Source organism: Pocillopora verrucosa, chromosome 7 (assembly GCF_036669915.1).
Source record: "Pocillopora verrucosa isolate sample1 chromosome 7, ASM3666991v2, whole genome shotgun sequence".
Lineage (NCBI taxonomy): Eukaryota > Metazoa > Cnidaria > Anthozoa > Scleractinia > Pocilloporidae > Pocillopora > Pocillopora verrucosa.
The window spans coordinates 16,634,512-16,757,011 of NC_089318.1; the positions used below are offsets into that span (position 1 = coordinate 16,634,512).

Consider the following 122,500-nt stretch of genomic DNA (forward strand, 5'->3'; position numbering starts at 1 on the left):
TAAAAAGAATCTAGAAAGGATCTATTTAGCTTTCCTTTACTTAAATAGCAACTTCCCTTTTTTTTTTGTTTGAAAATAAGTACCTTCTTGATCTGCTATAGGTCATAGACAATTATCCATGGCCACTGCAAGGACACCCTGCATTCGAATAATTTGTCCCTGAGTAGGTGTCATCGAACATCTATTCCTAAATAGGAGTATTTTTTCAAGAAAACTATTTAGAAACAAAGAAACAAAGCAGAAACAAAAAAAAAGATAAAAGGTGCGTGTACTTTCAATCGACAGGAACAGCCAGTTTAGACCCCGACGACATACAAGTTACTTCGTCACAGATATCCAGGCAAAGTCTGCCCTCGCTCGACAAGTTTCGTTGTCTCGATGTACCTAGGCTTGACGAAATCATGATATACGACGAATTTGAATGCACATTTAGATGCCTTCACCATCCTCTGTGTGTTTCCGTGAACCTGGCTGCTGAAGGAGATTTGTGGTGTGAGTTACCGTTGTCTGATAAGTACAGTAACCCCAATGAATACAAAGAAAAAAAGAGTTCATATCACTATTTCTTTTAGATAAGGACTAATTAATCCTTGATTGCATCACTTAAGTTTTACTGTTTCAGGAATGCTCTTGAGAAACAGCAGGAAAATGCAATTGCCAAAAGAGCAATGTTACCTAGGGCACGAAGCGGACTATATGATATGAGGAAGGAATAAAAACCTATTTTTTATCATTCTAGTATCATTATTGGGGCCTTCATTGTGTACGTTATTATTTTGACATAAGAGCCTCATAGATGGTCGACGTCAGGTAGACTCCTGCGCAGCTATGATAAGTCAATACTGAGTGCAGCATGGGTTTCTTTGTCTATAGCTGAGATAAAAGCACAATATCTAACTCCAAATGTCCAGGCTTTCAAATATAGACATGTTTGCTGCTTTGCCAAAAGATACTTAGTTTATTTGCAGAAAACGAAACAGTTTTAATTGTATATCATATTGAAATGATTCTTGTTTCCTTTTAAGCTTTAATTTTGAATAAGAGTCTAGGTATTCTGGATGAGAGGCGTTTCACAAGTCTTATTACAACGTTGCATATCCAGAAGGAGCGAGACTTATAAGACTGGGGGTATGGGTCTTACTAAAACGTTTAAGGAACTTTTATTTTTGCATCAGAGTGCTTGTACAAAAAAACCCTGCAAGAACAACTCCAACTCGGTTTTACCGACAAAGTTATCAGTGTTCGTGTTCCGCTGGATTCAAGGGTCGGACAAGCGATGAACGTAAAATATGTTTGCATATTCTAGGTGTTACGTATGGATGTCAGTATTTCCGTCGGTGAATTAGAAATCCTTGTATGCACTCCACTGATGGAGCTTAGAAGTTAAACAAAGAAATAACTAATAAACTGGCTCGATTGGTTAATTGATTATCACATTCTTTTGTCATAAAGGAGAGACGCACCTCAATGGTATTAAGAGACTGTAACATCTCGGTTTGTGACCTGATACCAGAAACTCTTTGGCAGAAGCCAAAGGTTTACATTTTCTCTTAAAAAAAAAGAACCAAAAAAATAGTTTTGGGTGGTCTTGTATATCCGGAGAATAGAAAAAGCTAATGGGAATGAGCCGAAGGAAGACAAACCAGCAGTGCTGATGCGCCCGCAAGAATGCTATGCATTATTTCAGTCAAATTGAAACCAAGTACTTAACTTTGATATACTCTACATCAATGAGGTTGAATCTTGCAAATATAAACGAGTGTATCGAGGGAACATCCAGTTGTGGTGTTGATGCTGTGTGCAACAATATCAAGGGTTCCTGAAACTGTACCTGCATATATAAACCCCGATATTCTGGAGATGGACAGACTTGCGAAAGGAAACGTGACCAAAGCCCCAACACTAATTGACAAAAAAAGTGAATGGAAACTAAAGAAATAAATTTCAACCCTAAAAATAATAAAATTAGTCACGCGCTCAGGAGTTTTCCCTATTAAATTGGTTGCCTCGAATTTTACAGATGTAAACGAGTGTACTAACAAACTGTAGTGCTAATGCTGTGTGCAATATTGGTATCATCCAGCGAAGCCGCGGAAAACTCTGTATTTTTGAAAGTAATGTACTTTTTAACAAATAGAGAAGCCTTGAATGTGCTCTGTTCTGTTATAAAGTAAGCAGGAAGTGGCTAGAGCACGAAAGAAGTGTAGGGAGACACACGAGACGTAGTCGAGTGTTTCTTACTTTTTTTCCCTACTTTTTGAGTGCTCTAGCCGCTTTCTTAAGTGCTTTATAACAGAACAGAGCACAGTCAAGGCTTCTCTATTTGTTTTATAATAAGGAATCCGTTAAATTACCCAAGCATTACTTTCAATTTTCAAAACAAACTTTATTTCCAAAGCGAACAACAGTGTCGTCAGCATGCTCTATACTCTCATAAAGCACGCTACAATAAGCCAATCAGAATCCCTGTTAGAATGGTTCAAATAATCTGATTGGCTGTACAAGACTAAAGCTGTCAAAAGTGTCAAACCATCAAAGTTCACATTCTACGATAGTTTACAAACTAAAATAGTTCGGCAAGTCGACAAGGTAGAAAACAAACTGTTCAAGGCGAGTGTTTGTTGAATGAAAGACAGCTGAATTCACCGGAACATGAAGATCGCTCGGGATGACAGCGCCGCAAAACTCGGCTGCAGTGACTGATGTGACTTTCCACTCAACGTATTGGAAAGGATATCAGAGCAAGCTCTTATTTTTTCACTCGAAGGGCGGCCGATGTATTTTCTGAGGCTTGCTTTACTGTGATGACCGGAGATCGCCATGATGAACGAGCCGCGATGAACTTCAGCATGATCATATTCGCTCAGACACCGTCATGATTAGTATGAATTTTAACAATTATGCCAGTTTGGTTATATTTTTCATCATTTCTGTTTTTTTCTGTTTTGTTTTTGAACACTGAACTTTATATATTATACGAGTGTTAGCTGTGTTTGATTTTTATTACCGTACGTAAGCTTGCAATCTAATTGAGCGTGAAAATCTTTAAAACTCGGAATGTTTATTTTGTTTTTCCTTTGAGGATTTTCGTATCTGCTCACGTTTTAATAACGTAAATTACGGCGCCTGGTATGTTTACAAACCTTTGTTTGGTTCTTCTGTTGCTACTTGCCGGCTCGCTTCAGTTCCGAAATTTCACTTTCGATTATCGGAAAAAAGCTAAAAAGAAGTCCTGGAAAAGCGTGACAGCTTTAGCTCAGCTCTATGCTTTATACTCTCATAGAGCACGCTCTTTCAACCAATGATGGCGCTCGTTATATCCGAAATTTATTATAAATAAAAATAGTGAATACAGAACTGTAGTGCTAATGCTGTGTGTAACAATACTAAGAGATCGTACAACTGTACAACTGCACATGTAAACCAGGATACTATGGAGATGGAAATGTTTGCCATTTGGGTAACATTTTTCCTGCTGTATTTCTCCCGGCAGTTTTTTTTCTTAATGTTTCTATCTGTTTAGACAACAGTAATGGGACATTCGTCTACAATAATTATGTATATCGAGACATTGATGTAAAGTAAATTGATAAATACTTCGATAAATGCCTTGCTAGAAACTACTGAGAACTCCAATTAAAAACAAGCTAACTTCTTGAAGGACGTGAAAACGCTTGCCTGCGTAGATAGCAGTCTTATGATGCTCATTTGAAGTGTCAAGCGGCTTGAGTACAAACGGCCAAGATGCGAGGGGTTTGAGATGCTGCTTAAAAAAGCAGCTTCGCTGCTTTTATTTTCATTTAGCGCATTAAAAAAAACTGGGCCGGAGCGGGATTTAATGAGAGAATATGAAAATAACAGTACTCACGCGTATTTAACGACACTGAGCCTTAAACAGGCCATAATAGATATCATATTTGAATTTTAAAAAGAATATCCTTTTTTAATCAATTTCAGAGTACTTTTCGTTATCATTCCCATTTCCATGACAGGACGGAAAAACGCGTGGACTGTAAGTACCTCCCGTTGTCCCATACAAAGCCTTAGAAAACTTTTCTAAGGCTTTGTATGGAACAACGGGAGGTACTTACAGTGCATGCATTATCCGTCCTGTCATGATAGGCACGGAAAGACCTATCAAGATGTTGCTGGCAAGAATGGCTTCGACTTACAAGAAAAAAAGTTACCAATGTACTGGAAAACACCCTTCACGGATCTGCCTCGATATGATTATTGGACCATAAGTCAGAAGGAAGGAAGGGTCCGATATTGTGGGTGACAGGCGGGTTATTTTAAGTTCAAGAATTGGCATCATCGTTAACCAGCAGAATGACTGCTTCACTCACAATTCCATCATCGGTTTTGGTACAGGAGGATATAATTCTTGCGGAAATGAAGCAACACTCGAGCCTGATAATGGAGACAAGCACACTAGAGCCACGGGGTACATCAATTCAAATTTAAGCCATGAAGCCGAAATTAGAAAAAAAAAGTGGTATACGAACTAAAACAAAGTAATGAAACAATGGGATCAAACGTGTCGTCTTGTTTAATCAGATCTGCTTCAAACAACTTTTTAACTCCAGTCTTTGACGTCTTATTTGTATGAATGTAATTTAGGTTGGGAAGCCATATTCAATGTTCGTGATATCCTTCGAATTCCACGGTGTGAAAGTTCGTAAGCTCCTGGTTAGCCTGAAGAACAAACGTAATTTTACGCGCTGTTCAGTCGAGCGGAAACAAGTGCGAGGCGCCCGAGAAAAGCAGTTTTTTTTTATGGTAAAGTGTCTAAACCCTTTCACAGTAATTAATTGAATTAAGAGGTAGTGGCGCCCAATGAATTCAGTACATTCTGACAAACTATGTCCTAATTTGAAGAAATCAACCTGTTGACATCCAAGCTCCATGGGTTAAAAGGAAGTCAGGCAGCTTAATAAATCCGAAACCTTTTAATACAGCGCGATATCTTGGGAATTCAGACTCAGTAAGCGATCTTCGCCTTGAAACATTCGATGTGTATCTCTTTTCTGTTACTTTTGCGCCATGTGATGTCTGCTCCGGTCGCATGGCAAGGTTGGTTTTACCGTTATTAATTTCTAAGAAGAGAATATTTGTTTTAGGGGGTATCTCTGATCTTCATCTTCATTATCAGGAGAGCTTCTCTCGCTACTTTGCATGTAAACTATTATCATAAAATGCCAGTTCTTTAAAAGAAACAAATTAGCTAAAACAGATCTGTCGCAAAACAACAAGGAAGAATGCAAAGAAGTACCGAGACCAGGATCCGAACATGGGTTACTGTGATGACAACGCAATGTCTGTGAAATCTTTCCGTTCGGGTTTTTCTAATACCCAATGCCACGCGATTTGTACATGAAGTTGAGGTTTTGTTGGCAGATTAAAAACCGCCATCTTGATCTTTAACTTGTTTTCTGGACGTTGGGTCAATACACAACAATTGGCGACGAGGTCGGGGTCTTTTTTCGGCCAAGCACAGACGGTAAACACGAATCACGTTTGAAGTCAACTAAGGCAAGGTTGAAAATGCCGGACGAAGCACCGAACGTCAACACGGATCAAACCATCGGAAAAGTGACAAAGTAAGTTGCGGGGACGGAGTGGAATTATTACACCAAACAGTCTGATTTTTATTTTCTCGCAAATGGAGTCACGAAGGCTAAAACAAAGAAGCCGTACTTTAAACAAATCTCCCAGTGGAAACTTACCAGGTCGCGAAGGATTCAGTGGCCTCAGCGCAGCTTAAGGATGACGCCATTACGCATGCTGTCATCGTGGAGCAAATGCAGAAGCAACTCAAACCTGAAAGGTCAGCGTCGGTTGCTAGATAATCGAGCTGGGAATTCCGGTAATTCAGTCATCCACTGTTGCCATCTTGAAGCACTTGGCCACGGAATGCAAGTTTGTTGAAGCTATGAGAGCCAAGCGACTTTGTGACTGATTACTTTCTTGCATTCGCGACTCAAAGATGATTACTGAAATATTGAAAGTGAAACCAGCGGACTTTTCTTTTGATATTGCGGTCCAAAAGTATTTGGCAATGGAACAAGCTAGTAAAGACGTTCAAGTGCTACAAGGAGAACAAGGGCCAGGCATATCAGTAAATAAACTCGAATCTGTCAAGTTTGGGACCAAGGCTCCCTCAAGTCATCACAAAAGGCTCAAGGTTCCCGAGGTAAGGGCACTAGATAGCCCAAGCCTTGTTACCGATGTACAGGATCACATAACTCTCAAAAGTGCCTGTTTATCAAAGAGCGCTGTTACCACTGTGGCATAATTGGACACACTCAGCGAGCATGTTGGGAGAAGCCTACTCTCCAACAAGTGACTGATACTAGGGTAAATGTCATGGACGACGTTGACTTCGAAGAAAGTGATGGAGAATATGAGGACCTTTCTCATGTCTCTGACAGTAAAAATAGGAATCCCATTTCTCTGAAGATCCACCTTGAAGGTCGACTTGTGATTATGGAGCTGGACGCAGGTCCTCCTGTGTCAGTTATGAGCGAAGGAGTGTATCAGAAGTACTTGCGTCATGTTCCCTTGAAGGACACCCCATGAAGTTGCGTACCTACACAGGTGATTTTGTGAAACCTACGGGGTTTTGCAGTGTAACTGTTCAAACAGAGGACAGTCTGAAGAACCTCCAATTTATGTAATGAAGAATGAGGGACCCACTCTCTTTGGCCGAGAATGGTTAGATTCTATTCAGCTGGACTGGCCCCTTACTTCAGTTAGAAACATCAGACACCATTGCTACCCTGGAAGATGTGTTGAAGAATATTCAAGCACTGATACAGCTACAAAAAAAGATACTTAGCCTTGATACTGGAAAGCTTTAAACCAGCAGTGAATGACGCTTTGAGTGGCTGAAGGAGTCATTGAGAAGGTAGCAACCAGTGAGTGGGCAGCCCCAATCGTGACTCCTATGAGGAAGGATGGTATTGTAAAGGTATGTGGTGATTTCATGGTGACGATTAAGCCTCAGTTGGAAATCGATGAATTCCCTCTTCCCCGCGTTGATGATACTTATGCAAGCCTAGGTAGGGATAAATTATTCAGTGCCCTTGACCTGCGTCACGCTTACCAACAATTGGAGGTTGAGGAACAATCTAGGCCTTCCCTTACCATCAACAGGACCCATGGTTTGTACCAGTACCAACGTTTACCGTATGCTGTGGCTTCAGCACCAACCATCTGGCTAAGGGCCATGAACCAGGTCCTGGACGACATTATTGTAGTAGGCAAAAGCATGGAAGAATACCTTGAGCGGCTTGCCGCAGTGTTGAAGAGGCCTGAAGAGTATAATTTGAGGGCCAACCGGGAGATCTGTAACTTTCTTAGAGGCGCTGTTGAGTATTTGGGACATGTCATCTCTACATATCTAGAAGGACTACACTAATCTCCAAAGAAATTAAAAGCCCCCACCGAAATGCCAAGACCTCAGGATGTCATATAGCTGCCCGCCATCTTTGGCATGGTCCAGTATTATGCAAAATTCCAACCTAATTTGGCTACCCATCTGGCGCCGCTCCATCGGTTATAACAGAACAACGTGAGGTGGTCATGCGGAACCAAGTAAGACACCTGTTTCTGGGTGGTGGAAGAAATGTTGTTACAAGACAAGGTTCTGATACTTTATCACCCCGAACTGCCTTTAGTTCTAGCCACAGGCAGCCCCTCATATAATCTCGGAGCTGTCTTATCACATCGCACATTACGGGGAGAAGAACGCACCATTGCTTATGCAACCCGATCTCTGTCTGGAATAGAGGAAAAACACTCACAAATCGAAAAGGAATCCCTATCCCTAGTCTGAGGGGTGAAGAAGTTCCAAACCTACCTGGAAGGGCGTAATTTTACCTTGGTAACTCACCAACAGCCCTTGAAGTATATAATGGATCCAGGGAGGGCGGTGTCAGTTACGGCAGCTGCAAGAATACAACGTTGGTGCCTTTTTGTAGTTGCCTTTTCATACCGCACTGAGTTCTGAGGCACAACACGGCAGGCCAATTGTGACGGTCTCTCTCGTCTTTCCCAAGCACGGGACCGGTTGACAGGCCAGATGAAGTGGAAATGATTCATATATCTGTGGTCGAGAACCCCAATACTTTCTCGTGTTCTAAAGGTTGTACAGTCGGGATAGCGGGAAGCAGAAGCTCACTCCGAGCTCATCCCCACCGCAAAAGTGAACTCATGACTCATCAGGGAGCTCTAATGTGGGTTAGTAGAGAAGCTTCTTCAACCAAACTGAAGGAGAGAGTTTTGGAAACACTTCAGGAGGGTCTCATCGGTATGGTCCGGATGAAAGGCATATTCCGAGGATACATTTGGTGGCCAAACCTTGATAAGGACATAGAGGGGTCAGTCCGAAACTGTGGAGGATGTCAGGAGACAGCAAATAATCCAACCCACTCACCCCTACAGCATTGGGGGTACCCTGCAATACCCCGGTAGAGACTTCTCACATATTTTGCTGAAGCCATTCAAGGAAAGATGGTTATGGTGGTGACTGATGCACTCAGCAAGTGGCCCGAGATCTTTGTGACGGAGAACACTTCGGCTGAGGACACCGTTAGCACACTACGCTCTCTGTTTGCACGCATGGAACTTCCTGATCAGATTGTGTCCGACAATGGGCCTCAGTTTACTTCGAAAACTCTTAGGCAGTTCTCGTTTGCAAATGGGATTAAGCATGTCACCGGCGCTCCCCATCACTCCTCAACCAATGATCAGGCGGAAAAACTAGTACAGAGTTTCAAGAAAGGAATAACGGCTGAAAAGTCATGGAGAGCTTTTCAACAGAAGTTCGATAGGTTCCTGCTAACATATCGATCAGTTCCACACGCAACAACTGCTCTCAACAACTGCCAAACTGGGTACGTGGCACAGTCATTGAGTGAACGGGTCCAGTTCTTTACATGGTCAAAGTAAATGACCAGACCTGAAGGCGCCGTGTGGAGGAGCTGCGGGATAGCTACCTTACCCCAGCCAAAAAGGAAACAACTGGTGATTGTGTTGTTCCTGAAGGGGGGAGGGGGGGGGGAAGGGACATGCCCGCGGTATCAGAAGCTAAGCAGAAGGATACACCAACTCAGGTCATTACATCAGACGGGGAGGTCCAATCAGGACCTAAAAGTCAGCAACCGAGCCCTGAACCAGAGTTCATTACTACCCGTGTTAGGCCACCCGCCAGATTCCAGGACTTTGTTCACAACTAGCGAACTCTATTTTATTCTACGTTTTATTATTTTATGTTTGTTTTGTAAGCTCACATGTTGAAGTCTTGAGGGAAGGAAATTGTTAAATCTTTCCGTTTGGGTTTTTCTAGTACCTAATGCCAGGCGATTTGTACAGGAGGCTGAAGTTTTGTTGGCAGATTAAAAACCGCTATCTTGATCTTTGACTTGTTTTCTGAACATTTGGTCAATCCACGATAATGTCCTAAACATGAAATAGGTAAAGTAGGTCTTATGGCTACGAGGGATTCAAAATTCCACTTAAATGGTTTGTACTTTGAAAAGGACTTAATCCACTTTGAACTGTTTTCCTTTGAAATAAAAAAATGCTGCGTTTAGGTTCATAAAAACTCAGATTGATCTAGTGAAAACATTTATCATTATATCAAAATCACCCGGTAGCACTTTCATAAGAATGTGTTTATAAGTAAAATACCCAAATTCTCGACACTGTTGCCTTTCATCGTCATAGAAATTTTCCAAATTTAGAATCACGCAAAAAGGAAAAAAAAACTTTTTCATCCAGCAAGTCCACTGGTAGTTGTGTGAGGCTATAATCCTGTTATCGTTACCTTCACGTTAACGAATGTGGGCAAGACCTTATCCCAAAGTGAATCTGCACTCATGGTTAAGAATGACATTATTCCGGCTCCAAGTCTGTAAAATAAGAGGATTCTATGAGTTCACACGTTTGATTGTTTCTCTTACATATAAAGCTCTTTTTTCGTCTGGGTGTAAGTTCCTCCTTGTAAGATATCTAAAAAAAAAAAACTACTAGAATAGACATTTTTCAACAAACTCTGATACGTATTTGAACATTGGAAAAGATCAACATCTTGCCATGCCGTCTACAAATATGTTACTTTAATTTCGCACCAAATTTCTCATACCATTACTGCTCACTTAACCGTTCCGCATTTACTGAATATGAAGTGAAAATATGATTCAATGAAATGAAACAGAAAAAAAACTTGATCTGTAACTGGTGGTTATGGAACTGGTTGCAGCGTGGAGAGCGGGACATTTTAGGACAACTACAGTTTACATGGTTAGATGCGCGTAGCGCAAATGTAGTTGCCTTAAGATATAGTCATTTCATCGAGGACACAAAGTTAGTAGAAATGGGAATAAGAACCGGGAGAAATACATAGTTATCTGCTCATCGAGTTTTATCAGGTTTATGAATTGCAGAAAGGATTACGAAACCGTATTATGTTCCTGAATACCGCAAAAGGCTTTTGATCGAAAGGCGCGACTCAGGACTTGAGCAGCAAACTAAAAGCTTAATAAAGTTTGCTTTAAAAAGATGCTTCAGTAGATATTATTGACAGACCAGGACATTTAATTACTACTTCATAAGTTGTCTTTCGGTCCTTTCGTACAGCACTGAGACGGTCTCACTTCGATTTCGCACGGAATGACTTGTAACATTCCTACTTGACTAACGGCAGCCTAGTTACCTCCGAGATTCAATTTTTTTTGTTATGGAGGGCAGGAGAAATACAATAAGGAACCACGGCGCGTGACATCCTGAGAGAAGAAAAGCAGTGTGTGTTATTTCCTTAGTCTAATTGGTGACTGTCTGTACGTCTAACATGTGTAAACACCTGTGAATGTTGCGTTACATTTCAAGTGTGGGGTGTGTCACAAATACTCAACGGTAATTGGCCCACGTCGGTCAAGTGGTGCAGAATAGCTCTCTATGATTGGTTACCAGGGATAGTGACCTCCTTAACTACCAGTAATAATCAGATAGGAAGTTAAAAGAAAGTAAATAATAATAATTATAAGATCGAAATTTGCCATCAATTTATGTTTTTCCGGAGAGGGTTCAGCGCCATAAAGAATTCGATCTTTATCTGTATTCTGTTAGTCCTGTGCCTCACGACGTCTGTACGTGTGTCTTCGCAAGGTTAGTTTATCAATTACCGATCACTGAGTGGGGGTTAGTGATGGGGTAATTAGTCTCTCTCAATCGTAGTTGAGATGTAGTCTCTCGAAAAAGTGGTTCAGGCATTTCGGTTAAAATCATCGATTTCTTTCAACGAATTTTTCTTAGTCTCAAAGTAATAGAAACCATCTTGTTTTTTCGAATTACTGCAGTTTTTCTTTCTTTTCAGAGCAAAAATCGCTCCGACGCTCAAAGGCCCATTTTTAAAAGCGCCGATCATTAAAAATGGCATAAATTGTCGTGCTCACATTTTTGCAAAACTCGGGTTGAGGAGTTTGTTTGGTTCGCATATTTAGTTGGATCCTATTTGAGAGCAAGTTACATAAGTTTTCCAATTTTAACGGTTTTTTACATTGAAAATTATTTTTTTCAGTTTGACATCTATTTTATCTTTACCGCGGCCACGATCGTAAATATCTACTTTTGATCTCGGCTGAACACAAAATTCCAACCCCTTTCCCATAATATATTTATTCAGGCTAACAAAAGTAAGGTAGACGAGTATGGAAATATAAATATATGTTGTTGTTTTGACGAAGTTCTAGCACAGCCGGCCAACATATTATGCAAAATTTCGACTACACTCAGTCGAATGACAGCAACATTTCACATGACTCCGATTATGACTTTCGCTCAGGTTGTCGAAACGTCAGTCACCATTACTGACAACAGTCCTTTTAAGGTAGAAAGTGACCTGGCCTCTTTGATTTATGATACTCGGACTGATTTACATCAAAAGAAACTCAAACACAATCGCCAGACAACGGAAACGGTAGAAACTTGTTAGTTTGGCCACCTCATATCACAACGTCGAGAAAATTCATCATAGCCCACCTGATGAATGTATTATTAGCCCTTTATGTAAAATTAAAGTCAATGTGTACAAAGACAAATTGATAGTGCAGTGCATAAATTCACTTTCAGCACTTCCAATTTTAGCTTATAACTTTGATGATCTTGATCGTGACCAACCTAATATTTTGGTATCTTTTGCCATGCCAGTTTGTCATGTGATGCAGACCTATACATTGATAGTAAAGGCTTCTAAAACATTCGAAACAAACTATCGTTAAATGCGCAAGGTGGTCTGGTCTTCATTCAATTTATTGCGAGGCGGAGGATGATTTTAGTCCAATAAGGGCGGAGTAATTTCGGCATTTTTCTGCAAATTTAAGTCAAGTTTCGTATGTAAATTTTACTTTACTAAACTGGTTCATCGTTATCCAGTTTTCTTTTGTTTGGTATTGCACTCCCAGGTATGAAAATAAAATATGGCCGTGTGAATGCAGTCTTCATCCTTGAATTATGCCCTACATATTCTTTGAGTCTCCTGCAATGGTTATCGCCCACTTGTTGTGAAATTTTTCTCTAGCAAATCGTCAATGACGTCCACAGTCCACAAGAAAAACAGAATGTTTGGAAACTTAGCAATTCATTGCACTTCACTAAATTTAGAGCTCACGGCCTGGCTGGGCAAAAGCAGCACTTCTAATTTTCTTCTACTTGAATGTATACTAGCGAGTTTGAGATCGTAAATGTCCTATTTGAAGACAGTTTTGTGCGTTTATCTCTGGTAATCAACACTTGCATCACCCAAGTCTTCCACTGGTGGCAATAGATATAGTCGCCCGCAGGACAAAAAAAGAGGTTTAAGAAAAAAGGAAAAGGAAGTGTACTAGAAAATAGTTATGAAAATTAGTGTCAAAAATTATCACTTACGGTAAGTTTAAATAATGCGAAGTTTATTCATAAAAAGTTAATAAACAGATCTGTCGACAAAGACAAATGGTAAGCGTTCTCTCCACCGACAGGAGCAGCAAGTTTAGACCCCGACAACATACTACCTACATCATCACAGATATCCAGGCAAGTTCTGCTCTCGGTGGACAGGTTTCGCTATCTCGATGTACCTAAATTTGACAAAATTATGGTATACGACGACTTTGAATGCACATTTAGATGCCTTCACCATCCTCTGTGTGCTTCCGTGAACTTGGCTGCTGAAGGTGATTTGTGGTGTGAGGAAAAAACAAAGAAAAAAAGAGTTCGCATCGCTATTTCTTTGAGGTAAGGACGATTTACACCTTGGTTGCATCACTTGAGTTGTACTGTTTCAAGAAAGATCTTGAGAAACAGAAGGAAAATGCAGTTGTAAAAAGAAAAATGTTACTCAGGGCACGAAGCAGACTAAAAGATTCGAGGAAAACAAAACCTATTTTTTATAATTCAGCTGAGGAGTTAGTTCATTCAAAAATGCTATGATATCAGAGCAATTACACTCACGATCACAAGCATGAAATCATCGCTTTAATTATTATAAATACATTTGTCATTGCTATTCATCTATATGCTTATTGGTAAAAGGATCGATTGTGAAATGTTTGCCAATTTCGAAAAAAGAGAATTTGAGTCGGAGAAAATTGGTCTCCATGGTGTGTGTTCATATTTTGACGTAAGAGGCCCACATATAGTCAACGTCAGTGGACTCTTGCCCAGCTATGATAAGTTAATACTAAGTGCAGCGTAGTTTTCTTTAATTTGTTTAAGGCTGAAATAAAAGCACAATTTTTACCTATAAATGTCCAGACTTTCAAATTTAAATATTTTTGGTGTTTTGTCGCCAAAAGGTACTTAGCCTACTTGCAGAAAATAAAACAGGAGTATACTAGTTGCATATCATAACAAAATGATTCTTGTTTCCCCTTAAGTTTTGATTTTAATTAAGAACCTATGTATTTGGAATGAGATGCTTTTTACAAGTCTTATCACAATGTTGCATCTCCAGAAGGAGCAAGACTTAAAAGACAGGGGTATGGGTCTTACTAAAACGTTGAGGGAATTTTTTTTATTTTTGCATCAGAGTGCTTGTGCAAAAAAACCCTGCAAGAACAACTCCACTTGTCTAAATGGTTTTACTGACAAAAGAGATAAGTGTTTATGTTCCACTGGATTCAAGGGTCGGACTTGCGATGAAGGTAAATAAGTCTGCATGTTATAAGTTTTATGGAGAAGATGTCCGTCTGTGACTAAAAAATCATTGTATGAGCTCCATGCATGGAGCTTAGGAGGAGTGAAACAAAGAAATTCTTAATAAACTGGCATAAGTCTAAGGGTTACATTAAAAAAAAGAACCAACAAAACAATTTTGGGTGGTCTTGTATATCCGGAAAATGGGAGGGCTCATAGAGATGAACTGAAAGAAGACAAACCAGCAGTGCGGATGCCGCTCGCAAGAATTCTATGCATTATTTGAGTGAAATTGGAACCAAGAACTTAACTTTAATATACTCTACATCAATGAGGTTGAATGTTGCAGACATAGACGAGTGTATCGAGGGAACATCCGATTGCAGTGCTGATGCTGTGTGCAACAATATTAAGGGTTCCTACAACTGTACGTGTAAACCAGGATATTCTGGAGATGGACGGACTTGCGAAGGTAAAAGTGACCAAAGTTGTTATTCTAATTGACGAACAAGGGAATGAAAACTAAAGAAGAAAACTTCAACCCTAAAAACCTTCAAATTAGTCATAGGGTTTAATACAGTGGTAGACTTAGTGAAATTGTAGTGTTTTTCTGTCGGCTAGATTATACCGTAATATAAAAAAAAATATATTTGTTGGTCGCCAATTAGAGAGAAATAACAGATTAGAATCATCCTGAAGTACGAAAGTTATCAACTCCATTTCTTGGCGTTAAAAAAAGAGGGGGGGGGGGAAGGTTTTCATATTGAATCGGTTACCTTACATTTTATAGAAGTAAATTAAAAGTGTATTATAATCGTGTTCAATAATCAGTTCCTTAATGGATTGATGGTACTTTTGCATGTTCGAGAGAACTGCGACAAAATTGCAAGGCTCTCAAGACGTCGGATCAAACGTGGGTCTCCACTTGTTGTTTGCACTTTATCTTTAAATCAGCATTAGTTTAAAAAATTATGCAGTGACGACGTTCTAATTAAAGGAGAGTCTTTTCAGATGTCAACGAATGTGCTACAGGAAGACAGAACTGCAGTGCTGATGCTGTGTGTAACAATACTAAGGGATCGTACAACTGTACATGCAAACAAGGATACTATGGAGATGGAAATATCTGCCGTTCGGGTAACATTTTACCTGCTGTATTTCTTAAGCTGGGTAAATTCGCGGCTTCGCTGCTTTATTCTCATATCTAGCGCATTAGACACCGCTAACAATTCAAGTTACGAAAACACGAGTGACCAAGAACGTTGTGTATTTCCTATTCCACGCGTAAATTTTCCCTTTGAGAGCATTTCAAAACTCCATCCCATCTTTTTTTCCTAAAGGGTTTATTACTGTTGATATGCCTTTTCTTTTTTTCAGGTTCGACTTGTAAGGAAATTTTCGACCGGAATGTGTAAGTCAATTATTCACTAAGAACAAAACCGGCGCGGAATTTAATGAGAGAATATGAAAATAACAGTAGTTCTAATAATGATAATTCTGAAAATGATACTGCGCTAAGCATAGCAACCTTGATAATAAACTTGCACACTAGCCTCCATCTTGAAAACTTTCGCCCCATCGAAAAGTACTTTGTTTCATTTACTAAATATATGGAAGCCATGGCCCTCATCAAGTTTCAACTGAATCTCTCTATTTAGGAAGATTCTTTATTTAGTAGATCGAAAAATAGTGGCGAGGTTACCCTGCACTTAGACTCAAAGCCAATGTCTGTTTTCTCTCAAATGGGAGACTTTGGATGCGGAGATGAAGGATGGACGCCGATCATGAAGACTAATCGCAATAAGGTAGCAATTTATCCGCGAAGGAATTCAGTGTTGATACAGGACAGTGGGATAAACGAGAAAGGGGATTAGAAAAATCTGCGGCTGTTTCCCTGAAAAACGTCAACGGTTGTCAAGAGTCGCTGACCTTTCAGGTTTGAGTTCCTTCTGTATCCGCTCCCCTATGACAGTATACATAATGGCGTCATCCTTCAGTTACGTTGGGGCCACTAAATTCTTCGCCAGCTGGTAAGTTTCTACTGAAATATTTGCTAAAAGTATGGCCTCCTTCGTTTTAGCCTCCGTGACTCCATTTGCGAGAAAATAAAAACCCAGCTGTTCGGTGTATAACTCCCAGTCCGTTCCCACAACCTACTTTGTCACTTTTCCGATGGCTTGACTCGTGTTGACGTTCGACGCTTCGTTCGGCATTTCCTGTCGTGCCTTCGTCAACTTCAGACGTGATTCGTGTTTACCGCTTGTGCTTGGCCAAAAAAAGATCCCATCCTCGTCGCCAGCTTTGATTTATTAGTCCAAGGTCCAGAAAACAAGACAATATTAGTGAGACAAGATCTGCCAAAACCTTCAACCACATGGTCAAATCCAAATATGGAAAACTGGTCGCGTGACATTGGGTATAGGGAAAAATCCAAACGGAAGGATTTAACAGTTCTAATATCGATGGACTTTTCTAGCTTGTAAACAAATATACCTCAAGAAGAAGGAACGAACATAGTGTGTGAAGCATACGAAAGTTCCAAAACCATAAAGCGCCGATCCCAACGCACTACCTCAGGGAAATTTTTGGATTAATACTTAGAGAAAATCCGTTTTAATTCAATTAGGAGAACTTCCTCCAAACACATGGAACCGCTGTGGGTACGAAAATGGCAGTGTCATTCGCTAATATTTTCATGGCGTTAATTGAAGCGAAATTAATCCAACAAAGCGAAACTAAGCATAGAGAATGGAAATGTTGTATAGATGACGTTTTGTTTTCTCTTTCTCTCGCTGACCGAGCCTATTTTTAAATTTTCATACCTTGCCTCGTGCTATCGACCAGACGTAAAATACGGTATCAAGAAAGGCGAGGCAATAACATGGCCTGGAACTAACTCTTCGAAAGAAACATTTGAGGAGGACCTTTTGAAATTTAAACAAGGCCTCAAAGCGAGAAGGTACCCAGAAAACATCATGGAATGGTCTCTGTCAGGGGTCAGCTTTGCCTCTAGACAATCGTTTCTTGCACGTACACAAAAGCTAAAAGGTCACCAACGTTTATTGTGGAGGGGGACAGGGGGCGGGAGAGGGCAGGAGGCGGGAGAACAAGGGGCGGGAAGCAGGATCTATATGAGGGCGGGAAGCGGGAGCAGAAATAAAGAAGGCGGTAGTTTGTTGTTTATTACTGGGTATTATTTAGTCAAAAACACTCATCTATTAAAGTTTTGAAATTTCCATTTAATATCCACCAAAGGCCAGAAAACGAACAAGAATGTTAAGTTTTGGCATAGTTTGAAAATTAAACCGGGGTTTTTGATCCTCTTGATTAACCTGAAGACGGGAGCAAGACAATGAAGGGTGAGAGTCGGGAGATAAAGGGGCATAAAAGTACGGGAGGTGGGAGAACATTGTAGGGGGAAGCAGGAGACTCTGACCCCCCTGTTTCCCCACCCCCCTCCTCCACTTAATTGTCTTTTATCACAACGTACCACCAGGCAGTTAAAAACTTACAGATACTACAAATACTGATGGAGCATTGGAGTCTAATACGCAATCAGCTCTTGCTGAAAACAAGTTTTCAAAACATCCAATCATCTCGTAAAAAAAAGGGAGCATCCCTTAAGGACACGCTTGTGAAAGTAGAAACATAATTTGAAGGCGATTATGGGACGCGACTACAAAAGCCACATGGGGAGTCCGTGCCGGTCTCTCTATCCCTTATCAGATTTCAAGAAAGTAAGCAAGATTTGATTGATTCATCTATGCTTAACAAGCGGGAGACTGGTTCAAGTTAAAATCGATGACAAGTCGATTCTAGCACTAACAATTGAGTTTTATCACTAGCGATTGATGTTTTAGCACGAATAATTGAGTTTTTATCACTAGAGATTGATATTTTAGCACTAACAATTGAGTTTGTTACTAGCGATGGATATTTTGGCACAAATGGCTACCCATAAGTTGATTCAATCTTTTTTAATTCCTCTTTTTCTTTAAGGTCGCGACGAAGCCAAGTATACCCGCTGATGTTTGGTTCACAAACGATTCCTGTTTTCTGTCACATGGAAAACTTTGGATGTGGGGATGGAGGATGAACACTGACCATGAAGATTGCCGGCACGCAGGTTAACTCCCTGTCTCCTTTGCGAAACTCTTAATATTATTGAAATGAACATGGGCAAATCAAAAATGCAATTCTTGTCTTTCAGAGAACTTTCCATTACGATTCCCAATTCTGGAGCAACAGAAATGGTTATAACTTTGCTGGAGGCAAGACTGGCTTTGACTCACAAGAGACCAAGTTACCAACCTACTGGAGAACACCCTTCTCCAAGATCTGCCTCGGTATGAAGATTGGTCATCAGCTCAGGTACATTGTCATCAACAGGCATGCCAACTCACTGTTCTCACTGATCGCTGATGGGAAATACCGCGCCACCTCATTGGGTCGTAACACGTGGAAGTGGCTGATTGGTTCCCGGGCCTCCCTGCAGCGCAACTGCAATAAGGAAGGGTTCAATGCAGTGGGAAGCAAGCCTGGTTATTCCAAAGCAAGAATCGGCATCACTGCTAACCAGCAGAATCACTGTGGTTCCTGTAACTCCCAAATTGGTTTTGGCACCGGAGGTCTATTTAATGATTCGAACACGTGTGGAAATGAGGCAACGCACTCGCCAGATAATGGAGACAAGCACATCAAAGCTATGGGTTACATCCTAGTACAGTGACAGGGGACACAGTTAACTTTCCAAATTTTGAGCCGAGAAGCCACCATGAAGAAGAAAATGTCGTGTCCTAAAGCTTAAAGGCTAATAAAGCAATGGGTTTAACCTTATATTCTCCTCTGGTTAGCTTTGTCTCTAGTATAATTTTTTTCAATGAAATTCAAAGCATTCCATTTGCGCAAGGCTAATTCAGGATTTTTTTACGAAGTAAATATTGGCAAAGAAGCCATATTCGATGTTTGTAATACGTCCACGTCATTAAGTGTGAGCGAATCAAGGGAGTGTAACACAGAAAAGAAGAAGTACAGGAAATGTGACTTCCATTTTTAAATTTTTTTTTTTTTTTTTATCGCTCGTGTTGTTCTTTACGCTCACCTCGCGCATCTTTCTGCTTTAGCGAAAAACATGAAAAATGTCGCGTTTAGCTCGCGATTTTCGGATTTTATGATTCTAGAGAAACAAAAGTTACACCAACACCACTCTTAAGCCAAACTGTTCATGGGATGGTGTCAGTTGTCTCTTTTTTGCAGACGCACACGTGTGCTGAAAAAAAAGGAAACGAAAATCCAAAATTGCACTATTTCATCATATAACTAGCATGATGAAAGTTAACCATTGGTATCCTTATCCTCGGCAGGCCACCAAATTTGGCAATTTCATGACCTTGTTTCAAAAGGATGGTAATTTTATCTATCACAACCTATTAGATCCCGTACAACCATTTTTTGCCTTTTTTCAGTCTTTTGGGAACTGTAGCAATTAAATGAACAAACTTATCTTGAAATTTTTCAATTAATCAATCGATATATTATGAAAGCATGATTGAAAACTATTACTCTTTCTTTTCCTTCCTTTCTGGGGTAAACTCCAATGGCAGTTCTCAGGCCCTTCCTAACAGTCTCCCGGTTACGACTCCGACAATTCGATAGGATTTCACTGGAACCTAAGCGACGGAGTTGTGAGAGATAACGATATTTTTCTTCCGTTTCTTTGTTTTGATTTTCACCCGATCATATCGCTCTGCTCTTTTGATTACGACTGCAATCGAATGTATAGTAAAACCTCTGGAAGTGTTGGCTTGATGCAGCCTTTGGATCACAAAGGGTTCAATCTTAATAAAGCGGGGTGCTGACCACAAAATAAATTTTGTAAGTAAAATGGCTTTGAGATGATTGAACCGTTTAAGCTCTGAGTGTTCCAGTTTTCACAAAATGATTAATCAGAATTTATACTTGTACAACAACTTTATTCTTGTTGGCTGAACCGTATTTAACTGTAAAATTAACATATTTGAAATAATTTATTTACAATTGCGTAATCTCAATAAAAGTGTTGATGTGCCTACAAATTCTTAGGCGTGTTACTTAACGCACGACTACCGCATGAGTCATACTTAGCCAGTTCCAAATGGCAAACGGCGCTATAGGAGCGAGGGAAGCTTGGGTCGGGTCATTACGCACTCGACCCAAATCTCCCTCGTATTTTTTTCACTCCTCCACCACTCTAGGGTGGTTTAGTATAGCACTTCGTTTTCCTGACAGAACGCCTGAAACAGGATGGTGATGCTAGGCCGCTACATAATTTTGATCTTTGTCTGCTTTGACACTACTATAATTTATGCTGTTTCCATCAAATTCCAAGGTCTGCCTGAACTCGGAAGGTTACCGGTAGTAGTGGAGCGAAACCTCCAGATACGCGAAAAGGAGACCACTCAATTAGCAAAATCGGATGTAAACTGAATTTACTCCGAAACACCTTGAAACACTTTCAATCGGTTTCAAATAGGAAACACTTATTTGATTGACATTTCACTTAATGGATTCAGAGAAACTGTTTACGTGTTCTTTCTGTGCTCTGGCTTAATCTTGAACAGATTTAATTTTCAGGGAAGGAGAATTTGTTTCTTATGTTAGAGTAAAAAGTTAAAAAATCTTCAGAGTTTGGGGCAACCTTGTTCAAAGGTAAATTACTATCCTGTGTTAAAACTGGCATTCTTCGACAACAGAATTATTTTATTGTGCTTTGAGAGTGCACAGAGTCATGACAGACAAATGATCTCCCACAAGTTGTTTCAAACATGGAAAGCAACTGTAACGCTTATCGAGCAGCACGATCCACAAACGAGGTATTGAAGGCCATAAAGGCTGTAAATGAACAGAAGTTATAGTCATGTTAAACAGCCCCGGTCACTTTATTTAGATGCTGCCTAAGTTTGTATTATCAACATTTGTAAATTAAGTTTATAAGGACTGAGGGGGTTGAAGCTGGTCCTCAAGTTGGTCCCGGAATTAAGGTTTCAGTTTCCCGTTTTAAATCTGTATTAGCCCAACAAATGTTTTATGCTGAACCAAGGCAGAATGTCAACATAGAGTGATCTGATATCTTTTTGATTTTGTGTAGAGCTTTAATATATACGAGATAATCTGGTTTTGTTTACTGAGTTGATAATATTCGAGCGTAGCCCTTGATCAGAGCTTTCGAGCTTTCGCTCTGAACAAGGGCTAACAATCGAAATATTAACTTTAGATGATGTTTACAGTTGCCAAATTAGATTATCCTGACTTAGCTGAAAGAACCAAACTATCGTGTAATATCCCACCGACGCAAAACCCCAGTATCCCTGGAAACCCAGCCACTTTATGTCTTTATACGACTCCGTTAAATGGCAATATCTCACTTTATTCATTGACCGGGAAAATGCGAAACTAGTGAATGTAACATTCCGGTTGCCAAAAGTACAGCCCTCGATAAGCCCATCACCGTCTTTACTGTTTTACTCATTTATATCAAAATATATGGACCAAAGACAAAACAATCAGTGTCTTCGTTGAACATGTAGGCATCCATGCATGCAAAAATCATGTAGTCAATTCCTTAAGAAAATTCCTTAAACAGAAAATTAGTTTGAATTTACTAAATTGCATTATCACCGCTCACAAATCGGCCGTTCAACGATTTTTCATCAGAAAGACAGCTATATTGTTAGCAGATTTTCAAAGTCCATTTCAAAGCACAGTGAATTAAGTTAAAAATCATCTTCAACTTGGAACTTGTCTATTAGATGTCGCTGAGTGCGAGCAAGAAAATTCGAGTTGTGTTTGACGATGATAACTTACAATTACGAAGCAAAATCATCATAATCAGTTATTCACAGGTTGAGCAGCACAGAAAATATTTTCCAAAGTCGATCAATTCTCAAAATGCGCTTGCTGTTTGCAGTTCATTTCATCGCAAATGTCCTTGCGGTGTTCCCTGTTTTAAGCGACGCCAGACAACATTCATGTACCGCCATAAGACGCTTGAAACGAAAGTGGACAATCTTATCATGGCTAGAAATCGAAGACATCATGGCGGCTAAGCATGCACATAAAAGACAAATTACGGAGTTTATTTATGGCGGCTGCATAAGGCTTTCTGTGGGAAAATTTTGAAAATCACACACAGTAATTTTCTGGAAGTGTGTACTAAAAATGCCCTCGTCTGAAATGCATTAGAAGAGTGTCCAGATCACTCACCTCCGTTCTCAAACTCTTACGATTTCGCTAGGATCTGCCCCAGTTGAAGAAACTTTAAACCTTTTTGGTGCCATGAGTGTCTTAAAATGGCTTATGTTGGTCAGCTAAAGCTTCCCCTGCAGCCACAACAAGGGTTGTTTTATCAATTGCCCACGTCTGTTCAATCACTTCGAAAGCCGACCTTCTAATTGAAGGCTATTTGAAGTCATAAAATTGTGAATCCACGCTGCCAAACGACTTCCAAAAGTCTTGTTCCCAGTAGAGACGTTGACTCAAAAACTAAAATTATAAGATCTGAAAACATATCAAAGAACTCTTCGATCGCCATTTTGTAAAAACATAGTAACCTAGCCTGTTACGGACAATACCGCCACAGGGCAGCTACTGAAGGCTCAAAGATTGACATAGATTGCAGCATTGGCGCGAAAATAATTTGACTTGAAAAACAAAATAGTAAGCTTCTTACTTGGACAAGATTTTAACAGCTTCTCAAGCAATATCTCGGAAAGAAAATAATAAAGAAGTTATCAGCGCTGCAAAATGTCTCATACACCTCCATTTGATTCATTTTTAAAATGGAAGTTGAGGATTGAAAGTCCCTCTTTAGCCTATGCTGCCAAGACAGTGACAAGGAATATCATCTTAGCTGTGGACGCACCCTACCCTTTGCTGAAATTGTGGCATGATTTTATCAAGACACAGAAAAATGATAGAAATCACACCTATGGCAATAGCTTTGTAAAAGGTAATTTCCGACATCTTTTGATGTTTGATTTTAGTGGGATGCGCAGACGCAGTAAGGTGAAACGCAGCTCGTGTTGCGTCCGCGACATCAGCCGAAGCTAAGTATACCCGCTAATGTTTGGTTCCCAAAAGATCCCTGTTTTCTGTCACGTGGGAAACTTTGGATGTGGGGATGGAGGATGGACAATTATTGGAAATAGTAGTAACCCATCAAGCCCAAAACAATTGGATTTGATGTAATGTGCAGGCACCATTTTGTGCGTAACTTGAATAGCCCATTAGTGTGCACTAAAAGACACCGGCAGGTGACAATGAAGTGCGCATACTCAAGTGCTGCGCTGTAGTGCAGCGTACCGCGGGCACACGGTTAGGCATTACACGAGGGCTTCACGCGGGCTGGTAGATCGTTAGCCTCGTAAGCAAATAATTTGCAGCCTGCGTCTTGAGCGGGAAATCAAACTGGTGAGGTTGTAGTTAAACAGTAATTTTGAGTATTTTCAAATTCCTAATTAACTAGCAAAGCAACAATACCGGCAAAGCTAAGGCTTTATCAACCGGAGGAAATTGTTATAATTCAAGTTCAACAAGAGAGGGTTTTGGGTGAAAATAGGCTGGAAAGAAAGAGACGGGGCAACCAAAGAAAGCAAGAAGTAAAAAGCGTAAAGTGAGTGCAAAAAAAAAAACGCGCCAGAAAGTTAGAAAGGACGCAAAAATAGGTAGGAGGAATGCGAAACAGAAAAAGAAGAGGCATAACTAAAAAGACGAATATCTAGCGAAGAGCATTAGGAAAAAAATATCGTATTGCATGCATGTTCATCGTAAACCGAGCAGTAAGTAACCCTCGAGATGTTGAGCAAAGAGAAAGTGGCTCCATGTTTTGCGAGACAAACGATTTCCTAAAATGCGAACGAATCGAGTAGGAAGCATGAAAACTTAGCGCTGAAAAGTACCATGGCCAAACAATGAAATTCACTCCTTCTGCAGTGGAAACAAGGCCATTTTGCCCGTGAGTTTGATTACATCACACATTTACGGTCGGTAATTTAATTCTCAGATGTTTGACAGGTTCTCACACGACAATGTTGTCAAAATCGAATTACCGCGTTAGACTTAATGTAAACATGAACATCGCTGACCCAATCTCATTTTATTTCAATGTTAGGAAAGGCCATTATTTCATTCTTAGGGTAAAATAACACATCATCGACAAAGCGCGATTTTTTTAAGTGAATAAAGTAAACCCTGCGCTTAGTAACTGAAGAGAGAATGGTAGAAACTTGCTCACGCCGTTCGCTATCATTCCAAAGGATAGCACAAGAAATAACTTGAAGAGTACGAACACTTTGAAATATTATTCGAGCCATGGACCAGCGCGAGGGTTTTAAAGCGAGGTATGCCAAAGTCATTGTTTTACCGAAACATGATTTAAATTATAAACTGAAGGTAGTATCAAACGATTGATTAAAAAAAAGGTTTGAGTTTTTCCGGGCCTCAGCTTAAGAGAAAACCCAGAAAGACATGACTTACCTCCTCTTCTTTCTCAGAACCTTCATAGTTCGCTTCTCTTTGTTGATGACCTCTTTTCAGTCTGTTTTCTGGAGCTTTTTGTATTCTCTTCTCGCGTTGCTCTTCGCTAGATTTTCGCCTTTAAAGTTATGCCTCTTCTTGTTCTGTTTCGATTTCCTCTCGCCGTATTTTGCCTATTTTAGCGTCCTTTTTAACTTTCTTGCGCGTTTTTCTCGACTCACGTTACTCCTTTTATTTTTTTCTTTCTTTGGTCGCTTTCTTCATGAACTTGAATTATAACAATTTCCTCCGGTTGAGAAGGCTTAGCTTTACCGGTATTGTTCCTTTGCTAGTTGATTAGAAACTGGAAAATATTTAGAATTACTGTTCCACTACAACCTCGTCAGTTTGATTTCCCGCTCAAAACGCGGGTTGCAAATCATTTGCTTGCACGGCTTCTCATTCACTAGCCAACGTGAAGCCTTCGTGTTATGTCGAACCGTGTGCCCGCGGTACGCTGTTTCCGTGAACCTGGCTGCTGAAGGTGATTTGTGGTGTGAGTTATTGTCGTCTGATAAGTACAGCAACCCCAATGAATACAAAGAAAAAAAGAGTTCGCCTCACTATTTCTTTGAGGTAAGAATTAATTTTTTATGATCGACTCAAAATTACACCTTGAAAAGCCGAAAAAAAAATAGGGGTCACAAAGGCAGTTTACTCGCTATATCCAATTTTCTGTTTATTCTTCTATCTCAAGTTTAGTCTTATAAATGTTTTCATCAATAGGCACTAGGAAGGGCACAAATATGTTTAGCAGTCCAACAAATCCTTGGAAATTCGACTTTAGAAACGCGATGAATCTTGCTCGAAAGATCTCTATTTTCCTGTCGCAAAACATTACGTAACGAAATAGAACTTCGCCAATATCGGTATCTGAACATGCGTAGACTTAAGAATCTATCGCCTCTAAACAATCTTTCCCACGGTGTTTTCTTTTCGGTGGACCTTTTTTTTAGGCGTAGAAGGCCTATGAATATTACGGGTGCAGTTGCTGGAACCTTAGATTTCATCACATAGAACTTTGTGTTTAAAAACTCCAAAAAAAATACACTTAGGCATAAAATTGACAGTTCTTGGCCGTTAGTCCTAAAAATACCGCGTTAACCGTAAAAATATTTCTTCTAAACGTAACAGAACGAAATTAACCGTTAGCCGTAAAGGCTGTGACCCCATCGAGACCCTCTTGTCAGACGTCCTCCAATTGAATACTTTAGCAGTGCCATCGTTATACAGTTCGTTTTCGAAGAGGACACTTCAGCTTTTTTCCGACAACTGCCCAATAAGTTTAACAGAAGATTTATTTTGATATTATGAGCTGAAAATGAACAGAAATCTGAAACCTGCTACCTGACAGGCAGCTATAATAACTGGTTTTAGTGATCTGTTCTCACTATCAGTTTTAATACCTTTGTTACTCAGTTCTCTTTGCTTTTCTTAACTTTGGCTAAGTTTGAATCTGTTGTTGGTGATGAAAAAATTAAAACTAACGACTTTATCATTGTGAACTTCTAAATTATAGACATTGTAGTACGCTTTTGTTTGAAAATCAGCAAATGTATCATTCAAGTATTCACTGAAGTGTCAAACAAAAAACGAAAAAACAAGGAAAATTGTCACGACAGTGATGTATGATGCTATCTCTCTTGCAAATTCAGAATGATTGGAAATACTACATACCAGTTTAACGTCTTATGAAAGATCAGCAATCGGCACAGGTGACAGCTGCTGGTAGAAAATTATGCAGCAAATAAATAGTTTTAATAATAATAATAAAAATAGGAATAATATTTTTGACTGAGTTGAAAGGAAAAGAAAAAACCTTGTTATAAGTTTTAGTCAATGGAGAGAATACGGAAATGGAGTTTTAGACTCGAACCGTTGTTATGTCAATACAATTAATTATTACTTGACTAGTCAGGAAGCTAAGTAAAGTGAGATACATTATTTATTTTCACCCAATGAATTGAATACCTGCCGGCATAATGAAAAAAGATATCATACTAAAACAAAGAATGATAAGGTGATACCTGGAATTCATTGGTTAAGAGTAAGTCAGGAGATTTTAATTATTAAGACAAATTTCAATAACGAGTTTTTGCATCAGTTTGTATATTCTTCGGGAAGTCGGTTTCAGGAAGCGATAAGCGCCACGAGGAATTCACTTTTTATCTTTGTTTTGGTACTGTTGTGCCTTATGATGTCTGCTTCTGTCTCATCGCAACGTTAACCTCGCCAGTACTCATATATAAGCGACTATAGAGAAGGGACATTAGTCCTTCAGAATCATAGTTACCGTTTAACACCTGCATGTTTCATGTTTAAAAGAGCTTTTGCCTTTTATTTCCACGATAGGAAACTGTTTAAAGAGCAGAAAGTGAGATAAATAATTTATTTTCACTCAAGTATTTGAATACCTGCTGGTGCAATGAAAAAAAAGATCATACTAAAACAAAGAATGATAAGGTAATACCTGGATTTTATTGGTTGAAAGTAAGTCAGGAGATTTTAATCATTTAGACAAATTTTATTATCGAACTTTTGCATCAATTTTTACAGTCTTCGGGAAGTCGGTTTCAGAAAGCGATAAGCGCCATGAAGAATTCAATTTTTATCTTTGTTTTTTTACTGTTGTGCCTTATGATGTCTGCTTCTGTCTCATCGCAAGGTTAGCCTCGCCAGTATTCATATATGAGCAGGAATAGAGAAGGGACATTAGTCCTTCAGAATTATAGTTACTGTTTAACACCTGCATGTTTCATGTTTAAAAGAGCTTTTGCTATTTATCTCCGCGGTAGGAAACTGTTTAAAGATAGATTAATACTTCCTTAAACTTCTTAACCAAGTAAATTTTTAGTGACGGAAAGATACTTGGGCAGATAGTTTGTATGAGTACCTTTATGTGAATTTAATTGCGAATGGTTTTCATTTCTTCTTCGGTTTTGTTGCGTCTTTTTTTCTTCTAAATTATTTCTTTGTCATCGACCTCGTCAGTCCACTTTATTAATTTAAACCTATGGATTTCGTCTTCACTGAGAAATTGATTTCTTCAAGCTTTTGGGGAATTTTCGAATGGAAAATTTTCTTACTTAAATATTTACATTATCTGTGGAAACAAATTGCTATCTAGGAGTTTCCTGCAGATGACGGTACGGATAATTGTCTGTAACTTATTTAGAAAGGTATTAATCTAGAAATTAAAAAGGAAGACAAAAAAGGTAGCAAATGGATGGATGAATTGAAAAATTTAGGATGCCTGATTATATTCAGACACAGAAATCATCAATAAATGCTTAACCTCACTACTAAACCTAACTATCATCAGTATTAATATTACTAATGTTATTATCATCTTCACGCCTATTATGGCTGTCTCTTTTACCAGCGTTTTACTTTTCTTATATCTTTTTTTGTAATTATAGATGACTTCTTTTACGCAGACCAATGCCGACAGTTGGAGTTTACCCCTGAAAAAGCATTTGATGGAAGACGTCTTATAAACCACGTCATTCGCACCGTTGAAGTTCTGGCAATGAGTTTTTGTGACAACATGTGTTATATGGAACCTGACTGTGTCAGCATTAATCTTTATAAACGAGTGAGTGGTGACGGAGGGTACAAATGTGAATTGAATAATGTTACTCACGAAAGACACGAACACGACCTGGAGAGGAAGGACCACTATTTTTATCATGCAGCTGAGGTAGGTGTTGCATTACTAGGAAATACTCATTTCAAGTGAAAGTAAAAAGTAGTTTCCCAGTCATAAGTGTTGCAATTGTTGCTTGAATTCTTATATCACTGTCAACATTTCTGTCTCTTGCATTATCATTATTGTTGGTTTAAATGCTGCTCGTTTTCCATTTTATTGATTTTTCAGCTTATGATATTAAGATTGTTACTATTTCTTCTTTTGGCTTCAGAGTGCTTGTGTTGATAACCCTTGCGATAACAATTCTACTTGTCAAAGCGGTTTTACTGACAAAGGATATCGCTGTTTGTGTAACACTGGATTCAAAGGTCCAAGGTGTAAGAAAGGTATTCGTTGTATTATCAAACAGCCTTTTAGCTCGTGTTGACTCCAGCTTTATACACAACTTGTAAAGGTGCCCGAGAAAGGTTAGGTCAGGTTTACTATAAACTCACACATTTATCAACTCTTAACTGACTCTTGGCCGGTGAGCTGCTCCAAAATTGCGAGACTATCATGTCGGATCCCACGTAGGTCTTAAGGCTGCGCAAGACTGCAGTAGAAATGCTGTTTTCAACAATACCGAAGGTTAAGTGTTCATGTAAACCTGGAAATTCTGGAGATGGACGGACTTGCGAAGATAAACTTGACCAAAGCCCTAATTTTATTAAACGAACAAAAGAATGGCGACTAATGGCACAGATTTCAACCAATTAAATGATAAAATCGGTCATGTGTTTAGGGGTTTTCCCTGTTGAATCGGTTGCCATGAATTTTTCAGATGTAAACGAGTGCGCTGACGGAACATCAAACTGCAGTGCTGATGCTATGTGCAACAATACCGAGGGATCGTATTGTTGCAAATGCAAACCAGGATTTACTGGCGATGGACGGATTTGCAAAGGTAAAACAGAGCCTAGTTTCAGAGTCTAATATGAATTAACTAGATACTGATAAATGTAAAAATATGTGGTTTCTAATTGGTATCATCGAGCAAAGCGGCGGACAACTTTGGATTTTTAAAATTAATATACTTTTTATAAATGGTGAATTTGAAAGAGGGACAACTTCTGAAAGTACTTGTAAAAGTTTTAACCCGGTATATTATAATCGCAATAATCCATACCCAAATGGGTTGATGTTACTCTTGCATGGCCAAGGGAACTGCAGAAAAATTGCAAAACTCTCAAGACATCGGATCCAACGTCGGTCTCGATTTGTTGTTTACACTTTAGTTTTAGATCTGCATTAGTTTCAAATTTAATTGCAGTGATGACGTTCTAATTAAAGGAGAGTCTTTTCAGATATCGACGAGTGTGCCACAGGAAAAACGAACTGCAGTGCTGATGCTGTGTGCAACAATACTAAGGGATCGTTCAACTGTACATGCAAACGAGGATACTATGGAGATGGAAATATCTGCCGTTCGGGTAACATTTCTCCTGCTGTATTTTTAAAGCCAGTTTTTGTACTCTTTCTGTCTGTTAAGATTACTGTGATGAGACTTTCGTCTATAATAATTATGTATATCGAGATATAGATATATAGGAAATTGATTGAAACTCTGATAATAGCCTTGTTAGAAACTTCTGAGAATTCAAACTAAAAACAAGTTAACTTCTTGATGGACGTGAAAACGCTTACCTCTGTAGGTAACAGTCTTAAGATGTGCATTTGAAGCGTCGAGCGGCTTGGGTAAAAACGGCGAGGCCGCGAGAGGTTTGGGATGCTGCTCAAATTCGCGGCTCCGCTGCTTTTATTCTTATCTAGCGCATTAGACGCCGCTAACAATGCAAGTTACGAAAACACAAGTGACCAAGAACGTTGTGTGTTTCCTATTGCACACGTAAATTTTCCCTTTGAGAGCATTTCAAAACTCCATCCCATCTTTCTTGGCCGTTAGTCCTAAAAATACCGAGGTAACCGTAAAAAATGTTTCTTTTAAACGTAACAGAACGAAATTAACCGTGAGCCGTAAAGGCTGTGACCCCATCGAGACCCTCTTGTCAGACGTCCTGCAATTGAATACTTTAGCAGTGCCATCGTTATACAGTTCGTTTTCGAAGAGAACACTTCAGCTTTTTTCCGACAACTGATATTATGAGCTGAAAATGAATTGAAATCTGAAACCTGCAACCAAACAGGCAGCTATAATAACTTTATATTGATCTGTTCTCACTATCAGTTTTAGTACCTTTGTTACTCAGTTCTCTTTGCTTTTCTTAACTTTGGCTAAGTTTGAATCTATTGTTGGTGATGAAAAAATTAAAACTAGAGACTTTATAATTGTTAACTTCTAAATTATAGACATTGTAGTACGCTTTTGTTTGAAAATCAGCAAATGTATCATTCAAGTATTCACTGAAGTGTCAAACAAAAAACGAAAAAACAAGGAAAATTGTCACGACAGTGATGTATGATGCTATCTCTCTTGCAAATTCAGAATGATTGGAAATACTACATACCAGTTTAACGTCTTATGAAAGATCAGCAATCGGCACAGGTGACAGCTGCTGGTAGAAAATTATGCAGCAAATAAATAGTTTTAATAATAATAATAAAAATAGGAATAATATTTTTGACTGAGTTGAAAGGAAAAGAAAAAACCTTGTTATAAGTTTTAGTCAATGGAGAGAATACGGAAATGAAGTTTTAGACTAGAGCCGTTGTTATGTCAATACAATTAATTATTACTTGACTAGTCAGGAAGCTAATTAAAGTGAGATACATTTTTTATTTTCACCCAATGAATTGAATACCTGCCGGCATAATGAAAAAAGATATCATACTAAAACAAAGAATGATAAGGTAATACCTGGAATTCATTGGTTAAGAGTAAGTCAGGAGATTTTAATTATTAAGACAAATTTCAATAACGAGTTTTTGAATCAATTTGTATATTCTTCGGGAAGTCGGTTTCAGAAAGCGATAAGCGCCACGAGGAATTCACTTTTTATCTTTGTTTTGGTACTGTTGTGCCTTATGATGTCTGCTTCTGTCTCATCGCAACGTTAACCTCGCCAGTATTCATATATGAGCGACTATAGAGAAGGGACATTAGTCCTTCAGAATCATAGTTACCGTTTAACACCTGCATGTTTCATGTTTAAAAGAGCTTTTGCCATTTATTTCCACGATAGGAAACTGTTTAAAGAGCAGAAAGTGAGATAAATAATTTATTTTCACTCAAGTATTTGAATACCTGCTGGTACAATGAAAAAAGAGATCATACTAAAACAAAGAATGATAAGGTAATACCTGGATTTTATTGGTTGAAAGTAAGTCAGGAGATTTTAATCATTTAGACAAATTTTATTATCGAACTTTTGCATCAATTTTTACAGTCTTCGGGAAGTCGGTTTCAGAACGCGATAAGCGCCATGAAGAATTCAATTTTTATCTTTGTTTTTTTGCTGTTGTGCCTTATGATGTCCGCTTCTGTCTCATCGCAAGGTTAGCCTCGCCAGTATTCATATATGAGCAGGAATAGAGAAGGGACATTAGTCCTTCAGAATTATAGCTACCCTTTAACACCTGCATGTTTCATGTTTAAAAGAGCTTTTGCTATTTATCTCCGCGGTAGGAAACTGTTTAAAGATAGATTAACACTTCCTTAAACTTCTTAACCAAGTAAATTATTGGTGATGGAAAGATACTTGGGCAGATAGTTTGTATGAGTACCTTTATGTGAATTTAATTGCGAATGGTTTTCATTTCTTCTTCGGTTTTGTTGCGTCTTTTTTTCTTCTAAATTATTTCTTTGTCATCGACCTCGTCAGTCCACTTTATTAATTTAAACCTATGGATTTCGTCTTCACTGAGAAATTGATTTCTTCAAGCTTTTGGGGAATTTTCGAATGGAAAATTTTCTTACTTAAATATTTACATTATCTGTGGAAACAAATTGCTACCTGGGAGTTTCCTGCAGATGACGGTACGGATAATTGCCTGTAACTTATTTAGAAAGGTATTAATCTAGAAATTAAAAAGGAAGACAAAAAAGGTAGCAAATGGATGGGTGAATTGAAAAATTTAGGATGCCTAATTATATTCAGGCACAGAAATCATCAATAAATGCTTAACCTCCCTACTAAACCTAACCATCATCAGTATAACTATTACTAATGTTATTATCATCTTCACGCCTATTATGGCTGTCTCTTTTACCAGCGTTTTACTTTTCTTATATCTTTTTTTATAATTATAGAAGACTTCTTTGACGCAGACCAATGCCGACAGTTGGAGTTTACCCCTGAAAAAGCATTTGATGGAAGACGTCTTGTAAACCACGTCATTCGCATCGTTGAAGTTCTGGCAATGAGTTTTTGTGACAACATGTGTTATATGGAACCTGACTGTGTCAGCATTAATCTTTATAAACGAGTGAGTGGTCACGGAGGGTACAAATGTGAATTGAATAATGTTACTCACGAAAGACACGAAGACGACCTTGAGAGGAAGGACCACTATTTTTATCATGCAGCTGAGGTAGGTGTTGCATTATTAGGAAATACTAATTTCAAGCGAAAGTAAAAAGTAGTTTCCCAGTCATAAGTGTTGCAATTGTTGCTTGAATTCTAATATCACTGTCAACATTTCTGTCTCTCGCATTATCATTATTGTTGGTTTAAATGCTTCTCGTTTTCCATTTTATTGATATTTCAAGGTATGATATTAAGATTGTTACTATTTCTTCTTTTGGCTTCAGAGCGCTTGTGTTGATAACCCTTGCGATAACAATTCTACTTGTCAAAGCGGTTTTACTGACAAAGGATATCGCTGTTTGTGTACCACTGGATTCAAAGGTCCAAGGTGTAAGAAAGGTAATCGTTGTCTTATCAAACAGCCTTTTAGCTCGTGTTGACTCCAGCTTTATACACAACTTGTAAAGGTGCCCGAGAAAGGTTAGGTCAGGTTTACTATAAACTCACACATTTATCAACTCTTAACTGACTCTTGGCCGGAGAGCTGCTCCAAAATTGCGAGACTATCATGTCGAATCCCACGTAGGTCTTAAGACTGCACAAGACTGCAGTGGAAATGCTGTTTTCAACAATACCAAAGGTTAAGTGTTCATGTAAACCTGGAAATTCTGGAGATGGACGGACTTGCGAAGATAAGCGTGACCAAAGCCCTAATTTTATTGAACGAACAAAAGAATGGCGACTAATGACACAGATTTCAACTCATAAAATGATAAAATCGGTCATGTGTTTACGGGTTTTCCCTGTTGAATCGGTTACCATGAATTTTTCAGATGTAAACGAGTGCGCTGACGGAACATCAAACTGCAGTGCTGATGCTATGTGCAACAATACCGGGGGATCGTATCGTTGCAAATGCAAAGCAGGATTTACTGGAGATGGACGGATTTGCAAAGGTAAAACAGAGCCTAGTTTCAGAGTCTAATGCGAATCAACTAGATACTGATAAATGTAAAAATATGTGGTTTCTAATTGGTATCATCGAGCAAAGCGGCGGACAACTTTGGATTTTTAAAATTAATATACTTTTTTATAATTAGTGAATTTGAAAGAGGGACAAATTCTGAAAGTACTTGTAAAAGTTTTAATCCGGTATATTATAATGGCAATAATCCATACCCAAATGTTTTGATGTTACTCTTGCATGGCCAAGAGAACTGCAGAAAAATTGCGAAACTCTTAAGCCATCGGATCAAACTGGAGTTTCCAGTTGCTGTCTACACTTTATTTTTAAAACTGCATCAGTTTTAAAATAAATAGCAGTGATGATGTTCTAATTAAATGAGAGTCTTTTTAGATATCGACGAGTGTGCTACAGGAAAAACCAACTGCAGTGCTGATGCTGTGTGCAACAATGCTAAGGGATCGTTCAACTGTACATGCAAAAAAGGATACTATGGAGATGGAAATATCTGCCGTTCGGGTAACATTTCTCCTGCTGTATTTTTTAAGCCAGTTTTTGTACTCTTTCAGTCTGTTAAGATTGCTGTGATGAGACGTTCGTCTATAATAATTATGTATATCGAGATATAGATATATAGGAAATTGATAGAAACTTTGATAATAGCCTTGTTAGAAACTTCTGAGAATTCAAATTAAAAACAAGTTAACTTCTTGATGGACGTGAAAACGCTTGCCTCTGTAGATAATAGTCTTAAGATGTGCATTTGAAGCGTCGAGCGGCTTGGGTAAAAACGGCGAGGCCGCGAGAGGTTTGGGATGCTGCTTAAATTCGCGGCTCCGCTGCTTTTATTCTTATCTAGCGCATTCGACACCGCTAACAATGCAAGTTACGAAAACACGAGTGACCAAGAACGTTATGTATTTCCTATTCCACATGTAAATTTTCCCTTTGAGACCATTTTAAACCTCCATCCCATCTTTTTTTAAAGGGTTTATTGCTGTTGATATGCCTTTCCTTTTTTTCAGCTTCGACGTGTAAGGAAATTTTCGACCGGAATGTGTAAGTAAATTATTCACTAAGAACAAAGCTAGCGCGGAATTTAATGAGAGAATATGAAAATAACAGTAGTACTAATAATGATAATTCTGAAACTGATACTGCGCTAAGCATAGCAACCTTAATAATAAACTTGCACACTAGCTTCAATCTTGAAAACTTTCGCCTCATCGAAAAGTACTTTGTGTCATTTACTAAATATATGGAAGCCATGGCCCTCATCAAGTTTCAACTGAATCTCTCTATTTAGGAAGATTCTTTATTTAGTAGATCGAAAAAGAGTGGCGAGGTTACCGTGCACTTAGATTCAAAGCCAATGTCTGTTTTCTCTCACACGGGAGACTTTGGATGCGGAAATGAAGGACGGACGCCGATCATGAAGACTAATCGCAATAAGGTAGCAATTTATCTGCGAAGAAATTCACTGTTGATACAGGACAGTGGAGATAAACGACAAAGGGGATTAGCAAAATCTGCGGCTGTTTCCCTGAAAAACGTCTACGGTCGTCAAGAGTCGCTGACCTTTCAGGTTTGAGTTGCTTCTGCATCCGCTCCTCTATGACAGTATACGTAATGGCGTCATCCTTTAGCTGCATTGGGGTCACTAAATTCTTCGCAAGCTGGTAATTTTCTGCTGAAAGATTTGTTCAAAGTACAGCCTTCGTTTTAGCCTCCGCGATTCCATTTACGGGAAAATAAAAACCCAACTGTTCGGTGTATAACTCCCAGTCCGTTCCCACAACCTGCTTTGTCACTTTTCCGATGGATTGACTCGTGTTGACGTTCGACGCTTCGTTCGGCATTTCCTGTCGTGCCTTCGTCAACTTCTGACGTGATTCATGTTTACCGCTTGTGCTTGGCCAAAAAAAGATCCCATCCACGTCATCAGCTTTGATGTATTTGTCCAAGGTCCAGAAAACAAGACAATATTAGTGAGACAAGATCTACCAAAAACTTCAACCACATGGTCAAATCCAAATATGGAAAACTGGTCGCGTGACATTGGGTATAAGGAACAATCCAAACGGAAAGATTTAACAATTCTAGTATCAATGGACTTTTCTGGCTTGTAAACAAATATACCTCAAGAAGAAGGAACGGACATAGTATGTGAAGCATACGAAAAGTTCTACAACCATAATGCACCGATCCCAACGCACTACCTCAGGGAAATGTTTGGCTTAATACTTAGAGAAAATTCGGTTTAATTCAATGAGGAGAACTTCCTCGAAACACATGGCATTGCTATAGGTACGAAAATGGCAGTGTTATAGGTACGAAAATGGCAGTGTCATTTGCTAATATTTTCATGGCGCTAATTGAAACGGAATTAACACGTGGAAGTCGCTGGTAGGTCCACAGGCCTCCTTGCAGCTCAACTGCAATAAGGAAGGATTCAATGCGGTGGGAGACAGCCCTAGTCATTCCAAAGCAAGAATCGGCATCACGGCTAACGAGCAGAATGACTGTGGTTCCTGTGACTCCCGCATCGGTTTTGGCACAGGAGGTCAACAACACGTGCGGAAATGAGGCAACGTGGAGTCCAGATAATGGAATCAAGCACATCAAAGCTATGGGGTACATCCTAGTACAGTGACAGGGGACAGAGTTAACTTCCCAAATTTTAAGCCGAGAAGCCATCATGAAGTAGAAAATGTAGTATCCTAAAGCTTACCAACTAATAAAACGGGTTCAAAATTATCTTCTCCTCTGGTGTGATTTGTCTGAAATATAACTTTTTTAAGTCTAGCCTAAGACGTTTCAATTTGTACGAAGCCAATTCGAAGTAGAAATCGGCAATGAAGACATACTCGATGTTTTTAATACGTCGTTGTCGCGGACTTATAAACATAACGTAAATTGGCCACTAAATTACCCTGTTATGCTCTCCCACTGACGCAGCACCTCATTTTCTTTAAAAACTTCCCCTCTTTGTCCACCACGAAGTCTGCCGAGTTTTATCCGATATTCCTCACTCTTGGCTATTATTTGTTTCCGAACATCTTTGTCTGTTCAACTCTTAGCGACGATTTCTTCTGATCGCTTTGATTGGTGACCACACTGTTTTCCGGTGCTACTTATTGTTCGTCTCGTAGTGTACTAAAGAAGACGGTAAACATCTCACATTCATCTCAGAATGACGCGTGAAAAAAGTAACCTTCACCATGCAGAAATGTCTAAAGAGGAGTGATTTGCGCATCATGGAAATTTAGAGGAAAAAATTTTTTAGTTTAAGAGAGAGCATTTTACCGTTTGAATCAGCGAATTATTCCCAGTAGATCCGAAGATATAATTTTTCAGTTCTAGCCGCAAATTACTACAATAGATGATAAACATCTTAAAATAACTTCACAGTGGCGTCTCCGGCAAATGATTGAAAAAAAATACTTTTTCTTTGCCGAAATATCTAAATAGGTTTGACCTGCACATCGTGGAAACTTTGAAGAACAATTTTATTCATCCGAAAAGAGATCATTTTACCATTTCAATCAGTGACAAATGCTCGAAAGAGCCGCTAAATTTATGAAGCGAGCAAAGGTCCGAAATACGATACGAGGAGTTCAACAGGGCGACGCCATTCGATGGAATGATGGAATGGTGGAATATTCTGAAACGCGGAATGCCTTGTTGTATGAAACAAAAATCTCACAAAAATGGAATTGCAATGAAGTGTGACAATGATTCATAATTAATAGGCAAATCAAGTTATCATTACTATTACTTTTGTTATCGTCATTATGATCATTATTATTACTATTATTATAATTATTAATATGATTATTTGTTACAATTAAGGTAGTGATTAAGTGTAAATTATTCACTATATTCTTGAATCTTCTTTCTCTTGTGGACTTCTCATAAGTATGTGAGATGTAGCAGGTTTTCTGTTTCGCATGCTAATCAAATCTTCTGCAACGCTAACTTTTAGCATCATCATACAACCCCGGTTTTTTTTTTTCAATGCTATAAAACAATGTGAGGTATCAGTAGCCATATGCAGTCTTCACTGCCTATTTTTTTGACGTCCTCTTTCTCCTTAAGGTCGAGACGAAGCCAAGTATACCCGCTGATGTTTGGTTCACAAAAGATCCCTGTTTTCTGTCACATGAGAAACTTTGGATGTGGGGATGGACGATGGAAGCTGGCGATGAAGATTGATGGCGAGAAGGTTAACTCCCTGCTTCCTTTAAGAAACTCTCGATATCGCTGAATTTAACAAAGGCAAATCAAAGATGTAATTCTTGTCTTTCAGAGAGCCTTCCATTACGATTCCCATTTCTGGAGCAACAGAAATGCTCATAACCATATCAAACTCATGGGGTACAAATAGTCTTAACATGAATGTAGTGACCACGCCCACTTCAACACCCCACTCAAATCGACTGTATTTTTCGAATGTTTTACCATCGTGCGGATTCTCTACGGAAAAAGCACTCAATGTACCTCTGAAATATTAAACTATAATATTGTGGCTTTCTATTTCGCTAATTTTCTAACTTGAAGGTAAAGTTTTTCCCTTGTCATTTTTACCATTTCGCCGAGTGGTTGCGTGAAATTAACAAGGCGTTTTTGATCAAAACACGACCGAGCGAAAGCAATGTAAAGACGGAGACGGAGAACCAGTCCTTTCAACAATCGCAAACAAAGTTTTGGAGCAATCAGGTATACGAGGTGTAATAATCAATAGTCGCATATCAGAAGTCTTCAGAAAGAAAGTATTCTGTCTTCAGAAAGCTGTCAAGAAAGCTAGTAATCGTGGCGGAAGGCAATTAAATGCACTTCTCAGCAAGTTGGAAACGGGCCCTCGGTATCGATTTAATATCATATCGATCTCAATATCATACAGTTTTGTATCTTTCTTCCGTGGATTCGCCTTTCTAACGAGGGTGTATGTTGAAACATCAATTTGGCCCATAATCTCCTGTTAGGTAAACCTTAATGTAAAACAAAACACTGCATAGTTCATTTGCTAAATATCGATTGGTTTTCGAGGACGTCGATAATCACTAAATTTGTGAAAACGCCGCTTTTTTTAATGCGAAATTTAGGGCGATGCACGACGCCCCGCGCTACAAAATAAAACACTCAAGGGCAATAAAATCAACCACATATTGTAGAAAGATGTCAAAAAATACCGTACAACAATTTTTAGCAATTATCGACTATTTACTTTTACAATCTAATTTAATTTGGTTGACTTATTCGAGAAGAAAACTTATCTAAAATTAGCCTATTATTTAAGCTTGTGGTACTGCAATTCGTTCAAAACCTAGCGTTTAAAAGTGAAAGAGTTGTTCTTTTAATGCCCCAAAAGATTTTTTGGGGAAATGACTCAGAGAGAAAGAATCGATTTTTAAAGTTGGATAAATTGCACTGTCGTTTCAACTTGTTCCGCGCGCGACATGACACTGCAACGCACATTACACTTGACAGAAGCACCTAAAAAGTTAAGTAGAAAACATTAAATCTATACTTTAACGTATATAATCTTACCTTTTCGTCTTCAAATCAATGATGAAGGAAACTGTATTCCTGAGGGTCTCGTTTGGTTGGTGAACTAATCGTGCAAAATCATTTCTCACTACATAGCGGTGGTATTGTTTGTTTTGCATACTTCGGACGTTTATGGCTTTTGTTGTACGTATCCACTTCCTCCATTTTCCTAAAAAATGGTCTTAGAGTGCCGGTCGTTAAGTCTTCTTTGCCGAAACATTAGTTTTGAACTGAACAGCGAACCAAAGCGGAACCAAGAGACCTCAAGTCAAAAACATATGTTATCAGGTGGGTGTTGTGAAATACCGCTTCGAGTGAAATCTACCACTACAGAATTGAAACATGAAACAAATGACTGGTGGATCTTAGCGGTTTTTCATTAGGTATCAACTTAGTAAAAAGGGAAGACAAACAGAACCCTGTTTAGGAAAAAAAGAAAGCAAAAGAGTGACAAATGTGATCGCTGTAGAAAAACCATTATCTGAGGAAACAAAAAAAAGGTTTTGCGGCGTTTCCCTGGGGAAACCTTGTAAAATGATAAAAAAATCGTCCCTATCATTTTTATTCGAATGAATTTAATTAAGAATGTCAGTATTAATTTAAAAACAGGTGTCAGTTTTTGTTTGTTTTGAGCGAACTGAGACAATTTGTCAGTAGTCTAGAAGTAGAGTCGTCACTTTGTAAGAGTTTTAGATAAACGTTCGTAAACACAGCAAGTTGCGACGCGTGTTAATGAGTGAATATGGAGGTGTCCTGTTCTTTTAAGTCAATCGTAACAGGAATATGTGGATTTGACACTAGAGACAGGACAAAAGAAGCACAAATCATCCCTTAATGACCTGTTCAAAACCAATTTCCAACCATACAGCAAACCTAGGATTTTCCAGTGCAGAGGACGAAGTTGACCTTATCCTCAGCCGAGCAGCAGTATTTACACAACCTGCAAGCATAAATTTTATGACCATCCATTATATCGCGAAAGGCTTGGTTGGCTGGAGGCGGGGATCTACTGCGAGGTGTAAAGTGCCATAGGCATTATTCAATCATGACAGAGGAGGCAAAAAGTGGCCCAAATGCGACCGAGGAATCGGGAAAATTCATTCACATATAACTCTAAAGAAAATTTGACTGTTTCTTCAAATAGGCTCAGGTAAGTTTGCTCTTTGTAAACTTGGCTTCACCCCACTGACTTCTCTTCGTTTCGTTTCCTTTCTTAGGTATTTGCGCATCTTGTCGAAAAACTCTCAAGCTGCTTATAGAAAAAGACAAAGAGTCGACAGCCACAGTAAGTTCGACCCATCGTTCCATTGACACCAGTGTATTATGCAGATGAAAATATTGAATCTGGTAAGCTTTAATCCACATTAAGATATTTACATATATGGTCAGCTTGCCTTCTGTCATTCTGTTAAGTATCAGGCAACACACCATGCAGGTTCTCCCTATTCAATTTGTTTGTCTCTGTAAAGTTAGAGGATACTGGTAACTACTCATACCATAATTTTTGTCTCAAAATACTTTGAATATTTGGCTGGTTCACGCGGATTTTCGCTGGGGTTAGTTACAGGAAATTAGCACTGTTCACTGCAATAGTTCTGCTATCGGCTTCTGTAATGCAAAAGACAGTTTTATGTTTATATGGGATTTTGACATGTTTGAATCTACACTCTCACTAAAATATAACTCAAAAGGAAAGGTAACCGTGAGGAGACTGGAATGAATGATTGGTTTCTGTAGTTGACCCCTGTTCAATAGATTGTCATAGATTTAAATTTATTTGTAATCTCTTTCCCCCCTCCCCCTTTTCCCTTACTGTATTTTTCTCCTTCATTTAATTTTTCCCCCTTATTCTCTTCTCTTTCATTTGGTTTTTGTGGTTTAGAATGAGAAGGATGAAGGGGAGGGGTTGGAAGAAGAAGAGGAAGATTTTGTCCATTATGGCAGATAAAGATTTGCAGAGATGGATACCTAATTTGTCCAGGTATCGTTTTAACACACCTAGACATCATTTATTACTCCGCGGCAAAGGCGCGAACGTAAAATATGTTAAAGGCACAAGAATGTACATTGCATTAGAGAAACTTGATCATTTTCTGTCGTACATCACCAGTACTCACATAATTCATGACTTGCCTTTTGGGGAGAAAACTCTGAAACTGTCCTCAAATACGGAAATAAAGGTTCCCAATGCTGTTGGAAGTCACGTGGACCAAGGTTCAGAAAGAGAAAATTAATCTAGCGAAACCCTACCTAAAAGGTGACTATAAGGTAAGACTGTTTCTCTCTAAGATGTTTTAACTTTCTTGGTTTTGCTTCCACGTCAGTGCTCCTTAAAAGGATAATAAACTATATCGTATTTAACAAAGTTCTAGAAAGATAGACATATTCGGTATATTCGTAATGCCTTTCTCCTAAGGAACGAAAACAGAAACACTGACTTTCTTGGCACTAATTATGGTGCTTGAATTTGTAGCCGAAAAAACTGATAGGTAATGCGAAGAATGACTTTTTATATAGTGTCGTGTTATTTTAGAATCTATGAACATTTGATATCAGAACCAAAGTTACATGTGTATACGTTTTTCTTATGCCAGGTTGGTACATTATACTTTCATTTTCAATTATTGGTATATACTAAATAGTTATTTGTGTTTTAAGGTTCTCGTACATTAAATGGTCAAACTTACGAAAACAGTTAAACTGTATAAAATTCATAACTAGTTTAATCAGTTCAGCTGCAGAAACTGTTAAAGTTGCCTCAAATGATTTGACTGGTTACATAGTTAAACTAGCGAGGACATTTAACTTCAAAAATTGCACAAGCTATCTGAATTTCTTGAAGTAGTCCAAATGGTCAAACTAGCTTAAACTGTTCAACTGGACAAACTAGCTTAATTGGCTCAACTGGTTGAATAGTCAAACTAACGTAGACAGTTAAATTGCACAAATTGCACAAATTGCACAACCTATCTTTTTTGGTTGAAGTAGTCCAAATGGTCTAACTAGCTTAAGTGCTTCAACTGCACAAACTGCACAATCTAGCTTAATTGGTCCAACTGGTTAAATCTTCAACTTACAAAAACAGTTAAACTGCACAAATTGCACACTCTATCTTACTTGGTTGAAGTAGTTTAAATGGTCAAACTAGCTCAAATGGTTCAACAGGAAAAAATGCATAATACATTTGGTTCAACTTAAATTGAATGCAGACGGTTCAATTGCACAAACTCACAAGTCCCATTCTCCGAAAATAGCTCCTCTGTTGTTGGCTGACTACTGGAAAGAGATCCGTGGATGGACAGAGAAAGCGTTTTACAAACAACTGAAAGTATTCATCAAAAAGCTGGGCGAAGATCCTGAGAACTGGGTAGGATAGGCTCACCTCATGTGATTCACATCTACACATTTGCACGCATGGGACTTCCTGATCAGATTGTGTCAGACAGTAGGCCTCAGTTTACTTCGAAAACTTTTAGGAAGTTTTCGTTTGCAAATGGGATTAAGCATGTCACTGGCGCGCCCCATCACTCCTCAACCAATGATCAGACGGAAAGACTGGTACAGAGTTTCAAGAAAGGAATAAAAGCTGACAAGTCGGGGAGAACTTTTCAACACAAGCTCCATAGGTTACTGCTAACATATCGATCAGCTTCACACGCAACAACTGCTCTCAGTCCTGCGCAGCTATTGCTTGGTCGAAATGTCAGGACAAGGCTGGACCTATTTAAGCCGGATGTCACGAGGGGGGTCGACAAGAGATTGCTCCAGTCTAACAACAGTACCTTAAAGTTTTTCGTCAACGACCAGTATGTATGGGTCTGCAACTACCGCAGAGGGCCAAACTGGGTGCGTGGCACAGTCATTGAGCGAACGGGTCCAGTTCTTTTCAGGGTGAAAGTAAATGACCAGACCTGGAGGCGCCACGTGGAGCAGCTACGGAATAGCTACCTTACCCCAGCCATAGAGGAACAGCTTGTGATCGTGTTGTTCTTGGGAGGGGGGTATCAGAAGCCAAGCAGAAGGATACACCAACTCAGGTCATTACATCAGACGGGGAGGTCCACTTAGGACCAAAAAGTCAGCAACCTAGCCCTGAACCAGAGTTCATTACTACCCGTGTTAGGCCACCCGCCAGATTCCAGGACTTTGCTTGCAACTAGCGAACTCTATTTTATTCCACATTTTATTATTGTATGTTTGTGTTGTAAGTTCACATTTTGAAGTATTGAGGGAAGGAAATTGTTAAATCTTTCCGTTTGGGTTTTTCTAGTACCCAATGCCAGGCGATTTGTACATGATGTTGGCAGATTAAAAACCGCTATCTTGATCTTTGACTTGTTTTCTGAACATTTGGTCAATCCACGATAATTTCCTAAACATGAAATAAGTAAAGTAGGTCTTAAAGCTATGAGGGATTCAAAATTCCACTTAAATGGTTTGTACTTTGAAAAGGACTTAATCCACTTTGAACTGTTTTCCTTTGAAATTAAAAAAAAAAAAAAATGCCGCGTTTGAAACATTTGAAATTTAAAAATCATCCGGTAGCACTTTCATAAGAATATGTTTATAAGTAAAATACCCAAATTCTCGACACTGTTGCCTTTCATCGTCATAGAAATTTTCCAAATTTAGAATCACGCAAAAAGGGAAAAAAACTTTTTCATTCAGTAAGTTCACTGGTAGTTGTGTGAGGCTATAATCCTGTCATCGTTGCCTTCACGTTAACGAATGTGGCCAAGACCTTATCCCAAAGTGAATCTTCACTCATGGTAAAGAATGACATTATTCCGGGTCCAAGTCTGTAAAATAAGAGGATTCTATGAGTTCACACGTTTGATTGTTTCTCTTACATATAAAACTCTTTTTCCGTCTGGGTATAAGTTCCTCCTTGTAAGATATCTAAAAAAAACTACTAGAATAGACATTTTTCGACAAACTCTGTTAAGTATTTGAACATTGGAAAAGATAAACATCTCGCCATACCGTCTACAAATATGTTATTTTAATTTCGCACCAAATTTCTCATACCATCACTGCTCACTTAACTGTTCCGCCTTTACTGAATATGAAGTGAAGATTAGAGCGTCATTAGACATTATGATTCAATAAAATGAAACAGAAAAAAACTTGATCTGTAACTGGTGGTTATGGAACTGGTTCAACGTGGAGAGCGGGACATTTTAGGACAATTACAGTTTACGTGGTTAGATGCGCGTAGCGCAAATGGAGTTGCCTTAGGATATAGTCATTTCATCGAGGGCACAAAGTTAGTAGAAATGGGAATAAGAACCGGGATAAATACATGCTTATCTGGTTATCGAGTTTTATCAGGTTTAGGAATTGGAGAGAGGATTACGAAACCGTACTATGTTCTTGAATACCGCAAAAGGCTTGTTGATCGAAAGGCGCGACTCAGGACTTGAGCAAAAAACTAAAAGCTTAATAAAGTTTGCTTTAAAAAGATGCTTCAGTAGAGATTATTGACAGACCAGGACATTTAATTTCTACTTCATAAGTTGTCTTTCGGTCCTTTCGTACAGCACTGAGACGATCTCACTTTGATTTCGCACGGAATGACTTGTAACATTCCTACTTGGCTAACGGTAGCCTAGTAACCTCTGAGATTCAATTTTTTTTGTTATGGAGGGCAGGAGAAATACAATAAGGAACCACGGCGCGTGACATCCTGAGAGAAAGAAAGTAGTGTGTGTTATTTCCTTTGTCTAATTCGTGACTGTCTGTACGTCTAACATGTGTAAACACCTGTGAATGTTGCGTTACATTTCAAGTGTGGGGTGTGTCACAAATACTCAACGGTAATTGGCCCACGTCGGTTAAGTGGTGCAGAATAGCTCTCTATGATTGGTTACCAGGGATAGTGATCTCCTTAACTACCAGTGATAATCAGAAATCATCGGTTAAAAGGCAGCAAGGAAGTTAAAAAAAACTAAATAATAATAATTATAAGATCGAATTTTGCCATCAGTTTATGTTTCTCGGGAAGTCGGTCTCGAGAAGGTTCAGCGCCATGAAGAATTCGATATTTATCTGTATTCTGTTAGTCCTGTGCCTCACGATGTCTGTACTTGTGTCTTCGCAAGGTTAGTTTATCTATTATCGATAACTGAGCGGGGTTAGTGATGGGGTAATTAGTCTCTTTCAATCGTAGTTGAGGTGTAGTCTCTCGAAAAAGTGGTTCGGACATTTCGGTTAAAATCATCGATTTCTTTCAACGAATTTCTCTTAGTCTCAAAGTAATGGAAACCATCTTGTTTTTTCGATTTATTGCAGTTTTTTTCTTTCCAGAGCGAAAATCGCTCCGGCGCTCAAAGGCCCATTTCTGAAAGCGCCGATCATTAAAAATGGCATAAATTTTCGTGCTCGCATTTTTGCAAAGCTCGTGTTGAGGAATTTGTTTGTTTGGCATATTTAGTTGGATCCTATTTGAGAACAAGTTACATAAATTTTCCAGTTTTAACGGTTTTTTACATTGAAAATTATTTTTTTCAGCTTGACACTTATTTTGTCTTTACCGCGGTCATGATCGTAAATATGCAACTTTTAATCTAGGCTGAACACAAAATTCCAACTCCTTTCCCATAATATATTAATTCAGGTTAACAAAAGTAATATCTTTATTCAGGTTAACAAAAGTAATATTTTTATTCAGGCTAACAAAAGTTAGGTAGACGAGTATGGAAATATAAAGATATGTTGTTGTTTTGACGAAGTTCTAGCACAGCCGGCCAACATATTATGCAAAATTTCGAAATTCCACCCAATAATGCACAAAAAATAGACTCAATTATGTACGAAATTCACGTCTACAACCTAGGTTTGACGCCTGAATTAAATACTTTGAAGCTTTATTATGCTTGAAGATGCCATGAGAGAGAGAAAATCTCCTTTCCTATCAAGGAAAAAATACCGCCGCCGAAGGTGGTTCTTCGCTCTATAAGCGACCTCTTGTTTTGTTTATTACTCAGTTAAAGAGAAAAAAGAGGGAATTCAATAGTCTGGAGAGATTTGAAATAGCCAAGTTAATCCAAAGTATATCTTAGTGTCAATGAGTAAAATAAATAATGGTATTTAAAGTACGGTCTTTTTAAATTGGAAAAAAGCTGCAATCTTACGAGGTAGTGCGCCACAAGAATAATTTATTCAAAGGACCCCCTCAGCTGAGTTTATAACCGATGAAATCGCTAGTACATAGAATAGTTACGAAAATGCCCAAAATAAATCAAGTGGAGTGTTATTTTTGTCATGTAGGTAGAGGAGTTTGGAAATATAAAGGTATGTTGTGGTTTCGATGAACTTCTAGCATAGCCGGCCAACATATTTTGCACATTTTCGAAAATTCCAACCAATAATGCACTAAAAGCAGAACCAATTATATGCGAAGTTTACGTCTTAAAATTGTGGTTGACACTTTAATTTAGCACAATGAAGCTTTTTCTGCTTGACGATGCCATAAATAACAGAAAAATTCTCCATCCTCATCTAAAATAATAGTGCTGCCGAAAGTTGACTCTTAGCTCTGTAAGCGACCTGTTGTTTGTTTATCACTCAGTCAACGAGAACTTTTAGAATGAGGCAAAAAAAAACTTTCAAATAAATATTTTTTTTTTGGAGCCGAAATACACCAGACCGCTTCTAAAGGGACAGCGTATTAATGTTTGATGCTAGCAGATAGTTAAAGAGGTTTCTTTTGTTTTTCACAATAGTATTGGTTTGATCGTGGCTTCGTACATCCTTAGATTTACTAAACTGCGAAACCGATTAAACTTTGTAAGGTTCACTTGATAAAGATTGCAGATGGTTTTCATTGTTTTAGTCTGTTTGTCTCTGGAAATCAGCGCTTGCATCACCTAAGTCTGCCACTAGTGGCAATAGATACTATCGACTACAAGACAAACAGAGGTTTAAAGGAAGCAAAGGAAGTAAACCGGCCAAAAAATTTGTATAAAATATTATCACCTTTAAAATTTTAAAATATTCGGATCTATCGAAAGCTGTTGGTCGAAAAAATATCTTGGTAGGATCTAACTAGCTTCCTTTTACCTATTTCGGTTTTTATTTTAATAGCTCCTTTTTTTTTCTTGGCAAAATAAGTACCTATTTTGACCTATTAAATCGCAGACAATTGTCCATGGCTAGTGGAAGTACACCATGCACTATAATTATTTGTCTCTGAGTAGGTGTCATCGAATATCTATTCCTAAATGTAAGTATTTTTATTAGTAAACTATTTAGAAAAAAAACATACAAACAAACAAACAAACAAAACAAAACAAAACGAAAAGTGCGCGTTCTTCGACCCCGACTACATAACAGTTACCTCGTTGCAGACATCTAGGGAAAGTCTGCTCTCGTTCGAAAAGTTTCGTTATCTCGATGTACCTAAGCTTGACGAAATTATGGTATATGATGACTTTGAATGTAGTTTAATGGGGAGATAAAGAAGGAGAAGGAGAATGAGAAGAATTGGCATATACCAATTGTACCACTGTAAGAAGATAAGAAATTTCAAAATGAATTTAAGTCGCCTCGTAATTTTCTCATCGTGAAATTGATTTTTAAAAAGTTGTTTATTAATGTTTGATTATTTAACCGATGGAAATTTCAGGTACGTGGATAGATCTGGATGGATGGTTTGCATAATTGAAATTATTTTATACAGCAAAATTATTTTTGTCGAAGCTTGGTGTTACTTTTGAAAGGTAGAAAGTGACCTGGCCTCTTTGATTTATGATACTCGGACTGATTTACATCAAAAGAAACTCAAACACAGTCGCCAGACAACGGAAACGGTTAAAACTTGTTAGTTTGGCCACTTCATATCACAACGTCGAGATAATTTATCATAGCCCACCTGATGAATGTATTATTAGGCCTTTATGTAAAATTAAAGTCAATGTATACAAAGACAAATTGATAGTGCAGTGCATAAATTCACTTCCAGCACTTCCAATTTTAGCTTATAACTTTGATGATCTTGATCGTGACCAACCGAAACTTTTGGTAACTTTTGCCATGCCAGTTTGTCATGTGATGCAGACCTATAGATTGATTGTAAAAGCTTCTAAAATATTCGAAACAAACTATCGTAAAATGCGCTAGGTGGTCTGGTCTTCATTCAATTTATTGCGAGGCGGAGGATGATTTTAGTCCAATAAGGGCGGAGTAATTTTGGCATTTTTCTGCAAATTTAAGTCAAGTTTCGTATGTAAATTTTACTTTACTAAACTGGTTCATCGTTATCCAGTTTTCTTTTGTTTGGTATTGCACTCCCAGGTATGAAATTAAAATATGGCCGTGTGAATGCAGTCTTCATCCTTGAATTATGCCCTACATATTCTTTGAGTCTCCTGCAATGGTTATCGCCCACTTGTTGTGAAATTTTTCTCTAAAAAATCGTCAATGACGTCCACAGTCCACAAGAAAAACAGAATGTTTGGAAACTTAGCAATTCATTGCACTTCACTAAATTTAGAGCTCACGGCCTGGCTGGGCAAAAGCAGCACTTCTAATTTTCTTCTACTTGAATGTATACTAGCGAGTTTGAGATCGTAAATGTCATATTTGAAGACAGTTTTGTGCGTTTATCTTCTGGTAATCAACACTTGCATCACCCAAGTCATCCACCGGTGGCAATAGATATAGTCGCCCGCAGGACAAACAAAGAGGTTTAAGAAAAAAGAAAAAGGAAGTGTACTAGAAAATACTTATGAAAATTAGTATCAAAAATTATCACTTACGGTAAGTTTAAATAATTCGAAGTTTATTCATAAAAAGTTCATAAACAGATCTGTCGACAAAGACAAATGGTAAGCTTTCTCTCCACCGACAGGAGCAGCAAGTTTAGAACCCGACAACATACTACCTACCTCATCACAGATATCGAGGCAAAGTCTGCTCTCGGTGGACAAGTTTCATTATCTCGATGTACCTGAGCTTGACGAAATTATGGTATACGACGACTTTGAATGCACATTTAGATGCCATCACCATCCTCTATGTGTTTCCGTGAACTTGGCTGCTGAAGGTGATTTGTGGTGTGAGTTACTGTCGTCTGATAAGTACAGCAACTCCAATGAATACAAAGAAAAAAAGAGTTCGCATCACTATTTCTTTGAGGTAAGGACGATTTTCACCTTGGTTGCATCACTTGAGTTGTACTGTTTCAAGAAAGATCTTGAGAAACAGAAGGAAAATGCAGTTGTAAAAAGAAAAATGTTACTCAGGGCACGAAGCAGACTAAAAGATTCGAGGAAGGACAAAACCTATTTTTTATAATTCAGCTGAGGAGTTAGTTCATTCAAAAATGCTATGTTATCAGAGCAATTACACTCACGATCACGAGCATGAAATCATCGCTTTAATTATTATAATTATATTTGTCATTGCTTTTCATCTATATGCTTATTGGTAAAGGATCGATTGTGAAATGTTTGCCAATTTCGAAAAAAGAGAATTTGAGTCGGAGAAAATTGGTCTCCATGGTGTGTGTTCATATTTTGACGTAAGAGGCCCACATGTAATCAACGTCAGATGGACTCTTGCCCAGCTACGATAAGTTAATACTAGGTGCAGCGTAGGTTTCTTTAATTTGTTTAAGGCTGAAATAAAAGCACAATTTTTAACTATAAATGTCCAGACTTTCAAATTTAAATATTTTTGGTGCTTTGTCGCCGAAAGGTACTTAGCCTACTTGCAGAAAACAAAACAGGAGTATACTAGTTGCATATCATAACAAAATGATTCTTGTTTCCCCCTAAGTTTTGATTTTAATTAAGAGCCTATGTATTTGGAATGAGAGGCTTTTTACAAGTCTTATCACAATGTTGCATCTCCAGAAGGAGCGAGACTTATAGGACAGGGGTATGGGTTTTACTAAAACGTTAAGGGAATTTTTTTTATTTTTGCATCAGAGTGCTTGTGCAAAAAAACCCTGCAAGAACAACTCCACTTGTCTAAACGGTTTTACTGACAAAAGAGATAGGTGTTTATGTTCCGCTGGATTCAAGGGTCGGACTTGCGATGAAGGTAAATAAGTCTGCATGTTATAAGTTTTATGAAGAAGATGACAGTATTTCCGTCTGTGACTAAAAAATCATTGTATGAGCTCCATGCATGGAGCTTAGGAGGAGTGAAACAAAGAAATTATTAATAAACTGGCATAAGTCTAAGGGTTACATTATCTCCTGAAAAAAAAAAATAAAGAACCAACAAAACAATTTTGGGTGGTCTTGTAAATCCGGAAAATGGGAGCTCATAGAGATGAACTGAAAGAAGAGAAACCAGCAGTGCGGATACAGCTCGCAAGAATTCTATGCATTATTTGAGTGACATTGGAACCAAGTACTTAACTTTAATATACTCTACATCAATGAGGTTGAATGTTGCAGACATAAACGAGTGTATCGAGGGAACATCCGATTGCAGTGCTGATGCTGTGTGCAACAATATTAAGGGTTCCTACAACTGTACGTGTAAACCAGGATATTCTGGAGATGGACGGACTTGCGAAGGTAAAAGTGACCAAAGTTGTTATTCTAATTGACGAACAAGGGAATGAAAACTAAAGAAGCAAACTTCCACCCTAAAAACGTTCAAATTAGTCATAGGGTTTAATACAGTGGTAGAGTTTGTGAAATTGTAGTGTTTTTCTGTCGGCTAGATTATACCGTAATATAAAAAAAAAAGTTATTGGTCGCCAATTAGAGAGAAATAACAGATTAGAATCATCCTGAAGTACGAAAGTTGTCAACTCCATTTCTTGGTGTTAAAAAAAGATGGGGGGGGGGGGAGGTTTTCATATTGAATCGGTTACCTTACATTTTACAGAAGTAAATTAAAAGTGTATTATAATCGTGCTCAATAATCAGTTCCTTAATGGATTGATGGTACTTTTGCATGTTCGAGAGAACTGCGACAAAATTGCAAGGCTCTCAAGACATCGGATCAAACGTGGGTCTCCACTTGTTGTTTGCACTTTATCTGTAAATCAGACGACGTTCTAATTAAAGGAGAGTCTTTTCAGATATCAACGAATGTGCTACAGGAAGACAGAACTGCAGTGCTGATGCTGTGTGTAACAATACTAAGGGATCGTACAACTGTACATGCAAACAAGGATACTATGGAGATGAAAATATCTGCCGTTCGGGTAACATTTTACCTGCTGTATTTCTTAAGCTGGGTAAATTCGCGGCTTCGCTCCTTTATTTTTATCTAGCGCATTAGACACCGCTAACAATGCAAGTTACGAAAACACGAGTGACCAAGAACATTGTGTATTTCCTATTCCACGCGTAAATTTTCCCTTTGAGAGCATTTCAAAACTCCATCCCATCATTTTTTCCTAAAGGGTTTATTACTGTTGATATGCCTTTTCTTTTTTTCAGCTTCGACGTGTAAGGAAATTTTCGACCGGAATGTGTAAGTGAATTATTCACTAAGAACAAAACCGGCGCGGAATTTTATGAGAGAATATGAAATAACTGTAGTACTTATAATGATAATTCTGAAAATGATACTGCGCTAAGCATAGCAACTTTGATAATAAACTTGCACACTAGCTTCCATCTTGAAAACTTTCGCCCCATCGAAAAGTACTTTGTGTCATTTACTAAATATATGGAAGCCATGGCCCTCATCAAGTTTCAACTAAATCTCTTTATTTAGGAAGATTCTTTATTTAGTAGATCGAAAAAATAGTGGCGAGGTTACCCTGCACTTAGACTCAAAGCCAATGTCTGTTTTCTCTCAAATGAGAGAATTTGGATGCAGGCCACCAAATTTGGCCATTTCGTGATCTTGTTTCAGAAGGATGGAAAGGTGATTTATTATGAAAGTATAATCAGCTATTACATTAGTCTTTCTTTTCCTTTTTTCAGGGGGAACTTCAGTTTATACGCTGATATTTTGTATAATGTTTTTTAATAATATCAATTTTTTTGCAATAGTGAGTGTGCATAGTTGAAGATCTAAATCAAGTCGATTCTAGCACTAACGATTGAGTTTTATCACTAGCGATTGATATTTTAGCACGAACAATTGAGTTTATCACTTGAGATTGATATTTTAGCACTAAAAATTGGGTTTGTTACTAGTGATGGATATTTTGGCACAAATGGCTACCCATAGGTTGATTCAATTGTTTTTAATTCCTCTTTTTTTTAAGATCGCAACGAAGCCAAGTATACCCGCTGATGTTTGGTTCACAAACGATTCCTTTTTTCTGTCACATGGGAATTGTTGGATGTGGGGATGGAGGATGGACGCTGGCCATGAAGATTGCCGGCACGCAGGTTAACTCCCTGTCTCCTTTGCGAAACTCTTGATATTATTGAAATGAACATAGGCAAATCAAAAATGCAATTCTTGTCTTTCAGAGAACTTTCCATTACGATTCCCAATTTTGGAGCAACAGAGATGCCTATAACATTTCTGGAGGCAAGACTGGCTTTGATTCCCAAGAGACTAAGTTACCAACCTACTGGAATACATCCTTCTCCAAGATCTGCCTTGGTATGAAGATTAATCATCAGCTCAGGTTCATTGTCATCAACAGGCACGCCAACTCACTGTTCTCACTGATCGCTGATGGGAAATACCGTGCCACCTTACTGGGTCGTAACACGTGGAAGTCGCTGGTTGGTCAACAGGCCTCCCTGCAGTTCAACTGCAATAAGGAAGGATTCAATGCAATGGGAAGCAGCCTTCATTCCAAAGCAAGAATCGGCATCATGGCTAACGACCAGAATGACTGTGGTTCCTGTAACTCCCGAATTGGTTTTGGCACAGGAGGTCTAACTGATGATTCCAACACGTGCGGAAATCAGGCAATGCACTTGCCAGATAATGGAAACAAGCACATCAAAGCCATGGGGTACATCCTGGTACAGTGACAGGGGACACAGTTAACTTCCCAAATTTTAAGCCGAGAAGCCATCATGAAGTAGAAAATGTAGTATCCTAAAGCTTACCAGCTAATAAAACGGGTTCAAAATTATCTTCTCCTCTGGTGCGATTTGTCTAAAATATAACTTTTTGAAATCTAGCCTTAGACGTTTCAATTATGCGAAGCCAATTTGAAGAAGAAATTGGCAATGAAGACATACTCAATGTTTATAATACGTCGTTGTCGCGGACTGTACGTGAAAGGAGGTCATGATCTGATCACGCACTGAAGGACGTACACGAAAATAGTGACTCTTTAAAATTTGATTTTTTATTTATTTATTCAGTTATTTTCTGTGCAAAGGATTCGCCGTTTGCACACGCCTCATGCATTTGTCTGCTCGAGTGAAATGCGCGAGAAATTACGCCTGTTATGCAGGGTAACCCGGAGCTCAAGAGCATGAAAGACTTATATGGAAAACAATTGGCTCAGAGACGAAAACTAACAGAGCGCAAAAAGTAGTTTCTCTCCAAGTAAAGCCTACTTTTTTGGTTATCACCAGAAGGCCGGCCAAATTTTTCTGTACCATTTGTTCGAGACGTCTTTCTCCACGCGAAATGCGAATGTACATATTGACAAGATGATCATTAGCTCTTCATTCCAACGGATTTCTTTCCAAAATATTTTCCTTAGCCAAAACCTCTCTCACCACAATTTCAGATGTCCCCCTTTCAATTCGAAAACTCGCCTAAATGGATCAGAGCGATTTCCTAAGATAATCTTAGAGAGACGAATTCTATCGCTATTTCTTGTAGAACAAAGGATAGTTTTGGAACCAGTCATTTATGTGGGGAATCGTACATTTCGGAGAGGAAATCAGTCGTTACTTGCAGACCATGTAGTTGGGACTATAGAAAAAAACTGACTGCCAAGTAACTGCCAATAAAGAGGGGAGTGAGGAAGTCAATAAGAATATTACAAGCAATACGCGTGCGTTTACTACTGATGAGAAAGAAACGGAAATAGAAAATTGCAAATTTCAACGTGAAACCAGATTGATAAGAGTTCTCCATCGGTGTGCGCATGCTCCACAGGCCACCAAATTTGGCCATTTCGTGATCTTATTTCAGAAGGATGGAAAGGTGATTTATTATGAAAGTATAATCAGCTATTACATTAGTCTTTCTTTTCCTTTTTTCAGGGGGAACTTCAGTTTATACGCTGATATTTTGTATAATGTTTTTTAATAATGTCAATTTTTTTGCAATAGTGAGTGTGCATAGTTGAAGATCTAAATCAGTCTTTACCATTTCCATTACTGCCTCAACTAGAATGCGTCACCAACATATGATCATCGCCTTTCAGCTTTAGGCTGAAAATGTAGCCCCTCCAGGACAAGAAACCGCTTCATCACCAGGCAAGTGGCTTCCTCACGGGATGATTAAAGTATGATTACAACACGTTTGACAACGAATAAAGCATGAAAAAGCTCGCAAATGATGGAAGCAACAATTTTTTTGACGTCATAGAATATATATTGGTGCAGTGACAAGGGAGACAATGAAATGTCCAAGATAAGGCCCTGAAGCCGAGTGAAATTGGGATTATATAAATGTAAACTTAGGGACATACATAAATTACACTCTGAGGCTACTCTGACATACATTTAGTCTTGCTTTCTTGGGACTATCTCCAGGCACTTTTTTTTTAAAAATACGGTTTCGGAACTCTTTCTTTCTTTATTTTACTCAAATAAAGAGACGGTATTTGCAATTACCGTGGCTATCCATATAACGAATTATTTTTTACTGACATAGAGACTCGGCATGTGTAATCGGTAAAAAGTAATAAGGTGGGCCACCTGATATCACTTCCTCGAGATCATTCATCACATCCTACCGGATAATGCTATTGTTAAGCCTTTATTATAAGTTATAGTAAGGCGATAAAAAAAAAACAACAACAACAACAACAACAAAACAAAACAAATTGATGGTTTAAAGCATAAATTTTACTGCAGCAATTCCAGTTTTAGGTTACTAGTTGAATGCTCTCAATCGTGATAAACTTAAGATCACCGTAATATTCGCCATGCTAATAATACCTGAAAAATAGAAGTTTCTAAAGAACATTCTCAAAGAGCTCCCGTAAAAAGTGCCAGTTGGTCTGGTTTTCAGCAAGTTTATTTCATAGATTGCTGCATATTTCTACAAACTCAAGCCAAGAACATCAGCAGTAGCATTCATATTTTCCATTTGATTTGTTGCCAAGAAAATGGAAATCGATTTTCAAACATTAACCGCTGTAACGTCAGAACGATTTCAGTCTCAGAAAGGGATTTGCGACATGAAGATACCTTTTTCTGTCTCATCGCACGGTGAGCTTAAGCATTATTCATCTCTGATGGGGTGTGGTCCTTCTCAATTATAGTTACCTTTATCTGTTATTCGGTTAAAAGAGGTTTTGTAGTTTATCGCCACAATAACAATTCGCTTAACGATAGCTTACCACTTTTTTCAACGTTTTTAAAATTCTCAACCAATATACTATGGGTGATTAGATGATGAATGTGCGGTTTTTTTTTTTGTATTTCTTTCGGAGCCAATCGTGAAAGATTTTCTTTTCTTTCTCTCTCTCTCTCTCTCTCTCTCTCTCTCCCTTTTTTTTTTTAAGTTTGAAGGCCCTTTTCTTGTTTGTTTCTGCCGCAGTAGTTATTATGCTGCTAATTCAGATTTTTGTTAAGTTTTGGTCAACTTTTTGTTAAAGAACTTACTACCACGGACAGGGAATATCGACAAATGTACCTGTTATAGTTAATATGTAGCTTTGTTAGTAATTCAACCCGCTGAAAAACAGGATGTCATACAGTAAAGCTCTCCTGCAGTATAGACTCTTTGCAAAAGTTATTTGTTCATTGATTTCTTTAACGAATCAATTCATTTACGTAATTGAAACTAAAAACTTGCGTTTTGACTGAGAAAATATACTTCTCTTTATTTTAGGGGAATTTTGAAATGTCAATTTCTTACTTAAATATTTACATTTTCTGTGGAAATTATTAGCTATCTGGGAGTTTCCTGCAGGTGGCAACACGGATAATTCCGACTGAGAAATTGAAATAGAGGACAAGTGCCCAAAGGGGTTTTAAATAGTCTTAAAAGGAACAAAAAAATACTTAAACATTCAGACGGATAAACTGTCGATAATTACCATCATCATTATGGTCATCTCTTAGTGTTGTATCATCAGCAAATATTCATTTCAAGTGAAAAAAAGTTTCTGAAATATTCATAACGATTTGTCGTTAATTGCGCTAGGTACTCTAGTTTTCAGCAGTTTATTTCAGGAAGGAAGACGATTTTGGGCCTAATAAGGGCAAAATTGCTCACTGCTATTTCCGCTAATGAAAGCCAAGTAAAGCATCAGAAGTATTTATATTTTCTGTTTAGTTTCTTGCTAAGAATATGAAAACTGGTTTTTAGACTAAAACCACCGTTACGTCCGTATGATTGATTATTTAATGACTCGTCGAGAGGCTTCATGAAAGTTAATTTATTTTCGTCAATGAATTGTTTTCGTGCTGGAACAAGGGCTAAAGATATCGAATTAAAACGAAGAACACCAAGTCTTATTGGTAAAAAAAAAAAAATACCAGAAAGCTTTTACCATAACAAAAAGAATCTAAATAAGTTTTTCACATCAATTTGCACATAGTTCCAGAAGTCGGTCGCAGAAACCTGACGATCCGCGCGATGAAGAAGTCGATTTTTATCTTTGTTCTGTTACTTTTGTGCTTCATAACACTTGCTTACGTCTCATCACAAGGTTAGCTTCACAATTACTCATGTATGAGCGGGAATAGAGGAGGGACATTAGTCCTTCATAAACATAGTTATCGTTTAACACCTGCATGGTCTATGTGTAAAGGAAGTTTTGGGATTCATCTCCACAATAGGAAACTGTTTAAAGATAGTGTAATATTCCTCCCTAGGAATTGTTATTCATGAGATGGTAATAAGGTATCGAATCGCTCTGGCAGGGAAAGCCCAAGCCAGGCGAAGGGGTGATGGTGAGACGGATCAATCCGACCGGGGGTGGGGTGGGTGGGAAAACGCTTCGATGCGCAGAACACAGCCCAAGGCCTCAAGTGAAGTGACAAGGAGTGATACAAAACAATCTATTATATCCAAAATCCATAGGGACTAATTACCAATGCTAATTGAGTTAGCATAGTGTAATATTCCTCCCTAGGAATTGTTATTTATGAGATGGTAATAAGGTATGGAGAATCGCTCTGGCCTTCCCAAGCCTACACCCAGACTCATATGAAATGAACAATCACGCACCCTAAGAAAAGAAACACAAAGAACTCTTTAATCCTCTTTCCAATCCTTACTTAATACATACTATATCTAATCATTAACAATAACCTATACTATAATAGTTCAAAACTTCAATAAAATAAATTCATGAAAAAGCTTGGGAGAATCCCACAAGATGATCCTGATGTTTTTAGTCCTGCCCCACTTGTAAAGGGAGATCCGCTAGTTTAGCCGCCGCGCCTGCCGGATTCACTACTTGCTTAAGTTTGATATAGTGAAGCGCCGTCCTATTAAATTTCCAGCCAATGTGGTCCATGATTTCACTGAGACTTACGCTTCGCAATGCTAAAGATACAGCCGCCCCACTGCCAAACTCATGAACTGTTAAATGACTACTAGATAACTTCCCAACTAGCGCGGAAACATGAAAACTCAATCGCGCTTGAGCCGCCGAAGACTCCAAATGGCTGAAACAAACTCCGCCAGATTTTGAAATAGAGCGAAAAAGGAAACCTGGCGCAAGGTTAATACGTAACAGCTTACACACATCAAAATACATTTCCAAACCCCGGACAGGACAAATCAAAGGATTAGATCCCCGCTTAAAGGCAAACACATTTGCGTCACCTGACCTGAGAGACTTTGTCCAAACATGATTGAACAACAAACCAGAATTATCCGAGAAACGTAAAACATCAGAGTCTTTTACTTGTAACAAATCAGCTGCTCTATCACCAGCAAAAAATAATGCCTTAAATAAAGCCTGATCGCGGGCATACATAAAAATCTGAATTGCGCGCAAAGTCGAAGAATGCAACAAAAGGGCTCTAATGAATTCAGAGATAACCAACAAATCGTTCACTAAGATAGGCTCTGCCTGGCGTGGAGTTACCCTAGCCTTTAGCTGTTCTTCTCGCACATTACTCAAATAATTCTTAACTGATCTACAAGAAGCTGGATTACCTACACCTAACAAAGACTGCCATTCTGCGCCTCGACCACTCTCTGCAAATATAGCACGCAACTTGCCAATCAGTGAATCTATAGTCCCAAATGCCAAACGTTTAGGGCACTCACAAACTAGCCCTGCATTACCTCCCCAGGTGTGACAATCCTGTCTATGAACTCGTGTCCTTCCCTTTCCATCCTTCCACACAAGGAACGCAATAACATCCGAAGGAAGCGCTGACGACAAAGACTTGGGGACTGACAAGTTTCCCAGAAAATTTATAAACTCCAATTCCAGAGCTGATTTCTGTTTAGAATAACGAGACGAACTACGTTGCTCATTCAACTCGCGTACTCGTTGGGCAATGCTGCCTTCATCAATATCCAATTTCTTTAGTGGTCCTTGGATTGAAGCACGTCTAATATAACCACATTTCTGACAGAAATTGAAATCCTCATCGTTCGGATGTGAGCATCGTGGGCACGCAACGTAGGGAGTGAATAACTTCGGAACTTCGGAACTCTAGGTCTATGTCTGTAGGGAACAAAAACGAAACAAACAATGAGCCCGACTCTACACCTAGAACTGAGACACGCGAAACGCCCACATAGAAAAGGGACAAGGTGTTGGACTATAACCCGACTTTGATGGGGATAGCAGAACACTCAAGTCACCCTGTGTACACCAATAGCGATGAGGAACAAACTCTGGAGCCACAATAGTGAACGGGATCTTAAAACTCAAGAGAAACTTCAACAGTGGACCAATCAAAGAAAATGGCGGGAAGACATAAGGATTGGACATGGACGGAAAACTCGCAAGTCTTGACTGAAGACATTCACACCGTTGGAGTGTGGGCTTGGAAAAGGAGTAAAATGTGGCAAGGAAAACCCATCTTTGTTCTTCATTACATTTGAGTCCAAAGACATCAAGTCAAACGAATGACCTTCAACTCCACCAAACTCTTTATCGACCCTCTCAAAAGCTGACATTGACAATTTGGAATCCTCACGTGACATTGTCCTAGACGGAAAATCGGCCACATTTTCCTTAGATGGTACATAGGATAAGTTCAACTGAACATTACGAGAAGATAGAGCAAAATAAAGTCGTTTTGTAGCTGACTTTAACTGGGGGGATCTCCTACTGCCAGACCCCTGTCACGCACCTAATACTGCCATACTGTCAATAGAAGCATCAATTCGGCAATCCTTAATTCCGTCAGGAAGAGCTTTAATAGCATACAACAAAGCTAACATTTCCTTTGTAGAAATATCGAGACACAGTTACTCTTGACTCCAATAATCTCGAAAAATCTGATCATCCGAAGGTGAATGAACTGCACAACCCCACCCATAACCGGACGCATCGGTAGAAATCGCAATACGCACATGCTTCTCGTCTCTCCACGGAAGAGTGTCCTTCCAGTCGTCAAGGTAACGCCAATGCGAAATTTCCTCCCTCAAAGCGTCGGTCATAGACACTTGCCCATCATCCAAGCCAGAAGCGATCGCTCTACTCATTTCTCTAATGAACAATTTCGCGGCTGGAACAGCCAAAGAGGAAGATATGCATTTCCCCTGAAATCGTTGTAAAGTTTTGATCCAAACAGTTTTCTTGCAGGCAAGAATTTTCTCCCTAATTAAGGCCCAGGACTCAATCTTACGGCGCGGCACCAAAAACGATTGTCGAACGGAATCCACGATCAGACCCAAGATACCCCAGGGATGTGAACGGCACAAGAACCGACTTCTTGATACCAATGGTATAACCGAGATCAACCAACACAGACCAGCAACCTGAACTGCAGAGATCTGTCCGCTGGTAATATGGACCAAGGCCCAGTCGGTCGCAAAAGCTCTCCATTTAAGCGATCGTCTATATAGGGAGAACAAGGAATCCCTTGAGCTCTCAAGAAACCTGTGGCGGCCAGACCAATGGTATGATAAACATAAGGGGAGATTTTCCATCCGAACGGAAGAGTCGTACAAACAAACCACAGGCCATCAAAACTAAACCCAAAGTATGATTGCGAGGACTCTGTCAACATCACGTGATCATACCCGGACTTGTCGTCGCACTTGGTCATGAACGATCCGGGGTAAACATACCTAGCCACTTCACTCAGTTTATCCAGGGAAAACGGCATATCTTTCATCCAAAGGTTTAGAAACCTCGCATCAATACAAACACGCCGGGCTGGCGCGTGCCGTGAAGTGGAACTTTGTCGCCCGCTGTTGTTTGAGATTGTACAGCGGAAATGCGAATAAAAGTACCAAGCAGTTTTCAAAATGGCGGCTGAAAATAGCATTTTGAATGCTATTGTGGCTCTTCGTCCTTTACGTGATGAAGTCGATAATTTCTTTTTGTTTGAAGAAGAAGTAAAAACAGCTCTCACTTCAATTTTTGAAAAAAACCGTGTGGGCCAAAGCTCTTTGAAACGAGCTAAAATGTCACAAATTCCAGCGACAGCACTCCTGGAAGGAGAAGTGAAGATGTGGCTTAAGATGCTCCATAGGCGCCTCAGTCCAAGAATGAAGGCCCGAAGCGCTTGGACTGTAGAGTTTAAAAGGGTGATGTCCTCGGAAATATTTTCCTTAATTTTACAGATGGTTAAAAAGGCCCGTTCCGCTTATGGTGTTGTGCACAACGAAGAAAAACACACAGATATAATCTACTATAACAGAGAGAACAGACTGATTCGAGATTTTGCCCAGTTATCTGAGCTAAGCAGAGACTCAGTCCGAGAATTCCTTATTAAGCAGAGTAAAGGAACAAGAAAAGGAACTTCAAAAGTTTCCATAACTTCTGAAACGCCTTTCACCATCACATTTATTAAGAGGACACAGCAAGTGGTGGGTATTGTCTCAAGTCTCTATATGTACCATTGACTTGGTTTTCAGTTTCTAAGCCCTCTAGATAGTCTGGGTCAATTTCATGAACAGTCCCAATGTCAATCGTTTTTAACTGTTCTACAAGGTTACTATAAGTTAGAAGCTTTGGAACCTTACAGCCTTTACAAATTGAAATACTTTTTCTTTTCCCTGGTTTGCCTTCATTTGATTTCATTGAAAGCACCAGTCTTACACTTTTGTACTTTCGTTTCCCCATTACACCACTTGCATAATATGTTGCAATACTTCGAACAATGTTGTCATCTGACTTTTCAAATTCTAACACACTCTTCTTATACTCTTTACAAACTATTCTATTGGTCAACTGCTTGTTCTCTGTCACATATTTTGTTAACTTATCTAACTTGCATCTCTTTTGCAGAGTGTCAAACATTCCCTCGAAACAGGCTGAGGAATGTTCATTTGAGCTCCCATGAATTTTGGCAGCAGCTTCAATGGTTTCATGCCTCCTTTTTCTTGCGGTCCTTGGTCCCAGTGTTGATTCTCCATTGACAAGTGCAGTAGGGCTTCTTGTTCGTGCCTGAGATACCTGTCCCTGTGACTAAAATATTGCTAAATTAGACACTGGGTAGTAACACAATTATTTAAATTAGATGTGGTTGGATGATAGCAAAATAGATATTTAGCCAAATCTTACATTCAATATGTTGATGTTTACAATTTAGAGACACTGTCATTTATGACAGTCTTTACTGACCAAATGAACACAGGCACTCGCTCAGGTTTCTTGCATAGGTACCGGCATAGAAGCCTGACCATGGCTGTCATTCTGGCACTGGCTCTGTGTTAAGTGGTTAGTTCACCGAAATTGAACTTGCAAAATATTTTTTTTTATTTTTACAAAATTGAATATTTTTCTGTTCACATTATTAATAAAATTTGGCATAAAATTAAACCTCATCCAACCACTAATCAATGCAAACCTACAGACTTAGTTGGAGGTTGCACCCAGCAGTTTTTTGCTGCATATTTACTGGTACTGGTAAAACAACCACAATAAAGAATCAAGAATATACTCACAGGAATATTTTCTAATTCATTTCTTATGTCTTTGAAGTGTTCCCTGACTGTGGCCAACTGAAAGCAATTATTATACAAGTGATTTCATAAGCACTGATTGTTTAATTTCAAGTGTCATTTAGAGTTTAAACACATAAAAAGCTTTTACCCTGTCAAAATTGAAATTCAAGCCTCCCTACACATGGAATTCCACCACTTTCCTATAATCCTTTGTTACAATATTCTCTGATATTGAAAATAAAAATCTTCCCAAAACATTAATACTGGACAAATTTATCTCACCTTTTCTTGGGCTCGCTGGACTTTTTTTTACTCTGCCGATAGCTTGCGATTTTCATCAACAGCTTTCTCCCTTGCAACCTTGCGAGCTTTCATGAATTGAGCCAAGTTAAAGCGCGTGTTCTTTGTGTGCGGCATCCTAGAAATTAACTCATAAAAAACTAAGGAAAGAAGGCAAAATTAGGAAAACAAAAATCATAGAGCTTTTGTCAAAGCTTTGAAGTTTCGGTTCGTAGCACAAATTCTCGGATAAGTAGAGAAACTTAAAAAACTATCCTAGCCAAAAATACGATAGAAACGACAAATAAACCTTACCTTTTCTTTTACTATTTCCTCTACTGTCTCTTGCTAAGCGAACATCGAAGAAACCATGGCATATTTAGTATCAAAATGACGGGAAAACTGTGTACTTTCAGCACATTCGAGTTTTGGCGCCTTCGGACTAACTCCAGGACCGCTCGGAGGCAGTTTTCAACAGGCGTTAACTCAGTTCCAGGCTTCTCTAAAAACCACACGGTCACAAACACCATATTTGTGGACGCCGATTGTTCCGCTTCAGAGCGCTCACCAGCCCGGCGTGAAAGTCGAGGCTTCGTAGGTTCAACCGTGAGTGGCAACACAAGATGAGGGGGGGGGATCATCGACACCCACTACCCCCAGACTCTAACAGCGCCGGTTAAAACACGATTCCGAATCTCCTTGGATATAAATTCCGTAAAATTTTACAGTTTACATGCTTCGGGAAAATCTTCTTAGGTGGAACAGTAGACGAATATTTAGCTCTCTTGAAAACTCCCGCAAAAGGTCTTGAAAAACTTAAGATGTCAACTTTATTTCTAATCCAATCTAGAATAGTTCCTCAACGGATGACCCTCAAGTACCAGCTCCCAGGCGGCTGAATTACGGTGAAGACCACCTGCCACAAAGGAATCCGGATCCCTTGAATGTAAAGTCCCCAGATCCGGAACCTTACCAGATGAGATAACACTTCCCCAACACACAGCCGCACCCCCTGAACGGGAACCCCAGTCATATCCACCCATAGGGTCTCGTTTCTTGGTTTAATTGCCGTTGTTTGTAATTGAAATTCCGTAAGAACGTAAAAGTTATCCACAGCAGCTTCACGCTTAGTACCACCCAAAATCTAAGGAAAAGAGGGCAAAAAGAGAGATCACCTATGGGAAGACCTGGGGTTCCCGATCAGGAGGGAGCAGCCTCAATTCGCCTGAAAACAGGTCGTCTGGTGGTCACCATATGTGATGAACCAGCAGGAGCTACTCTACCCCGATCCAGAACTTAGAAGAGTGAATTAAAATTGAAACAACAACAGACACCGATTGACACAATGAAAAGGGAGCCTTTAATGCCGAGAAACACACGGCATAAATACTGGAAACTGATCAAAAAACATTGGGAAAATGCCTTAATCCTGTCAATACATTCATTGTTTTTGAGGTGCCTCAACTCCTTGATTATAAAGGCGAGGCCTCTTAGACTGAGGACCTGGCTGTGGACGCGAGGAACAGAACCTCTGATAATGCTCATATAGGCCACACTGAAAACACTGGACTTGTGATCTATCCCTGCCTCTCCCCCTTGGCATGAAAACGATTTGCACCAACTCCAGGCACTCGCAACGCTTTATCTACGGCAGCAATCCGCTTGAGTACCACTTCATCCTCCTTATCTCCTAAGAGGGCTTCAAGATAGCGCTTAAATTGCATGTTTTAGGCCCACATTTTATTTTGCATTGCTGTTAGCACTGCAGAATAAAATCCAGCTTTCGCGTGTTTTGTTTCCTTAGTCACAATCTTCAGATTCACTAGGTAATCAATTGCCTGGTCCTTCTGGAACAACGGAGAACGTATTAGGTGCTGTAAATCCTCCAACACTGATTCAACAGATTTCTTTTGGGAATCTTCCAACTTCTTAAGTCTCTCTAAGACACGAGCAAGATCACACTCCTCCTATATAACAGAATTCAAAAGGCAAGATAAAAAATCACTGATCCATTCATTTCCTTTTTTTTCATTACTCAATCTCATAACTGATCAAGCACAGTATAATACAGGCCGAAAAAGAACAACACCGATTAGATTACAAGTTATGAAATATTACATTACATTAAGTTAGATTAAATTAAATAAAAATTAAATTAAATTATCAAAACCTCAAACTTCCAGCAATAACAATGAACGCTCCTAGCCTCACAGGCCAAAAAATGTTTTAAAAACACACAACGGCAGAGCAGTCTTTCGTTTTTTTTTTTTTTGTTTTTTTTTTACATACCGTACAACTCAAAGCTACTACACGTAAGCTTGCACAAGCAAATGAACGGCGACTGATGCTCAGGCATCACACTCCAACAAAGCAAAGCACGGCAACAGAACTTTCTACATCAGCAAGCAATTTCTTAAACGAGGGGCTACAAAGTAAAATTCAAGCCACAAAAACAAAAAAGGCTAAAGGAGAAAAAATTTATTCTTGCGCGCCAGCATCACACTACCACAACCGAAGGTGAACATAAAGCATTCCATCCCAAAAAGCAAAATACCGAAACTACTTTCGACCCCAGAAGCACAAACAAAAAATTTTTAAATGACAGTGCAGACAAAGAAACTTTCACGGCCTCGCAAGCAAAGAAAAAACTTTGATCCCCGCAGACAAAGAAAACTCTAACAGCCCCGCAGACAAAGCAACTTTCGCGGCTACGAAGACAAAGAAAATTTCTCGGCCTCCTAAGCAAACGAAACTTCCACGGCCCCGCAGGCAAATAAATCCAAACGGCCTCTCAGGCAAAAGAAAAAAAAAAACAAACAACAACTTCCTACACGGCCCCACAGGGGACGAAAACTTTAACGGCCTCGCAGGCAAAGGAAAACTTTCTGCACAGCCCCGCAGGCAAAGAAACTTTCACGGCCACGCAGACAAAGAAAACTTTCACGGCCCCGCAGGCAAAGAAAACTTCACAACCCCGCAGGCAAAGGAAACTTTCACAGCCCCGCAGGCAAAGAAAACTCTCACGGCCTCGCAGGCAAAGAAAAAAAAAACTTTCACGGCCCCGCAGGCAAAGAAAACTTTCACGGTCTCGCAGGCAAGTAACTTTAACGGCCCCGCAGGCAAAGAAAAAACCTTCACGGCCCCGCAGGCCTGACACAATTTCACATCTACAGAAAGTAAACCAAATCTAAACTCTACCGATAAAAAATTAGCCACTGAAATATAATCAACCACATGGTAAAAAAAGTTATAGAACGCCTCAAGCAGTACACAGCCCAAGGCCTCAAGTGAAGTGACAAGGAGTGATACAAAACAATCTATTATATCCAAAATCCCTAGGGACTAATTACCAATGCTTATTGAGTTAGCTTAACACTTTCTTAAACTTTTTAACCAAGTATTAACACATTCTTAAACTTCTTAACCAAGTAAATTATTGGTGATGGAGAGATTCTTGGGCAGATAGTTTGTTTGAGTCTCTTTACGTGACTTTAATTACGAATGGTTCTCATTTCTCGTTTCTGTTTTGTTGTGGTTTTTTTCTTAATTAATTCTTTTTTATCGAGCTCGTCATCCCAGTTGATATATTGTAATATTTTCTAACTCTCTATCACTTCTTTATCAATTTATTAATTTGTTTGTATTTTGTATTCGAACATGTGAAAAGTTTACACTCGTAAATTATATTATCTGCCTAGTCTTCTTTTGTTATGCCGCTTATTTGTGTCAGCTGGAATGGTTTTTGTGTTTATTGCGCTCGTAAAGTTAGATTTTTGCCTCAGTCGTGGCTAAATTTTTCTCCATTAAATAACTCTCAACGTCAGGGAATATCGAGAAATTTGCGATTCCTGCTAGATATGTAGCTTTTGAGGAATAATATATTCGGAAGAAGAAGACAATAAAGATTTTGTAATAAAGATCTTCTGTAATGACAAACCCTTTGCAAACATTCTTTGTTCATTGATCTGGTTCATTCATGGATTTCTTCAACGATTCAGTCCACTTTACAAATTAAAACCGGCGAACTTCGTCTTCACTTAGAAAATAAACTTCTTTTTATTTTTGGGGAATTTTCGAATGGAAAATCTTCTTATTTAAATATGTGCATTTTTTGTGGAAATTAACTGCCATCTGCAAGTTTCCTGCAGATGGCAGTACGAATAATTGCCTGTAATTTATCTAGAAAGGTATTCATCTAGAAACTAAAATGGAAGATAAAAAGGGAAGCAAATGGATGGATGAATTGAAATAAATGTATTCCAACGGAGAAACTATCAGTGAATGCTTAATTGTTATCATCATTTTGACGTCTCCTATGGCCATCTCTTTTACCAGTGTTCACCTTCTTTCGTATTTTTTTATAAATTTTAAAGGCTTTTGTGACGCAGACCAATGCCGACAGTTGGAGTTTACCCCTGAAAAAGCATTTGACGGCAAACGTCTTATAAACCACGCCATTCGCATCGTTGAAGTTCTGACAATGAGTTTTTGTGACAACATATGTTATATGGAACCTGACTGTGTCAGCATTAATGTTAATAAACGAGTGAGTAGTCATGGACGCTACAAATGTGAATTGAATAATGTTACTCACGGAAGACACGAACACGACTTGGAGAAGAAAGACGATTATTTTTATCATGCAGCTGAGGTAGGTGTTGCATCACTAGCAAATATTCATTTCAAGTGAAAGAAAAAACTAGTTTTCCGGTCTTAATCGTTGCAATTGTTGCTTGAATTCTAATATCACTGTCAATATTTCTATCTTTAGCATTATCATTATTGTTGGTTTAAATGCTGCTCGTTTTCCTTTTTATTCATATTTCAATATATGATATTATTTTCTCTTCAGAGCGCTTGTGTTGATAACCCTTGCGATAACAATTCTACTTGTCAGAGCGGTTTTACTGACAAAGGATATCGCTGTTTGTGTACCACTGGATTCAAAGGTCCAAGGTGTAAGAAAGGTAATCCCTGTCATGTCAAACCGGCCGTAAGCTCGTGTTCACTACAGTTTTATACACAACTTCTAAAGGCACCTGTAAAAGTTAAAAGGTCCGTTTTTTTTTCTAAACTCACACAATAACCATGTAGCTGTTAACTAACCCTTGCCTAGAGAGCTGCTTCAAAATTGCAGGACTATCATGTCGGATCTCACGTAGGTCTCAATTTGTTTTTCACATCTTATTTTCATATCTGCAATGATGACGTTCTAATTAAGGAAGATCATTTTCAGATATCGATGAGTGTGCTTTAAGAACACAAGACTGCAGCGAAAATGCTGTTTGCAACAATACCAATGGTTCCTATAACTGTTCATGTAAACCTGGATATTCTGGAGATGGACGGACTTGCGAAGGTAAACGTGACCAAAGCCCTGATTTTATTTAACGAACAAGGGAATGGAAACTGAAAACACAAATTTCAACCCTTAAAATGATAAAATTGGTCATGTATTCAGGGGATTTCCCTATTGAATTGGTTGCCACAAATTTTGCAGATGTAAACGAGTGTGCTGACGGAACATCCAATTGCAGTGCTGATGCTATGTGTATCAATACCAAAGGATCATATCGCTGCAAATGCAAAACTGGATCTACTGGGGATGGACGGACTTGCAAAGGTAAAACAGAGCCTATAGTTTCTGAGTCTAATGTTAATCAATTAGATACTGAGAAATGTAAATATATGTTGTTTCTTATTGGTATCACCAAGCAAAGTGGCGGACAATTTTGTATTTTTAAAAGTAATGTACTTTATAAAAATAGTGAATTTGAAAGACGGACAACTTCTGTTGCTCAATTATCTATACCCAAATGGGATGAGTTACTCTTGCACGGCCAAGAGAACTGCAGAAAAATTGCAAGAATTTTAAGACATCGAATCCAACTGGGGTCTCCAGTTGCTGTCTACACTTTATTTTTAAAACTGCATCAGTTTTAAAATAAATAGCAGTGATGATGTTCTAATTAAAGGAGAGTCTTTTTAGATATCGACGAGTGTGCTACAGGAAAAACCAACTGCAGTGCTGATGCTGTGTGCAATAATACTAAGGGATCGTACAACTGTACATGCAAAAAAGGATACTATGGAGATGGAAATATCTGCCGTTTGGGTAACATTTCTCCTGCTGTATTTTTTAAGCTAGTCTTTGCACTGTTTTTGTCTGTTTAGACACTGCAACGAGAATTTCGTTTATAATAATTATTTATATCGACATATAGATATATAGTAAATCGATAAAAACTTCGATAAATGCCTCGTTATAAATTATTGAGAATTCAAACTAAAAACAAGCTAACTTATTGATGGACTTGAAAATGCTTGCCTGCGTAGATAGCAGTCTCATGGTGTGTATTTAAAGCGTCGAGCGGCTGGAGTAAAAACGGCGAGGCCGCGAGGGGTTTGGGATGCTGCTTAAATTCTCGGCTCCGCTGCTTTTATTCTTATCTGGCGCATTAGACACCGCTAACGATGCAAGTTACGAAAACACGAGTGACCAAGAACGTTATGTATTTCCTATTCCACACGTAAATTTTCCCTTTGAGACCATTTTAAACCTCCATCCCATCTTTTTTTCTCAAAGGGTTTATTGCTGTTGATATGCCTTTCCTTTTTTTCAGCTTCGACGTATAAGGAAATTTTCAACCGGAATGTGTAAGTCAATTATTCACTAACAACAAAGCTAGCGCGGAATTTAATGAGAGAATATGAAAATAACAGTAGTACTAATAATGAAAGTTCTGAAAATGATACTGCATTAAGCATAGAAACCTTGATAATAAACTTGCACACTAGCTTCCATCTTGAAAACTTTCGTCTGATTCATTTGGATGCGGAAATGAAGGACGGACGCCGATCATGAAGACTAGTCGCAATAAGGTAGCAATTTATCTGCAAAGGAATTCACTGTTGATACAGGACAAAATAAAAACCCAACTGTTCGGTGTATAACTCCCAGTCCACTTCCACAACCTACTTTGTCACTTTTCCGATGGCTTGACTCGTGTTGACGTTCGACGCTTCGTTCGGCATTTCCTGCCGTGCCCTCGTCAACTTCAGACGTGATTCGTGTTTACCGCTTGTGCTTGGCCAAAAAAAGATCCCATTCTCGTCGCCAGCTTTGATTTATTAGCCCAAGGTCCAGAAAACAAGACAATATTAATTAGACAAGATCTGCCAAAAACTTCAACCACCTGGTCAAACCCAAGTATGGAAAACTGGTTGCGTGACATTGGGTATAAGGAAAAATCCTAACGGAAAGATTTAACAATTCTAATATCAATGGACTTTTCTAGCCTGTAAACAATTATACCTCAAGAAGAAGGAACGAATATAGTGTGTGAAGCATATGAAAAGTTCCACAACCATTACGTACCGATCCCAACGCACTACCTCAGGGAAATGTTTGGCTTAATCCTTTAAGAAAATTCGTTTCAATTCAATGAGGAGAACTTCCTCGAAACACATGGCATTGCTATAGGTACGAAAATGGCAGTGTTATAAGTACGAAAATGGCAGTGTCATTTGTTAATATTTTCATGGCGTTAACTGAAACAAAATTAATCCAACAAAGCGAAACTAAGCATAGAGAATGGAAATGTTGTATAGATGACGTTTTGTTTTCTCTTTCTCTCGCTGACCGAGACTTTTTTTAATTTGCGCACTTTGCCTCGTGCCACCGACCAGACGTAAAATATGGTATCAAGAAAGGCGAAACAATAACATGGCCTGGAACTAATTCTTCGAAAGAAACATTTGAGGAGCACCTTTTGAAATTTAAACAACGCCTCAAAGCAAGAGGGTACCCAGAAAACATCATAAAATGGTCTCTGTCAGGGGTCAGCTTTGCCTCTAGACAATCGTTTCTTGCACATACACAAAAGCTAAAAGGTCACTAATGTTTATTGCGGAGGGGGACAGGGGGGCGGGAGAGGGCAGGAAGCGGGAGAACAGGGGGCGGGAAGCGGGAGCCATATGAGGGCGGGAAGCGGGAGAAGAAATAAAGATAGCGATAGTTTGTTGTTTATTACTGGGTATTATTTAGTCAAAAACACTCGTATATTAAAGTTTTGAAATTTCCATTTAATATCCACCAAAGGCCAGAAAATGAACAAGAATGTTAAGTTTTGGCAGAGTTTAAAAATTAAACCCGGGTTTTTGATCTTCTTGATAACCTGAAGACGGGAGCAACACAATGAAGGATGAGAGTCGGGAGATAAAAGGGCATAAAAGTACGGGAGGCAGGAGACGTTGTAGGGGAAGCGGGAGACTCTGACCCCCCTTTCCCCCCCCTCCACCACTTAATTGTGTTTTGTCACAACGTACCACCTGGCAGTTAAAAACTTACAAATACTACAAATACTGATGGAGCATTGGAGTCTAATACGCAATCAGCTCTTGCTGAAAACAGGTTTTCAAAACATCCAATCATCTCTTAAAAAAAGGGAGCATCCCTTAAGGACACGCTTGTGAAAGTAAAAACATAATTTGAAGGCGATTATGGGACGCGACTACAAAAGCCACATGGGGAGTCCGTGCTGGTCTCTCTATCCCTTATCAGATTTCAAGAAAGTAAGCAAGATTTGATGGATTCATCTTTGCTTAACAAGCGGGAGACTGGTTCAAGTTAAAATCGATGACAAATCGATTCTAGCACTAACGATTGAGTTTTATCACTAGCGATTGATATTTTTGCACGAACAATTGAGTTTATCACTAGAGATTGATATTTTAGCGCTAACAATTGAGTTTGTTACTAGTGATGGATATTTTGGCACAAATGGCTACCCATAGGTTGATTCAATTGTTTTTAATTCCTCTTTTTTTTTTTAGATCGCAACGAAGCCAAGTATACCCGCTGATGTTTGGTTCACAAACGATTCCTGTTTTCTGTCACATGAATAATTCTGGATGCGGGGATGGAGGATGGACGCTGGCCATGAAGATTGCCGGCACGCAGGTTAACTCCCTGTCTCCTTTGCGAAACTCTTGATATTATTGAAATGAACATAGGCAAATCAAAAATGCAATTCTTGTCTTTCAGAGAACTTTCCGTTACGATTCCCAATTCTGGAGCAACAGAGATGCCTATAACTTTGCTGGAGGCAAGACTGGCTTTGATTCCCAAGAGACTAAGTTACCAACCTACTGGAACACATCCTTCTCCAAGATCTGCCTCGGTATGAAGATTAATCATCAGCTCAGGTTCATTGTCATCAACAGGCACGCCAACTCACTGTTCTCACTGATCGCTGATGGGAAATACCGTGCCACCTCACTGGGTCGTAACACCTGGAAGTCGCTGGTTGGTCCACAGGCTTCCTTGCAGCTCAACTGCAATAAGGAAGGATTCAATGCAGTGGGAGACAGCCCTAGTCATTCCAAAGCAAGAATCGGCATCATTGCTAACGAGCAGAATGACTGTGGTTCCTGTGACTCCCGAATTGGTTTTGGTACAGGTGATGATTTAAACACGTGTGGAAATCAGGCAACACACTCGCCAGATAATGGAAACAAGCACATCAAAGCCATGGGTTACATCCTGGTACAGTGACAGGAAACGCAGTCCAACTTCCCCAATTTTAAGCCGAGAAGCCATTAAGAAGAAAGTGTAGTGTCCTAAAACCTTAAAGGCTAATAAAGAAATGAGTTTAACCTTATATTCTCTTCTGGTAAGCTTTGTCTCTAGTGTAATTTTTTCAATGAAATTCAAAACATTTTATTTGCGCAAAGCCAATTCAGGATTTTTTGACGAAGTAAATATTGGCAAAGAAACCATATTCGATGTTTACGATACGTCCACGTCGTTAAGTGTGAGCGAGTGTAACACAGAAAAGAAGAAGCACAGAAAATGTGACTTCCTTTATGTTCTTTTTGTTTTTTCTTTCCCGCGCGTATTGTTCTTTACGCTCGCCTCGCGCATCTTTCTGCTCGAGTGAAAAACATGAAAAATGACGCCAGTTTTTACAAACTAACTAGGAACCCACGGGCGTTAACGATTTTTATAGTAAATAATTAGCTCAGAGTATGAGAACTAACAGAATGCAAAAGTAATACCCTCCCGAAGTATTGCTTGCCTTTCTCGCTTTCACCAGAAATGACGGAATTTTTATGCACCATTTGTTCCGGACGTCATTCTCTCAGTTAAATACCATACTAATATTAACAAGATGATTATTAGCTCACCATTCGAACGGATTTCTTTCCGGAATGTTACGCGAGGTCATTACAGATATTCTTCGTTAAATTCGAAAAGTTGACCAAAAAAAAGGATCGGTACGATCTCATCTCGTGATGTCACCGGCTTTTCGCGTAAATCGGTCCTATTTGGTTTAAAGTTCAGATAGGAAGAGGTAAAATCAGGAAGTAACGGCCATTTTAAAAACACGATGAAGAAGAGTGCCCCGCCAAACTATCTTTTAATGTCTTTAGTTACATTTTTCGCTCGCAATTTTTGGATTTTACGATTCCAGGGAAACAAAGGTTACACTAGTCCTGACACTACTCTTAAGCCAAACTGTTCTTGAGATGGTGTCTCCTCACACCTTTTTAGTTGCCTCTTTTCGCAGACGCACACGTATGCTGAAACAAAAAAGAAAAGGAAATCCAAAATTACAATATTTCATCAGAACTAGCTTGATGAAGTTAGCCATTGGTATCCTTATCCTCGATTATTTGATTCCGTACAACCATTTTTTGTCTTTCTTCAGTCCATTGGGAACTGTAGCAATTAAATGAACAAACTCATCTGGAAAATTTTCAATTCATTAATCGATATATTATGAAAGCATGATTGAAAACTAATACTCTTTGTTTTCTTTCCTTTCTGGGGTAAGCTCCAATGCCAGTTCTCAGGCCCTTCCTAACAATCTCTCGGTTATGACTCCGGCAATTCGATCGGATTTCGCTGGTGACGGAAAGAGGTAACGATAGTTTTCTTCCGTTTCTTTGTTTTGATTTTCACTTGATCGTATCGCTCTGCATGTATAATAAAACCTCCAGAAGTGTTGGCTTGATACAGCCTTTGGATCACAGAGGGCTCAATCTTAATAAACGCGGGGTGCTGACCACAGATTCGTATTACAATAACAGTAACTGTCACTTAAACACTACCCATAAAAATAGATTTTGTCAGTAAAATGGCTTTGGAATGGTTAAACCGTTTAAGCTCTCTTTTGCAACATTTATTTGATATAACAGCAATTAAAACCGAAATGATAATGATGATGATGTTGAAGGTATTGATGCAGTGTTCCAGTTTTTACAATATGATTCATCAGAATTTATACATGTATAAAAATTTTATTTTTGCTGGTTGAACCGTATTTAACCGTAAAATTAACAAATTTGAAAAATTAGTTTACAATTGAGTTATCTCGAGAAAAGTGTTCATCAACCTGCAATTCCTTAGGTATGTTACTTAATGTAAGACTAGCGCATGAGTCATGCTTAGCCAGTTACAGGCCTTCAGTTGGTAAAACCGAGCGAAATGGTAGACGGCGCAATAGCAAGCGAAGGAGGCTTGGGTCGGGTCAGGTCATTACGCACTCGACCCAAAACCTCCCTTGTATTTTTTCGCTCCTCTGCTACCGCACTGAGGCTTAGTATAGCACTTTGTTTTACTGGCAAAACGCTTGGAACAGGATAGCGATATTAGGCCGCTACATCATTCCAATTTTTATCTGGATGGACATTATTATATGCTGTTTGCAGAAAATTCCAAGATGTCTGAACTCGGAAAGTTAGTAGCGGGGCGAGCTTAGAATGGGGCGAGACCCTCAGATACGCGGAAAGGAGATCATACAAAAAAGATGCAAACTGAATTTACTCTTAGAAACACTGAAATATAGATTTAAACAGGCTTCAACCGATTAATACATTAAACCCTTAACCGTTAAGAGAGACAAAAAAAATTTCCCCCGAGAATTATTTCCCCTGAATCAAACATTATAACAAACAATTGAAGAAAATCTTAAATGTTAAATTCCCCTCAACAGCTCCATAGGAAATGTAAACAGAAAGGTTTGGAGAACATGAGTGTTTATGTTTGGGTGCAAATTGTTAATTAATTCAGAGAATTAATTCAGAGAACCAGTTTGCTTTTTCTTTGGCTATTTTGGTTAAGAAATATTATCTTCAGGAAAGATGGATTTGTTTTCCATGTTAGAATGAAAAGCTGAAAATCTCAGAACTTGAGACAACTTTGTTGGAGGACAAATGCATGAAGCTTAACCCTTTAACCCCTTAGAGTGATTAGCATCTAAATTCTCCTCACGATATCACCCCTTGTATCACACATCAAGGTCATGAGAATAAAGGAAATAATCACCAACTAAAGAAGCTCTTGATTGTTAAACAAATTCTCCTTGTCAGGACTTCAGGAAATATATAGAGAACAGTATGGACAATATTAATACCGATTTTGGGGTGTAAACGGTTAATTTCTATCCTGTTTTAAAAGCAACATTCTTTGTCGGCAAAATTAATTCATTATATGTTTTGACGATGCAGGCAGTCGCGATAAACAAATCGCGGAAGTTGTTTCAAGCATGAAAAGGTACTGAATAGGTTATCGAGCAGCGAGACTCACAAAAGATCTGTTGAACGCTTTGAAAAAATAGACGCCAATGTTATGTTAAACTGATACCCCTGTATCACACATCAAGGTCATGACAGTATAGGAACTAATCTCCAACTAAAGAAGCTCTTGATTGTTAAACATATTCTCCTTATCAGCACTTTAGGAAATATTTAGAGAACAGTATGGACAATATTCTCATGCCGCCACAGAAACAAAACGTTTCTGAGTAACAATTGAAGTATCATCTTTAGGCAAATTTATAGAGTATATAAACGATGGTACGAATATTCTTAACAATAAAATCCCCTGATTAGTGCGCAATCACGAAACAGGCTTGTAGGGATTAAAGTATAGTCTCTCTGTTTTTTTTCCACTATCGCAACATATATCGCGCACTACTTCTACATATCAAGCACTGTAAACGGAAAATCAATACACAAACTTCCTATATATATATATATTTTTTCCTTCTAAAAGACTCTTTTCACGCAGACCAATGTTGATAAATTGTTGAAATTTTACGCCTGAAAAAGCATTTGATGGAAGACGTTTTATAAACTACATGATTCGCATCTTTGAAGTCCTGTCAATGGATTTTTGTGACAGCATGTGTTTGTGGAACCTGACTGTGTCAGCATTAATCTTGATAAATGAGTGAAGAAAGACAAATAAGAAGGACCATTATTTGGATCATCCAGCTGACATAGGTGTTGCATCATTAGCAAATACTCATTTGTGGAAAAAGTGGAAAAAAGTTTCTGAAATATTCATTACTATTTGTCGTTAAATGATCCAGGTACTCTAGTTTTCAACAATTTGTTGCAGGGACGAAGACGATTTTGGGCCTAATAAGGGCAAAATTACTCACTCCTATTTCTACCAATGAAGCCAAGTAAAGCATCAGAAGCATTTATATTTTCTGTTTAGCTTCTTGCTAAGAATATGAATACCGATTTTTAGACTTAAACCGCTGTCACGTCCGAACGATTGATTATTAGATAACCCGTCGAGAGGCTTCGTGAAAGTTAATTTATTTTCATCCAGTGAATTGTTTTCGTGCTGGAACAAGGGTCAAAGATATCAAATTAAAACGAAAAACCGTAAGGAAACACCCAAGTCTCATTGTTTAAAAAAAAAAAAAAAAATTTTTACCATAACAAAAACAATTCAAATAAGTTTTTCGCATCAATTTGCGCATAATTCCAGAAGTCGGTCGCGGAAACCTGGCGATCCGCGCGATGAAGAAGTCAATTTTTATCTTTGTTCTGTTACTTTCGTGCTTCATGATACTTGCTTATGTCTCATCACAAGGTGAGCCTCACCATTACTCATTTATGTAGAGAAGAGACATTAGTCCTTCATAGTCACAGTAACCGTTTAACACCTGCATGTTATATGTTTTAAGGAAGTTTTGTTATTCATCTCCACAATGGAAAAAATGTTTAAAGATAGCTTAACACTTTCTTAAACTTCTTAACCAAATAAATTATTGGTAATGAAAAGATAATTTCGCAGATAGTTTGTTTGAGTACCTTTATGTGAATTTAACTGCGTATGGTTTTCTTTTCTCCTTTTTGTTTTGTTGTGGCTTTTTTCTTAATTAATTCTTTCTTTTATCGAGCTCGTCATCCAAGTTGATATATTGTAATATTTCCTACCTCTCTATCACTTCTTTATCAATTTATTATTTTTTTTGTATTTTGTTTTCGAACATGTAAAAATTTTATTGTCTTCTTAGTCTTTTGTTATGCCGCTCAGTCTTCTTATTTGTGTCGGCTGGAGTTGTTTTTGTGTTTATTGCGCTGGTAAAGTTGGATTTTTGCCTCAGTTGTGGTTAAATTTTTCTCCAGTGAATGATAACTTCAGGGAAGATCAAGAAACTTGCGATTCCTGTTAGATATGTAGCTTTTGAGGAGTAATTTTTTTCGGGAGAGAAACACGTTTTGCAATAAAGATCTTCTGCAATGACAAGCTCTTTGCAAACGTTCTTTGTTCATTAATCTGGTTCATTTATGGATTTCTTCAACAATTTAGTTCGCTCTACAAATCAAAACCGGCGAACTTCCTCGTTACTGAGAAAATTTACTGCTGTTTATTTTTGGGGAATTTTTTCAATGGAAAATCTTCTTACTTAAATATGTGCATTTTTGTGGAAATTAATTGCCATCTGCAAGTTTCCTGCGGATGGCAGTACGGATAATTGTCTGTAATTTATCTAGAAAGGTATTCATCTAGATGAAAAAGGGAAGCAAATGATGGATGAATTGAAATGAATATATTCCAACGGAGAAACTATCAGTAAATCCTCAATTGTTATCATCATTTTGACGTCCCTTATGGCCATCTCTTTTTCTAGTGCTTTCCTTCTTTCATGTTTTTTTTATGAATCTTAAAGGCTTTTGTGACGCAGACCAATGCCGCGTGTTGGAGTTTACCCCTGAAAAAGCATTTGACGGTAAACGTCTCATAAACCACGTCATTCGCATCGTTGAAGTTCTGACAATGAGTTTTTGTGACAACATGTGTTATATGGAGCCTGAATGTGTCAGCATTAATGTTCATAAACAAGTGAGTGGTCATGGAGGCTACAAATGTGAACTGAATAATGTTACTCACGAAAGACACGAACACGACCTAGAGATGAAAGACGATTATTTTTATCATGCAGCTGAGGTAGGTGTTGCATCATTAGCAAATACTAATTTCAAGTGAAAGAAAAAACTAGTTTCCGGTCGTAATCGTTGTAATTGTTGCTTGAATTCTAATATCACTGTCAATATTTCTATCTTTAGCATTATCATTATTGTTGGTTTAAATGCTGCTCGTTTTCCATTTTATTCATGTTTCAATGTATGATATTATTTTCGCTTCAGAGTGCTTGTGTTGATAACCCTTGCGATAACAATTCTACTTGTCAAAGCGGTTTTACTAACAAAGGATATCGCTGTTTGTGTACCACTGGATTCAAAGGTCCAAGGTGTAAGAAAGGTAACTCCTGTCATGTCAAACCGGTCGTAAGCTCGTGTTCACTACAGTTTTATACACAACTTCTAAAGGCACCTGTAAAAGTTAAGGTTCGGTTTTTTTATAAACTCACACAATAACCATGCAGCTCTTTACTAACCCTTTGCTAAAGAGCTGCTTCAAAATTGCAGGACTATGACGTCGTATCCCACGTAGGTCTCAATTTGTTTTTCACATCTTATTTTCACATCTCCAATGATGACGTTCTAATTAAGGAAGAATATTTTGAGATATCGATTAGTGTGCTACAGGAACACAAGACTGCGGTAAAAATGCTGTTTCCAACAATATCAAAGATTCCTATAACTGTTCAAATAAACCTGGATATTCTAGAGATGGTTGCAAAGGTAAATGTAATCAAAGCCCTGATTTTATTTTAACGAACAAGGGAATGGAAACTAAACACACACATTTCAACCCATAAAATGATTAAATTGGTCATGTGTTTCTATTGAATCGGTTGCCATGAATTTTACAGATATAAACGAGTGCGCTGACGGAACATCCAAGTGCAGTGCTGATGCTATGTGCAACAATATCGAGGGATCGTATCGCTGCAAATGCAAACCAGGATTTACCGGGAATGGACGGACTTGCAAAGGTAAAACAGAGCCTTGTTTCAGAGTCTAATGATAATTAACTAGATACTGATAAATGTAAATATATGTTGCCTTACTGGTATCATCAAGCAAAGCGGCGGACAACTTTGTACTTTTAAAAGTAATAAACTTTATACAAATGGTGAATTTGAAAGAGGGACAACTTCTGAAAGTACTTGTAAAAGTTTAGTTCTGGTATATTATAATCGCACTCAATAATCCATACCCAAATGGGTTGATGGTACTCCTGCATGGCCAAGATAACTGCAGGAAAATGGCAAGACTCTCACGACATCAGGTCCAACGTGGGTCTCCATTTGATGTTTACACTTTAGTTTTAAATCTGCATTAGTTTTAAAATTAATTGCAGCGTTAACGTTCTAATTAAAGGAGAGTCTTTTCAGATATCGACGAGTGTGCTACAGGGAAAACGAACTGCAGTGCTGATGCTGTGTGCAAGAATACTAAGGGATCGCACAACGGTATGTGTAAACCAGGGTACTATGGAGATGGAAATATCTGCCGTTTGGGTAAAATTTCTCCTGCTGTATTTTTAAAGCTAGTTTTTTTACTGTTTCTCTCTGTTTAGACTATTATAATAATAAGTTTTGTAATAATTATGTATATCGAGATATAGATATATAGTAAATCGATACAAACTTCTGAGAATTCACACTAAAAACACACTAACTTCTTGATGGACATGGGAACGCTTGCCTGCGTAGATAGCAGTCTTACAGTGTGCATTTGAAGCGTCGAGCGGCTTGAGTAAAAACGGCGAGGCCGTGAGAGGTTTTGGATACTGCTTAAATTCGCGGCTCCGCTGCTTTTATTCTCATCTCGCGCATCACAAACCGCTAAGAATGCAAGCTACGAAAACACACATGTAACCAAGAACGTTGTGTATTTCCTATTCCACATGTAAATTTTCCATTTGAAAACGCTATCCCATCTTTTTTTCTTAAAGGGTTTATAACTGTTGACATGCCTGTTATTTTTTTCAGCTTCGACATGTGAGGAAATTTTGGACCGGAGTGTGTAAGTCAATTATTCACTAACAAGAACAAAGCCAGAGCGGAATATGATGAAAGAATATGAAAATAACGGTGCTATTTCTAATGATAATCCCGAAAATAATATTGCACTATGCATAGCAACCTTGATAGTAACCTTACACATTAGCTTCTCTCTTAGAAGGAATCGCCTCATCGAAAAGTACTTCATGTTATTTACTTAGTATATGGAGGCCATGGCCCTCATCAAGTTTCAACTGTCTCTTCCTTAAAGAAGATTCTTTATTTCGTAGGTCGAAAAAGAGTGGCGAGGTTACCCTGCTCTTAGACTCAAAGCCAATATCTGTTTTCTGTCACATGGGAGACTTTGGATGCGGAGATGGAGGATGGACACCGATCATGAAGATTAATGGCAATAAGGTAAAGATTCGCCTGCGAACAAATTCACTTTTGATACACGACGGTGAAGAGAAGCGACAAAGGGAATGGGCAAAATCTGCAGGTTTTCCCTGAAAAACTTCGAGTCGTCATAAGTCGCTCACTTGTCTTCGCTGAGTGGAAGCCTGAAACAGACTTTCACTGATGTCCTATTGAAAATAAGAAAATAAATATTGTATTTTTTTTCATTAATTTCAGAGTACATTCCATTACGATTCCCATTTTTGGAGCAACAGAAGTGCTTATAACCTCCCAGGAGGAAAGACTGGCTTTGACTTACAAGAGACAAAGTTACCTACATACTGGACCACATCCTTCTCCAAGATCTGTCTCGGTATGAAGATCGACAATCAGCTCGGATTCACTGTCATCAACCAGCAGGCTGACTCTCTCCACTCCCTTATCGCTGATGGGAAATACCGCAACACCTCACTGGGTCGTGACATGTGGAAGTCGCTGATTGGCTCGCAAGCCTCCTTGCAATCTTACTGCAATAAGGAAGGATTCAATGCGGTGGGAGACGACACTCGTCTATCTAAAGCAAGAATCGGCATCATTGCTAACCAGGAGAATAACTGTGGTTCCTGTGACTCTCACATTGGTTTTGGCACAGGAGGTACACAAGATGACTCCAACACGTGTGGAAATGAGGCAACGCATTCGCCAGATAATGGAAACAAGCATATTAAAGCCATGGGGTACATCCTCGTACAATGACAGGATCAAAGTTAATTTCCCAAAGTTTTAAGAGAAGTCACCTGGAAGTAGACAATGTAGTACCCTAAAGCTTAAAAGCTAATTAAACAATGGGTTAAAAATTGCCCTCTGGTCGGATTTGTCAAAAACATACCTTTTTGAAATGTTGTCAAAGGTCTTTCAATTTTTGCGAAGCCAATCAGGGTCTTGTAAATGATGTAGAAAATTGGCAAAGAAGTCATATTTTATGTTCAATATACGTCGATTTCGCACAGAGAAGCCACGCAGTTAAGGAAGGGCACGAAAATTAGGACTCCCATATTTTTTTTCTCGCACGTGTCCCTTTAGTGCTTGCCTCGCGCTTTTTTTCGCTTGGTTGAAAAACGCGAAAAAACTATGCCTGTTCTGCAAAGTAACCAGGAGCTAACAGTTCCTATTTGTGAATGGTTTCGTCCACATGCAAGCAATTATCCTTTTGTTGCGCCGTCCTTCCGCTTTGTGTGCTCTGGATCTATTTGGGTGCCGGTGAGTAATCCCTTGTCTGTAAAGAAATTTAATGAAACATCCACGTTCAAGGAAGACAGACAAATTGTTAACTCTTCTCTTAGAGTCTTAAGCAGAGGGTCTTCAGGGGATAAACCATTAGCCTTAAAAATGAAAAAGATTTTCACATTTAGGCTTGAAAATTGACATTTTTTAACGGCTAGTCCTAAAATACTGAGTTAACCGTAAAAAATGTTTCTTTAAAACGTAATGGAAAGAGAGTAGCCGTTACCCATAAAATGCAACATTTTTAACTGTAAGCCGTAAAAGCCACGAGACCCTATACTCAGATGTCCTGCAATGAAATAGTTAAGGAGTGCGGTCGTTATACAACTCTTTGTCGGTGAGAACAGCTCAGCTATTTTCTTAGAACTGCTCAATAGATTTAGCAGAAGATTTTTTTTGAATTAAAATCTGAAATCTGACAGGCAGCTACACTAAGTGGTTTTATTGATCTGTTCTTACTGTTAGTTTTAATATTTCAAAATCCAGTTTCTGTACTCTTTCCTTATCTTACGCACATAAACAAACTGCATTTGCACTTAGACCGACTAACCATATGACGCAATTGTTCACTGGCCAGACGGAATTTAAAATATCATGTTTTAGTTAATGAATGTACATTTAAGCCTTGAAGTAAGTTGTAGTCAATGGATAGAAAAAAGAATCGATCGTTTAGTATATAGATAAATATTGAACTACCATTTTGAACTCAATGGTTTGATGATCTCGATCATGATCAACGTTAACCTCATATTTTCGTATTTCCGTCATGCCAGTTTGTCATATGATGTACACCTGTATAATGACAATAAAAGTTTCTGAAATATTGATAACGATTTGTCGTTAAATGCGCCAGGTACTCTAGTTTTCAGCAATTTATTTCAGGGAGGGAGGAGGACGATTTTGGGCCTGAGAGAGATAAAGTTGCTCACTCCTAGTTCTACTACTGAAAGTCAAGGAAAACAACAGGAGCATTTATATTTTATGTTTAGTTTCTTCCTAAGAATATGGAAACGGATTTTCAGACTTTAAGCACTGTTATGTCTGTACGATTGATTATTAAGTGACTCATCGAGAAGCTTCGTAAAAGTTAATCAATTACTTTTGGTATGCCTTTTTTTTGAGCTTCGACGTGTAAGGAAATTTTCGACCGGAATGTGTAAGTCAATTATTCACTAACAAGAACAAAGCTGGTGCGAAATTTAATGATAGAATATGAAGATAACAGTACTACTACTAATAATAATTCTGAAAATAATATTGCACCAAGCATAGCAACCTTGACGATAAACTTCCACATCAGCTTCTCTCATGAAAGGAATCGCATTATCGAAAAGTACTTTTTGTGTCATTTACTGAATATATGAAAGCTATGGCCCTCATCACGTTTCCACTGAATTTCAAAAGAAAATTCTTAATTTATTAGATCGAAAAAGAGTGGCGAGGTTACCCTGCGCTTAGACTCAAAGCCAATTTCTGTTTTCTGTCAAATGGGGGATTTTGGATGCGGAGATGGAGAATGGACGCCGACCATTAAGATTAATGGCAATAAGGTAAAAATTAATCTGCGAATAAATTCACTGTTGATACAAGACAGTGGAAAGAAGCGGCAAAGGGGATGGGCAAAATCTGCGGGTTTTCCCTGAAAAACGTCAGGAGTCGCTCGCTTGTCTTCACTGAGTGGCAGCCTGGAACAGACTTTTACTGATATCTTATTGAAAGTAAGAAAACAAAAATTGTATTTATATATATATATATATATATGTCAATTTCAGAGTACATTCCATTACGATTCCCAGTTTTGGAGGAACAGGAGTGCTTACAACCTTCCAGGAGGCAAGACTGGCTTTGACTTACAAGAGACAACGTTACCGACAAACTGGACCACATCCCTCTCCAAGATCGGTCTTGGTATGAAGATCGACAATCAGCTCAGATTTATTGTCATCAACAAGCAGGTCGACTCTCTCCACTCCCTCATCGCTGATGGGAAATACCACAACACCTCATCGGGCCGTAAAACGTGGAGGACCATGATTGACTCAACAGCTCCCTTACAGCGCCACTGCAACACGGAAGGGTTCAATGCTATGTTTAAGAACCGGGCCTCCAAAACAAGAATCGGTATTATTCACTTGGCTTCAAGGTATAGTTTTTATCTTCCTTATTTAACGAGGCTCCGTGAGAGATCTTTCGAATGAGATTCATCACGTTTAATATCAGAACATTTAATTCATGACATGCAAGAAATTAGCTAATACTTTCAGAAGAAATGAAAGGGTTTTCCCATCGATTAAATTTCTTGGGCGTAATTTAATTATTTTACCAAAAAGACAAAAGAATTTAAAATGAAGTCAATAAAACTTGGCATTTGTGGCTAAAACGTCCAAGACACAACGTTAAAAACTTTTTTTGGTTCGAATGAAGAGAAAACTTGTCAAATTATCGTTTACATCAGCTTTGCCCATTGTTACGGGTAAATTTACTGATTTTCCGTGTGTTTGGTTGGAACATAATTATTCGTAAACTTACACATCTAACCATTTCTAATTTATTCTAGTTCATTCAAGTTCTTTCATTCTAGTAAATCAAAAAATGTATAAAAAAAAACCACAGTAGCTTTTGGAATAGATTTTGCTTGTTACACGCTTTCATTATGCACCTGCATGTCGGTACTTTTGTTCATCATTACTAGTGAAATTTTAGGTAAATGTAAGAGTTAATGGTCCATCTGGAAAATTTGGTTTTCATGGTAGTTAGCAGCTGAGTTTATAGGTAGGTTTCCACACCAACCTTGCATAGCTAAGCAGAAACTTTTATTTACTGTTCCACTTTTATTTCCTAAGCTGCTCCACTGTAATTAAGATAGGTATATTTTCTATATCAGAGCTGTGAATTCTCATCTAAGTTTCCTATTTTAATGGCCTCGAGTTTATTGTATCCGTCCTTTTAATTTTGAGATTCTTTGAGAGATGGAATATTTAAGTAGCTTTCGTTTAACTTCAAAGAGACTTTTTTCCTCTCCTTTTTGTCCTTATTCAAATATTGTGATTTGTGTAACAATGGAACCTCACACCAGTTCATATTTAAGCAAGTACTTTGTAAAGCTTTTTCGATTACATACATGACGGCGTGCCGATTAGATTACATACGACGGCGTGCCGATTAGAGATCACTAGTTTTGACTCTGGCATGATGTGTGTCAGAGTGCTCTTCGAATAAAAGTCTACTGTGGAACCCTAACACTGTCTCTTCCTTGACGTCCGTACAAGCTCACTCGAAGTAGATCTCCGTGTACTAGGAAATCGTGACGAGTTTCCGTTCTCGTTAGCCGGGTGGTCTCTACCGAGCTCACGAAACCTTATCGTCACACCATAAATCCATCTGTGTTATTCATTCTTCATCTATTCATTAAACGGCTTGCACATAACAAACCAAATAAGCCTCAGTGGAAAATGTTAACGGCACAGAAGAAGTAAAACCCAGTAACTATATCGCTTTTGGCATTTAAGACAAAGTATTTTCTCTTACGGAAAATGAGTCTGCACGCACTGTGGATAAATGTTCTTAATTTTTGGTCAGTTTTCAGCTATCAGGTTTATCTACGAGAGCTAAGAAAGCCTTTTTATGTGATAATTATCCTTTAATATATGAAGCATACGACCCCGCGCGCTCTTTTCTTCGAAAATGCATGACAAAAATCTTCCTCTGAGGGCGGTGCGCGATGGCGTAAGTTGGGTCGCTAAGATACCTACTGCTTTGCGCAGTGTGAGCTAATAAAAAAGTAAAAAAAAAATAATAATAATAAGTAGCATTCAATATTATGATTAAGATTACCTCTGATGAAATCCTCAGTCCTCAGACTCTATTGAGAGAGGGAGAGAGAGAGAGAGAGAGAGAGAGAGAGAGAGAGAGAGAGAGAGAGAGAGAGAGAGAGAGAGAGAGAGAGAGAGTCCGATTCAAGTGCGTATTTGCTACAATGAGTGAGTATTTGCTACCATAGCAAATACCCATTAGTGCGTATTTGCTACCATCAATGGGTATTTGCTACGGTAGCAATTACCCACGGTGCGTATTTGCTACACTAAACGAGTATTTGCGACCGTAGTAAATAATCAAGCTTTAGTTTTACGACTACCAAACCACTAAGTACATAACAAAGACAATGCTACATCGTTTATAGTATTTCTTTTTTAAAAAGATATTTCCCTCTTCATATTGCCCTTGTCAACGTGTTAAGTTTCTACGTTCTACTTTTAAGTTGCTATGAGACTGTTTTAACCTTTATAAAAAATACACGTAAAGCCAAAATAAGCATGTAGCATTGTTTACCACAGTTGAACGCACTACATCGCAAGGTGACTGTTTTCTACAGTTCAGTGTAGTGCTGTTCACTATAGTTCAACGCACTGCAGAGCTAGATTTTACAGTTTTCTATACTTGTTCAGTACAGTGCGAGGCACTGTATAGAAAGATTTAACAACCTGTTGTGTTGTTAAGTGCAATTCAGTGCGCTGCATAAAAAGATTTAACAGTTTTCTACAGTTTAATGTAGAGATGTTCAGTACACAGCGTACAGAATAGCGCACTGCATAGCAAGATTTTACAGTTCTCTACAGTTCAGTGTAGTGTTGTTCACTGCAATTAAGCGCTTCGCATAGCAAGATTAAACTGATTTTCTACAGATCAGTGTAGTGTTGGTCACTACAGCTCAGTGCAATGCATAGCCCGATTTGACAATTATCTACAGTTCAGTGTAGTGTTGTTCAGTACTGTGCAGCGCTCTGCATAGATATATTTTACAGTTTTCCTCAATATATTGTTGTGTTGTTAAGTATAGTAGGGCGCACTGCATAGAAATATTTAACAGTTTTCTACAACTGTTTCTAGAACTGGTCAGTACATAGAGTACAGCTTAGTGCACTGTATAGCAAGAATTTAAAAGTTTCTACAGTTCAGTGTAGGTTGTTAAGAACAGAGCAGCGCTCTGCATAGCAAGATTAAACAGCTTTTATACCTCAGTATAGTGTTGTTAAGTACAGGGCAGCGCTCTGCATAGAAAGATTAAAACAGTTTTCTACTGTTTTGTGCTGTGTTGTTCAGTGAAGTACGGCGTTGAACTAATGCGTGGCAAGATTAAACAGGTTTCTACAGTTTAATGTAGTGTTGCTAATTACAGTACAGCGCACTGCATAGTAAAGATTTTACAGTTTTCTACAGTTTAGTTTAATGTTGTAAAGTACAGTGCAGTGCTCTCCATAGCAAGATTAAACAGACTCGTTTATTCCCAGTTCAGTGTAGTGTTGTTCACTATAGGGTTGTTCACTACAGTTCAGCGCAATGCATAGCAAGAGTTAAAAGTTTTCTACAGTTCAATGTAATGTCGTTCAGTACAGTACAGCGCACAGCTACATAGTAAGATTGAACAGTTTTTTACTCTTCAGTGCAGTGTTGTTCACTACAGTTAAGCGAAACGCATTGTAAGATTCAGTAGTTTTCGTAGTTTTCACGATTAAACAGTTTTCCACGGTTTAGTTTAGTGTTGTTCACTACATTGTAGCGCTCTGCATAGCAAGATTAAACCTATTTTCTACAGATCAATGTAGTATTAGTCACTACAGCTCATCGCACTGCATAGCTAGATTTAACAATTGTCTACAGTTCAGTGTAGGGTTGCTCACTACAGTTAAACGGACCGCATAGCAAAGTTACACGTTTTCTGCAGTTCAGTGTAGAGTTCTTCACTACAGTTTAGCTCAATGCATAGCTAGATTTTTTCAGTTTTCTACAGTTTAATGTAGTGTTGTTCAGTTCAGTGCAGCGCACTGCATAGAAAGATTTTACAGTTTTCCACAGTTTAGAGTTATGTTTTTCAGTACAGTAGGGCGAACTGAATAGAAAGATTTACCGGTTTTTTACAGTTCAGTGTAGAACTGTTCAGTACATAGAGTACAGCTTAGCGCAATACAGAGAAGTAGTTTACAGTTTTCTACAGGTCAGTGTATTGTTGTTAATTACAGGGCAGCGCTCTGCATAGAAAGATTTAACAGTTTCCTACTGTTTAGTGTAGTGTTGTTCAGTGCAGAACGGCGTTGGACTACGTAGCAAGATTAAACAGGTTTCTACAGTTCAGTGTAGTGTTGTTAAGTACTGTACAGCGCACTGCATAGTTAGATTTTACAGTTTCCTACAATTTAGTGCAATGTTTCTCAACACAGTGCAGCGCTCTGCATACCAAGATTAAACAGAGTTCCACAAGTCAGTGTAGTGTTGTTCACTACAGTGTATCCCTTTGCAAAGAAAGAGTAAGCCATTTTCTACAGATCAGTGTAGTGTTGTTCACTTTAATTCAGCGCACTGCATAGCAATTAAGAGTTAAAAGTTTTCTACAGCTCAGTGTATTGTTGCTCAGCACAGTGCAGCGCAGCGCACAGGTACATAGCAAGATTTAACAGTTTTCTACTGTTCAGTGCAGTGTTGTTCACTACAGTTTAGTGCAACGCATAGCAAGATTCAGTAGTTTTCGACAAGTCAGTGTAAAAATGTTTACTATACTTCAGCGCACTGCAGAGCAATATTTAACAGGGTTGTGTTGTTTAGTACAATGCAGCGCGCTGTATGAGCAATACTTAACAGCTTTCTATAGTTTAGCGTAGAGTTCTCCACTACAGTGCACTGCATTGCATAGCAAGATTAAACAGTTTTCCACAGTTCAGTTTAGTACTGTCAATACAATGCAGCACTTTGCATAGCAAGATTTAAATGTTTTGTACAGTTTAGTGTTGTGTTTTTTCAGTGCTGTTCAGTGCACTGCATACCAACATTTAACAATTTTCTACAGTTTAGAGTCGTGTTTTCCAGTACAGTACGTACAGCGCACTGCATAGAAATATTTAACTGTTTTCTACAATTCAGTGTAGACTTAATTGTTCAGTACAGTGCGGCGTACTGCACTGAAAGATTGAACAGTGCTCTACAGTCAATTGTAGGGTTGTTTAGTATCGCTCAGCGCATTGCATTGTAACGTGTAACAGTTCTCTAGAGTTCAGTGAAAGTCATATATTTGTACTGCGGAAAATACATTTTAAGCAAATGAAGATCATCGCAGTATATACTCAACTTAAGCAGTTGAGAAATAGTTTAGTTTAGTGTTTTATTATTCAGTACAGTGTAGCGCACTGCATAGAAAGATTTTACAGTTCTCTACAGTTCAGTGTAGCGTTGTTAATTACGCAGAGTACAGTGCTTTACTCTGCATAGCTAGATTTTACAGTTTTCTACAATTCAGTGCAGAGTTGTTCAGTGCAATGTAGTGCACTGCATAGTAAGACGTTGCAGTGTTCTACAGTTTAGTGATATGTTGCTCAGTATAGTGCAGCGTCCTGCATAGTAAGATTTAACCGCTTCTACCGTTCGGTGTAGTCTTGTTCACTACAGTTCAGCGTAAAAGCATAACGCGATTGAGAAGTTTTATACAGTTCAGAGTAGAAATGTCTACTAATGTTAGAGCAATGCCTTCCAAGATTTAACATTGTAGTGTTCTTCAGTTCAGTGCAGCGCAGCGCACTGCATAGCAAGATTTATCAGTTTTCTACAGTTCAGTGTAGTGTTCTTCAGTACAATGCAGCGCTCTGCATATCACTGAGATTGAACATTTTTCTACTGTTTGGTGTTTTGTTGTGTAGTACAATTCAGCGCACTGCATAGAAAGATTTGATAGTTTTCTCCAGTTCAGTGTAGATTTGTTCACTTTACCTCAACGCACTGCATAACAAGAGATTATAGTTTTCTACAGTTCAATGTAGTGCTGCTCAGTACAATACATCGTAATGCATAGCAAGATTTAACGGGTTTTATACACATCAGTGTAGTGTTCTTTAGTACAATACAGCGTCCTGCATAGCAATATTTAACAGTTTTAACAGTTCAGTACAGTGTTGTTCTGTACAGTGCAGCTCACCGTATAGTAGTTATCCTATGCCGTGAAATGCACTTTTCTAAACAACAGTACACGGGCTGGACAGAACTGTTCACTCGTACGGTAATCGGGAAGTTAAACCAATCCCGCGTGTAATCTGAAGCAATGGCTGCCATTGTTCAAAACTGGTGCTATACGGTCATATTTTGCTTGTATAACAATGGCCATTGTTACCAAAGTTGAAGCACATTACTTGATAAGGGTAGCAAATTAAGACCATGACAAAATGTAAAGTGCAAAAAGTCAAGCGTTAGGCGGCAATCAAGCAATCATGAATCTAGCACCCTGTTATTTTCAAGTGTTTCAGTCATGCAGTAAAAAAGAACACGTTAACTATATGTGCCATTCTGAAACTGGGTGTGTTGCAAACTGGACTAAAGCCTAAGGCTAAACTGGCATTGGCACTGACTTACATGTCCGCATGAATTTAAAACTAAACTAGGCGTACACTGAGCTCAAAATTTAACTGAGCTATACTGTAAAATTTGTTCATTGACAAAGTTGTTTTGATAGCCTCTTCCGAGCAAAAACACATAACTCCTTCAATCTTTTTTTGAATTAGCCGTCTCCTCCGAAAATATGAGTCTCAGTCTCCTCAATGCTAGGGAGTACGAAATGCCTTTTTAAAAAAAATAAAATCTTGCGGGCATTCGGGTGGCAAGGTGTATGGTGAAGATGTTGATGTTTGTCGGCTGGTTTTATATAAACATCCTTGAGCCTCCTTAACTGCCCGCAATTAATCATTCATCATGTGGTACATGGAGGGTGGAGCCCGACAAAATCAACTAGTGTGCATATGAAAGTCCCTTCGGATAAGTAGCCTATGTCCCTTATTCCTTCAAGAAAGTCGTTTGCATCATTATACAAAAATTGAGTACCAGCGGTCTTAAGTGATGGTCTACAAATTGTAAGATTCTCTCCGTAGCAGTATTAAAATCTGATATTAGTAATGGTCTCCCGGGGCATCCTTCCTTGTGAATTTTGGGCAGTGAGTAAAATCTCCCCGTTTGTTCCTCTCCTGATGCCATAATAGTTATTTTTTCGTCAACTAAAATGCCATTTGCGGTGGAATCCCCTTACTTTTTCATTGATCTTTTTAGTCATGTCCTTAGTTAGATCTTTTCCTAATGGTTTGTATACTTTAGAGTCATCACGTGGGCTCTGCAATGCTTTTCATAGCTATACGCCTCTTTATCTATGACAGGGACTGCAGATCCTTTATCGGCTTGTTTAATAATGATGTAATCATATCCAAGCACATCAAGTGCTTTTTGTTCCTCACACGTAAGATTTCGTTCATACGTGGAATCAAAGTCATGAGATAAAATTTCTCTGTCAAGTGACTCTGCTGATATGATTCAATCGCTAGTGAGCTCCCTATTCCTGTCAGGGGCCGGTCCACGTCAATCTTTTCCTAGATGTTGGAATGTCAGAAAAGTAGCCTCCTATATCATCTTCCGAATGAAAATACCGTGGTTTAATTTAAGTAAACATAAAATATTATTCCCACAACGCTTTTAATTGCTACTTTTCAGCCGTATGCCGTGAGTTAAACTATTGCCTACAAAAATGAGCGTGTGTGCACTTTTTTTCGGTAAAGACGTGTTATATTTTAACTTAGCACATACATAGGAGTTAATTCTTCTGAAACAATACGCAGTTGGTTCCCTAAAACGTAATCCTTTGACAAATAAAATGTTTTCAGAGCAAAAGAAGTATAACTGGGTACTTGCTACAAAAAGCGAGTACTTGCTACGTCAAATGGGTTTTTGCTACGGAGTGGCTTTTTTGTAATAAATACGTTCAATTGCGACATATAATCCCAAAAACGGTTTTAACATGATTTGTTTAACAAGCGCAGAACCCTCTGAGGAAGAAACGCATTTAATGTATAATGAAATGATTTTATAAAGGACTAAGATTCTCGGCCTTCTCAAAAATTCTTGACGTCTTAGGTCTAGTTGTTAGTATATGTTGGAATGGGGTTTTGTTCTAAAATGAGGATGGTAAAAAAAGTAAAATATCTGAGACCCCATAGGGGTTTTGTGGAAATAAAAATGACCTAGAGGACCTTTAAAATCCGTTTATATCTTTTATTTTCGTGAATTTTTTTATGGATGTACCAAAGATTGATTATTTGCTACATTGGTCGTGTTTAGATGAATATAGTTACTTCAGAATTTGTATTGGTTGGTAACTTTGAGTTGATCTATAATTATTGAGAACTAAAAAGCGGTATTTCACTTTAAAAAGCAGGGAAATGTAGCATTTTAATAATTTGAACGTCAAAAGGAGAAAAGGTATCAGATACGCAGTCATGAATCTAGAGAGAGAGAGAGAGAAAGAGAGAGAGAGAGAGAGAGAGAGAGAGAGAGAGAGAGAGAGAGAGAGAGAGAGAGAGAGAGCTAGAGTGATCTGGGTATTTGCTACGTGGTTAGATTCTTGTGGGTATTTTCTACGGTACAAAATACCCATTGAGGGTTTTTGCTACGGTAGGAAATACCCATGTGGGTTTTTGCTACGGTAGGAAATACCCATGTGGGTATTTGATACGTTCAATGGGTTTTTGCTACGGTAGCCAATACTCATCTGGGTCTTTGCTACTCCCAAGTGGGTATTTGTTACCCTAGCAAATACTCAAAATGGGTTTTTGTTACCGTAGCAAATACTCAAAATAGGTATTTGACAAATTTTTTACCTATTTCAAGGTTTCATATTAAAGAAAACTATTTTTTTGGTTCTACGGTTTATTACCGAAGAAGTACATCATTAGCGGTCAGCGTTCACACACTTCAACTTTCGTTTTCGTGTTTCACGTGTTCGTCGATGACGGCAACTTTCAAACGGTAAGAAAATAAGATCAACATAGGTTTCTTGTTATATTTCGTCCCTTAAGCAAGTGGTTATCAACGAAATACGCTTTGCAAGCATCCAAGGTATAAGTGTCGATATATTTTTTACAATATTTGAGAAAAAAGCCGATAAACTTGAAGAATGATTGGCCTTCGTAATATCTTACATAATTATCGGTTTACTTATATTTAACTTCCAAATCATATAGATATGAATCGTAGAATGCATTTTTTCTGCTTTGTTCTAACAATGAAGTGGGTGAAAGCTCTTACTTAAAAAATAAAATTGCTTTTTATAAACAGAAATTCCCTTGATAGCAACAAAACATCGATCGATGTTTCAGGACTTTGGATAAGTTATTTTCGATGCTATTATTTATTGTGATCATCTCTTATCCTATTTCAATCCCTGTCAAATCATTGCAATCATCTCTTATGCTGTGTTGATCACTGTCAAATCATTTTAATCAACTGTTATGCTGTGTTGATCACTGTCAAATCATTCTAATTAACTGTTATGCTTTGTTGATCACTGTCAAATCATTCTAATAAACTGTTATGCTGTGTTGATTACTGTCAAATCATTCTAATCATCTGTTCTGCTGTGTTGATAAATTTCAAATCATTCTAATCAACTGTTATGCTTTGTTAATCACTGTCAAATCATTCTAATCATCTGTTATGCTTTGTTGAGCACTGTCAAATCATTCTAATCATCTGTTATGCCTTGTTGAGCACTGTCAAATCATTCTAATCATCTGTTATGCTGTGTTGATCACTGTCAAATCATTCTAATCATCTGTTCTGCTGTGTTGATCACTGTTAAATCATTTTAATCATATGTTATGCTGTGTTGATCACTGTTAAATCATTGCAATCATTTCTTATACTCTAGTGATCACTGTCAAATCATTCTAATCATCTGTTCTGCTGTGTTCATCACTGTTAAATCATTTTAATCATATGTTATGCTGTGTTGATCACTGTTAAATCATTGCAATCATTTCTTATACTCTAGTGATCACTGTCAAATCATTCTAATCATCTGTTCTGCTGTGTTGATCACTGTTAAATCATTTTAATCATATGTTATGCTGTGTTGATCACTGTTAAATCATTGCAATCATTTCTTATACTCTAGTGATCACTGTCAAATCATTCTAATCATCTGTTCTGCTGTGTTCATCACTGTTAAATCATTTTAATCATATGTTATGCTGTGTTGATCACTGTTAAATCATTGCAATCATTTCTTATACTCTAGTGATCACTGTCAAATCATTCTAATCATCTGTTCTGCTGTGTTGATCACTGTTAAATCATTTTAATCATATGTTATGCTGTGTTGATCACTGTTAAATCATTGCAATCATTTCTTATACTCTAGTGATCACTGTCAAATCATTCTAATCATCTGTTCTGCTGTGTTGATCACTGTTAAATCATTTTAATCATATGTTATGCTGTGTTGATCACTGTTAAATCATTGCAATCATTTCTTATACTCTAGTGATCACTGTCAAATCATTCTAATCATCTGTTCTGCTGTGTTCATCACTGTTAAATCATTTTAATCATATGTTATGCTGTGTTGATCACTGTCAAATCATTCTAATCATCTGTTATGCTGTGTTGATCACTGTCAAATCATTCTAATCATCTGTTCTGCTGTGTTGATCACTGTCAAATCATTTTAATCATATGTTATGCTGTGTTGATCACTGTTAAATCATTGCAATCATTTCTTATACTCTAGTGATCACTGTCAAATCATTCTAATCATCTGTTCTGCTGTGTTCATCACTGTTAAATCATTTTAATCATATGTTATGCTGTGTTGATCACTGTTAAATCATTGCAATCATTTCGTATACTCTAGTGATCACTGTCAAATCATTCTAATCATCTGTTCTGCTGTGTTCATCACTGTTAAATCATTTTAATCATATGTTATGCTGTGTTGATCACTGTTAAATCATTGCAATCATTTCTTATACTCTAGTGATCACTGTCAAATCATTCTAATCATCTGTTCTGCTGTGTTGATCACTGTTAAATCATTTTAATCATATGTTATGCTGTGTTGATCACTGTTAAATCATTGTAATCATTTCTTATACTCTAGTGATCACTGTCAAATCATTCTAATCATCTGTTCTGCTGTGTTGATCACTGTTAAATCATTTTAATCATATGTTATGCTGTGTTGATCACTGTTAAATCATTGCAATCATTTCTTATACTCTAGTGATCACTGTCAAATCATTCTAATCATCTGTTCTGCTGTGTTGATCACTGTTAAATCATTTTAATCATATGTTATGCTGTGTTGATCACTGTTAAATCATTGCAATCATTTCTTATACTCTAGTGATCACTGTCAAATCATTCTAATCATCTGTTCTGCTGTGTTCATCACTGTTAAATCATTTTAATCATATGTTATGCTGTGTTGATCACTGTTAAATCATTGCAATCATTTCTTATACTCTAGTGATCACTGTCAAATCATTCTAATCACCTGTTCTGCTGTGTTCATCACTGTTAAATCATTTTAATCATGTTCTGCTGTGTTGATCACTGTTAAATCATTGCAATCATGTGTTATGCTGTGTTGATCACTGTTAAATCATTTTAATCATCTGTTCTGCTGTGTTGATCACTGTTAAATCATTGCAATCATGTGTTATGCTGTGTTTATCACTGTCAAATCATTCTAATCAACTGTTATGCTTTGTTGATCACTTTCAAATCATTCTAATCATCTGTTATGCTGTGTAGATCACTGTTAAATCATCTGTTATACTCTGTTGATCACTGTCAAATCATTGTAATCATGTTATACTGTGTTTATCACTTTCAAATCATTGAAATCATCTTTTATGCTGTGTTCATCACTGTCAAATCATTTTAATTATCTTTTATGCTGTGTTGATCATTGTCAGATCATTCTACTCATCTGTTATGCTGTGCTAACCATTGTCAACTCTATCATTGAGATCAGTTTTCTATTTGTTTGTATTATAGTAACCATGGAAGGTAGTTCTGAAATAAGGAAAAAGTCTCGGGAATCTAAAGTGTGTTCGAGATGTGGGAAATCAGTTATAAATTTATCTCGTCATCAGAAGGATGTACATAAAGTGAATAAGATTTTTCGTCAGGTAGATGTATATATAAATGGAAACAAGAAAGCGCCTAATAGGAAGATAAAGTTTTGTCCGTTATCTCCATGCAAGCATTCAAAGAAAGGTGTCTTTCAACTTCATCATCATTTACAGTCAAATATCCACAAGCTTAATCCCAACTCAAACCAATACTTAGATGCGCTTAAATCTGCTCCGAGAATTGGGCTTCAAGAGCTACGAGATCACATTGCCAAGAGAAAGAAATCCAAAGCAAAGAGCGCCACAACTAAAGATGGTCCTAAAAAGAGAAAAATCGAATCAAAATCACCTGTACGTGGAAAGGCCGCAAAAAGGGTGAAATTTTAGAAGGGTGACAAGGAAAATGAGTATAGTTTGGTGAATAGAATCGAAGCTGAGGAAGAAATTGAAAATGACTCGGATGATCAATTATTAGAAAATCCTGAAGGAGAAGCAACTATCAGCAGAAACGTGAGTAACCCTGGGCACCTCGCACCGACCTCCTCCAATAGTAATGCAGAGGAGCGCAAACTACATAATGAAGAAAGTTGTGAATCAAAGGTAAGAGAGACGTACAATGATGATGACAGCAAATTAGAGTATGATCAGCAAGTTGATAAAGTGGAACACAAGCTACATAATGAAGAAAGTGGAGATTCAGGCAATGATCATGACAGTAATTTGGAGTATGAAAAAGTAATGGATCAAATGGAATCAAAGGTAGGTGATACACATGATGACCATGACAGCGATTTGGAGTATGATCAACTTGTGGATAACGTGTGGAAAAGAAATGAAGAGTGCAAGAAGCGAAGCTTTAAACAGTTAGTGTCTATGATGTCCTCCCAGTGTGAAAGCGATGCCGAGCTATCTGAAGAGTTAAACAACCGCAAAAATGCTGACCAAGTAATCCAACCACCTCAACCACCAGTGACGGCTGGTAATACCAAATCTAGTGAAATAGTTATATGCGACAGTGAAGAAGAGGAAATTTTAGACCCAAACTATCACCCTTCCCTGGACTCCGAATCAGAGTGTAGCACTGGAAGCTTGTCAGATAACTGCTCGTTGCAAGAAAGGGATGACATTTTAACTGATTTCGTGGAAAACGTAGATAATCTCGATTTTCTTCGTGTGGAACCAGAATGGAAGAGCGTGGTTGATGTTGTTTTTGAAAGAAAAAAGAACGCTGGTAATACTGACTCCCAAAGCAATCTTTCACAAGGTAAAGTGCCTAAGGAAGTTATGAATGATGATGAATCATCAGTATACGATAGCGATGATGATGATAATGACGACTGTCTTGAAGAGATGGAAGATGATGTCAGTTTTGAAGACAATGATAGTAGTGATGACAGCCCACTGCTTAACGAGTTTCATTCCTGGTTGATAGACGTAGACGGGGGTTATCGCTGCGCAAAAGTGGCTGGTCAGTACAAGTCACAGGTAAAACGCATCATGAAAGTTCTTTCAGAAGATTTCCCTCAAGCAGCAAATGAAATAGATCTTGTTACTGTCGAGGGGCATGACGGAGTGGTAATGTTGAGGAAGTGGTTGGGTCAACTATCTGAGGAGTATCAACCTGGAACCATTAGATCATACCTAATGAGCCTTAGGCTATTCCTTAAATTCCTTGTGCAAGAAGAGAAAGGGCAAGATAGATTAGACACACTTCATGCAAGGAGAGATCTTTTAACTTCGTGGTCATCTGCTCAAAGAAAGAAGGTGCTGAAAAGGAAATTAGAGAAACATGACATGGACTTTGCAAAACTCCTTTCTAGCGAAGATCTATATAAAGTGTCAAATGGACAACAGCGAATAAACATAATTAAAGCGCTTGGAACAGCTGCGGAGAAAAGCAAAGCTTGTGGAGAACCTGTGCTGGTCAACGATCAGACCTTTTGCGAAGTAAGGGATTGGCTGATTACAAGATTAATAATTGACAACTCCGGAAGAAGTGGTATTGCAGCAAATATAACAGTGGAGGAATTCAAAGATGCTAAACTGTACGCTGGAGAAGAAGATGGAGAGAGATACCGCGTATCAGTTAAGAATCACAAGACAGGAGGTGTTTATGGGGCAGCCATTGTATGGTTTCATGCTGATGTTTACAATCTGGTGAATACGTATATCTCAAGGGTGAGGCCTAAGTACGTCAAAGATGCCACAGATAACATGTTCGTTTCAACCAATGGCGTTAAACTTACTTCATCGCAAGTATCCACGTGTCTGACTCGTACATTTCAAAGGGAGGGTGTGAAGTTTCACGGTCGCATCTCCGCAACCTTGATAAGAAAATCTCTGGCATCAGGAGTGCATGTCCATTTGCCTGAAGATCAAGAACAACTGGCTGCCCTTGCACAGCACAAACCTCAAACACAAGCTCAATATTACCGCATCAATGACAAAGTTAGAGAAACAGATATTGGGCGTCGTGCTGTCAGAAAATTTATCACCATGAACTGCGCAAAGACAGAGGTAAGTACTCTTATAATGCATACCAATCGTAGTAATTTGAATAACAATTGGCATACGAATTCTGATTTCTTTTAGGTATCAATAATTCCTGTCGAGTGGACCGAGGAAGAGACCTCAAAACTTCAAGATTTATTCAAGTCTGAAATTGAGACTGGTAACATAACTGAAAACATTGTCAGAGATAAACTTGGTGCTTCCAACCTGTTGGAAACACACTCCATGAAGGCAATTGTGTTGAAAGTGAGAAGGCTTCGATCAGAATTTACCAAAAACTTAGAACCACCAACTGAAGTTGAGTCTCCTGAACAGAAGATAGAACGGTTTATGTCTTCCAGAGCTCCATCCATCGCATCTGAATCTGCAAAGCCATCATGGAGTAAGTTCACCGATGAACAAACAGACCATCTCCTATCGTTAACTCAGGATATGATTGAAAACAACGCAGTAAAAAGAGAGGTCGTTTGGGAACGGGTGATAAATGATGAGAAAGCATGGAAAACCGGGTTGGTCTTCGGAACCGATGATGAGGAGCTTCTTTTGAGGCAAAAACAACGTTTGGCGGACAAGGTACGAAAAGAAGTCAAACGTCAAAAGATGAAGAGAAAGTAGTAGTTTGATCCTGTGGTTCTTGCATTATATTTGAACATTAGTTGACATTGAACATTTCTTGTCTTTATGTATTCAGGGTTACAACATAATTGAGTCCTATATTGTTAACATGTTATTTTCTTTAACCGTTTGCCAGTCATTTTATGGTTGATCGTTTTATTTCAAGTAAGTCAATATTCCCTAAAAAGGCCGATTTACACAATGCAATTTCTTCGTGTGTTAAGGTTCGAACGACAAGTCATAGGGTCGTGTACGACCTGACGAATGACCGTTTATATGGTATGATTCGGGTCACATGCATCAAGTCATATACTACAATCGCATCGTGGAAATCGGCCTTAAGAGTCATATACTACAATCGCATCGTGGAAATCGGCCTTAAGAGTCATAGAATTTGTCTTGGTGACTGATGTGTGTAGGACATCGACTTCTATGAAAAAGATTTAACTTGTCTTGGTCTTGTTGCGAGGTGTTATAAAGTTGAATTTTTCATAAAGCAAAAGTTGTCGTTTAAAAACTTAGCTCCAAGTGATAAAGCTTATATCTGGAATTAAAAGAGTTTACTTTGAGACTCGTTGTCATGAACCTGCAATATATTGTCTTTTTAAGTGCAGTTCCAGTTGAGATTTTGTGGAAGTTTCATGACGTTTTCGAAAAGTTTAGGGTGAAGTCACTAAGCCCGTGAAATACATATTAGACTAACACACTTTATTAACCACTAATTTCGTTGTTTCCTTTAGTGTCTATTGAACTATTACATGTTAACAGTTAAATATTTTTTTATGGGTTTAACTTTACCCTAGTGCAACTTTTGTCGTCATAATAGAGCGATATCGCATAACCCCCTTCCTAAATATTGGTGTTTTATTCTAAATGAGCCAATACAAAGATAACATTAGAATACTTAAGACTTTATCTATTGTTGTCTTTCTACGATGTCCATTAACCTTTAACTAATATCCACTTGCTTTTAAAAATATTTATATCGCTCTGTAAACCTCACAAACCGGTGAAATTGCAGCTAAAATCGCCATTGTCATAGAGCTTTAAGGATGATCAACACGCACGCCCAAACTTGTATGCGAGCTGTCAATAGGATATGTATATGTAATCGCATGGGTCCTCGGGCAATTAAGGATTAATTTCACGCGTATTTCCAAACTTTGAAAACACCAGTGAAATTAATCCTTAATTGCCCGAGGGCACTTGCGATTTCTTGTTTATCACATAAAGGGCAAAATTATCGCGGGAATCCATTCACGCGCGACGTTATTCTTTTAGGAAGCCCGTTCAATGCCGCGACATTGCTCATTTTTTCCTCTTGTCTTTGCCCATTGTTGGAAAATGTTAGTCCAGTAGTCCGTACTTCTTTTTGTGTTTTTGTGCTCACTTGTGTTTAGTAGTTCCTCAATAAACTCTTCAACAAAATGGGAAGCCATTGTTGCAGAAAATTTTAATCGGCAACAAATCTAAGCAATAACTTCATTACAAAGCAACTTTAAACCAATCAAGATCAAGTAATCATGCCCTTTTGATTACCAAAAGTACCCTCGTGATTAAGAAAAAATGCCCTCTGTCTCAGCCAATCAGCACTTAGTAATTTTGCCCTGTATGTGATAAGCTACATAAAATGGGAATTTGCTAGGTGTAGAGTTTTGCTCATAAATCCAATTAACAGCAATAAAATCTATCGAAAAACCAGTGGCCATGTTTGTAAAGTAAAGCGTCATGTCTCTTCTGAAAATTAGCCGTTTGCGCATTTAGTAAGAGTATCTAAATTTTGTGCTAGCAAACTTAAGGTGGAATCCCTGTACATGAAAGGGTATCATTTACTGTTCCCCTCTTTTGTTGGGAATCTACTTCCCTGAAAAAATAAGCTGGAAAAATGTATTTTTACGCGTTAAGAACTGTGCTTAATTTAAGTAGATCTACTGAGTACAAAGACTGTCTCAGGCCTGCTAGTATGGACACCTTAACCCAAGACGTTTTACTGCGTCTTTAATCATGTTTAAGGTATACAAGCGACAGGAAGCTTCGTATATTTCTAATTTTTTTACACCTAGAGTCTGTCATTACAATTTGCGCTCCTCTGCTCTTAATGTTTCCCAGCCTGTAAATACCTCTAGCCATATTCAGAGCTCTTTTCATACACTATCTCTCATTCTTGGAACCAGTTACCATCTTCAATTAAATCAGCAACCACTTTATCGGAATTTAAGTCTGGCCTATCTCGCATAACTACGCTTGGCTGTAAGCCTATAAGTGTATTAGTATACAATTGTAGAGGTAGGGTTATGAATTGGTAATTAGGCTTGGGGTTAGGGCTATAATGTTAGGTGATTAGGGCTGGTAGGGTTTCAGGGGAAGTTCAGCATCGGGAGCTAAGTGATATTTTTGCGTTTTTATCATCTTTGTCGAGCGTTTTTAACATGAGCCATTAGGCTCGGGGGATTGGGTAACCACCCCCTACGTTGCCGACGTGAAAAAAATTGTTGTTGTCCACGTGATCAGTAAAAAATGGTCTAAAAAAGCTTTATTTTGTTAATTCAATTAGTACACTAGGCAGGGAAATCATCTTAACTGTCAATATTGCTCCGCTTCTCTTTTTAACTTGAATGTCGCTCAGTCACGATATTTCTGCTTTAATTCAAATAATAACACTTTTAAAAAATGTTTAAATTATTTTCCATGTTCCCTTTCACAAGGCGTCTTTTAGCTATGCAAACAAATTACCAGAATTCCGCTTTATTCAAGTTTTATAAGTAAAAATGTCCCATCAATTTGGCAAAGTGGGTATTTGCTACTTACAAGTGGGTATTTGCTACATAAAATGGGTATTTGCTACATGCAGAATTTCGCTCGTAAAATTGATAAAAATGAATGGAATAGCTTGTAAACACGTTGTAAATTCTTAAAAAATAATGCGTCATCCATGCATGCGAAAATCATGGCATTAGAATGAACTAAAAGTGAAATAATGCGAAAAACGCATTTTTAGAAATGTTTGGGTTCCAAAGTTTCAAGTCTTGTACACCTACATACCCAGAAGCGCACTTTTTGCTAAAAATGGTCTTCACAGAAAAAATTTTAAAACGACAGAACTCAGAAGGCTTTTACGGCAAAGAAGAACATTTAGAAGACCTTTGATATCCGGAAAAGTTTTTGAATTTTATAAAAAAAATGATTGATGTACCTAGGTTTGGGTATTTGCTACCTTCTGACTTTTCAGTGACGAAATGCGAACAACAATTAAACTTTAATAACGTTGGTTTTGCATAGAAGAGAGCTAAAAAGCAATATTCTTTTGGCTAGAATTGTTAAATACTTTAAAAAAAAACTTTTACTTAATTTAAATAGGCATAGAGAAAACGCGTAGCAAACACTCACTGATGAATCTAAAGAGAGAGAGAGAGAGAGAGAGAGAGAGAGAGAGAGAGACAGCGAGAGAGAGAGAGACGGAGAGAGATGGAGAAAAAAATTTTAATTCGGGCCATAAGATGCAAAGCTTACCCATAAGGTCCTGATGACCTTAAGGGCCACAGGGGCGGGGTATAGAAAAGAAAAAACGACGGTGAAAAGGTATTTCACTATAACTCGTGAGCCAGATGTTCGGTTTAGAGGGATAATTGGACTTGTGACTCGTTGATGAAAAAAGTTATCACCACTTAGTAATACAAATGGTTGAACCACTTCTTGATGTAGTCATCATGCTCACCATACGCGCGAATTAAGATTTACAATGCATTGCTGTAGCTATCACCACTCCCATTAGATCTGTCTCGGTATGAATCTTTACCAGCACCTCAGTTTTGTTGCATAAACAAGATGGCTAACTCCCTGCCCTTACTGATGGGCAATACCGCAACGCCTCACTGGGACGTGATAGTGAAAGACGACGATTGGCTCAGAAGCCTTCCTAAAGTACAACTGCAACAAGGAAGTGTCAATACCATTGTTGAAAGCAGCCTTTCCAAGGAAGAATTGGCATGTGAGTCCAGAGGTGGCTTTTTCACAGGACGATACAAGAATGAGCCCAACACGTGTGGCAAAGAAAAGCATGGACCAATTCGTTAGACGGTGCAAACAAACACATCAAAGCCATTGGATATATCCTGGTCCAGTGACAGGGAAGACAATAAAATGTCCGAAAAAAGACCATGAAGTTACATAAATTAACAAATAGAGAAGCCTTGACTGTGCTCTGTTCTGTTATAAAGCACGCAGGAAGCGGCTAGAGCACGAAAGAAGTGTAGGGAGAAACACGAGACGTAGTCGAGTGTTTCTCCCCACTTCTTGAGTGGACTTGGATATTCAAATAATCTGATTGGTTCTACAGGACAAAAGCTGTCAAAAGTGTCAAACCATCAAAGTTCAAAAGCCATCAAAGTTCACAATCCGCGATAGTTTACAAACTAATATAGTTCGGCAGGTCGATTTTAAAACTTTTGCCTGAAGTTTTTAATATTGACTTCATATTTTTTTAAGCTGAAATAAAAACACAGTATTAAATTCTTAACATCTAGGCTTTCAAATATAAATATTTTTGGTGCTTTGTCGCCAAAAGATACTCAGCTTATTTACAGAAAACAAAAGAGGAATACTACTAATTGCATATCATGATAAAATGATTCTTGTTTCTCCATAAGTTTTGATTTGGATCAAGAATCTATAATCTATATATCTGTTATGAGAGGCTTTTTACATGTCTTATTACAGCGTTGTATCTCCAGAAGAAGCACGACTTAAGACAAGGGGTTATGGGTCTTAATAAAACGTTTTAAGATTTTTTTTTTCTTTTTTTTTTTTTTGCATCAGAGTACTTTTGCAAAAACCTTTCAAGAACAAATCCGCTTGTCTGAACGGTTTTACTAACAATAATAATAAGTGTTTGTGTTCCACTGGATTCAACAGTTTGCATATTCTAAGTTGTAAGGAGAAGATGTCATAATTTCCGTCCGTGACTTGAAAATCCTAGTATGAGCTCCACGGATGGAGCTTGGGAGAAGTTATACAAAGAAATTATTACAAAACTGGTTTCGTTTGGTCAATTGACAATTTAAAGTATTTTTTTGTCATAAGGATAGACGCCCCTTAGTGGTATTAAAAGACTGACATCTCAGTTTGTGAACCAATACCAGATATCTTTGCCATAAGCCTAAGGGGTACCTTATCTCAGAATTGGTTTGGGTACAGGAGGGCATACGGTCAACTCTAACTCGTGTTATAGCAGGTATATCTTGGTTCAGTAACAAGGAAACAATAACCTGCCATAAAGCGGCGCCCAAAGTGTGGCTGTAAAATGCAGATGTATTTTAAGTAAAAGGCAGAAAACAAAGAAAAACGAAGAAAGCCGAATAGAAGGTTGAAACCGGTTTAGTCTCGTTTGCTCAGAGTCTCTGAAATGTACTAAGGAAGGGTTGAGTGCTACGGTGACCAAGGTTTTCGATTCAAAGCACGAATTAATCAGTATCACTGGTAACTAAAAGAATATCTACTTGTGTTGCGACTTCAATATTAAACCTGTTACAGAGGGGCTTCATTATGACTCCAATATCAACCCTAAGAAATAAAGCAGCAAATTCATCGGAATCGTCGATTGTCTCATCGCAGTGTTTGGAAAGGTGAACCACGAGAAACAATAGGACTTCAGGTAAGAGTTTAGTCATTTTAAGCCTGCTTCTCCTCTGAGTAAGAGATTCTAATTCAACTCGCTTCCGATTTCGAGGATTAGAAAGCTAGGGGATGTGGTCGCTATCGTCGACCTTGCCATTCCGCCGAGACCTCAAAAACTTATTATGGAAGCCAGGTCATTTCAAATTTATGAAATGCGAGAGTTTTAAGCGATTTTTCTACCAAAGTAAACATCCCGTGCTCTGGTCACAAAGACACGCTAGATAACAACAGGCTATATATTGCGTGCATATGCTAATCAATAAATGACAGATGAAGACATGATGTGATAGGAAGAAAAGAGGGGCACGCCAGTCAAAGCTTGTCATCTTCCAGCCGTTTTTCGTTTTGTTTTTTTATCTCACATTTCGTGATACTCAATGCCTTGTTAAATGTTTTGCTGAATAATTCGATAGTTAAATGGGAGATAAAAAAGGAGAAGGAGAATGAGAAATATTAGCATATACCAATTGTACCACTGTAAGAAGAGTAAAAAAATTTCAAAATGAATTAAAATGGCCTCGCAGTTTTGTCATAAAAAATATATTTTAAAAAAGTTATTAAGTTATGATTAATTAACCGATGAAAATTTCAGCTGAGTCGATAGATGAACGGTTTGCATAATTGGAACAAATTAGAATTATATTATACAGCAAAATTAGGTTTTTTTCGTGAACCACTTTCAGAAATAATTCTCCTTATCCTCCTGAATGATTTTTATCAAGCTTTGATGTTATTTTGAAAGCAGAAAGTGGCCTGGCTTCTTTATGATAGTCAGACTGATTTACATAAAAAGAAGCTGAAACGCAGTCGTCAGACAATGGAAACAAATATATCAAAGAATCAGTAAAAACTAGTTAGTTTGGCCACCTCATATCACAACGTCGTGATAATTTATCAAAGTTTACCTAATGAGTATTGCTAAGCCTTTATGATAAATCATAGTCAGTGTATATAAAAACAAATTTATAGTAAAGTGCATAAATTCACTTGCAGCACCTCCAATTTTAGCTTATAACTTTAATGATCTCGATCGTGACCAACCTATAATTTTGGTATTTTTGCCTTGCCAGTTTTTCACATGATGCAGACCTATAGAATGAAAATAAAAGCGTCTAAAATATTCAAAACAAACTATCGTAAAATGCACCAGGTGGTGTAATCTTCATGTTCTTGAATGACGCACAAGGCTTGTTGAGTGTTGGTGCAAAAAAGCGTTCTACGATTGGTTACCAGAGATAGTTACCCCCTTAACTACCATCAATACTCAGATTTCATTGGTTAAAGGAAGTCAGGAAGTTAAAAAAAAGAAAATGATAGAGAATTTAGGCGTCAATTTGTATGTCTTTCGGGAAGTCGGTCTCCAGAGGGCTCAGAGCCATGAAGAATTTGATCATTATCTTCGTTCTGTTAGTTTTGTGCCTCATGATGTCTGCACTTGTGTCTTCGCAAGGTTAGTTTCCCCATTACTCATTTCTGAGCGGAGGTCAGTGAGGGGAAATTAGTCCCTCTCAATTGTAGTTGAGATGCAGTCTCTCTAAGAAGTGGTCTAATGAATTTCGGTTAAAAAAATCGATTTCTTTCACATTTTTCCATGAATCTGTTTTAGTCTTAAAGTAGTCGAAACCACCTTGTTTTTTGATGCCTGAATGGAGCACTTTGAAGATTTTTATGCTTGAATATGCCATGCGAGAGAGAGAGGAAATTCTCCATTCCCATCCAGAAAAAATACCGTCGCCGAAGGTGGTTTTTCGCTGTATAAACGACCTATTGCTTTGTTTATCATTCAATTAAAGAGGAAGAAAGAGGGAATTCACTAAAAGTCAAGATAAATTCGAAATAGTCAAGTTAATCCTAAGTCATTATTAGTGTCAATTTGGAAAGTGTTCCTAAGAATGGTATTTAAAGTGCAGTCACTTTAAATTCGATTAAGGTTTGTGAGTGTCACTTAATGGAGAGTGCAGATGGTTTTCGTTGCTTTCGTATGTAAATTTTGATTTACTAGACTGGTTCTTCGTTTATATCCAGTAAATGAACCAAGTTAATCAAGTGTGTTTTTTTTTTCGTTTGGTATTACACCCTCGGGTATAGAAAAAAAAATATGGCAGTGTGAATGCAGCTTTTATCCTTAAATTATGCCTTCATTATTCTTTGTGTCTCCTGCAATGGTTATTGCCCACGCGTTGTCAACTTTTTCACTAAAAAATGGACTATGACGTCCACAGTCCACGGGAAAAATATAATGTGCGACTCATGTTTCGTTTGGAGCCTCTGAATAGGAATCTGTTCGGCTGTGGAACAGGAAGTTCTACAAGAAAGCTCGTCTGTCGTCCAGGCTGTTTATAAAATTTCTTGTAATAGTTCTGGCAGAATGGGTAGCTCAACCTTTTGGAAACTTAGCAATTTACTGTACTTCACTAAATTTAGAAATAACGGCCTGGCTGAGCAAAAGCAGCACTTCTAATTTTGAATTTCTCCTATTCAACTTGAATGTATACCGGCGAGTTTGAGATAGTAAATTTCCTATTTGTGCGTTTATCTCTGGTAATAAACGCCTGCATCACCCAAGTCTTCCACCGGTGGCAATGGATACCATCGACTACAAGACAAACAAAGAGGTTTAAGAAAAAGGAAAAGGAAGTATACTAGAAAATAATTAGCGTAAAATATTATCACTTTTGAAAGTTTGAAATAATTCGAGGTTCGTTCATAAAAAGTTCATAATCAGATCTGCCAAAAGCTGTTGGTTGAAAAGGATCTAGGTAAGATCTGCAAGCTTCCTTTTTTTCTACGCCGGTTTTTATTTTAATAGCTCTTTTTGTTTTGGCGAAATGAATACCTTTTCGATCTATTGTCGGTCACAATAATTTTAATCGCGAACAATTATTCATGGCAAGTGCAGGTAGACTACGCACTCTAATTAGTTGTCCCTGAGTAAGTGTCATCAAACATCTAGTCCTAAAAGTAAGCATTTAGAAAAAAAAACAAAACAAAGGAAACATAACGACAAAAGGCGCGTGTACTCTTAACCGACAGGAGCAGCCAGTTTAGAGCCCGACGACATACCAGCGACTTCATCACAGATATCCAGGCAAGGTCTGCTCTCGTTCGACAAGTTTCGTTATCTCGATGTACCTAAGCTTGACGAAATTATGGTGTACGACGACTTTGAATGCACATTTAAATGCCTTCACCATCCTCTGTGTGTTTCCGTGAACCTGGCTGCTGAAGGTGATTTTTGGTGTGAGTTGCTGTCTTTTGATAAGTACAGCAACCCCAATGAATACAAAGAAAAAAAGAGTTCGCATCACTATTTCTTTGAGGTAAGGTTTAATTACACCTTGAATGCATGACTTAAGGAATGATTTTGAAACACAGCAGGAAAATGCAGTTGCAAAAAGAACAATGTTACTTAGGGCACGAATCAGACTAGATGATTTTAGGAAGCACGAAACCTATTTTTATATCATTCAGCTGAGGAGGTAGTTAATTGAAAAATGCTACGATACCATAGCAATTACGTTTACGATCACGAGCATGAAATCATCGTTTCAATTATTAGAATTAAATACATTTGTCATTGCTATTCATCTATATGTTAATTGGAAAAGGATCAATTGTGGTATGTTTGCCAATCTCGAAAAAAGAGAATTTTAGTTGGAGAAAATTGATTGGGGCTTCATTGCTGTGTTATCATTTTGCTATAAGAGGCTCACACATGGTCAACGTCAGGTGGACTCTTTCCCAGCTATGATGATTTAATACCGAGTGCAGCGTAGGTTTCTTTGTTTAAAGCTGAAATAAAAGCACAATATTCAATTTTAAATGTTCAGGCTTACAAATTTAAATACGTTCGATACTTAGCTTACTTCCAGAGCACAAAATGGGAGCATAGCTAGTTGCGTATCATAATAAAACGATTCTTGTTTCTCCCTTACTTTTGATTTTGATTAAGAGTCTATGTATTTGGAATGTGAGGCTTTTTACAAGTCTTATCACAACGTTGCATCTCCAGAAGGAGTAAGACTTATAAGACAAGGGGTATGGGTCTTACCAAAATGTCTAGGATTTTTTTTTTTATTTTTGCATCAGAGTGCTTGTGCAAAAAAACCCTGCAAGAACAACTCCACTTGTCTCAGCGGTTTTACCGACAAAAGTTATCAGTGTTTGTGTTCCGCTGGATTCAAGGGTCGGACTTGCGAGGAAGGTAAAATACGTCTGCATGTTATAAGTTTTATGGAGGAGATGTCAGTATTTCCATCAGTGACTAAATATTCTTTGTATAAGCTCCATGGATGGAGCGTAGGGGAAGTTAAACAAATAAATTATTAATAAACAGGCTTCGATTGGTCAATTGACGATCAAATTCCTTTTTGTCATTAACGAATGATGCACCCCGATGGTATTAAAGACTGTCATCCTCAGTTTGTGACATGATATTTACCAGAAAATCTTTGGCATAAGCCTAAGGGTTAAATTATTAAAGTACATTGTACTTAACTTTAATATACTCTACATCAATGAGGTTGAATCTTGCAGACATAAACGAGTGTATCGAGGGAACATCCAATTGCAGTGCTGATGCTGTGTGCAACAATACTAAGGGATCGTACAACTGTACATGCAAACAAGGATACTATGGAGATGGAAATATCTGCCGTTTGGGTAACATTTCTTCTGCTTTATTTTTTAAGCTAGTTTTTGTACAGTTTTTGTCTGTTTAGACTACTGTAATGAGAAGTTCGTTTACAACAATCATGTATATCGAGAAATAGATATAAAGTAAGTCGATAAGAACTTCCATAAATGCTTCCTTAGAAATTACCGAGAATTCAAAATAACACCAAGCTAACTTCTTGATGGACGTGTAGATAGCAGTCTTATGTGTGCATTTAAAGCGTTTAGCGGCTTGAGTAAAAGCGGCGAGGTCGCGCGGGGCTTGGGGTGCAGCTTCAGTTCGCAGTTCCCCTGCTTTGATTTTCATCTAGCGCATTAGACGCCGGTAACAATGCAAATTACGAAAACACGAGTGACCAAGTCACGATTGCTTTCATCCTCTTCGCATAGTGAGTATCTGCACCAATCACAAAGCTCACCAAAGTCAAACCAGCGCAAAAAACTGGCTCATGGAGAATTTCATAGCCATTACAACTAAATGGAGTTGATAACTTTCGTACTTAAGGATTATTCTAATCTGTTATTTCTCTCTAATAGCGACCAATTACTTTCTTAAACCTGGATTACAATGTTATATATCTGTTATTCCACATGTACATTTTCCCTTTAAGAGCATTCAAGACGCCATCCCATCTTTTTTTTTTTTTTCAATTTTTTTTTCCATTTTTTTTTCCCGAAGGGTTTATTGCTGTTGGCATTCTTTTTCTTTTTTTCAGCTTCGACGTGTAAGGAAGTTTTCGACCAGAATGTGTAAGTCAATTATTCACTGACAAAATCAGAGCCGGAGCGGAATTTAATGAGAGAATATGAAAATAACAGTACTAATAATAGTAATAATTCTGGAAAATAATGTTGCACTAAGCATAACAACCTTGATAATTAACTTCCATACGAGCTTCTCTCTTGAAAGGAGTCGTGTGATCGAAAAGTACTTTGTGTCATTTACTGAACATGAGGAAGCCTTGGCTCTTATCATGTTTCAACTGAATCTTTCCTTCAGAGAAGATTCTTTATTTAGTAGATCGTCTAACCGCACTTAGACTCAAAGCCAGTTTCTTTTTTCTGTCACATGGGTGACTTGATGACATGACTAAGAAATGGCTTTCATAAACTCCCAATCCACCTTGAATACCAGTATTCTGTAGGCTCTCGAAAATACATAAAACTACACCGGTTGGTAGACCTACAATCTTAGGTTCTGACGGCCCTTCTGAGAAAATATCATCTTTTTGCTACTCCAGCCTATATAACAACTGCAAAAATCCTATGTAAAGGATAACATACCAAGTTCTTCGAAAAAACAAAGATAGACAAAGATACTAATCTGAGCCCAAGGTCCAGAAAACAAGACACGATTAGTGAGACAAGATGAGGATAACGGTTTTGGTAATCTGCCAAAAACTTCAACCTCATGTACAATTCTAAATATGAAAAACTGATCCCGCGACATTATGTACAAGAAAAAACCTAAACGGAAAGATTGAACAATTCTAGTATCAATGGACGTTTCTAGCTTATACACAAATATACCTCAAGAAAAAGGAACGAACATAGTATGTGAAGCATACAAAAAGTTCTACAACCATAATGCACCGATCCCAACGCACTACCTTAGGGAAATGCTTGGCTTAATCCTTTAAGAAAATTCGTTTCAATTCAATGAGGAGAACTTCCTCCAAACACATGGAACCGCTATGGGTATGAAAATAGAAGTGTCATTTGCCAATATTTTTATGGTGTAAATCGGAACGAGATTAATTCAACAAAGCGAAACCGACCATAGAGAATGGAACCGTTTAAACAACACCTCAAAGCAAAAGGGTACCCTGAAAACATCATAGAATGGTCTCTATTAGGGGTCAACTTTGCCTCAAGACAATCAGCTCTTACACGTGCACAAAAGCCATAAGGTTACCAACGTTTATTGCCGTCTGTCGCAACGTACCACTCGGCGGTTAAAAATTAAAAATAAAAATACTAATGGATTGGAGTCTGATACACAACCAGCCCTTGCTGAAAACGATTTTTACAAAAGCTCCGATCATCTCTTACAAAAAGAAAAAATCCCTGAAAGACACGCTTGTGAGGGCAAAAATATACTTTGAAGGCAATAATGCGACGCGACCACAAAAGCCACGTTGGGAGTCCGTGCCGGTCTTTATCTCCCTTATCAGATTTCAAAAAAGTAAGCAAGACTTCAATGGTTCATCTTTGATAAAAATTGATGACAAATGAAATCGAGACTAGCACCAACGATTGAGATTTGTCACTGGTGATTGGTATTTTAGCAGTAACATTTGAGTTTTGTCACTAGTGATTGATATTTTAGCAGTAACATTTGAGTTTGTTACTAGCGCTTGGTATTTTGGCACAAATGGGTACCCATAGGTTGACCATTTTTAATTTTACTTCCTCTTTTTCCTTAAGGTCGCGACGAAGCCAAGTATACCCGCTGATGTTTGGTTCACAAACGATTCCTGTTTTCTGTCACATGGGAAACTTTGGATGTGGGGATGGAGGATGGACGCTCGCCATGAAGATTGACGGCACGCAGGTTAACTCCATGCCTCCTTTAAGAAAATCTCGATATTATTAAAATTAACAAAGGTAAATCAAAGGTGTAATTCTTTTTTTTCAGAGAACCTTCCATTACGATTCCCAATTCTGGAGCAACAGAAATGCCTATAACTTTGCTGGAGGCAAGACTGGCTTTGATATACTAGAGACCAAGTTACCGACCTACTGGAACACATCCTTCTCCAAGATCTGCCTCGGTATGAAGATTTTTCATCAGCCCAGGTTCATTGTCATCAACAGGCAAGCCAACTCACTGTACGCACTCCTCGCTGATGGAAAATACCGCGCAACCTCACTGGGTCGTAACACGTGGAAGACGCTTATTGGTTCGCCGGCGTCCTTGCAGCATAACTGCAACAAAGAAGGGTTCAATACTATGGGTAGTAATAACGGCTCTTCCAGAGCAAGGATTGGTTTCCTTGGGAATAATGAGGGAGACTGCGTAACCCCTGATTCTAGAATTGGTTTTGGTACGGGAGGATATCATGATGACACCAACACGTGTGGAAACGAGGCAGCTAATGGCCCATCTTCAGATAATGGAGGCAAACACATCAAAACCATGGGATACATTTTGGTGCAGTGACAAGGGTGACAATAAACTGTCCCTAAGCTGATGGACCTCGAGCCACACCCATATAGACCTTAAAAAGTATATGTAGCTTAAGGGGTAAGAACTAATAAAACATCAAGATCAAACTGATGCAGTATTTTTTGTTGAGGACTTTATCAAAGGTGATTTCCAGTTTCTAATTTCAGAACAAAGTTGTCTTTTTCTGAGATTGCACTTGAAGAGCGTAATTCAATTGAATCACTCAAAACAAATTTAAATTTTGTAACGAGGAGAGAAGATACAAGTGGAAAAGCTAAGGGCGAGAACATATCCACAGTGATTAATATCAGTTCTGGTCAGAAATAACCACAAAAACCACTCAAAACATCGTTTAGATCTTCTGCATAAACTTAGCATCTATTCGATCCTTTTTGATCTACTAACGTTTATTGGTTTCCAAAAAGAACTCAGCCTTGCCATTATTCATCTGTTGCGTTGAGCCAATCACTGAACGTTCCATGTCTTGAAAAAAAAATCAGTTTTACCATCTTAAGTGCTTGGCCTCAAAACACTTAAACGAGCTACAAAATTGAAGGCATTTCTGCTCAAATATTTTTGAGCAGAAGCTGAGTTCGATTTGATTGTGCTTGATCCGTAAAAATCGGGTTCATGTGGACGGATTGGCCTGTTCTGTCGCAAGTTCATGGGTTGTAGGACTTTAAAGTGCGTAAGGCAGTCGTGATTGATAATTTTCGATCTTTAGGTACAGTCAGGTCGTTCTGCTTGGCTCTTTTATAATTTAAAAGTCGTGAGTAAGATTTTTATACGATTGCGGTGGTTGAAGACATCTGTTTAGGAGAGTCTGATCTAGAAGTGATCCACCTTTACAAATGTAGTTGATGCAATTAGTAAGTCCAATGCAAAGAGTTTCAGTCTCAGTATCAGTCTTTAGAAAAACGTGGTTCGAATCACATTGCTGACTGGGACGTAGCAAATGCCAACCACTTCAAAACTAACCAATCAATTTTATACTACCAAGTGGAAGCGTAGGGCGAGGATTATTTCTGTTAGTTCACAGTTAACTTTCCTTCTTACGCGGTCGATGCAATTTTTACGGGGAACTATGACGACTCTTAATAATGTTCGCGGATTCGTGTTTCCGTCACTAAAACTAAGAAATATTACACCGCGAATATCTCTCTTAAGTTACCATTCCGAAAAGGTCTTATTATAGGACCCTTTTTGCTTGTTTCTTTTCGCCGAGGTGAGCTGAAATGAAAGAATTACGTCCTACCTATCTTTTAATCATTTTATTTATTTGGTACTTATGGATTATAACAGTGAAAAGTGTTAGGGCGTAAACAAGTGGAAACAAGCGATAAACGTAACCGGAAATAATCGCAGCGGAAATTTTACAAGACAGTGGTAAAAATCGATGTTGGAGTTTGTTGAGAACAGGAAATACATGTCTTGAAGTGCTATTTGTTTTATTAATCTTTAATGTGGTTTATGGGGCACGGGTTACAAAAGCAGGTTATTCCACCTCTTTGTTCGTCAGCCACACAGGCTGGCTAGGGTGGGCTAACATTAAAGACACTTAAATAACTCAAACGAAATCAGGATGGCCAAGGATGGAGCTTATTAAGGTAATTTTGGTATGTTCCTTTAAATCAAAGCTAAGTGCAGCAACAGTAGCATTCATATTCTCCGTTTGGTTCTTGTTAAGAAAAAAAAAAGCAATTTTCAAACTTTATCCGTAGTTATGTCAGTACGATTAATCACCCCGAAACTTAGTAAGATAAACAGTCTTTTTTCTCCCGATGAATTGAATACCTGCTGGCAAAATAACGAAATTTATTGTTTTTTTAGAGGGCACGGTAACGAATCCTGCAATCTGATTGGTTCTTTACCCGGTCAGTATTTTCCTATCTCTGCCCACGGGCCACGGTAACGCTTCCGTGAGTCGCCGAGTACATCCCAACTTTCGTTGTCATTTTTCATAAATATACCTCGTTTTCCGGCTGGGCAGTATTTTAAAGCAAACAAGTCGGTCACTACCTCAAGCCGATGAATAACTTATGAATCCTCTCTTTTCTCTCTATCAAATCCCTTTGGTTGACAGAAAAATATTGGTTTCAGAATGAATTTGTATGAACAATAGTGTCATTACGTTGGTTGACAAGCGGCCTAAAAACCGTCTGCAATTAATTTTAATCGTTCACAAAAAGTACCCAGAAAGTTAAAACGTGAGGTATTTGGTTACAGTTAAACTGAACGATGGAACTTTCATTAATTTAATATCTGAATTTTCTCGAGAAAATTGTTAGTAGAGAAAGAGCGAGCAAAGTTTTAATTTAAGTTCTACAACAAATATAGGCTCCCGGTGAGTCTTTCCAATTCCGTTCAATTTGGACATTTGTACCGTAAATTACACAACAGAAACTGAAGGAATTTTTTGAGAAAAGGCCGCATTAAATTCCCTTGTGTCTCGTTGGAGTGTGCCGTTCGAATTTAGTTTTTGTGAAGGAAAGACCAGATTTACACACGCCATTGCAGCAAACAAACGAGCAAACTCTCACAACTTCAAAATAAAAAGATTGAATTTACTCACAATTACTTTCCTCGCCGTTTACTTAATGAACAGAGGTAAATCTTCGTACATGAATGAATCGTCGATGAGAGTGAATAATACTTTCCGTTAGATCATTGACTGATTTTGAAGAAAACATTGTCGTGACAGTCCTTGCCAAACTAGTTCCGTTGTTTTTCAAATGCTCTTATGCTTTTTTTTTTCTTACGCGCTCTCTAATTGACAGGTGTCAGATTGTGACAGATACTTGTAAAAATAATGTTTCAAAGTTTGTTTGGAAGCCTTTTAAATCACCTTTATCGTTACGGAAATGAAAATGTTTCGCTGAGGCATCTCTCTTTAATTTGCATCACCTCTATTTTAACTACCATTTACTCGCTCAAAAATTGTTCAGTTTATGGAAGATCTTGCCGTATTTTCAGCCCTAAATCATTCGGGTTCTTTCGGAAAGAATTTCGTTAAGTTTAAAAACAATAGATATGTTATTTACCGGCTAAGGGTCGGTCCGTGCGGTGAAAAACTGTGACCTCGGTCTTGAAAATGCTGCCCTCGGCCTATGGCCTCGGGCAGTATTTTCAAGACCTCGGTCACAGTTTTTCACCGTACGGACCTCCCAGCCGGCAAATAACATATATATATATATATCAAATTAAAACAAAGAACGATAAGATGACCGTCACGTTTGCCATGCCAGTTTGTCATACAATGTAAACCTATAGACTGATAGTAAAAGTCTCTGAAATATTCATAAAGAGCTGTTATAAGAGGTGCCAGTTGATCTAGTTTTCAGCAAGTTCATTTCAAGGCGGAGGAAAATTTTGGACCTGATAAAGGCAAAATAGTTTACCCTATATTTCTACAAATTCAAGCCAAAAACAGCAGCAGTAGCATTAATTTTTTTTTTCCGTTAAGTTTGTTGCTAAGAATACAGAAATCGATTTTCAAACTTTAACAGCTGTTAGTGATAGCAATCATCGAGAAACTTAGTAAAGTGAGATGAAATGATTCTTTTTCTCTCAATGAATTGAAAACCCGTTGGTAAAATGGATAAAGATCGATATCAAACTAAAACAAAACACGATAAAGTAACATCCAGGTCTCATTGGTTAAAAGAAGTCTGGAAGTTTTTACCATAAGGAGAAAATTAAATAAAACTTATTCGACTAAGTTGCGCATCTTTCGTAAAAGTCGGTCTCACAAAGCGATCTGCGTCATGAAGGATTTGATTCCTATATATGTTCTGTGACTTTGGTGCTTCTTGATATCTGTTTCTGTCTCATCGCAAGGTGAGCTTAAGCCATCGCCCAGAATGCTATTGTCTTTCGCGACATGTACTTGCAGTGCCCATTTGATCAGCGGGCAGCATAATAATTTGCATATCCTGAACTAGTCGGTTGTGATTGGTCAGCAGGTAAAGCTTTGGGAATACATGAGTCTCTTTGCAGATTTCAGCTGCTGTCAATCAAACGGTTGGATGCGTAAAGTAAATCCCAAGGTGACATAAAGTGAACAATAGCAATAACTAACAATAGCCACGCTCTTAACAAAGCGTTTAGCAAATTCGTTTGCAGCGAATTCTTATATGGACTGACAGACTCCCGTTGGTCAAAATGTTATCGGAATTATAAAAATTAATATCATGAAAATAGAAAATAGAAAAAAGAAAAATTTAGAAAAAAAGTATCATGAAGAATCTACTTCGTTAAAATCGCTTCAATCGGTAGAGAAAAATATGAGCGATGCTTCCGACAACCGGCTTGTGAGTGCGACGATCGTCGAGATGGAGCTAGAGTCTATCTTGCGACAATAATAGGAGTGTGGTTTCCATATGATAGTAACGATTGCTGAATATTTCTGCAGCGATCTCAGCGATCATATCTTAAAAGCTTTTACGGTTTTTTAAGCATTGTCTAGTTACCACCTCAATTTCAATACTAATTAGGCGGCGTGTGCGCGATTGTTTGCGGAGGCGGAGCTTAACATACCTTGATATTCTCGCGGGAAGTTTAAAATAGGTCACTTGTATTCTCGTGGGGGTCTCCAAAGGACAAATTTGGATAGAACACTACGATGCTTAGCAAACGTTTTCGAAATTCGCGTTTTGCGACTACTTCCAAAGTTTGGAATCCCTTGAAAATTTCTATGACGCTTTCTAGAATGTCAAATAAAAATAACCATATGGTAAAAGAGAAATCTAGCAATTGAGTGAAGATAAATTACGCCTGAAAGTGCGCTGAGATCGACTTCTCATACAAGCAGGATGCTAACATAGTCAATTTTCAAGGCAAATTTGCGACCTCTTCTGAAAGCGCAAGAACAAAGTGAGAATGATACACTATTCAATTGAACTTTCTTCTTTAAAAGCCGTATGGTAAAAGTAGCATTTGAAAAGTAGTTTATCCGTAAACGAAGAGAACGTAAGCCTTCCTCGACATTTTCAGCCCTTTTCCTTTATTGTTTGACAATCATTTTCTAATTAGCATTTAAATTTAGCGCCAGCGTCTCAATGAAAGTCCCGGATATGTCGCTGAATTCTGGGCGATGCATTATTCATTTCTGATGAGGAGTGGTTCTTCTCAATTATAGTTACCGTTAAGCACCTGTATCTGTTATTCGGTTAAAAGAGGTTTTATAGTTTATCGCGCCAAAAACAATTCGCTTAACGATAGCTTTTTCAACTTTTTTCAAATTCGTGACCAATATGCTGGGAGTGAATAGATGATGAATGAGCAGATGGTTTTTGTGTATTTCTTTCGCAACCAATCGTGAAAGATTTTCTTTTCTTTATTTCTCTCTCTTTTTTTGTTGTTTTTTTTAGACTGCTTCTTTGTTATTGAGCTTGTCATCCAAGTTCATCACTTGAAATATTTTATACCTATTTAGCCACCTCTTTCGTCTTATCTTAATTTTTTTTACACTCATGCTCGAAAAGTTTAAATGCAGGAGTTTTTAATTGTTTTTTATTTTTTGAAGACGTTCTCTTTGTTTGTTTCAGCCCCAGTAGTTATTGTGCTGCTAATTCAGTATTCAGTTTTGTTCAACTTTTTGTCAAACAAATTACCTGTCAAGATGGATATGTAGCTTTGTGTAGTAATTTAGCCCATTAAAAAACAGGATGTCATGCAGTAAAGCTCTCCTGCAGTATAGACTCTTTGCATAAGTTATTTGTTCATTGATTTCTTTAACGATTCAACCCGCTTAAGTAATTGAAACTAAAAACTTGCGTTTTAACTGAGAAAGTATACTTCTCTTTACTTCAAGGGAATTTTTAAATGTCAATTTCGTACTTAAATATTTACATTTTCTAAGAATTTAATTGCTATCTGGGAGTTTCCTGCAGATGGCAGCACAGATAATTGCCACCGAGAAATTAAAATGAAGGACAAGTGCCCAAAGGGGTTTTAAATAGTCCGTATAGGAACAGAAATGTATCGATGAATTAAAAAATTTAGAATGCTTAAACATTAAGATGGATAAACTGTCGATAAATACCGTCATCATCACGTCTATTATAGTCATCTCTATTACCAATCGCTCTGACGAAGGGCTAACGCTCGAAACGTCAGCTTTTTTACCCTTTACGGTGGCTAATTTACGTTTTCTCAGTTGTTAACACTAAATTACCTGCTATACTCTCCCACCGACGCAGCACCACAGTTTCTTTAGAAACTTACCCCTTTATCTATTTTTTTAAATATAAAAGCCTGGAGACCAGGCAGTTTTATTTCGTCAATGATATCTATTTACAATTCTAATTGATTAAAGTATTCGAATTCAATTATGAGTTATTTAGGTAATTACAGGTCTCAATTAACTAATGATATTTTCTCTCACAGGCGGCACGAACAGCGCACGGGTTATAACAGCCCGGAGTAAGCGCCCACCTGTAAGAGGTAACAAAGTTCTATTTAAAAGTTTTCTATTTACTATTTACAAAGAGATATTTCAGACCATGTGGGGCGCAAACAGCGCGCGGGCCTGTAGCCCGGAGTAGGCACCCCTCATGGGCGAGATTTAACAAGTTTTATTATATCCAAAGGTTCAGGGGGGAGCAAGAGAGGGGAAGAAGATGGGCTTACCAGCGTCGACCGAACAAAGTACGTTTTTAAAAGACCAAAAATTCCTTAAGGTATCAGTGTCGTTACTAAGAATTCTGAGTTGGACATCTTTCTTAATTAAGTCTATAATCGCGTTGGAGCTCAAAAGAGAACCTTCGAAGGTAGCTTTATTTCTGGCAAGCCAACACCAATATATGATGGTTGCCTTGAGAAAGTTAGATAAGGATATAGCGGTGGTAGATTTGTCTAGGGAAAAAGGGTAGTAGACAGATGTAGGGGAGATAGAGAAGGGGGAGTCGAGTAGAGCACGGAAAAGGGGGGAGAAGTGGTCCCAGACTTTCACAACTCTGGGACATCCCAAGAAGCAGTGTTCAATAGTTCCCGTTTTTCCGCAGATCGCGCATTTGTCACTATTGATGTATCCCCAAGACTTAAGGAGATATCTTACGCGGATCATTCTATGGATCAATAGCCAAATTAGATCGTTCTTCTTGTTTTCAATTAGCTTTAGGCGAGACTTGCGCCACACCCAGGCCCAACGATTGATGGGGCGGTCCATAGCAGACGCCCAAAAACCGGAGCACCGGGGTGCAACGCAGACGGGGTCAAGCAACAAAAGATATAAATTCTTACCGGTGAGTAAATCAGGTAAGGCACCAGTTTTCTGATGCAAGGTACGGAAATTATCTAGACAAAGGCGGTAGTAATTGGAAGGAAGGAAGGAAGAGGGAGCAGAATTGGTGGGAAAAGAAAAACGGGGATCTAGAATAGTTAGCTTATGTCCTAAAAAATATCGAGCTAGGTAATGCCATTTGGATGTGCCAAAGTCATCTCTTAAACTGGAAAAAACAGAAAGGCGCAGGCTAGCGCACTTAGCTTTAAAATTAACGACGTTGAGGCCCCCGGATGATGGGGGCGCACAACAGCGATCGCGACTAACATTTTCCATTTTTCCTCTCCAGATAAAAGGCCAAATGATCGACTTAAAGCTATCGTGCACCCAACGGGGTGGGGGGATGACTTTAGCAACGTGCCATAAACGGCTTGCGCCTAAAGTATTTACAATTAAGGTCCTACCGATAAAAGACAGGTCTCTTTGTTTCCAAAGATTTAGAACCGAACTTAGTTTGTCTAATTTGGCCCGCCAATTGTCGTCGTCGACATTGACGAGGCCGTTTGAGAAATAAACACCAAGCACTCTCATTTTAGTGACCCATTTGAGGCCATAGGGAGATTCAATTCTAGTTCGCCATTTTCCTAACCACATTGCTTCAGATTTGGACGTGTTCAGTTTAGCGCCAGATCCTTGTTCAAATTTTGATACGACTCGGAGAAGTGAAGAAAGAGATCTTTCGGATTTTAAGATGCAAGTAGCATCGTCAGCGTACTGGGATATTTTATATTGAAGGCCCCCTGCTCCGGGGAGCAGGAAACCTTCAATATCTTTACAATTACGGATTTGCGTTGATAATACTTCTGAAACTAGCACATAAAGGAGAGGAGATAATGGGCATCCTTGTCTCACCCCTCTTCTTAAGTGGACAGGGGGGGACAGGGAGCCATTAACAATGATTCTAGAGAAGGCTTTAGAATAAAATAGTTCGACCCACCCACAAAAGGAGGGGCCGAAACCAAATTTACGCAATACTCTCATCATGAATTCGTGGTCAACTCGGTCAAAAGCTTTTTCTTGATCTAAGGAAATGAGAATACCCGGTTCATTAGTTTTGTCAATCATGTCGAGGGCATCACGAAGTAAGGCCAAATTTGAGAAGATAGTGCGGCCGACCACGCCGCACGTTTGGTCTGAATGCACGATGGAGTTCATGACTTTTTTCAATCGTTCAGTGATGATTTTAGATGCTAACTTGTAGTCAGTGTTTAACAAGGAAATTGGGCGCCAATTTTTTGCGAGGCGTCGATCATCTTTTTTGTGGATGAGTCGTAGGAGGCCCTCGTACTGGCTATCCGCGAGGGAGCCAGCAAGAAAGGCCTCGTTCAAAACAGAAAGGAGAGATTCGCTCAAATCGTTCCAAAAACACGAGTAAAATTCTGTTGGGAGACCATCAGAACCGGGTGACTTGCCGGTCTGAAGGCCTTCCAATGCAGTAAGTAATTCTTTATTAGAAAAAGGGCCTTCACATAGATTGCGCTCATAATCAGTCAGTGAAAATTCGAGGCCGTCAATTATTTCAGTTTGAATTTGCATATCAAGAGGATCTTGGGTGAATAAATTCTTGTAAAAATTGGTTAAAATTCTTTCAAGATCATTTTGAGAATTTCTGAGAACACCGTTCTCGTCAAAAAAAGATTCAAAACTATTCATGTCAGCTCGTTTTTTCTCCAGACGGAAGAAATAGCGTGTTGGCTTCTCACCTTCTTCGAACCATTGTGCTCGGGAGCGGACTTTAGCTCCTTCGGCTTCTTTCGAGATCAGAGAGGACAATTGGCTTTCCAAATCGCTAATTACACCTGGGTTATTTAAGCGATTAGAATGTAAAGCGTTTTTAGCATGGGTTAATTGCTTAGTAATTAGGATTCTTTTGGCATTTGCTGTTCTCTGTTTACGGATACAGTATGAAATACTTGTTTTGCGGATTTCAATTTTTAGAGCATCCCACCATTCGCGAAGGGAGGCGAATTCGGGGATTTTAAGCTTAAAGTTGTTAATCGATTTTGACATAATGTTTTTAAATTCTACATCTGAGAGTAAAGAGCTGTTGAACTTCCAAATTCCAGGACCGTGATTAGAAGGGTTAGTCGTTAGTTCAATTTTTACAAAGTCATGATCGGATAGGTCGTATACGCATGGAAGAATATTACATTTCGTTACTAGGGTTAAGCCTTTAGCGACGAGAAAGCGGTCAATTCTAGATGCCTGGGTATGGTCTTTATTAGACCAGGTGAAAGTTACTTTGCGCGGGTTGTTTTTGCGCCAAATGTCTGTAAGTGAGAAGTCAGCACAAAGGGATCGGAGAAGTTTTTGATCAGACAATAGGATGGCGGAACAATTTAATTTATCTAGGACATTGTCCACACAATTAAAGTCTCCCCCGATCACTAGGTCCCCTTGGGGGAGAAAGTAATTGTGCAGACAAGAGAAAAAACTTTTACGATCCGAAATAGTATTGGGAGAGTAAATGTTCACTAAATTTGGTTTAGAATTATAGTAGTCAATGAGTAAGCTCAATATTCTTCCTTCGGAATCGGTCAAAAAACGGATAATTTTGCCTGGAAAGTTTAGAGAAAAGAGGATGGCAACACCGGCAGACCTGCCAGTCCCGAAGGACCACAGACATTTGCCGCGCCAGAGTATTTCGAATTCCTCCGCTTGTTTTTTGCATGAGACATGTGTTTCTTGTAAAAGGATTATGTCACAGTTTGAATAATTTAATTCTTGAATAATTTTTCGACTTTTACTGGAGGACCCGAGTCCTCGCACATTTAGAGAAATTATTTTAAGCTTACTCATTGAATATAAATAAAAAATTAATATCTGTACCGCCTTCTCCTAGGTTTAACTCTCTCCCATCCATCATCATCAGTTTCGGAGCCAGAGTAGTCACGGCGGGAAGATCTATCGCGGCCATCGTGGCCGCGATAATAATCTCGATCGCTTCTATCTCTCTCTCTTCTGCCGTCTCTCCGGTCATCTCTTCGTTCTTCTCGATCG

At 38.3% G+C, this 122,500-nt stretch overlaps 9 protein-coding genes, 1 long non-coding RNA gene and 1 pseudogene across 11 annotated transcripts in view; 10 read left to right on the top strand and 1 right to left on the bottom strand.

The window, feature by feature from the left end:
- The first annotated feature begins 14,505 nt into the window (after positions 1 to 14,505).
- Positions 14,506 to 18,904, top strand: LOC131786900 (uncharacterized; annotated as a pseudogene).
- Positions 18,905 to 24,522: 5,618 nt separating this feature from the next.
- LOC136282563 (uncharacterized) lies at positions 24,523 to 29,954 on the top strand. The gene is made up of 7 exons (XM_066170230.1): positions 24,523 to 24,551; positions 25,137 to 25,302; positions 27,283 to 27,391; positions 28,146 to 28,426; positions 28,647 to 28,761; positions 29,196 to 29,318; positions 29,719 to 29,954. The coding sequence occupies exons 1-7, from the start codon at positions 24,523 to 24,525 to the stop codon at positions 29,952 to 29,954; spliced, it is 1,059 nt and encodes a 352-aa protein (XP_066026327.1).
- A 1,845-nt stretch (positions 29,955 to 31,799) lies between these two features.
- On the top strand, positions 31,800 to 53,353 carry LOC131786904 (uncharacterized). Its single transcript, XM_066169823.1, has 7 exons — positions 31,800 to 31,867; positions 32,622 to 32,902; positions 33,123 to 33,237; positions 33,672 to 33,794; positions 34,828 to 34,861; positions 37,901 to 38,027; positions 52,750 to 53,353. The coding sequence occupies exons 1-7, from the start codon at positions 31,840 to 31,842 to the stop codon at positions 53,263 to 53,265; spliced, it is 1,224 nt and encodes a 407-aa protein (XP_066025920.1). The 5' UTR covers positions 31,800 to 31,839; the 3' UTR covers positions 53,266 to 53,353.
- LOC136282336 (uncharacterized) lies at positions 49,357 to 51,495 on the top strand. The gene is made up of 4 exons (XR_010718217.1): positions 49,357 to 49,489; positions 50,284 to 50,398; positions 50,761 to 50,883; positions 51,396 to 51,495. It is a non-coding gene; the product is annotated as an uncharacterized lncRNA (long non-coding RNA).
- Positions 53,354 to 60,820: 7,467 nt separating the features above from the next.
- LOC131772977 (uncharacterized) lies at positions 60,821 to 62,400 on the top strand. Its single transcript, XM_066169846.1, has 2 exons — positions 60,821 to 61,384; positions 61,806 to 62,400. The coding sequence occupies exons 1-2, from the start codon at positions 60,821 to 60,823 to the stop codon at positions 61,833 to 61,835; spliced, it is 594 nt and encodes a 197-aa protein (XP_066025943.1). The 3' UTR covers positions 61,836 to 62,400.
- A 4,823-nt stretch (positions 62,401 to 67,223) lies between these two features.
- LOC136282311 (uncharacterized) lies at positions 67,224 to 72,355 on the top strand. The gene is made up of 7 exons (XM_066169824.1): positions 67,224 to 67,394; positions 67,596 to 67,710; positions 67,980 to 68,102; positions 68,733 to 68,858; positions 69,367 to 69,400; positions 71,579 to 71,705; positions 71,790 to 72,355. Exons 1-7 carry the CDS (start codon positions 67,224 to 67,226, stop codon positions 72,297 to 72,299), a joined length of 1,206 nt encoding a protein of 401 aa, XP_066025921.1. The 3' UTR covers positions 72,300 to 72,355.
- Positions 72,356 to 76,544: 4,189 nt separating this feature from the next.
- LOC131771851 (uncharacterized) lies at positions 76,545 to 81,841 on the top strand. Of its 2 annotated transcripts, none has more exons than XM_066169809.1 (8): positions 76,545 to 76,637; positions 77,722 to 77,999; positions 78,200 to 78,314; positions 78,829 to 78,951; positions 79,354 to 79,479; positions 79,954 to 79,987; positions 80,256 to 80,382; positions 80,599 to 81,841. In XM_066169809.1, the coding sequence occupies exons 1-8, from the start codon at positions 76,565 to 76,567 to the stop codon at positions 81,115 to 81,117; spliced, it is 1,395 nt and encodes a 464-aa protein (XP_066025906.1). In that variant the 5' UTR covers positions 76,545 to 76,564; the 3' UTR covers positions 81,118 to 81,841. The 2 variants fall into 2 exon arrangements, with proteins under 2 accessions (XP_066025906.1, XP_066025907.1); XM_066169810.1 differs by having other exon boundaries at positions 79,354 to 79,431.
- Positions 81,842 to 83,132: 1,291 nt separating this feature from the next.
- On the top strand, positions 83,133 to 100,373 carry LOC131800229 (uncharacterized). The gene is made up of 5 exons (XM_066170231.1): positions 83,133 to 83,195; positions 83,418 to 83,766; positions 95,500 to 95,633; positions 95,964 to 98,093; positions 98,169 to 100,373. Exons 1-5 carry the CDS (start codon positions 83,133 to 83,135, stop codon positions 98,700 to 98,702), a joined length of 3,210 nt encoding a protein of 1,069 aa, XP_066026328.1. The 3' UTR covers positions 98,703 to 100,373.
- Positions 100,374 to 105,728: 5,355 nt separating this feature from the next.
- On the top strand, positions 105,729 to 109,803 carry LOC136282564 (protein kinase C-binding protein NELL2a-like). Its single transcript, XM_066170232.1, has 5 exons — positions 105,729 to 105,825; positions 107,409 to 107,695; positions 108,465 to 108,579; positions 108,912 to 109,037; positions 109,766 to 109,803. The coding sequence occupies exons 1-5, from the start codon at positions 105,753 to 105,755 to the stop codon at positions 109,801 to 109,803; spliced, it is 639 nt and encodes a 212-aa protein (XP_066026329.1). The 5' UTR covers positions 105,729 to 105,752.
- Positions 109,804 to 111,482: 1,679 nt separating this feature from the next.
- Positions 111,483 to 112,278, top strand: LOC136282317 (uncharacterized skeletal organic matrix protein 5-like). Its single transcript, XM_066169840.1, has 2 exons — positions 111,483 to 111,603; positions 111,688 to 112,278. Exons 1-2 carry the CDS (start codon positions 111,505 to 111,507, stop codon positions 112,210 to 112,212), a joined length of 624 nt encoding a protein of 207 aa, XP_066025937.1. The 5' UTR covers positions 111,483 to 111,504; the 3' UTR covers positions 112,213 to 112,278.
- A 9,734-nt stretch (positions 112,279 to 122,012) lies between these two features.
- LOC136282316 (uncharacterized) overlaps positions 122,013 to 122,500 on the bottom strand; it is a 1,153-nt gene continuing 665 nt past the window's right edge. The window contains exon 1 of the mRNA XM_066169839.1: positions 122,013 to 122,500. This exon is cut by the window's right edge and continues 665 nt beyond it. Within this exon, the coding sequence (XP_066025936.1) occupies positions 122,317 to 122,500 (184 nt within the window). The 3' untranslated portion in view covers positions 122,013 to 122,316.

Coding starts and splice junctions, on each gene's coding strand:
- LOC136282563 (XM_066170230.1), top strand. CDS start 24,523: ATGGACCAGCGCGAGGGTTTTAAAGCGAG. Junction 28,762..29,195: donor AGGTCCAAGGTGTAAGAAAG/GTATTCGTTGTA, acceptor TGAATTTTTCAG/ATGTAAACGAGTGCGCTGAC. Junction 29,319..29,718: donor CGATGGACGGATTTGCAAAG/GTAAAACAGAGC, acceptor GAGTCTTTTCAG/ATATCGACGAGTGTGCCACA.
- LOC136282317 (XM_066169840.1), top strand. CDS start 111,505: ATGTTTGGTTCACAAACGATTCCTGTTTTCTGTCACATGGGAAACTTT. Junction 111,604..111,687: donor TGAAGATTGACGGCACGCAG/GTTAACTCCATG, acceptor CTTTTTTTTCAG/AGAACCTTCCATTACGATTC.
- LOC136282564 (XM_066170232.1), top strand. CDS start 105,753: ATGAAGAATTTGATCATTATCTTCGTTCTGTTAGTTTTGTGCCTCATG. Junction 108,580..108,911: donor GGGTCGGACTTGCGAGGAAG/GTAAAATACGTC, acceptor TGAATCTTGCAG/ACATAAACGAGTGTATCGAG. Junction 109,038..109,765: donor TGGAAATATCTGCCGTTTGG/GTAACATTTCTT, acceptor TCTTTTTTTCAG/CTTCGACGTGTAAGGAAGTT.
- LOC131772977 (XM_066169846.1), top strand. CDS start 60,821: ATGGCGGCTGAAAATAGCATTTTGAATGCTATTGTGGCTCTTCGTCCT. Junction 61,385..61,805: donor TTAAGAGGACACAGCAAGTG/GTGGGTATTGTC, acceptor TCTCTTTTGCAG/AGTGTCAAACATTCCCTCGA.
- LOC131771851 (XM_066169809.1), top strand. CDS start 76,565: ATGAAGAAGTCAATTTTTATCTTTGTTCTGTTACTTTCGTGCTTCATG. Junction 78,952..79,353: donor GAATGGACGGACTTGCAAAG/GTAAAACAGAGC, acceptor GAGTCTTTTCAG/ATATCGACGAGTGTGCTACA. Junction 79,480..79,953: donor TGGAAATATCTGCCGTTTGG/GTAAAATTTCTC, acceptor TATTTTTTTCAG/CTTCGACATGTGAGGAAATT.
- LOC136282311 (XM_066169824.1), top strand. CDS start 67,224: ATGAGTTTTTGTGACAACATATGTTATATGGAACCTGACTGTGTCAGC. Junction 67,711..67,979: donor AGGTCCAAGGTGTAAGAAAG/GTAATCCCTGTC, acceptor GATCATTTTCAG/ATATCGATGAGTGTGCTTTA. Junction 69,401..71,578: donor GAAATTTTCAACCGGAATGT/GTAAGTCAATTA, acceptor TTTTTTTTTTAG/ATCGCAACGAAGCCAAGTAT.
- LOC131786904 (XM_066169823.1), top strand. CDS start 31,840: ATGATGTCCGCTTCTGTCTCATCGCAAG. Junction 31,868..32,621: donor CGCTTCTGTCTCATCGCAAG/GTTAGCCTCGCC, acceptor TTATAATTATAG/AAGACTTCTTTGACGCAGAC. Junction 33,795..34,827: donor AGATGGACGGATTTGCAAAG/GTAAAACAGAGC, acceptor CCTTTTTTTCAG/CTTCGACGTGTAAGGAAATT.
- LOC131800229 (XM_066170231.1), top strand. CDS start 83,133: ATGGGGGATTTTGGATGCGGAGATGGAGAATGGACGCCGACCATTAAG. Junction 83,196..83,417: donor TTAAGATTAATGGCAATAAG/GTAAAAATTAAT, acceptor TGTCAATTTCAG/AGTACATTCCATTACGATTC. Junction 98,094..98,168: donor TGAACTGCGCAAAGACAGAG/GTAAGTACTCTT, acceptor GATTTCTTTTAG/GTATCAATAATTCCTGTCGA.